Genomic DNA, 143507 nt, shown 5'->3' with positions numbered 1-143507 from the left:
CTTCTCACGGGCTCGATTTTCGGCTGAATTTATGTGTAAAAAATAAAGGGACTTTATTTCAGCAAACGGGCTTTTATGTGGTTTGTGCTTAGTGACTAAAGGTGAAGGACTGAAGCCAGGGAAGCCTCTAAACAGAAAGAGGCTCGCCGGTGCGTTTATCCCCGCTCGCTCCGAGAAAAAAAAATGGCGATCGCTTCGCCGGAAGTTTGGAGGAGAGATCCAGGGGGAGGGACTTTGAAGAACCAGCTACAATGGTAACGCACAGGTCTTTAGCGCTACTGTTGCAGATTGGTTGCAGGAGTGTATCGCTATCCGGAGGGTGAATCCAGTTTTCTGGATTCCCCTGAAAGCGCCACAACGAAGCGCTTATTGCTGATCGGTTTCAGGATTGTTGCAGATTGTTGACGACGTCGTGCGTTATGGCAAATTAGTAGCGTTTTCAATCGGCAACCATTGTGCTATTTTTAAGCCGTGGGAAATGCCCCTAAGAAATGTTTATGTTTATATTTTTGTTATTTCTCTCTGGTTTCTTTGTATAGACCTCCTAATTGCTGTAAAGCAATTGCAGTAAAGCAGATATGTATGAAGATCTTCCCAGAAAGAATAAATATGCTTGCTTCTCATTCCTGGAATCCCTGTTTCTTTAGCTGTTCTGCACCTTGCTGAAACCACACTATTCCAGTTTCAACATTCTGTTAATGACACATCATCACCAGCAGTTAGGATGCTGATCAAGAGTCCAGGATATCAGGTGTTCAGCCAGAGGAGGAGCTCATTCAGCAGGCCATTTTAATTGAAAGATTTGTAGTGTGCATGACTGAACAGAATATAAAGAATATCCTACAGGGGGCATCAGAAGAGAAATGTAGCTAGCCTATTTAGATTAGGACCATTCTAATGTTTTTTTTTCTTTAAACAATCTCCTCTGTGTCCTGATTGGCTCACTGGAAACATCCTGCTCCTTTGAGCACACTTCCTCCCTGCTTGCCTCTAGAACTGAACAGACAGAATGAACAACAGAACAGTTACTTAGGGCTCTTTTATCACTCTTTCTATACAAAGTTGTTTCTCTTCTTAATAACACCATTTTATTCTACTAGGCAGGTTGGTGCTCGACTCCTCTTTGAATATTTAAACTCTGCCAACAGTTTAAACCAATATTTGTTTTTGTATCCACAGTTACGGTTATGATTGTGATCCTGTAACTGAGGAAAAAATTGCCATCATACTCTTTCTATGGCCTGCAGTATTTGTCTTCAAGTTTTCATCAGATTGTCTCTTATTTCACCATATACACTTTCACATTCATGGTTTCAATGACACAGCACAATACTGGAAGCTGAAACATGCAGCAGCTTTTGTTTGATTAAATTATTGGGTGGCTGATGAACAGTTATTAACAAACAGTCCAGTCCAGTCCAGTCATAAATAAAGGCATGTTCCTTCATACCCACTCAAACATTATCATAATTTCTCACTTACACATACTGCTTAGCTGCTAATTCCTACAATTTTAGCATGAATCATAACCAAAGGAGTTCTATTATGACTGTTAAACATAAACTGAAAATCCAAAGGGAAGTAGTTTTGCAGAGTGGCCCATAAACTATTTGATAACGATAGTTTAACATTTCTCACCCCTGCTTTTCTAGGGGGGGGGGGCACACCAAGTTTTGATTCCATTTCTCAGGGCCAGTTCTTATCTTTTCAAAACCCTCATCCTACCATGGGTCCGCCACTTTCCAGAAACATTTCAGGTCAGGAAGGGGGTGGGGCTTAATTGCCTTGCACATCTCCATTCTGATCTGAATTAGGCTCACATGTCCTTAGGAATTAAGTTCCAAGCTAAATAACTCACCAAGCACATCTGTTGACAGGTCCCGTGGTTCACAGGAAGGGAACACAGGGACTTTCTATTGTGATCACTTGTGCAAATCATGCCTATGACTCTTTACAGCTAACCCAATTTTTGTTTCAAAACATTTGAAAGCATCATCTATCAATGGCCTAACTGAGGCCTCCACTGTAACTTCAACTTTATTCTGGGCTGCTCTGACAGGGAAAAGAAATAAAGACCACAGATTTGATTCTTCTCATCTTCTTCTCAATTTGTTGCTTCTCATCTTCCAGTAAGCATAGTTGTTCAACTGGTTTACGGATTGCAATATTAAGATGCTGCCTCCCCACCCCAGAAGAATCCACCTACCACATTCACTGTCCTCTGATTCAGCTGTCTGCTTTTCCAGACTTGGGTCAGGCTTACTTTTGTATCCACAGTTAAGTATTTGATTGTTATTATTACTGATATCCCACCTTCAGCCAGAACAGATTATTCTCAGATTGATTTATGATAAAGAATGGAAAATATTACAATGAAATATCAGTTGTAAAATAGACTTCCATAAAATAGAAGAAAAATAAAATAATCTGTTAGGAGAGTTCAAGTTATTAGTCAGCACAGACAGCCGGTCAAAGCAGATCTCTGAAGATAAATCCAAAACAAACCATTAATATGTATTGTACTATCATTTTTTATAGCTTGCTAGTAATGTTATTTTATCACTTTCTTTCCGTTGTATTTTAAAATTTTATTATGAAACAACTTGCAGATAAGCAAGAGCTGTAATAAATGTTTCTGCTTTCGATTTGATCGTTGCTGATTATATTGTTCAACAAACTTTAATGAAGCAATAAAACACTCTGCAATCCTTCAAACTGCCTCTACTAAAACCACAAGGCTATGACTGTGAGGGTGAGGATAACCCCTCAGGGGCACATGGAACCTGAAGTCTCTATATAGAACAGGGACAGAGCCAGAATTTCAAAGAAGTAGGTGATAAATCAAAGCAGGGCAGGTGTAATGTCAGCAGTCTACCCAATGTTAAGTATAAGAGTCAACTCAACACTTACAAAAGTTATTTCCTCAGGAAACAACCACAGAAAAACACCAAACTAAAAGAAAATCCCACCAGAGGTTCTCCTGCCCGCTAAAACTGTAATCCTGTCATTCACCTGTCATCTTCCAGCCTACTGAGAATTAAATAAGAGGTTGTATAGATCAATAGAAAGCAACCCTATAGAACAATTGAACTGGAATAAACATCTGGTTTTGGAACATATTCATTTTTTAAAAATTGTTTAGCTCTGCTTTGGAGTACTCTAGAGACTCTAGTGCAGACTGAACTGGGTTTACCTTGATTCAGAGCACATTTGTGAATTGCCCTGTTTAGATTCTAGAGAAAGTAAAGGCATTTCCCTATTCACTTTGAAAGCAAAGATTTGCACTGTTGCAGTCAGATGCCATCTGCAATGCTGACTATAACAATATCCTTCATTATTACTCCTTATGGGATGACACTCCCTGCCCAAAAGGGTTCCTTTGGCTGGTTCCAATATATACAACTGGATTTTAAAAACTACACCCTGTTTCTCACTCCAGGCTTTCTCCCTGGTTCAAAGTGTTTAAAAGGGCTTTCTATCAAACCAACATTACTTTATAACTTAGAATGTCCTTAACCTCTATCCATTTTCAAACTGTGCCTTTAGCTATCTTAGCCAGATGGTACATCCACCTACCAATTGCTTCATATTTATGTATATGTGAAGCGTTGGACCTCCCACAATATATTTTGTTCTGCTCCCTTTCTATGGAGTCTAGATTCAATTTTTTTTTTGCTGAGGTTTTAAAGGGTTTTCCGTGAAACCCTGGGGTTTCTTGATGGCCCTGGAAGGGCTTCCGAAATGGGCGGGAGTTAATTGTTGGGTTGTGTGCCACTAATCATGCTCAGCAGCCGCCAATCCAGCTGGTACATGTGTGCTCCCATACAGGCTAGCAAGCATTTTCACCAAAAATGTAGTATTATTCCCCTCCTGTTTCAGCAACCCCACAGCTTTCCCATTTTTTCCACTGTGCCATCTGTCTCCAGCTTTCCCTGTCAACAGTTTTTACCCAGTGATCCAAGACTAGTGCTATAAGACTCATCTCATACTAAAAAAACCCCCAAATTTAAATGATGCAAAATATAAACAATAGTGGAGCTTGTACACGTATAAAAGGAGGAGGACTATGAGGATTTAAATAGAAGGCATGAGTTTGCTATTTTGAGCTGCCATCATGTGTAATTATTAAGTGCATCAGGTGGCACTTTGGTTTATGACACTCACAAACATGTTGCCCATGTTCTTTAAAGAAAAGAATAGAAAGGAAAAGAGAGTGCAATCCAGAGTCTCACCTATATGGTCTTTTAATGGGTAAGAAGTCTCAAAATGCCTTAAAATCCTTGATTGCACTAACAATTGTGCTAATTAAATAGACAACTCACAAGATTCACAGATTCTGTCTTTTGTTGACAGAATGTTCCTGGATGTAGGTTCACTTTGAAACCTGATTCATTAACTGTAATACCAAGAGTTGTCTTTACTCCAGTAAGACATGTTGTGTTTGTAGACCTGCCAATTACTGAGCTTGAGATCCAAGGCAGGATTGTAAGTCTGCAAATAGCCAATGCAGGGCTAGATCCTAACTGCATGATCCAGTTAGTTTAAAGTGGAACTGACCAATAGCATGCACTGGCAGAAAGATCCTATTGTCTGTGCATATATACTGTGATCCTAATAAACAGCTCAAATCACTTCCTGTGTCTGTGCCCACCCCTGGACCCACAGATTTAAGAGGACATACCAAGTGAGTATGTGGGAACATGAAAGATCTGTTTTTAGCTAGCCCACAGTGAATCCAACATACTAATCCCAATAGAGATATGGACAAGACAGTTAGACTTATGTCCTTCTCTATCAAGTAATAGGAATTGATCTAAACAGAAAGAGGATTCCTAGAAAACCACGACTGGTAATTATAGAGGAGGACTGCCTACCTATTGTATGACTTTATCTAAACTGAAGCCCTTGATACCCTTTACACAGACCACTCTCCACTGTGCTGGGTACACCATATGAAAGGTAACAATAAAAAATTGTGCATAGGGGTCTGTTGCTCCAAACCTTTGACTTTGACCTGGTGTGTAGGATAGGATACCAAAAAAGTAGACGGGTAAGATTGGTAGTGTTGTGTGACTGCCTGACCTACGTGTTACTCCTGAAGCTGTGAGAAAGAGGCTGTGAAGGGTGGTAGGTACTCTGTGTAAGTAATATTATATTTACTTTGATAGGCATTGCATTAGGAGAATGGCTCTGGCTCAGCACAGGTGCTGTTGTAGCCCAACATAGTCTCTCCCAGTAAATACCAGCATGAGTAACTATCCAAAAAGGGCCCTTGGCCTGACTGAAACCAAAGCCACGGGAGAAACTGTATATCTTCTTTCTAGACATTAGAGCTTTGAAATCAAGCTCAGATGTGGCATTTTAGCCTTTCGACATACCATCCAGCCTGAGTCTTTTTGAAAAAGAGTTGACTAAAAGTCAAAACCCAAATAAACATAATTTTTCAAATGGCCCACATTCAGCTCTAAAATTCAGCTCACTGTCCCAGGGCCATCCCCAGAGATGCCCTGTCAGTTATGTCCTCAGCCCCTGAGAGAAACACTCTCTAACTTCAATTAGCCATTTGGTTTTAAATCCTTTTGCTTTTTAATATTCAATAGTAGTAATATGGTTTATTGTATGTTTTGCTTTGCTTTCCAATTTTAGCCTTTCAGCATGCAATCTTTTATGGTCACGGTAATAAAGTATGGTTAAGTGCTTTATATACTTGGATCACTGAGTCAGTTCTGGGATTCATGTATACATCGGGCCCCAAGACTTGTGACTGTACACATGTAGGGTATTCATGCATTGCAGGCCTGTCTCAAAAACTGATTTGGGTAACACTGTCACCAAACATGGAAACATAGACGCTACAGGAAACATATCTTTAAGTCTGGTGATCACCAAAATTCTGGGAGAATTCCAGGCTCCCCTGGAGGCTTCTGCACATTAAAACACATACTCAGAACACTATGGAATTTGGGATTATAATCCAATGATCTGGATTGAGAGTAGGGGCTGCCCAATTTACTCGGTGACCCTAGGCAATAGCCAAAGGCACCAGTGTTCAACAATATAGTGACCAAGACAGAGCTCTCCCTGTGGCAGGCTGATCCAGCTGGCTGGCTTGCTCCGCTGCTGTCCCTGCTTCCTTTTGTCCAGTGGGGCCCCAGTCTAGCAGGCTGCCTCTACAGGTTGGCTGGCTGGCTCCCACTAGCCACCTCCACCCCTGGCCAGCCTCCTGCTGCTGCAGCCGTTTGTCCCAGCCCCAGCACTTGAGCTGACAGCCAAATTCAGGTAAGGCCAGGCAGCCGGCTTAAGAGCTCTTGGAAGGGCTTCCCCCTGCTGCTGGCAACCTCCACTCCAAAGACTGGAACTCCTTCTCCCTCTCTCTGCTGCTGCCTGTTGCGGGCCCTCCGCTTTGCTTCTGCCGCACACAAGACAGCCCCCAAGCCACTGATTAACTCAGCCGTGTGTGGTTGCTGCTGCTGCTGCTGCTGGCTGGGGGCTGGGGGCTGTGCTTGAAGACTCAAGCTGTAAATTACCGCTGCTTGACTGGAAACGAAGTTGCGCGCGAGCTCCGCAGTGCCTTCCCACCCAGCCCGTCCAGATTTGTTCCCAGCACTCCGCCGCTCATTTCTTTGATCGTGTTAGGCAATGAGCCCGCCCTGACCCGCGGCAGCAGCCGGTCGCTGCCTTCGCTTGCTCAGCGCCGGTTTTGAGGTTAGCCGCCAAAGCGAGCTCTTCTTGTCTCCTTACCGCGGTTTCATTTTTCTGGTCACTCAGATATTCGCTGGGGGAGGACGGAGCGCATGCATTCTTATGAGTGTCTTGATCTAAAACGAGAACGGCCCAAAAATATTAAGTTTAAAAAAAAACAACCTATAAACATACTGTATTTGTTTCGAATGCCAAATACATAGAAGTAAAAGTGCACCCTAGAGATCTCTTTTTTCTGCCTATGCTGGGGGGCGGGGGGGGGAGGAAGTGCAGAGCAAAGCCTAGGGCACCTCTCAATAAGGTGTAGTCACCATTTTGTGAACAAAGCAACTCATAATATCCAGCCTCAGTACACACAAACACGTATCCTCAAAAATCTGGGTTTTCCAATTATGTGTACCAAAAGCAGGGAAATACACATTGTCCTAACCACACACAGTGGCAAGTTGCATCTGTACATATTGACAGGATAATGCATAGCACAGCCTTCCCTTATATGCAGGTCAGTCTTAATAAATGAAAAAGTCTTCACAGATACAAACCAGCGTTTCCTTCACAGCACCAAATAATGAGTGAAAAATAGGTCCCCTGTATGTAGAACATGCCCTTGTAAGGGCCGAAAGGTGGTATATAAAATGTTGTGAATTAAATGGAAGTTCTGAAATACTATTTGCTGATACTCTTTCTATACCAATATTCAAGAATGCTCATCCTTTGCTGCCAACACAAATATTTGATCCACATATTTCCTAGATGTTTATGAGAAGACATTTCACCTGCTGCAAATATATTTTTCATGTGCTCAGTACCAATCATATTCAGGCCCACATCTCACTCAGCAATACCTGCATTTATGAGGAAATACTTTAATTGCTTGAGTGTAACCATAATACCATGTCTAAATCACGAGTGTAGGCTGTGATTGCATTTAAATGACAACCAAGTAGTGGCCCAAAGCAACCTGTTCAAGCCTCACACAGGAAATTGCACAAGTAGCATGGAGGTAGGGGATGAGTAGCATAGAGGTAGGGCTCACCACATTCACACGGGAGCTCATGATATACAAGTCAAATACGTGGATGCTCAGCTGCATCGCTATGCTAGGGGAAAATGGTTTTGGAAAACAAATATAACAAAAACAGATAGCCTTTTAGTTATGACCAATGACTACTAGAAGTGGGAGGGAGGGCATCAGAAGTTTCTTTAAAGAAATACTGCAAGAATGTTAACCTTTTATTTTGAGTAAAAAATAATTGTGTTTGCCTGTGACATTGATAAAGTTTGTATCTCCCGTACCTGGAATTACATTTTATGGCACACATGGCCTGGCCCAAAAAAGGGACGTTGACATCAGATATGGCCCATGTAAGAAATGAGTTCAACATCTGATAGTAATTTTCAGGCAGATGTCAGGCAAGCCTTATCATTTCTAGTCCTCAACAAAAATCTACCTAATTTTGTAAGTGTTTGAATAGTGTGTACTCAAATTCATAGCTTGGCACAAAGCACAGAAGATATGGATGCTTGTTCTGTTCTGTATTATCACCCTTTAACTCAGATCACTTGCCACTAGAAAACCCCATCTCAGGGTTGCCAGCTTCAGGTTAAACAGTACTTGGAAATTTGGGAGTTAGACCCTGAAGATTTGGGGAGGGGAGGGACTTCAATGACTTAATGCCATAGAGTCTACCTTCCAAAGCAGCCATTTTCTCCAGGGGAATTTATCTCTATTGCCTGGAGATCATAGTTATCACAGGATATTTCCAGCAGCCAATTGGCAACTCTAGTCTTGGTGCACTAAGGATATGCACTGGGATAGAAATCATGTGTCCCTGTAGGGCTTCTCTTCAAGGCTGTCCAGAAGCTACATTTGGTACAGAATACTGTAGCCAGAATGTTGACTGGAGTGGGTCATAGGGTCTGTTCACACTCCAGCCTTGTTCCATCTACGCTGGCTCCTAATTTGCTTACTTCAAAATGCTGACCGTTAAAGTCCTTGAGATTAGTACTTTTGTATATATAGGACTGCCTTCTCTCCTATGCTCCTCAGAGGAACCTGCACTCCAGCATGCAACATCTGCTATGGATCTCCAGCCCCAGAGAAATAAAGTTGGCCTCAATCAGTGAGAACGGGTGGAACACTCTTCCAAATGAGATCAGGACCCTGTTAGACCTAAAACAGTTCCACAGCACCTGCTAGACAGAGTTGTTCCACCAGGCCTATGGTTGAGCTCTATAAATCCATCAGTGAACCTGGCCTCCCTACACATTCATGTTGAATGTATATCAAATGTATATCAAATATAAAGGGCCATTATAAGAATATGCCCTTCTCACTGAGACAGTGTTTTTGTGAGAGTGGCCAAATTGAAACCAGAGACCATATACCAGGGGTAGTCAAACTGTGGCCCTCCAGATGTCCATGGACTACAATTCCCAGGAGCCCCTGCCAGCTTTCGCTGGCAGGGGCTCCTGGGAATTGTAGTCCATGGACATCTGGAGGGCCACAGTTTGACTACCCCTGCCATATACTGTTCCACTGCCTTGCTTATGCAGACATTTGAGGCAAACTGATCTATCCACTACTTAAAAGGTATCCAGAATGTCCAGATGCAGGTCAAGCAAAGAGGCAATTAAATGATGAGGTACCCCCCCCTCCCATGGTTACAATTTAGCTTCCCAAGTTTTGCGCCACTGCCATAGAAATATTAAGTGTAGAAGACAGATCGTTTTAAGTTTAATTTTTAGGATTTGTCTTAATTGTATTATACTTAATGACCTCATGTTTTGGACTGTTGTGATTTTGTTTATATAACTTGGTCTAAACAACTGTAATAATAAGCTTTGGTACTTTTGATGCATCTACAGCTTATCGACCATCGCAAACTCTGCTCCAACACTTTATTCCCTCCACTACTGCAGAGATAGGCAGTAGCTACTATCCCTAGAGCAGTGGTCCCCAACCTGCGGGCCGCGGCCCGGTGCCAGGCCGCAAAGGCCATGGCGCCGGGCCGCAGCTCCCTCTCCCCTCCCCCCCGCAGTGAAAAACTTCCCAGGCCGCAAGCTTGCGGCCCGGGAAGCTTCTTACTGCGGGAGGGCGGGGAGAGGGAATTGGCCAGGCTGCGCCCGATGCGCGGGCGCGGCCCGATGCGCGGGCGCGGCCCGTACGGCCGGCCGCGCCCTGATGCCCTGCTGGTCCCCAACCTCAGAAAGGTTGGGGACCACTGCCCTAGAGAATAATATTACAGGAAAGGACTTCAATTCGATATAATAATTAAAAAAAATCACCTACACTTGTTTATACTCAATTCGATTATGTAAAGCACCATGAGCACCTGGGAAGGATGGTATAAAAATGTAATAAATACCTAGAATGATAGAATCATAGAATAATAGACTTGGACGGGACCTCATGGGTCATCTAGTCCAACCCCTGCACTATGCAGGACACTCACAACTCTATCGTTTATCCAACCCGCCACCCCCTTGAATCTTCACAGAATCAGCCTCTCTGTCAGATGGCTATCCAGCCTCTGTTTAAAAATTTCCAAAGATGGAGAACCCACCACCTCCCGAGGAAGCCTGTTCCACTGAGAAACCGCTCTAACTGTCAGGGACTTCTTCCAGATGTTTAGATGGAATTTATTTTGAATTAATTTAATTCCATTGGATCTGCTCCATCTCTCTGAAGCATGAGATAACAACTCTGCTCCATCCTATACATGGCACCCTTTTAAATACTTGAAGATGGCTATCAAATTCCCTTAGTCATCACCTCTCCAGGCTAAACAGACCAAGCTCCCCCAACCTTTCCTCATACGCCTTGGTCTCCAAACCCCTCACAATCTTTGTTGCCCTCCTCTGGACACACTCCAGTTTGTCTTCACCCTTCTTCAACTGTGGTCCCCAAAACTGAACACAGTACTCCAAATGAGGCCAAACCAGAGCAGACTAAAGCGGTACCATCACCTCCCGTGATCTGGACACGATACTCTGTTTGATACAGCCCAAAATCCCATTTGCCTTTTTAGCCACCAACTCACACTGCTGACTCATGTTCAATGTATGGTCTACTAAGACTCCTAGAACCTTATCGCACATAATACTGCCAAGACAAGTCTCTCCCATCCTCTATTGGTATCTATGGTTTTTCCTACCTAAATGCAGAACTTCACATTTATTCCTCTTGAATTTTATTTTATTCAGTTTAGACCAGTTCTCGAGCCTAACAAGATCATACTGTGTTCTGATTCTGTCTTTTGTTATGTTTGCTACCCCTCCCAGTTTAGTATTATCTGCAAAATAAACAAGTATCCCCTCTAATCCCTCATTCAAATCATTTATAAATACATTGAACAACAAAGGCCCCAGGACAGATCCCTGGGGACTCCACTTGTCTCTCTTCTCCAAGAGGATGCTGAACCATTAACAAGTACCCTCTGGGTATGATCTGTCAACCAGTTATTGATCCACCTGACAGAATTAGGATCCATACTGCATTTTACCAACTTGTCAACAAGAATATCATGTGGAACCTTATCAAAAAGCTTTACTGAAATCCAGATAAACCGTATGGAAGGTTGGTATATAAATCTTAAATAATGTCCACAGCATTTAACTTTACTGAAATCCAAATAAACGATGTCCACAGCATTCCTGAAGCATTGTCTTACGCTTTATGAAACCACTATAGTCATCTTTGGAGTTCCTGGTTTGGGTGCCTCCACCATCTGAGGTAAGATGGGTGGTGACCCCACAAAGGGCCTTCTTGTATGATCTGGGGCCAAGCCCTGTGAAGATAGGTTGAGGGACTTGGGAATGTTCAGCCGGGTGAAAAGGAAGTTGAGAGGGGACATGATAGCCCTCTAAGTGTTTGAAAGGTTGTCACTTGGAGGAGGGCAGGATGCTATTTCCGTTGGCTGCAGAGGAGACGACACGCAGTAATGGGTTTAAACAAGTACAACGATATAGGCTAGATATCAGGAAAAAAAATTCACAGTCAGAGTAGTTCAGCAGTGGAATAGGCTGCCTAAGGAGGTAGTGAACTCCCCCTCACTGGCAGTCTTCAAGCAAAGGTTGGATACACACTTTTCTTGGATGCTTTAGGATGCTTAGGGCTGATCCTGCGTTGAGCAGGGGGTTGGACTAGATGGCCTGTATGACCCCTTCCAACTCTTGTGATTCTGTGATTCTGTTTTACATCAAAACTCTGGAACTCCCCCCCCCACACGGAGATTTTTTTCTGCCTCCCTCTATCATTGTATTTCACCAATGGGTGAAGAAGTTCTTGTTTTGTTTAACATTCCAGCACTAGCTCTTAGTGAACCAGCTCAGTGTAGTGGTTAAGAGCGGCGGCCTCTAATCTGGAGAATTAAGTTTGATTTCCCACTCCACATGTAGCCAGCTAGGTGACCTTGGGCCAGTCACAGGGTTCTCCCAGCCTCACCAACGTCACACGGTGTTTGTTGTAGGCAGAGGAAGACAAGGCAATTGTAACCTGCTTTGAGACTTCTTCAGGTAGTAAAAGAACAGTGCAAAAAACAATTTTTATTCTTCTCATCCCTGGTTATGTCATGTTTGCATGCCTATATGTTTTGTTTAAAATGTTTATTCTTGTGTCTGTATACTATAAAAATAAAATAATTATTGTTATTATTTAAAATTCCATTTTTATTTATTTTTATACCGCTGCTCTTCCAGAGGTCTTGCAGTGGTTCACAAGTAAAAACACTAAAATACAGTAAAAGCCCATAAAACGACAATAGATGGCTGGCAATCACATATTAGAACTCTTCTACCTTGCCAATCCCCTCCTCCCTCCCGCATTCAACTGGAGGGCCAAGTTTTCTCCCACTGGGAGCGAGGCGCCAAATCTGATTTTAATGTTTCAATGTTTTTGGTGTTTGTTGCCTTGGGTAGATTGGTAAAACTAAAATAGGAGGGGTCGGACCCAGTGAAGAATCAAACAGTAGACAAATAATAGGGCACTGAGATACCAGTAAGGCTAAACTATTATAACAGTATAATAAGTAGACTCTGGAAAAGTCTGCTTATTATATTGTTATCATTCTTTAGCCTTACTGGTATCTCAGTGCCCTGTTTCTTGTCTACTTGGGTAGATTGGTAACATAGAAATGTTTTAAATAAATGGGAACAGCAGTTTTAAAGCACCAGTGTGTAATAAAGCTGTGAGCAAACATTTAAGCCCCCCACAATGGTGTGTAAAACTGGATATTTAGGATAAAAATCAGTGGAAGATCCAGAAGGCTTTTCAGGCCACGCGGTTTCAGGCCAGGACATGTGGTTTTTAACTTTTTTTAAATGGAGACCAGGGAGTGCTGTAAGACAGGGTTAATTAGATTAAAAGATTTCAAGATGCACTAAGGACTTCTGGGACAAAGAAGCAAAACAATCCGCACTTTTAAATATAAAAGTTACCATTTAATAGGACTCTATTCAAAACATAGGAAACAGCTGGAATTTCTGCAGAAACAGAGGGAAAGATTATGTGGCCTAGTGGTTCCCTCTAGTGGTTGGATTGACTCTAGCAACTACACAGTGCTGACCAGGACCAATGAATTACTTGTGTTAGATCATGTTGTTTGTAGATCAAGGAAATTACTTGTATAGGAATAGAGTTATATACAGAGACTAGAAATATAGCCCGCTGTATAAGGGATACAGCGGGCGCTAGGCACTCACAGTTTGTTGTGTCCCGCGGCGACGGCTCTCCGCAGCGGCTCCCTCCCTGTGGCGTCGTGTCTAAGCCGCGGCGGCGGGGGAGGCAGGGAGGGCCCGGCAGCCGCACTCCGCGTGACTGCCAGGGGCTCCCTCGGGTAGCGGCCTGACGCAGTGAGAGGCACTTCGCGCCTCTTGCCGCATCAGGCCGGGAGCAACTGTGAGCCGCGCTGCGCGCGGCTCACAGTTGCTGGGGCTGGGAATCGGAGGGACCAATCGGCAGGTGCTTTGCGCCTGCCGATTGATCCCTCCAATTGTCTGTCCTGAGGAAGGGTCCAATCCGGACCCTTCCTCATCACGGACACATCCCGCCTTAGAACCGCTTACCCATTTATTTAGTCCGTGGCGCCATGGGTGGTTTAAAGATATAGCTATGTCAATTGATGGAAGAGACACAAGGGACACCAGTATTCTGAGCCTTGCACATCTAGAGGCCTCAGTGATGATGCTTCCAAACACCAACACCCACTTTTCATTATATAAAACTGAAGCAGTTAAGCCAAACTACAGCTAGTGTTCCCAAGAGTGAAGCACTAGGCATACAAACGCTGGCAGGGGCTCATGGGAATTGAAGTCCATGGACATCTGGAGGACTACAGGTTGAGTACCCTTGCTTTAGAAGATGTTTCTTCCTTCCTATAAAACACTGAGGAAGGATTCAAGACTGCTGAAAAGCTCTGCTCATTTAGATCTTCCAGATGATGGGCATCATGAAATATTTTCCCTCTTTGCCCTAAGTAATCATGAAGTCTGTTGACGGATGATCTGTTTTGCAGAACTAGAGGAGGACTCATCTTTGACTCCTGAGTAGCTTAGTTCTCCTGTCTAACCACCTTAAGACTTCCTTTGTAAGTGGTCTTTATTGCTAATAAGGGGGGGATGCAAAATCTTTTCAATGTTGTTTCTAAAGAATTTTCTCTAATCATAACTGTCTGCTTCTTATTTTAAGTGACCAACAAGGTCCCAGAAGGAAAGACAGGGGTAATTAAGAACATCAAGGAAGATCAGTATGTGTCTAATCTTGGAAATGGTGAAACTGCAAACAGTTTAAGCCTTCTGAGTTGATTAAAGAGCTCAGAAATCTGTTTCAAAGTCTTCAGCGATTTAAAGCTGGAGGGGGGAAGCTGTATTTATTCCCAAGTTGACTTGCTTTGAACAAGAAATACTTATCTATATTCTAGAAGCCAAGCCAGCCATATCTGAGGTTTCTTAAAGCTAGAGTTTGGATCCATGAATAGACAAAACAGATCTTTCTACAAATCCAAAAAATGTGCCAAGTTTCAAGGAAAAGTTGAAAATTTAAAACAAAAGCCTACACACAGTAAGGTTTGAAATGATACAAGGAGAAACCAAAACAAAGATGCCCTCAGTGGCTGTTGCTAGGCATCTGGGGAATATTGTGAAGAGCAACCCAGGAAGGGTGGGGTCATGCCATGGTCTGGTAGAGGGGTGACCAATAGAGGGCTTCCAATTCCATGATAACTTAGAAAACACATCTTCTACAAGTCTAAAGGGCTGGATCAGGCCAATCTTTCTTCCCTTATCATCTGTTAGTTCGGGGTTATTTCCCAGTTGCAATGTATGGCTGTGAAAGTTGGACCATAAGGAAGGCTGAGCGTCAAAGGCTTTTTAACTCTGGTGCTGGAGAAGACTCTTGCGAGTCCCTTGGACTGCAAGGCGAACAAACCAGTCAGTCCTAGAGGAGATCAGCCTTGACTGCTCCTTAGAAGGCCAGATGAAACTCAAATACTTTGGACACATCATGAGAAGGAAGAACTCCCTGGAGAAGAGCCTAATGCTGGGAGAAATTGAGGGCAAAAGAAGAAGGGGACGACAGAGAATAAGGTGGCTGGATGGAGTCACTGAAGCAGTTGGTACAAACTTAAATGGACTTCGAGGAATGGTAGAGGATAGGAAGGCCTGGAGCATCATTGTCCATGGGATCTCAATTGGTTGGACACGACTTCGAACCTAACGACAACAACCCAGGGAGTCCCCCAAGTTGACAGAGATCCCTGGTTTGTCTGTGGGCTTGTCTTCTCATATTGCCTTTCATCATTTACCTTAGTACCCATTGCTTAACTGTTAGATACAGTCTCAGGCAGTGCTTGATGCATGATCCCAATGCCCTTATATACTGTTTTAACAAGTTCACAAAAATTACTGCTGCCAAAGTGGTAATCAAAGTTTTAAGGACCTAGTGTAAGTGCTGCATGAAGACTAAGGGGCTTTCCGCACTCCTTCAAAATCGCACAATGGTTGCCAATTGAAAACGCTACTGATTTGCCATTATGCACAACGTCGTTGACAATCTGCCACACACCCGAAACCGATCCGCAAAAAGCGCTTCGTTGTAGCACTTTCAGGGAAATCCCCAAAAGTGGATTCACCCTCCGGAAAGCGCTACACTCCTGCAACACTAGCGGGAAAGTTCTGTGCGTTACCATTGTTGTGGTTTCTACAAAGTCCCTCCCCCCCTGGCTCTCTCCTCTGATCTTCCGGCGAAGCGATCGCCATTTTTTTTTCTCCGAGCAAGCGGAGATCAAATCACCGGCAAGCCTTCGTTTACCCAGTGAGGCTTCCCTGGCTGCAGTCCCTCCCCAGAGCTCTTTACAGTCACTAAGCACAAACAACAGAGAAGCCCGTTTGCTGATGTATTTTCCCTTTATTTTTTACACTGTTTTCGGCCAAAAATCGGGCCCGTGAGGGGATTTTTTTTTTTCACTCGGGGGGAGCGTGGCAATGATGAAACGACAGCTCAAACACACCTGCCAGCTGGATGGGTCTCTGCGTTGCAACGAATCAACGGAGATTCGTTGCAACGGGTGTGTTTTTTTTTTTAAAAAACCCTTTCTTAAAGGGAAAGGGGCTGTTTGGGAGCATGCTAACGGCCGCCCATTGGCTGCTTGACGGCCAGGGGCGGGATGAGCTCGGCAATAGCGCTTCCTTTCTAGCGATTTTTGCTGAGACCGGAAGCTTGTGGGGAACGATGGAAACGCAACTGGATTCCACTACAAAGTCAGGTATGCATAACGATGAATTCCACTATTTTAAATGGCAATTTTTCGTTCAGCAAACAATTTGCTACAAGGATCCCGGTGCGGAAAGCCCCTAAGTATGCCTATCTAGGCATACAGCACTCCTAGGAGAGCTGGACTATTTCAGCATGTGACACCAAAAATATAGAAAAACTATCTCTCAGATTCTCCAAGAAGCTCCTCAGACATCTGATCAGTGTCCTATACTACAAACAGAAGCTGATCAAAGAGAAACTCTCTGAACAGGGCATTTCCTACAATGAATCAACCTGATTGGCATAATCTCCACAGGAAAAGACAAGCCATGTATGGCTCTCAATTGGACTTGCTGAAGCAACAAAATTAAAACTCTCTAACCTGCAGGCTACCGATTTAATAACAAGAACTGCGTGAACAATATTGTCAACCTGTCACAGCGCAGACTTAGCCCAGAAGAGGAATCAGTTCTTGTACGTGGACTTTCATTCTGCTTTACCAAATCCACACAGAGGATTCAGTTCTGCAAAGACCTGGAAGCCTTCTTCTGCCATCTATTTTTGAAGGAGTACTTTCAAATACAAGAATACAACCAGAAAGAACCGGCAGCATCTTCACAACATACCGTCACACAATATACTTGAGAACAGCTATCATCCCTCCAACCCACCAACTGTGAGGATCTTCAAATTCCCAGAAAAGCAAACTCTTGACTTTGAAGCAAAAGGTTTCATTTATTGAGCAGGAAAGTACACTCATCAAAACATTGTCGAAACTGGGGCCCAAGATACAGGTCTTCACATATATTCCACCTCCCGCCTCCCCCTCCTATGGGAATCCAGAAAAGCAGGAGACCATCACATAGCCAAAACACTCAGATAAGGGATTTGGCTCCAAGAAGGGGGGGGGAGAGAATCTCAACCTTGCTGAAAGTAAGGCCATAGACAGTCTCAGGAACAACCCAGATATTGTCATTAAAGAGGGGAATCATTGTCTTCATTAATAGTTCAGGCTACTTCTAAAAAGCTCAAAGACAACTATCTAATGCTACTTTTTACAAACAACTGGACTCAGTCCCCATACTGGAATACAGAAAAGGACTAAACAAGATTATAAATGACTTGTCCCTGCACATTCAGGAAGAAATCCTTTCATACATGCCACAGGAACTTTGACCAGGTACCTTTTATCTTCTACCCAATATATGCAAATCTGGTGACCCAAAATGCCTCATTGTTTCCATCATAGCCACTATCAGCATGAGAATATCTGAATATATGGACACTCATCAACACTCTTAGGTTAGTGGCACTACAGGCTTTCTTAGGAAAATACAGTCTTAAATGAACCTTCCAGAGAATACCATTTAGCCACCATGGATGTAGAGTTCATGTATACCAACAGCAATGAGCCTCTAGGTCCAGAAGCAGCCAAAGCCAATCAGACACTGGGCGGAAGAGGTGCTGTTCTTTTTGTAAGGCTGTGCTGATGGTCAATTGCTCTATTCTCAGCTGCTTCCCACTCTCCATCTTCCCCAGGCAACGGAGGGAAGCCAGCTGCTTCCTTTCTCTCATGGTCTCAAGTTTCAGTTCTCTGCTAGAAAGAAATAGACAAGCTTGCAAGGGAAACAGAGATAATTAGTATTTCAAAAACAGAATGCCAAGGGACAGACAGAATGCAGTCCAATGAGTCAAGGGTCCCTTCAGGCAGTCCAAAGGCACCAGTAGAAGGATCAGGTTATGTCCACAACCCAAACCTTCCAGCCTCAAGTTAATATAGGCTATCAGCAGCCTCACAGTCCTCACTCTGAGATAACTTACAGTCTTCTGCAATCAGCAACAGTCTTGCTAACATGGTGTGGTGCCTTTTATACTGGAGCTCTCTTCCAGCACATAGCTGGTATTGCTTAATTGGCTCAGGTGAGCCAGGTGGACTGACAAGGCAGGGAGCTGCAGCTGGAGGATGGGCAATGAGGAGCTCCTGCAACAACTTTGGATTTTAAGCCCTGGTTTGTCTGCAGCTTCATTCCCTCCTGCTGGTCAGAGCTCTCTGCCTGTTAAACATCTGGCTGGGCTAAGCTCTCATCCATCTGAGGCTCAGGTGAAGCTGGGAGCTTCTGGCAAGGCTTTTTCTCCGAGGAGTCTTCCCAAACAAGACCTGGGCTCACAACACCTCCACATGGCCCTACAACTGGCCATTGGACTGCTCTTTGCACTCACCCTCCATTTCCTCAGAGGGGCTGGTGGGATCCAGTAGCCTTCCCCACCCAGCCTGGCCCTTGGGAGATGTGACAGGATGGGAAGGAGGCAGCTGCCTACAAACTTCCCTGTCTGGCCTACCCTTTTAGAGATGGGGATGGGTGGGAAGGAAGGCCTATGGTCTTCCCAGAACAGCCTGGCATTTGGGAGAGGAGGGGGTGAATGGGAAAGAGGCAGCTCCCCCATGGCCTTGCCCACCCAGCCTGGCCTTTAGAGATGTGGAGGAAGTGACAGGAAGGAGGCAGCCCCCCTGGCCAGCCTTTGAGAAATGTGGGGGTAAGAAGGTGGCAGCCCCCCCTACCTGCAGCCTTTCTGATCTGGCCTTCGGAAGAGGTGGGGAGGTGGCTGCCCACTCCTCCATGGCCTGCCCAGCTGACTATTGGAAGATGTTGGGGTTGGATGGGACAGTGGTGATCTATTGTATGGGAGTAAGGGTAGGAGGATCAGTGCCCCTCCAAAACAGATGTTTTCTTCAGGAGAACTGATACCTTCCTTCCCTCCCTCCTCTTTCTTTTTTCCCCCTCTGTCTCTTTCTCTGTCTGTCATCTTCCTGAAGATTTCCAGCCCAGTTAGCTGCATATAGATGTGAAGTCAAGAATCAAACCCAGCTCTTGAGATTAGAGTCTGCTACTCTTTATCCACTTCACCACATTTGATTTCAAGATTGAGTGGGGAGCAGGGCCAGAACCCAGGAAGGTCATAGTGCAGGTGTATATGCTAGCATCCATTGTATTCCTGGGTGCAATAGGCTTTGCCCCTAATAGCAGAATAAATGACTTTTATGGAAGTTCTGTCTTGACCAGTTCCATTTATTCCCCTCCCCCCCCTCCAATTCTGGAGGCATTTTGGCCTGAAAAGGTTTAATATGTGCACAATATTTCTGCATTTAGAGTTCCAAAATATTGTTCTTGAATGCATCCCACTTTTTTTCAAGTACGATACTATGGTTTGTTTAATGCTCATTCTGGCCTGTTCTGGAGGTATTTTAGCCCTGAACAGTTTAATGTGGACAATATTTCTGCATTTGGTTCCAAAATATTAATCTGGCATGCCTTAAATGTGTCCCACTGTTTTTTGAGTTTGTTTAATGCTCATTGCACCCTGTTCCAGAGGCATTTTTGCCAGGAACAGGTTAATAAAGGGTTCCACTTCTTCATTTCTAAAATATTGTTCTCAAGTCTCTGCAATGCACCCCTCCATTTTGTTTTGTTTTGTTGCCATACTCTTGTTTGTGTAATGCCTGTTCCAGGCTTTTACCCAGTTCCCATTTCTGTGGTCCATTTTTGTGCCATTGGATCAGTGTTTTGTATTTTTTTTTAAGGTTCAGTCTGTGGTACTGCCTTTGATATATTTCATACAAGATCTGAGGGAGTTCAGTGAAAAAACCTACAAAATCCATGAAGATCCGTGTGGATCCAGCCTGTGATATACATAGGATGTCATTGTTGTCTGGGTCACTCACTGTCTCTCTCCATCATGGGTTTTAAGTAGCATTTAGAGATGTTGGGCAAATTCTGATTTTAGCATCCAAGAAACTGGAGGAAGGGGAGCAGCAGACTCCAGTGATCATGATGTGGAGGTGGATGTTATCTGCTTCACCAGCATATCCAGAGTAGATCTGCATAGATGTAAATGAATAATGCCTTATTCTTATTCCGTAGGTAGGAGATGGATAGGTGAAAATTACTTCCCCTTTGGCAGCCCTTCCTGAGGCTCCTATCTCTTTAAGAGAGTGCCCCCTCCATTTCTCCACCCGACTAGCTCGTGAACGCGGAAAAGTGAAGTGAATCTTCTACTTTCTACAAAGGGTAGACAGACTCGCAGCAACTATGGAGCCAGGTACAGGTCGCGACGCGGAGGGCTCTGGATTGGGTTGGGGCTAGCTCGGCAATGCGCGGCGTTTCGGAAGCCATGCTCTTTTGCTCGTGCGTACACCAGTAGCTGCGTTACCCAGGAGCGGTGTATATTCTCGGACCCTGTCACTGGCAAGATTTGTGCATAATTTCCCTCCATCTTCCGCGTGCAACAGATTAAAATCCATTTAAATTAATATAGGGGAGGGGGCAGGCTCTCTCGAAGCCTCTGCCAGTGAACCGGGGACTTTCGCGACTGAAGAGGAAGTTAAATGTCCAGAAACATGTGCTTAAAAAAAGGGAGGGGGGAGGATTCAGAGTTGATTTTTCGAGAACGAGCATATCTGGGAAGGGGGCAGTGGCGAGATCTGGTGGTTATTTCTAGCTCCTTGATGAAGGCAGCCCCGATTTAGGGGGAAAGTACTACTAGGTTTCTCTTTCGTTTCCCCTTTCCCTTGTGTATCCCCTCCCCTGCAGGTGGCAATGTGTACCAAGAGGCTGTGGGGAACGGAGTGGCTGCAGACGGCCAAGGGCTTGGCGTGGCGAACAGGCCTATGGATGGGGCAGAAGTTCAGGTGAGTAGACCTGTTCCTCCAGGCAATAGCGTGCTCCTGATTTTGTAGAGTTATTTTAAATAATAATAACAACAACAACAACTTGGAGTGTTTAAACAAGGGTATAAACAAAATATATTTAAATTTATAGAAGTGGATCTGTGGGTTTCCCGGCTTTGGAAGGGTAAAGGCAAGGGAAAGCCCTGCCCACTGTTGTATATAGGGAAGTGCTTCCTTGCCAGTTCTTGAAGAAGAATGAGTGTGCAGGTGTTGGGTTGTTGTTGTGAAGGACACCGACAGCCTTCCTCAAGGAAGCATTTCTCTTGCCAGGGTGGTGCATTTTCTCAGCACTTAAAGTTCACCATTCTGTCACTTGAAAAAAGCAAATGGCCGCATAACACAGCGGTCCCCAACCTTTTTATCACCAGGGACCGGTCAACGCTTGATAATTTTACTGAGGCCCGGGGGGGGTAGTCTTTTGCCGAGGGATGTCGCCACCGCCTGAGCCCCTGCTCCGTTTGCTTTCCTGCTGGTGCCCCTGTCTTCCTGCCGCCCGCTGGGGGGCGTTGCCAGCAGCAGCTGCGCAGTGCCACGTCAAGGGGGAGCCCCAGCCATGGCAGCTGCTGGAGAGCACCAAAGGTGAGCCAGTGGCAGAGTGGCAGGACAGCTCCTGAGTCAGCAGTTGGGGAAGATGGCGAGGAGGAGCCGCGGCCCGGTACCGACTGATCTACAGACCGGTCCCGGTCCCCGGACCGGGGGTTGGGGACCACTGGCATAACAGATACAAGGTGTGAGCCATCAGTACCTTTTTTATTTCAGCACATATGTGTTATGAACAAGCAATCTGAGAGCCAGTTTGGTGTAGTGGTTAGGAGTACGAACTTCTGATCTGGCATGCTGGGTTCGATTCTGCACTCCCCCACATGCAGCCAGCTGGGTGGTCTTGGGCTCGCCACGGCACTGATAAAGCTGTTCTGGCCGAGCAGTAATATCAGGGCTCTCTCAGCCTCACCCACCCCACAGGGTGTCTGTTGTGGGGAGAGGAAAGAGAAGGTGACTGTAAGCCGCTTTGAGCCTCCTTCGGGTAGGGAAAAGTGGCATATAAGAACCAACTCTTCTTCTATGTGTGTAAGTGCCATCAAGTCATAGTGACTTCTGGCAAAGGGCTTTCAAGGCAAGTGAGAAGCAGAGGTGGTTTCCCACAACCTTTCTCTGCAATCTTCATCAGTGGTCTCCCTTCTGAGTGCCACCCTGCTTAGCTTCCAAGAGTGGGTTATACTGTGCTGCGTTCCTTCTCCCAAATAAACCCCACCTCTATCCTATTTTTAAAAATATTTAAATAGTTTAATAGTGTAATGGTTTTTTGTCTTATTAAAATATACATCTGCATGGATTAATTAAGTATTTTCATGCAAGAGCAGTAGTGGAGATGTTCATGTAAACTTGGAAAAACAAAAGGGACAAGTGTCAGCAAAATTTCCCTCACCTCAAAGAAGAGCACTTTCATTTTAAAAGTTTTTCACGTATGTGTCCTTCTATTCAGCTCTGAGCTCTACATCTCTTGGGTTTTTTAAAGTGTCATACATAGTCCTTTCTGGAAGGACTATACCCCCCCCCCCCAAAAAAAAAAAACATTGTGGCAGAGCTCACTTTCATGCGGGGGGAAAAGAAAACACAACTCTACATGCCCAGTTAGCATGTTAGAAGTTTGACTCTTGTTACCTGTGGTTCTTCCTAAAATAGTTACAAATGCACACACATGATACTTATTTCCAGTAAGAACTTTAAAATGAAAGAACCCCAAAATGCATCCTTTCACTGAGAATAGGACATTACCATTTCCATATCTCCCTTGGAGAAATAAGGTATATTACAACTCTTTCCCTGGTGATTTGTTAGTATGTTTCCTTCAGCCTACTTCTTGTGATACTTCTGTTTCCAGCTAGATGACTTTGTGGGGGCTCACGCAGAGTACAACGAAGAAGAGGAAGAACGCAAATATTTCCGCCGCAAGCGTCTCGGTGTTATCAAGAACCTTTTGACAGCCAGTTTGGGTGGAATGCTAACCTATGGCGTTTTTCTAGGTATGCTGTGTCTCTTTCAGCAACTATTGTCTTACAATTTAGTCTGCTGATGATGCTAACCCTTATGCAGGGCTGGTCTACTACCAGGTGATTTAGTGGTCTAATACTTGCATCATTAGAGAGAATCATCTTTGAGCCAGAAGCACATGGGAAAGATTCCTACTTTGTGAATGACACTATCTAAAACATGTTTCTGGTGTCTTTCCTTTTACTGAGGAGGGCTACTGGTTCAGTGGAAGACCTCATGCAGAAGGTCTCAGGTTCAGCCCCTGGCATTGCTAGTAAAGGCGCTTGGGTAGCAGGAGTAATTCTTTCATGCCTGAAGTGCTATTCAGCAGTCAGTGACAGCCACAGTTTATTCATGAGTTGAGCAAACATCAATTCCTGAGGCTCACCCCCCACTCCTGGGCTAGGATGTCTATCTAATGTCTATTTAATTCAAGTTTGTTATGAAGTCCAAATATGAATGCCTTAGCAAACAGGGAAGCTGTTTTTCTTATTAGTTATACCAAAAACTTTCTAAACCAGGAAGTCTTCAGTCATGGCTCCACATGGGAGGAGGGGAGGAGAAAAGGGTCATGTGAGATTGAGCTGAGTCTAATTCACCTGACAGAGGAACGTGAGCTTTCTTTGTGATGCCTGGAAGGAGTGAGGATAATGCTGAGCTAGATGGACTTCCTAGGGTCAGTAATCTCTAGGAGTACATAAGGTGAGGAGACAGAATTCAGACAAAAGAAATAGAAATGTAGAAATGCCCTGCCTCTCATCACTGGCATCTCCATTTAAAGGACCCTGAACAGCAGAAACATTTTAGTCTAAGAGTTTAGAGAGCCTCTGTCAGTAGGAGTAGTCCTTAACTAGGTGATGAGCTGGCTCAGTGCAAAGCTGCTCCTTCAATTATCATTTTTATTTCTGGGAACAACATAATGCTGTAATAAGGCTTAGACCGGGGAGGGGGCAAACTGTGGCTCTCCAGATGTCTGTGGACTGCAATTCCCATGAGCTGCCTGGGACTCATGGGAATCATAGTCCATGGAATCTGGCGAATGAGTAGGTCAGCAATCCATTGGGACTAGCCAATAAAGTAGGTGAACACAATTTGAAGGCTACAGCCTACTGAGACGATGAGGAAAAAACTGGGTTGTCAGCTTGTAGGCATAGCTATTGGGAAAGGTGAGTGAAGGTGTGGCAGAGAAACAAGAAGTATATGGTGAGAAGGGATGGACCCAAAATTCCCAGCATCTGATCTGTGGGGATGGTGTGGAAAAGGCCAGCAAGCTGGCTGTATGCAGAAGAAGAATGGAGAAATAAATCCATCTTGCCAGATTAGTAGTCCACGTTCCTAACCACTACACCAAGTTCCGAGGGTGCAGAGGGAGCAGGCATGATACCATGTCCCCAGCAACATAGCCTGGTCTTCCCTCCTGCTCCTCCCTACCCCCACTCCCAACCGATTACCAGGGTGACCCTAGAAGTAGCTCTTACCTTTATTTTTTACAAATTATACCAACACTTCTGCCTTATTATCATCAGGAGAAGAGTTGGTTTTGATGTCCCACTTTTTACCCAAAGGAGTTTCAAAGCAGCTTACAAACATCTTTCCTTTCCTCTCCCCATAACAGACACCCCGTGAGGTCGATGGGGCTGAGAGAACTCTAAGAGAACAACTCTAAAATAACTGTAACCAGTCCAAACTCACCTAGTTGTTAGCATGTGGAGAAGTGGAGAATCAGACCCAATTCTCCAGATTAGAGACCGTGGCTCTTAACCACTAAACTACGTTGGCTCCCAAGGCAGCTGGTAGACTAGATTATCTAGCAGTAAGCCTGAGTCCAAGAGCACTACCAAACTACAGACCTGTTCCTTCAAGGGAAAGCTGCTCCATTCAGAACAGGTGACACCTTAAGTCCCAGGTCAGCTTTCCACTCAACATTAGAGCTTCCATTTTGGTGTAGTGGTGTAGTGGTTAGGAGTGCGGACTTCTAATCTGGCATGCCAGGTTCGATTCTGTGCTCCCCCACATGCAACCAGCTGGGTGACCTTGGGCTCGCCACGGCACTGATAAAACTGTTCTGACTGGGCAGTGATATCAGGGCTCTCTCAGCCTCACCCACCCCACAGGGTGTCTGTTGTGGGGAGAGGAATGGGAAGGTGACTGTAAGCCGCTTTGAGCCTCCTTTGGGTAGGGAAAAGAGGCATATAAGAACCAACTCTTCTTCTTCTTTGTCCAGATTAACCCACAGATTATTAGTCAATATCTGCTCCAAAACTACCTCCAACCATTGGTTCAGGGTTTCTGTAGCTTCCCTGTATTCAGCTGGAAATGCAAGTCAGCTGTTACACATAATGGCAACAACCCAGTCCATTTCTCTAGATGCCCTTGTCCAGCAGTTATGTGTAGATGTTGAAAAGCATAGGGGACGCCACAGGCCAAAGGCAAAGGGGCTGAGATGCACAGTCCCTCCCCATCTGTACCATAACTTTCAGGTAGGACAAAAACCACTCCCAGTCTGGACAGGTGGTCCAGAAGGATACCATGAACAATGGTATCAAAAGCTACTGAGTGGTTCAGGAGAATACAGTGACACTCCCTGTGTGCATCTCCCAGAACAAGTCATCCACCTAAATGATCAAGGCTCTTTGAGTCCCATAGGGTTAGGTTAGCCTGTGCAAGCACCGAGTCATGTCTGACCCTTGGGGTGATGCCCTCTAGCGTTTTCTTGGCAGACTCAATATGGAGTGGTTTGCCAGTGCCTTCCCCGGTCATTACCGTTTACCTCCCAGCAAGCTGGGTACTCAAGCTGTCACCATCACATTCTCCCACAGGCCTGTTGCAAATGCAGCTAATCCTACACTATGATGAAACTTACCGAGAGGTGAAGTACAGCAATCTGGAGCTGCAGAATATTGACAACAAGATGCTGATGGGCATCAACGTCACACCTATTGCTGCACTGCTCTACACTCCTCTCCTCATAAGGTACTTTGTTGCCTGTCCTTTATATATCTCTGGGAATGGGAATGGACACCGTTTTCTGTCCAGATGTGTCTCCTTTGGGAATGAAAAAACTCTGTTCTCTCTTTGCTGAGATGGCTGCCACATGAATGAGCTCCACAGTTGTAGGGATTCATCCATCTCAGAATCAAGGTGTCTCCTTCTGTCTTCCCAGATTCTTTGGTACCAAATGGATGCTATTCTTGGCTGTTGGCATCTATGCGCTCTTTGTCTCCACCAACTACTGGGAACGTTACTATACCTTGGTACCATCAGCTGTGGCAATTGGAGCTGCCATTGTACCTCTGTGGGCTTCCATGAGCAATTATATCACCCGGTGAGTCAGTTGAAGTGGCAGGATAAAGGCAATGAGGGAAGCACTAGCAGGATTATGGTGTGATGATGTCTGCCTCAAGGTAGTTGGGGCACTGAAAAGATGGGGAGGTGTAGTTGGGGGAAGGGCCAATTTTGTACATAATAAAATCTGAAATACCATACATGGACAACATCACAAAACTCTGGCTGACTTACTTTGGCCACATTGTGCCATCCAACTCACTGGAGAAAGCAATTATGCTAGGATTAGTCAGTGGAGAAAGGAAACCAAGCCAACAGAGGGCATGGTGGTTAGACGCAGTTGGAATGGACACCCGCCAGAACATTGCGCAGTTGAGGGAGGCAGTGCGGGATCAAGGATCATGGCAGCAGCTGTGCCACGGGATCACCAAGAGTCGGACACGACTGCATGGATGACAACACCATGAATTGTTTTCTACTGTATGCCCCCAACATACCTTTCCACTAGAATAATGCCCAAACGTATGCTGCTGACGCATCTGCTACCTGATTGGCCCTCAGGGATGTTAGTTTCCCCCTGGGGGACCAATCAGGCAGGGGATGCCCCACCCCTGATTGCCTCCACCTCCCTGATTGGCTCTTGGGGAGGTCACTCGCCCTCCCCCCCCCAGAGGATCAATTAGGTAGGGGATGCCCCATCCCCAACTGGCTCCCTCTCTGCCTTCCACCCACACAAAAAGCCAGCAGTCAGGTGAGCCACCCTCAGGGGTGCCTGGATGGATGGCCAGGCTGGCAGGAGAGGCTGGGCTGCAGACCACTCAACTAGCCCCACGGAGGCCAGTGCCTTGGTGGTGGCCACCTACGTCCTGGATGAGAAGCCAGGGAGGCCCTTCCAGTGCTCACCCCCAACCCCGAGCAGCCCTGCCAGGCCTTAGTGGTACCTGCACAGGTTGTATTTTCCCCACAACAGGCTTTTTTACTAGTAGATATTTTTTTTAAAAATTCAGTGACAGCATTTTACAAAGAGATTAATGCTTGTTAGTCTCATACTATATTTTCCTAAGTACTTCACAGCAGGTCAGTACATTCCTGGCTGGCACTAGAGACTCTAATCATGCTGCTGTAGTCATGTGTGTGGAAAATAGATTTGAGATGTTATAAGATACAACTCTGTGAAAGTAAATGTTAGGGGGTTTTTAACCTATTCCCACAGGATGGCCCAGAAATACTATGAATATGCAAACTACAAAGAAGAACATGTCCAGGAGCAAAAGAAAGCCCCACACGGGGCCTATAACAGCTACATCATTGTCTTCCAGACTGTCTTCTATGCCTTCTTCAATGTGAGAGTTCTGTTGACAGTAGTTTGGTGGGCTGTGAGTGGATCAGAGGCATGTTCTGTGCCTTTCCTTGATGATCACTAGGAAGCAGGTGTTTCAGTTCTGTTTTCTCCATCTATCTACCCCCCCCCATTTTCTTGCACATTGGTTTCCTTGTCTCAGATGTTCTCCCACCCTTCTATTCCAGTTGAGTTTTGTCTGTGCCCAGATGCCTATGTTTTTCTTCCTGAAGTGGTATCTCTATGACATGAAGCACACCGTTGCCAATGTGCAGCATTGTGGTGAGTATCCGGAATCACTGGCATGCCCAAATGCCTTAATCTTCATAGTCCTGTATAATGCCTATATTTCCTTGTTCCTACTTCATCCCACAATCATTAGGGCTCTGTTATAATGATCTCCTAACTGTTATAATACCCCTTCAGAATATAACCTCTAAGGTATTGATTCCTTTCCAGGTACCTCCAGCCAGGGGATCCTCCCAGGGTTCAACTCCACAGTTCTACAGACACTCCCACGCAGCAGCGAGCTCATCATGGTGGAAAGTGTGCTCATGGGTGTGGCCTTCCTTGCCATGCTTCTGGTATGAACTGTTAAAAAAAAAAAGGCAGGTCCTAATGCTTCACCTGTAAGGCAGGGTCTTAGATTCAGTGGTAAAAGTGATACATTTTGAATCCCAGATTTCTTTCAGTCCTGAGAGGGACAATACACAAAGTAGGCTGATCAACATATGCTTATTTTGCATGTGATTGCATGGCCGTCTTGATGTATATGCAGTATAGTATGGCTGGAAAATGTACCAGGCCAAAACATAATTTAGAACACTGGTTGGAAACATAGCTCTGATCTGCACGGAGTATAAATTCTAGTCTGTTTCCTGAATTTCCATTTGATTCTTTAAAATTTCCATTTGGGGGAATAATAAATATTAAAAATGGAGACGTAATATCAGTTAAAGATTCTGTGTTAGGTCACCAACAAAATAGTCTTATTCTTATTTTAATTAAGACAGAGTATGATAAAGTGATTACAGAGTTCAAATCCTCATTTACTATGATGTTTATTTAATTTGGATGATGTTGCTGTAAATAAGCCATTTCAGCATTTCTGCTGATTTTTGCAAATGGTGTTCCAATTTCAGTGCAGTCAGGGAATTGAAAGTATACCTAATATTTCAGGAAATTACAGACTACTGCACCCCAGGCTGCCATAGCACATGGATCTTTAAAAAAAAAATTCCCATCTGAGAGGTGGGGAAAATAAAGATTGATGGTAGAAAACAAAGAAAATGTTTTATTAGGACAGAGACACTTGAAGACTCACAGTATATAGCACTGCCAGGATGTTAAAATATTATGGTAAACTGTATGTCACTGAAAATACTGAACTGTTAATACTTTTAAGCACATTATAGAATATTTGTTGTTATTTCTGTTTAAAAAAGGAAAAATTGAAAATGTCATGTATATCTACGGTTTAAATTTATCAAAACAACACAAAATTCCCATTTTTTTCAGTTTTTCCCAGTTTCTACTTTTTCATGCTGTATAGTTGGAATAAGTGAACTACTTTTTAGGACAAGGTTTTTCTTATTCAATATAGAAAATATTTCATAGAAGACTTTTTCCAGTGCTCACAAAGTTTTCAGGCTTTTTCATTCTGTTCATTTTGTGTGAAAAACCTTGCCCTAAGAAAGAAACATTTTACTCATTCTAAAAGAGAAAACATTTCACAGGAGGGGTTATTTCCACCAAATACTCATCAAACAAATTGGGAGGGAAGACGGCAGAAAAAATGCAAACCCCACACCCCCATTTTTTTCCTGGGCCTTCAACAGTGATTTATTGTTGCTTTAAAATTCTTAATTGTTTATCTGTTTTTATTGGCTTTATTGAGTTTTTAGATTGTGTAAACCAACCTAAATGTATGTCTGTGAGGAGCGGTATAAAAATCCCTAAATAAATGTCTCTAATGCTCGCTCCAAACACACAGATCCTATATTTCAGATTGCTATCACTTGAACCTTACATAATTGTTGTGGATGCTCCATGTTTGTGGGTAAGCACATGGGATAGAACTTTTCTAAACACAGTACTCATGCAGAGAACTTATTGACACATATGGATGATGCCATAGTTACTTTGGTATTGTACAAGTGGCGTTAGATTAGGGAGATAGCAACCGTTGTTAGGAGAGCCTTATAAGAGGCAGAACTGGATGTTAAGTTTAAAAATGGGACAGCAGCCATATGTATTCTCCTCCTATTTTATCCTTACCACAAGTTCCTCTTTATAATTCTGAAAGGGCCATTTGGGCGGTCCAGTCCGGGTGCATTCCGGCCTGTCTGGGTCGTCTCCGGGCCCTGTTACGGACACCAGAACCACCAGCCCAGCCAGATCCAGCGGGCCAATCTGAACATGCCCAGCTATGCTGGGGGCGTCCTGATTGGCCCCGGCCCCTGGAGCACCCACCTCCATGAGCCCAGCGCAAGCTGCTCATTGAGAAGGTGAGGAGGCTGCTTGGCTGTCTCACGCTCTTCCCAGAGCCACACACCCACCGACAAAACACAGCGTGGCCTGACCGCCAGCTCCAGAGGTCCAGTGGGGGAGGGAGATCTGGCACTGCTGTGACGCGGCAGCAGCCCTTTACATGCGCAGCCACAGCTCCCAAGGACCTCCACTGCTGGGAGGGGGGTTTCCCTCCCCGCTTGGCCCGCGAAGGGCTCTCGTGGCAGCCATGCCTCCCCAGGACTGCTGCCACTGGGAGGGCATTTTCCCTCCCTGCTTTGCCCTTCGTGGGCCATGCACTGCCCCCTGAAGAGCCCCTCCCGAAGAGCCCCAGGAGTGCTGCCGCCAGGTGGGTGCTTCCCTTTCCCGCTTCCCCCGTGGAGGGCTCTCGCCTCAGCAACAGTCCTTCGCTGTGCAAGTGCCACCTCACGAAGAGCCCTGCTGCAGGGAGGGGCCTTCCCCTCCCTGCTTCGCCTGTGAAGCGCTGTCGCTGAGCCGGCAGCCCTTCGTGCGGCAAGCAGCGGCTCCCAAAGCACCCCGCCGCTCCCCGCTTCGCCTCGCGCGGTGGCCCGCTGTCCTTCCAACGCCCATTTTTCAAAATGGGCTTTTCTACTAGTTATAAAATATTTCTAAATCTGCCTTCCCCCCTATATAGTTCTGTTTTCTTAAGGCAGATTTATCCATACTGTACAATTGTTTACTTGTTTTAAAAACTTCAATACCATATTCCTACAATCACTGCATTCAATATGGCTTCCAGCATTTGTTAAAATACTTAAGAACCAATACAAAAATATAATCTAGACCAAACAATGAAGAACAGATAATGTAAAAAGTAAGCCTAGACCATCGAGCAGCACATGAAAACAATTCAATTAAAACATATTTCACTCCCTTTTTTCTATTATATTATAATAAAGTTAAACACCAAAGGCTTGGAGAGGCCAGGAAAACATTTGCTTGGTACTGAAAAGATTATTAAGGAGGCCCCAAGGAAATCAATGTTGGAATTTCACAGTTCGGGTGCCACTATGGAAAAGGCATTTTCTCTGGTAGCTTTCTCACTTCTGAAGGTTGGGCACCCATAAAAAATGATTTTAGACAACAATTTTGGCTGTCAGCCAAGATTTTTCCTTATGTGTGTTTCACTGCCCGGCATCATTAATTTCCACCATTGGGATTGGGAAATAACAGTTCTTTAAAATTGTTGAGTGAGTGGGGAAGAAAATTTGACACACTTAGCTCTGTTCCAAAGTTTGCTGGTTTTGCCTTTCCCCTGACATCTGCTCATGGCTTTCTATTCTGCAGGTGTTGATCCTGTGTGGCTCTGCCTATCGCCCGACAGAAGAGATAGATTTACGCAGCATCGGATGGGGAAACATTTTCCAGCTACCCTTCAAACACATGCGAGATTATCGCCTCCGTCACCTTATCCCCTTTTTCATCTACAGTGGTTTTGAGGTGGTCTTCCTCTGCACTGGCTTTGTCTTGGTATGTGAATTCCAAGCAATATTCTTCTCAAGCATGGCACAAGGATAACTGGGTTATACTCACCAAATCTTCTTTTCTCTGCACATCCCCAGAGTTATGGTGTCTGCTCCATCGGCCTGGAATACGTGGCTTACATTATTACTGCTTATGGACTCTCATCAGCTATCTGTAGCAGCCTGGCGCTTTCAATGCTGTGCATGCCCCGCCAGGTTACCCTCCTAACAGGAGCTTTTGTCCATGCCATCCTTTTGATTGCTCTCTTCTGTTGGGAGCCTCGTCCCCGTAGTTTAGGTGAAGCACCCATGCTGTACCTGGTGGCTGCACTCTGGGGCCTTGGCAGTGCCCTCAACAAGACAGGTCTCAGCTGTGAGTAAAATTTCTGTTGGGAGGGTTTGAGCCCAGTCACCTTTCATTAACAGACAAAGCAGTGTTCATATTTAGCTCAAGACTAAGCCTCTGATTCAGTGGCTGCTGGCCCTTCCACAGACCCAGGAGCTAATCAAGTCTGGCCAAGTAGTTCCACGGAAACCACAGTCCTCTTGGATGATGTACTAGATGTAGGGTAATGGAAGAGGTCTGTTTCCATATGCTTGAATGGCAGGAAGAGGCCTTTTAAATTTTGCTGTCTGCACAGTTGTTTAATGATAGGGTGAAACAATGATTGCCTTCCATAACATTTTTTACCTATGGGACTGTTTTGCAGAATGTATTATTTAGCAATAATTTAGTTAGTGCATTCTGGTCCCACCCTTCTGAGGAGCTCAGGATAGCATATGGTTCTCCCCTCCTCCATTTATTTGTCTTCCCAACAACTTTGTGAAATTATAAGGCAGGGTTACCACCGCTGGGTTGGGAAATTCTTGGGAATTTGGAGGCAGAGCCTGGGGAGGGCATGGTTTGGGGACAGATTTCAGGAGGATTACAGAGACCTTCCAAATCAGCTGTTTTCTCCAGGGGAACTGATATCTGTAGCCTGGAGATCCATTGTAATTCTTGGAAATGTCCAGGCACCATCTGGAGGTTGGCAACCCTAAGATCAGTCTATGAACAGCAACTCTGTAAGGTTTGTGGCAAATGGGGATTTGGACCAGGGTCTCTGTAGTCCAATACTCGTAACCACTACACTACTCTCATACGTTACTGCTAACCTTTTGAACCAGTTTGTACCACAAGAGTAGTGAAAGCTAGAGAGAATTTGGTCACCAGCTGACTGTTGTTCCCTCCTCCTTCCCTGCAGCACTCTTGGGGATACTTTATGAAGACAAGGAGCGTCAAGACTTCATCTTTACCATCTACCACTGGTGGCAGGCCTTGGCCATCTTTGTTGTTTATCTGTGGTCTGGACTTCATATGAAGGTGAGATGGGAACCTGGGATAAAGGGGGATTCTCCTATGGTTCTGGCCCTGTAATAGAAGGTGAGGAACATTCAGGGGCTCCTTTAGCCCAGGGATAAAAGAAAACCATATTTCTAACACAAACTGTTGTACAGAGGAACTTTTAGGCAAGAGTAGGGAGCTGGACAAGGTGCCATTTTGTCCAGCTCTAATTCTACTCACATGGCAATTGTTGTTTTGCTTGCCCAGGTTTCCAAGAATTTGTAAGGAAGCACATGGTTCTTGCTTCTCTAACTACTGGAGTATCTTCCTTCCAGGCCAAGTTATCCCTCTTATTGATTACTCTTGTGGCTGCTGTGGTATCATACCTGTGGATGGAACGTAAAATAGGCCAGCTTGTCCGGCACCGCCTCCCCAAGATTCCCAAACCTCGTCACAAGGTACGGGGCTACCGCTACTTGGAAGATGAGAATTCTGATGAAACTGGCTCAGAAGGAGAGGAGGAAAGGGAACAGAATGACACCTCAGAGGAAGAAGCAGAAGGTGAGCTGCCCAAAGACCGGCAGACCCGAGCTCAACGCAGGAAGAAGTGCAACTATGAACACACCCAGGAGGAGGAGGAGGCTGGGGATATTGTCGGCTAGCTCCTGTTTGGTACCACCCTTTTTACTCCAGGTCAGCCTGTTTGCTGCAGTCTTGGCTGGTCCATGACCACCTCAAGTGCCTTAGACTTCAGTATCTCAGCTTCAACAGAATCATCTCTGCCACACTTTCAGTGTTTTAATAGCACTCTGTACCTGACTCCATGCTTTTAGACACCTTTTAGTTCTTACCATTGCTTGGATAGTGGAAGGACTCAAAGAAACATATGGCAGCTGTGAGGCTCCTCTCTAGAAGGCTGCACCCTCCACCCATCTGCCATTGCTCTGCTCCCAGCCTGGGGGACTGCCAATGCCACAGAACAGACAACTGGTGGGGTTTAAATGCAACCAGTACCTCTTCCACCCTGGCTACATGGCTCCTGCTCTGAGGCCTCCGACCTCTCCACCCTTTAGGAAACCTTCCACATTTCAAGGACTATTCCACTCTTCCTGATGCCCACATCCAATCCACTGCACTGGCTGACCCTTCTTAACTGCCCCTCCCTCTCTCCTGCCAATACCTCCCCTGTAATCACCTCAGTGCAAGGAGCCTCATGAGGCCCCCTCTTCACCCCCATCAGCCCCTGCCTGGCTGAGTTCCCCCTGCTGGAGGCAACTACCTGGCGCAGGCTCAAATTGGCCACCACTACAGCTCTTTCAGGAGGGGCAGGGTTTGCTTCCCGGACCACCGTTTATCTCTCCCACCTGGCACTCTCCTGCTACATGCAGCTTAGCTGCTGGACTGCTTGCAGGGCTTTGTTAGGGCTCCACTCCCCAACATTCCTCCCCAACCCAGCTCAGCTGGTTGGCCGCAGCTTTTTCACAGTAAGTGGGTGAGTCCTGCATTAGCCACTCCACCTCGAGTTGAGGATGGTAGGGGAGAGTGGTATTTTCTGCCGTGTTGGGTATTTTATAGTCTTTTAACGGATTTTAAGACTTCTGTTACCCACCACGAGCCTGTAGGGAGTGGCGGGAAATAAATCGAATAATAATAATAATAATAATAATAATAATAATAATAATAATAATAATAGTCCTGGGGCACTGCCAGCTGTGGACACTGGCAATGGCAATAGCTCCCTCCATGATTCATACTGGGAATTAATATTTTCTGCCTGTGGATGATTCAAATTGTAGCAGGTGGATACAAGAAACTGGGGACTAACCTGGATGCTGGAATGTAATCCTTCAAGGGTGGAAGTAAGTGGGAGTAGCATGCTAAAGTTTCCTTATTCTTCAGAAACAGTTTGAACTCACAATAAAGTCTGAATCAATTTTAATATGTTGTTTTGGTCTGGCTAAGCTGGAGATGTACTGTGAGAATGCTCCCATTGCAGTTTTTCTGTTCTGTGTAGAAAAGTATGCAACTGCATTCTCTTGCAGCGGAATTTGGCCCCTCCTTGACCTTCTAATACAGTGGTCCCCAACCCGTAGGCCATGGCCCGGTGCCGGGCCGCGGCTCCTTCTTCCCTCTCCCCCCCCCCTGAAGCAAGAAGCTCACCAGGCTGCGAGCAAATCGGCCGCCAAAGCAGCCGATTAGCTCGCGGCCCGGCAAGCTTCTCGCTTCGGGGGGGGGAGGGAAGAGTAGCTTGCCGAGCGGCAAGCTAATCGCTTTAGCGACCGATTTGCTTGCGGCCGGGAGGGGGAGCCGCGGCCGCCGGCATGGCAGTGGCGCAAATGCGCATGTGCGGACTGCCGCACACGCGCGTTTGTGCCCCTCCCGGGCGCAAACGCGCGTGCCTGGGCCCCCGGGCCGCCTTCTCCCCGGACTCTGGAGCAGCGGTCCGCAGCGGGCGCAAGCTTGCTGACCACTGTTCTAATCCACAACTTGGTGCCAGCAATAACATCTTGTTTGATGTCAGGGGCTTATATCAGACTGAGGAAGTGTAGCAGAAGCTAGTAATATGGCATTCTGTTACTTTTCTCCTCCAATAGTGGATTTCACAGAGCTTGGCATGGCTGGTGTTGTTCTGCCGGTGTTAACAAAATGCTGATAATGTTGGAGATTTGGGTTGGTGTTTTACTGTGGGTCGTAAATGCTGACTGTGCAAGTGAGCCTTAGTGGAGGGAGTCAAATGGAACGTGGATATCCGTATGCCATTTAACAGGATTGCCTGCTGGCCCAGAGAAAAATGTCATGCTGCCATTTTAAAGCCTAATGCTGGCCATGTCAAATGCCATTTTGTCTCCCCTAAAAATATGTATTTTGGAATATTTCTATTACTGGATTACATTATTTTTGTACTTAAAGCTATGTACTATGATATGGAGGAAGTGTATTAATTGAACTCATATTTTTGAAAGACATAAGAAATAACACTGAGAATTATCAGTTTATTGTTTATTTCATATAAGAAACACACTGACAGCATGTTGTGGATCCTTGCCCTAGAGCAGAGGTTTCGGACATTCAACCTGGGGCCTGGATTTGGCCCATTCAAGGCTCTTATTTGGCCCACAAGCAACTGGTGCAAGGGAGGGAAGGCAGGAGGCTGCTCGGGAGGAGGGCAAATGGGCACACATGGTGAGATAGGTGTGGTCAAAGATATAAATGAATGGCTAAGAGAGGGCTAAGAGACCAAGGCAAATTAGTTTAAGGAAAGATGCTGCATCCTTGGAGGAGAGTAGAGAAGTGAAGAGCTGCCCATCTGAACAGCCACAGAGCCAAGAGACAGAATGAGTGTCAGGAAGGCAGCATCCCCCCCCCCCTCCATCTCAACTTTTGTGGAATAATGGGCCACAGGAAGACAAAAAGTGCCCCTATGAGATTTTGGAAAAGCCTTTACATCAGAATGCTTCTGTGGGAAATACAGGGAGAAAACTGGGAGGTGGCGGGGGATCTGGGAGAGCCAAGTTCAGACCCTCCTTTTCCTGAGCCAGGACCCTGTTGGCTGGGGGCCCCAGGGCCAGTCGCTCAACCTGGCCCACCTCACAGTGTTGTTAAGGGTGGTGGCGGTGGGGATGGAGGGGGGAGTCCAGTGAGCACCACCTTGAGATCCTCAGAGGAATTACAGGAAAGGAGGGAAAAAAGCAAGAGATAGATTTTAACTGTTAAGCTGCTGAGGCTAGATGTATGGCTAGATGTATGGAAGAGTGCTCAAAAATGGCCTTATTTACTTTTCTTGCAAGGAATGCCATCATATAAAATAAGAAGAGCTGGTTTTTTTAATCCCCTACTTTTCATTACCAGGAGTCACAAAGTGGCTTACATTTACCTAACTTTCCTCTTCACAAGATGCCCTGTGAGGTAGGTGGGGCTCTGAGATAACTCTGACTAGCCCAAAGTTACCCAGTTGACTGTATATGGAGGAGCAGGGAATCAAACTCAGATATCCCCTGCTCTTTAAAAGCACTTTTAAGGGGAACAAGGGAGGGTCATTTAGTTAAGGGAGTGTCATTGAGAAGATTAGCTACCCAACCTGAGTTCCTTTGTCCTCATTTGGGCTGGGTTGGGGGAAAGAGCAAATGACCCAGCCCTTTCTTTGTGCAGGTTAATTGTATCACTAGTGATTGTCAGAAAGTCTCTGACCTCACAGTTTGGCCTATTTCTGGTATGCAAAACATTCTGGTAGGCTCTCCTGGCCTAACCATTCTTGCTTACAGTGAACTAGAAATATAGAGATTTGCAGCCATATTTTCCTTGCACAATGATGGGTATCACTTCTGGACTTAAAATAGAGAAACTAAATGATTTTTTTCATATGTGTTCACTGTGGAAATACTGGTGCCATTTACCCAGGCCATAACCATTATTTTCAGGAAGCAACTGAAGAATGGAATCAAATAGAGGTGACAAGAGTTGACATTCTAAATCTGCTGGGGAAATAAACAAGTCAACCTCCAGATCCTAATGTTGTGCCCCTGAGGGTTCCTAGTAAATACAAGTGTGAGACTGTTGATCTACTTAACCACTATGTTCAGCTTGTCACTAAAATCAGCCATTGTATCAGAAGACTAAAGAGGCCAGCCAGCCAGCCTAAAGACTATCCCAGGCAAATAAGTAGAAATCATAATCATAAATTATTAGCCATATAAATAAAGCCTCTTGAGGGAAAAGCAGCATAGCTTCTACACAGGGAATTTCTGTCTCACCAGCCTTTTGGAGTTCTCAAAGAAAGTGAATAAGCATAATAGTAATCCAGTAAACATATATTTGGACTTTCAAAGGGCTTTTGACATCACACCTAACCAAAGACATATATAGAAAATAAAAGATGTCCTCTTAGCAGTTAAAAATTGGGTAACAGATAGGAAGCAGAAAGAAAGGATCAAATAGGCAGTGGGATCCTAATGGATGGTATTGAGTCTGATGATATTTTGAATGATTTGTAAGTGGAGGTGAGCAGTGTAGTGGCCAAGTTTGCAGACAAGACAAAATTATCCAGGATGTTGAAAATCCTGACCAACATTGAAGCTGAGAATCTCCACATATTGCCAGCAATATGGCAAATGAAGTTTAATGTAGGTAAGCAATTCACACTAGAATAAAAATTCCCAACTGTAAGTACACTGTAATGGGAGCTGAACTTGTTGAGACCGAGAATGAAAGAGAACTGGTAGTTCACTGAAAATATCAAACCAATATTTATTTCTTTATTATTATATTTATACTAGAAATAGAGCCCGCTGTGAGGCAGACAGCGGACGCTAGCAGGGTGCGGGATTGTCACAGAGCAGCGGGGAGGGCTCGGAGGGCGGGCGGGGCGCGCGTAGCGACTTCAGGCGATCGGTGGCGGCCTACCTGAGGTGGTGCCGTCCAGAGGAAGATGGCGCGGGCCATCTGGAGGCGTGGGAGGCTCTGAGGCAGGCAGTGGGTTTGGCACAGGTACCCCGGGGCTGGTGGGCGAGGTTCGGGCGGGTTGGGCGTTGCATGCAGCAGAGGGCGGGTTGGCGGCAGGCTTCTCGCGGCGGCAGCGGGCGCGGCCGGGCTCTGGGAGCCGGCGGGAAGTGCGGGGCGGCGGCAGGGGGCCATGGAGCGACGGACACTGGGGGGCGTGGCCTGGTGAGGGCAGCAGGGAGCTGGCTGTTGGGCAGCGGGTGGCAGAATGGCGGGCGGGGCGGCTGCGGCGAGCGCAGCTGAGGGGGTGGACCAGGAGGCACAAAGCGCCTCCCAATTCGTCAGTCCGGTGGCAAGGGACCAATCGACTGGTCCCTTGCTGCCAGACTGACAATCGGAGGGCCCAATCCGCAGGCGCAAAGCTTTGCGCCTGCGGATTGGGCCCTCCGATTGTCAGTAATGAGGAAGGGGCCTATCAGCGCCCTTCCTGATCACAGACGGGGCCCTCAGGGCCCTCCTTAGGTGCCCTTAGCCGATTATTTAATCCGCTCCGCAGGAGCGGTTTAAAGATACCACCCTCCCCGGGAGCTCAGGCTACAGCAGTGAAAAAGGCAAAATATACTGGGAATTATTAGCAATATGATTGAAAATAACCAGTGTATAGATCTAAAGTGCATCCTCATTCGGAATACTGTGTGCAGTTCTGGTCTCTATCTCAAAAAGGATATCGTAGAGCTGCAGAAAGTACTGTAGCAGGCAACCAAGATGGAGTTGGTGCACTTTTCCTATGAGTCAGGGATGACCATAATAGAGATTTATACAATTATTCACATAGTACAGTTGGTGGACCGAGAACTTTTTCTCCCCCTCCAAAAATGCTTGAAGTTCAAGGTAGCAAAAATTAAATGTTTTTTTAACTGAACATGTGATTAAAAAGTGGAATTCGTTACCAAAGGGTGCATTGATGGACTCACCCCCACCATGTAGACAAGGCAAAGTGGGAAAGCAAGGCTTTCATTGTATGTCTCCAAAAATCTGATAGCGTTAAAACCAAAAATTAATTCTATCTTCGCAGCAACAACTCATTCCTTGACGTGAAGAAGGGGCGAATATTGCAGAGGCACGACGATGGGTCTTCGTAGCATCAGGATTATCCCTTGCAGCCGATGCTGACTATCCCCTTCATTGGTTGCACATTTCACCATTTTAATGCCTTACCCGTGTCCAAATAGATCGTTTCTGATTTGAACTGGCAAGACTAAATAACAAAAGCTCATTCCTTTGCCTTCTGCCAGCAAAATGCTATTATCCTCTCTTCAGGCAAAAAAAAGTGTACGACCGGGGGGGGGGGTTACAGTCTTAACAGAGAGTGCCCTCGTTCCTCCCATCCACGTGTCCTCTCCTTAGTCTGCGGGAAGCGGAGCTCTTCCTCTTTGCTAGGGACTGCGGCCCCCAGAATGCCATGTGGCGCCCTTACGCCTGCGCAGACGGCCACCTCCGGGGTTCTGCTCTTTCCAGAGGCCGCCGGGAATGATAGTTGGGAGCTGCGTATCGCGACTGGCGCGGCGTTCTCGAAGGGACTCTAACTCCCGGCATGCAGCGCTCAAGGCGACGCGAGTGAGCGGACGGCGCGGGTCCGTCGTCACGTGCAGTGCGAGGTGCGTGTGCCGTTGATGCTGGAGGAGGAGACGACGACTAAGACGCCGACGGAGGAGGCTGGTGCGGCCGGGCTGTTGTCGTCGTCGGTTCAGCCCGCAGCGCCTGCCGAAGAGGCCTGGCAGTGGCTCAGCCGGGCGACGGCCACAGCATGAGCGATAACGATGACATCGAGGTGGAGAGCGACGTGAGTCTCGCGCTGCGCCCCCTCCCGCCCCTGCCCCCGCTCCTGCCCCTGCCCCCCCCTCCCGGTGGGTGGGTGCTGAGCGGCGCTGACAGGAATGCGTCTCTCTCTGTCTGTGTCTCCTTGTGGCACGAAGGGCAGCTTAGAACCCCGCCTGCCCCTCACCCGCCCCGGCACTCCGGCACAGGGCGGCCCGCCAGGATACGGGGGGGGGGGGAGAGAATGTGGCCTCGGCCTGAAGGGAGGTCAGTAGAAGGTTGGGGGAGTGGAGATTGTGTCAAAGAGAGAGGCGTCTGTTCGGGAGAAATCGGTTTCTTCGTACGGTCGAGGTAACCTGTGCAGGCCTCTTACAGGCTTGGGTTGGGAATGGTAGGCTTGAGGGTATTGGGATGAGGCTGGTTTTAAAGGGGAAACGCGGTCATGGGGTGACCTCTTGAAGGTTTGTGTGTGTGTGTTTCCCACTAGAGGCCCGGAAGTTTGTGTTGGAAGGGGAACGGTGAAGAGAACCTGTCATCGTGTCAGCCCTTTACTATCTTCTCAGTTCATGAGGGAGAGGGTACGGGGAGGGCAGTTTTGAGAACAGTATCCAGGAATGAGCAGGGTGCGGAACAATTCTGCTTGTTTCCTTATAAAAGAGGATACAGCCAGCTCTGTAAACAGTCTGTTAATATAGAGGGCAGGAAAGCCTCAGGCAGGATTGTAATCAAGCATCTGTTTTAATAAATATCTTAAAATGGAGAGGGGGAGTTGTAAGGCTTCTGCTTGTCCCATGGTAAGCGTGTGGCAATCAGTCCCAATGTGTTAGGGTACAGCATTCCCCCCCTTTGACAGTTGCCAGAGTATTTAATGAGTGAGTAGCAGAGAATTCTTTTATTTTTGGTATTTAATTTCCTTAATGGATTGTACTAGAAATGTTGCCCTTTCCAGAAAACCTCCATAAATCAGCTTATTTTGGCTGTTGTTTTGTTTTTGAAAATTCAGTGTTAATTTTAGCATCTTCAGTCACTTATAAAAATGAAAATTCACAAGGCAAAAGATACCTTGATTTTTAAATCTGTTGTATAAATTTCCTTGTGATCATACAGAATAATCCCTCAATCTGCAGTGTTGTCTGCCATATTGGAAGGATTTTTACAGGGCAGCATAGCACTTGATGTAATGAAGTTGATTTTTGTTTATTGTTAACTTTTGTTTGTATTTATGAGTGCTGCAGCACCATAGTTACTGCTGTCCCTGGAAACTTGAGTGTGATATTTTTTCCCATGTCTTGGTTGCTTATTGAGTCTTTTTAGACAAAAATCAAGAACAATATTGCAATGGTTTATACTATTGAGCATGGCTTTTAAAACTATTGATTGTTTTTAAATAACTGAGATTCTAAGGCATATTCTTGGATAAATAAATAACATTTTTTATAGAACCCATATATTTATTTATTTATTTGATTTCTAGCCTGCCACTCCTAAAATGGCTTGTGGCGGGTTACAACATATATAAAAACCCCAATAAAACTACCCCTAAAACACCAAAACTATTTAATAAAATACACAAAATCAGTATACAAAATATCCAAAAGCGGTGGAAACTGCATATAATGATAACTGACCAACTAAAAGCATAATCCAAAATGAGGCCACCAATAAACTTTTAACATTAATACCTGCTTAGAGACAAGAAATCAATGTATGTTCAGTGCTGTCTGTTCACATACAAGAATGTTCACTAATTTAAAGACTAGTGCTACATTAATCTGCATCCTGATGGTGAAAGTAAGGCCCATTGTATAGAATAAACATGCATAGAATCAGATTACAGGTTTCCTGACATTTCTGAGGGAGATTGTAATCAAACAGCAAAAAGAAAATAAAAGTATTTTTCCATGAGATGGAAAGTAAAAAAAAATGCTCAAGCTGTTTGGTTAGTAATCATTCACAATTCAGTAACTGAACATACTGTAGACCAGATAGATGGAGGGCATAAAATAGGAGTAAAAGATGACACCATGCAAGTTCATGAATGATCATATTGATGTACAAGGCAACATCTCCTGTGTTCTGCATCTGTGGTGACTTGCTGCAGTAGGGAATGCACAAGATGCGTTGTGTTATTTATAATGGTTAGCTTCAGAAGTGACATTTTGCTTCCCATTGTTATTTTTACAAATTGATAGGTTATTTTTAGTTCTAAGAGACCAAATGGGTACTTCAAAATGTTTGCACTAGGATTTCATTTTAAGTGATTGATTTTCTTAGAAATGTATAATTAAAACCAATTTATATTGAAGTCCAGTTCTTCATTTTTATCTTCCTTGAAGGAGAGCTTCATGATTATTATTGGCATATGTGTGTTCTGTGTTTTCAGATTGCCTTTTTCCACCACACAATTGAACAAATATTCGAGGTTGTTTCAGATTTTTTGTGTAATCCCCAGAAGCTTTTTCACTCTACAATGTTAAACAGGAAAATGATTTAGAAAAATAAAGACTCCTTGGTGAAATAGGGAGCCTTTGAAATTAACTCTGCTAAAGGAGAAAGCAAAGTACAAAATGCTTTCTGTTTGTATTGTAAATGTTCTTAGTAACAGTTATATATCTGCAAACAAAAGACATAAATAGTTGCTGCTTCCTTTTAAATATTACTGGCACGATGACTATAACTGATTAACCCATGAAGTATATGCTTTGAGTTTAACCATGTACATGGCTTTCTATATTTTTAGTGTTGCAGGGTAGTTTTTGTTTGGGTAAACACCAGAGTGCTGAGTCTGCAGCTCATACCTGTCAGCTGCCAGTGATGAGAAACCAGTCATTAAAAAAGAGAAATGAAAGTAACACCTTAACACCTATATAACCCTTTGTAGTACTCAAAGCATATCACATACACAATCTTAGTAATCTTTATTACATACCTGTACTTTCATCCCCATTTCTGAGCCCATAGTTCTGAGGTAGAGCACAAACATCAGTCCCTGGCATCTCCAGTTAAAAGACATTCCGGTTTCTGAAACATTACAGAACTGTTGGTACTGTGTTACATGGATCAATGGGCTAATCCAGTAAAGTAAGTGTGCATCTTGATTTGGTAGTATTGGATTTGCATAGTCTGATCTGTAGAGGCATAAGTCTCTGTCCATTTGTTAGGTTTTATGTTTTGCTTTAAAATGTCCTCATTTTAAAAACACAAAAAATATATGTCATAAATCGCAATTTCTTTTGATTCTCATGGTTGGTAAGCTCGTGATTTGTTTTACTATAATTGGAATGCATAAGGTATTTTTAGTAAAGTACACTGTATTTGAATTCTGTTTTCAAATATATATTTATACCTTGCCAGTTTGTGGGAACCTAGATTCAGAGGTTCTTCTGTTCTGATTTGGTGAGTGCTAGCATGCTAAAGAGAGTCCTGGATATTTTTTTGATTGAGCAAGATGAACCAAGGCTGAGGCTCCCATGTACGGCACTAAGAATAAATTACAATGAAACTTAAAATTTTCAGGGGACATTTATGTTGCCTCTCATATTCTGAAGAAAAAAGCTAGGCAGCATATTGTAGGTATACAGGAAATACAAGGGGTTTTACTTAAGGACAGCAAGTACAATGAGAATATCTTCTGCATGTGTTTTTGGGCTGTCTCAATGATTCCTTAGTAGAAATGTGAGCACTGGGGAGGTGCTTTCTTTAAACCTTGGGGAAATCCAGTTTTTGCATTGGAAAAATTGGAAATTTTTCAATATTTTCTCTTCTGGGATCAGTGAAATGCTTTCTAAGAGCAGTTTTCACTCGTTTCAAATGCTTTCCAAGAAGTGCAAGTACCCTTATTTTACTTCCTTGTACTGTCTATGTTTAGATTATTTCTGTGTACATTTTAACCTCCCACAGGTTCATGTTAAAAGTTGAGAGTTGTTGTCACACCTGTGAATTTTTTATAGTGTTTTGTTATAATCTGTTATGTTCAGTTTTGGAACCAGCATTATGTTACTATCACTAGATTTTGATGTATACCCATGAAGTTTTATGTCAACTGCCCTGACCCTTATGGGAGGGTGGTATAGAAATTTAAGACATAAATAAAATACATTTAGACATCTTAAAGGCATTTTAAAGGATATTGAAGAGGTCCTTGTTTCAGTTTTAGCAATATTCAAACATACTGATATAAACAGTTCATACAGTCATACTAGTACAGATTAAGTCCAAACAATATACCATAATAAGTGTAAAACATTTTATTTCTAATTTTCAGCTTCTATTTTTTCTGGTCTTAAGGTGGCAGAAGCTTATATGTCCTTGGGCAGCGCAGGTTGCAGCAGTTGGTAGCTTTGCCTAGTATTGTACTCTTGCATGTCTAAATATGCCAAATTATAAATATTACAAATACAAGTTTATTTATACGGTCACAGACCAGAATGCATACAAAGTTTTAAAATTTTAAATTATAATAATTATTATATGCTATTACAGCTATGAATGACTTCAAATTCAAAAAACCTTTAATGGCATATACATCATAAGAACAAGGGTAATTCATAATTATAATTAATTGATAAAAATTTCATAGTCTAGATCAGGGGTAGTCAAACTGCGGCCCTCCAGATGTCCATGGACTACAATTCCCAGAAGCCCCTGCCAGCATTGGCAGGGGCTTCTGGGAATTGTAGTCCATGGACATCTGGAGGGCCGCAGTTTGACTACCCCTGGTCTAGATAAACAAATAAAATAAAATAAGCAGTAGCCAACAGATTCCTCCAGAATGCCCAGCAATCAGTAATTTGCACCAATTGTAGGTGGCCCTGGTCTAGACTTGATTCTTGCCTAGCCGACTGTCCTTTTGTATCACAGTAGCCAAGAATTCGGACTTATTAAAGCAGAAACATAAGTTCAGGGTTGATAAAGTTAGCACTACATAGATTTCAGTTTTTCTCTGCAGTATTTTTCTTGACACAAACTCTCCCCACCATTATTTTTTCATGTCCAAATTTTCTAGAACAGGGTTTGACAAATTCCAAGCGCCATGGTACCTAGAAATGTATTTGTAATATCTAGTGTTTTCAACAGTCAGCCTCTTGGCGGTTCTCAGTAGGAAGCACAAATCTTAGGTTACCTAACCCATATTTCTTTATAGGTCACAACAATTTTCTTGCACTTTTTCAGTCACATTTATTTGTTTGTTTAATTTATATACCGTTGTTCCCAACAGGGCTCACGGCGGTTTACAGACAATTAAAATATAAAAGCACAATAAAACCCCATAAAATTCCCTATATAAATACTATTAATACCAATTAATACCAAGGTGGCAGGTGAAAGACCATTAACTATCTATCCCCTCGTCCAGCCGGGGACAACCATCCTATTGCTGGTGGGAGTGAAGCATCAGATCAATCAGATGGACACAGGGAGCCCTAGATCTAATAGCGGGACCTCACCCTGGCCTCAACCATATGCCTGGCAGAAGAGCTCCGTCTTGCAGGCCCTGCGGAAGGATGACAGACATGTCAGGAGACTGTTTAGAATTGGGTTTTATGGTGGCAATAATTAGACAGTATGGTCATTAAAATATAAACCCCTGACGGCCAAAAAATAAATCTGATTCCTGAATTTTTGTATGACTTGTGAAGGCCTGATCTAAAAATTTTACTTTTCAGAATGCCTTGGAGCCATGTAATGTAATAGAGCACAAATTTGCACAGATGTGCAACAGCTTTGCTTTCCTCCAGTTAGTTTCAGTGGCAAGTTATGAATCCTGTTTTTGGTCTTTCTAGCCCTAAGCAGTCTGGCCCTGGAATATATCAAGAATTGTCAGGTCCAAAATGAACTTTCCTGTATTCTAATAATTTCTTGGGCCTTATTCTCTTGTCATACATGGGACAAAATCTTATCAATCACATCAAGATTTTAAAATCTGAGATCCCCCATGTCCATCTGTTAATAAATAGATCTGTCTCCCCACTCTCACCAGTAAGACAGTCAGAAGGCTGGCCAAGGGGGTAAGCTTAGTTAGTTTTTTCGCTTGCCGTCTTGTTACCTTTAGTAATTGTAATTACGGGTATTTATGGGTTTTATTGTGTTTTTATTATTTTATTGTGCTAACCGCTTTGAGACCAATCAGGAACGGTGGTATACACATTTAAATAATAAATAATAAATAATAAATAATAAATAATAAATAGAATTCCCTCTGCAGTGGGGTTTGCTGTTCTCCATTTTTAATGGCTTACAGATTCCAGACAAAGACTGTTTCATTTTAGGGGGCTTTTGGCAATATTTGAATTGTTGAGTCTGTGAGCTGTGATTGCTGCTTAACAAGACAGCCTTGTATTTGTATTTGTTAGCCACCTTAGAAATTTTTAATTGAAAGTTGACATCAAAACACTTTAATAAATAATATATTCAGCTTTTGTTACTCATTGGTTTATATTCATTAATCACTTCCTTAAAAACTACCTAGAATGAAAGAACCAAGGGTACTCTGAAGTCATCACAAGATCATAGGTATGTCTTTTTAGGCGTCAGATAATGAACCATCATAAAAGCTGTGTTGATGGCCAGGTTTCAAATGAGAAGGAATTGTTCCAATGTTTGGTTAGCTGTTGTAGCACTCTTAAACCCTAATCCGCCTGGCTGCATACCTACCTGAATTAGTGAGATCCCTATTAATACTGGATTGTCTAATTTCTGGCCAGTTATAAAGGCCTTCAGACCAAAATGCCATTGTTTCTATTATGTTTTATATGTGCCTATATTAATTTCATGGAGTTCTAACGTTCAACTAGCAGAATCTCTTGGAACAGAGCTATGTTTCCCCCTCCCACTCCTTTCCTTGCCAGGAGCTGAGATTTTCCTGGACAGTCAAATGGTTTAGAAAGTAGCTGATGAGGTAGTAATGGAGAGTAGCATGGCAGTGGGCCACCTTTCCCTAATGAATGGAGGCCAGTGTTTTCATGCTATCCTTATTTGGCATTTAGTATGGCTTGTGCCAACCAGAACTCATTGGATTAGATCTTGCTGTCTTTCCTAAATGCAATGCACTTGCTTTGAATTATTGCCAGTAGTAAGTTACAGTAGGGCCAGGTGTTATATCCAGGGGTTAGTTAGATCTGTTTTTATAAAGAGGCTGGGAGAACAGGACATTTTAGCATATTGAACTAGTTGTAATTTTTTTTGGGGGGGGGTGATATCAGGCTATTCTGGATAGAAATAAGTATCTGGTTTCCTGGTTTCCTTAGATTTACTCAAAACATTGCACAAAATTGACTAACTTCAAAAAGGGGAAAGAGCAGTCTGTTCAACTGTCAAAACTTTTTATGCTTGGCCTCCTAACTTGGGTAATGAAACTGAAGTAGAGCAGTTTGATTGAGGCAGGAGAAAATCTGTGTTGATTTACTATGCTGCTCCAGTGTTTTGCATGCTTGGTGAATCTGGTTAACTGTCCTGGTTATCAGCACTATGGGTATAGTTCAGTATCATGCAGTTTAATTCACTTTGAATCCTCTAACACAACTTACCTCACTAGCTATAGCAGCACAGATAAAGTCATGGAACTTCTCAGTAGCTTGTGAAGGAGGAAACCAATGGGCCACTTCATTGTTTGTCCAGTTCTGCCTCCTAATAGGTTGCAGTGTTGATCTAAGAATTTCGAGACTGCTTTGTGCTTGGGATTTGGGGTGTACCTATTTACATCTGACACACAACCACTGCTGTCTGTGTCAGGAAGTGGGTGTGGGATTGTTGCCAAACCTGTGTGACTGGAGGCTGCCTTGACATCTGCTGGTCAGGTTTCATTAAGCATAATTTTATTTTCCTGGTGCTATCTCAAATTGTAATGAAAACAATGGTGGAGCACCAGGCAGTTGGAAGAAGGCAGAAACGAATTACTGCCAAAATAATAAATTTATTAAATCCTAGTGTATTTCAAATGTATACTATTATTAAAGTTCTGCTTTTTCTTGTGGAGCTAAAATTTTCTCTAACAATATTTATAGAGGGATTGGATTAAACTGTTTTTGACACTGGAAATCTGATCTCTAATGAAAAATTCAGGCATACTATTTAAATACCATTTGTGGCACTATCTTTTGGCTTTGAATGTCATTAGCTTACCAGGTTCCCCTTTTCAATCATCTTCAATCCATGACCTACCTGAATATATACTTAATTTTAAATTGGCTGAGGAAATTGCTCTTCTCTACTTGGTAGGGACATTTTTCAGGATCATGGCAGGAACAGAGAACTATATGCTATGTATGGGTTGTTTAAGCAGCCCCTTGTAACTGTTTTCCATTTTCTTACCATTCATAAATTTAGGTTAAAAGCAGTCTTTTGAATTATATGTGTGATATTTCTGCATACAAATAATTAAATCTTTATTCATCGGGTCAAGTCTGATTGAGCAAGATCACAATCTTGGATTTAAAAAGACTGCTTAGCTGTGATGTTGTGGCTAAGCTATGGAATTGCAGCTTCTCTTGTTGCCTGCAGTTGCACTGGATAAAAGTACATTCCAAGTTTCCTCCTCCCCCTTGTAGTGTTTTGGTCATTTTATGAGCTCTGGTTGATATTTGTTACAAACCTTTCTACAATATTTGGGGTTGCTAATACTGGTAAGAGTTCATTTATCAGTTTAATGTATGGCATATTAATGTTTGGAGCTTTCTTGGAGGTGCAGGCTCTGTAGTTCATGGATGACACCATAAACTTTCTAAACAATCATATTATTCACTTGCACAAAATTAAATGTTGCAGGGCAAAACCCATACTCTTCTAACTAATCACAATTGATTTGCATGCTGGACAGAACTGCCCTAGACGTTACTATTACTGAACCCCTTTGTTTTTTCCTTTCTGTTAGCACAGCTTTGATTCTGGAAATGCATCATTCTCACCTCACGATGCATCCTGAGCCAGGGATGCAGTGCAAGTTGCCAGTTGCCAACCATATAATGTTTGTTCTCCTTTTTGTCTAGGCTGATAAACGTGCTCACCACAATGCATTGGAGCGCAAGCGTAGGGACCACATCAAGGACAGTTTCCACAGCTTGCGGGATTCTGTGCCATCACTTCAGGGAGAGAAGGTGAGTTTATTGAGAGAAGTGATGTTTTTCCCCTTAATGCTGCTTTCAAGTTAGAACGGGAATTGCTTTACAGCCCACTCTAGGTGTAACATATAAAAGCTAATATATATAGCATATAAAAGATAATGCCAGTAATTCTGCAGGGGTCTCAGTCATATTGAAGAGAGGTTCATCATTCATTCTGTAAAGTGAAAGTGAAGCATCACTTCTCATTAGATCAGATGATTCCAAAAGTTTGGAAGTCTTGTCAAGTCTTTCAGGATTTCTGCGTAGCTTTGCTTTTGGTCCCTGTTTGCTTTTAGTACTGCTTGTTTTGTAACAGACCTTGCAGGCTCCACTTCATTGCATGTGAACCAGCAAGACTCACCTTATGCAGAGGAAGTTCTGTGACATCTCTGTGTTGTCACACATGTTGCAGAGAATGCTTGGTCTCTCCCCTCAATCCCCATCCCACTCTTTACCTTGAACATTGGTGTCAAGACATGTATATTTAGGAGACAGTATGGTACACATTAAAGTCTAAAATGATGAAAGACAAGCTGAACTACCCCATCACTTGCTTGTCTATACAGTGGTTTTCAATAAGGTTTTCTCCAATCTGTTAATACCCCAAAAGTTCCCAGTGACCATGGACCGGTGGCAGAACCTGTTCCTTCCATTTCATAGTCCTAGAATGACTTTAACAGTTAAGAGTATTTATTTACTTAAAACATTGTTATGCTACCGTTACACCTGATCAGGGTCCACAATGCAGCAAACATTAAAAAATTAAAACACTTGAGTAATTAAGTACATCTAAACACCGCCCGCGGCGCCGCGGACTAAATAATTCGCTAAGGGGTTCTGGGGCGGGATGTGTCCGTGATGAGGAAGAGTCCAGATTGGACCCTTCCTCTGGACAGACAATCGGAGGGACCAATTGGTTTTGCGCCTGCTGATTGGTCCCTCTGATTCCTAGCCCCAGCGACTGTGAGCCGCGCGCAGCGCGGCTCGCGGTTGCTCCCAGCCTGACACAGCGAGAGGCGCAAAGCGCCTCTCGCCGCGTCAGGCCGCCCCCTCAAAGAGCCGCCGCCCCAGAGAGCTGACCCAGAGGACCGCTGCCGGGGGACACGCACAAAGGTTAGTTCCTAGCACCCGCTGTATTCCTCATACAGCGGGCTATATTACTAGTTTAAAATTATAAAATAATTCAATTATTAAAACACCCAAAACAAACAGTGTTGGAAGGATGCCAATAACTGGGGGTATGCTAGACAAAACAAAGTCGCCCCCTTCTGGTGAAAGACACTGATAGAAGGAGACAGATGAATCGCTCTGGGGAAGGAGTTCCAAAGGTTTGGTGCCATGACTGCAAAGGCCCTATCTTGGCCCTATCTTAACTTCAGATGGCGTGGGCAGCCAAAGCAGGGTCTCTGAAGATGACTAGTGTGAACAGGTAGGTTCATTTGGTGGGGGTGGGGGGGGTTCCTTAAGGTATATTGGTCCAAGGTCATACAGGACTTTAAAAGCTAATACCAGCACCATGAATTGAGCCTGGAAGCAAATTGGAAGCCAATGTAGATGGAACAAGACTGAACTGATATGGTCCCTATGACCCACTTCAGTCAACACTCTAGCCACAACATTCTGTACCAAATCTAGCTTCCAGACAGTCTTTTAGAGCAGCCCCACATAGAGTGCATTGCAGTAATCTAATCTAGATGTTACCAGGGCATGTGCCTCAGTGGCACATAGGAAGGGATGTAACTGGTTCACTAACCAACCTGGTAAAAGGCAGTGCTGGCTACCACTGCTGTTTATTCAGTTGGAGGCCTTTCTGGGTCCAGGAGCACCCTTAAGCTATAAACCTCCTTTACAGTTATTTTTGCTAGGAAGGTGAATTTCTGTTTGTTAGTTTTCTAGCCAATGGCTGGGTAGGCAAGACTGATCTTTCCCTTTGCACTATGTTCTTTCTGAGAAGGAGACTGTGTGCAACTTCCGTTTAGCCCAGCTGTCCCCAACCCCCGGCCCAGGGACCAGGATTGGAACCGGTCCGTGGATCAGTTGCGGCTCGTCCTCCTCCCCGGCTGCTGCCTCAGGGGCTGCCCTGCCACTCTGCCGCCGGCTCACCTTTGGTATTCACTGGCGGCTGCCATGGCTGGGGCTCCTCCTAGGCGTGGCACTGCGCAGCTGCTGCTGGCAGCGCCCCCCAGTGGGCGGCGGGAAGTCAGGGGTGCCGGTGGGAAAGCAAGTGGAGCAGGGGCTCAGGCGACGGCAGCGATGTCCCTCGGCAAAAGACTCCCCCCCCCCGGGCCTCAGTAGAATTGTCAAGTGTTGACCAGTCCCCGGTGATAAAAAGGTTGGGGACCACTGCTTTAGACTATGCTCTGGTCTAACTCAAGCAAATCTGTTATTGTTTCCCTACCCTGTTTTCCTCGTGTGACACTGGTGATCACTTCGTACCATCGTACATGATCACACTCTCTTTTATTTCTTTTTTGGGGAGGATTTTGAATTATTAAGAAGGAAGGACTTTCCTGAATTATTTGCCCATGAATCCATGCTGCCATTTGAGCTCCGGAAATTTTACAGTAGCGTGTAGAATTTCAGCTTGAGCTTATCGCAGGCACTTCAGATGGGCATGTTTCACTCTGGGAGATGGGGAGGGAATGGCTACTCAGGAGTAGCCCAAAGTCTGTTGAATGTGTAAAGACTGGCTTTACGTCTTCCCTGGGCTTTTAATGTAATAATGCTAGCAGGTAACTTGTAGCTTTCTATAGGGCAAACGTGTCAGTCCTGAAAAAAGAATGAGGAAATGACCTGCTATTCATCAGTGGCTGGAATAACTACAGAGTTGTCTGCAGAAGCTCAGTACAAGGTACTTAGCTTGATAGACAGCATTTTTGTGTGTGCAATCACCTCTGATGACTCTGTGTCCTAGACATTATCAAGGTATGCCTATTTATTACTCATGGCATATGGACAAAGATCTTGGGACAAATGCTTGATGGTTTACGTTAGCTAAAATATGTGGTCTGGCCTTCTGCTATTTTTTGTTCTCCCTTGAGAGTACAAGCTGCTGAGTAGTCAGCCATTTCAGGGTCTTTCATGGAAATTTTGCTGGAGACACTTTTGCACAGGAAATGTAGCTGCAGCAAGCACCACCTAAAGCCATACCACATAAACTGGAAAGTGCCTTGTTGACATGAAATTAATCCTAATGTTTTACCTGTGATTGAATTATTTCAGTTTAATCCCGTTGATTTTGGTGATCTTAGACTGGAGTTACACTACATAGGGTTTCTCTGTAAATTTCCTTCTGCTGTGCTGAGTACATTAACAGCAATGTGAACCAGCATCCACAAGGGAATGGGATTGCCATTGTTCTCAAATAAGCTAGCTAATAAAGCTTTGACATGGCAGCAAAAGGGCAGCAGTGTGTACCATGCAGCAAATCATGCCCAGAACCCACTGTCTGCTCTGCTACCACATGCTCAGTGCTACTGCTGGTCAGCCAGGTCAGCCTGTGCGGGCCCAAAGAGCAACATCACCCAGTGGACAGCAAATATCCAGTTTAAAAGCTTTACCTTACTAATAATAGCCATGTAAACATGTGAGTTTTATCCCCTCCAAATCTTCGTGTAACTAGTCATTTGTAAGTATTTTATTAAAGTATATGAATGAAGCTGAAATGGGATACTAGTAATTCTAGTGGGAAGCCGTGTTAGCCTGAAGCAGCAGAACAAAATTTGAGTAGCACCTTTAAAACCAACAAAGTTTTATTCAAGGTATTAGCATTCGTGTGCATGCACACTTCAGGAGATACAATGTCACAATGCCATGGAATGAAAGTAGTTAGTTCAAAGTAGAGGTAGAATGTGAGTAAAATAATATGCAGTATAATGAAAATGGTTAATGTATTTAAAAGATAAATAGGAAAAACCAGCAGTTTGGATTTGTTTGTATTCACTTGAGATTGAATTGCTTGGAAAACATTTGGCATACAATAAATGCGTCTACAGTAAGAGAATAATGGGCAAATAGATAATCAATTTCAGCAGTTAGCTGAAATCTTGCCCTTCTGTCCCCTGCCTGTCCTCTTGGGGTATCATCTTATTTGAAGTAGAACATTTGGCTGTGTCTGTTCACAGACCAGAAAAAAAGCATGTGTATACTATTCTGTACTAAATTGCGTTATACAAGGAATAGTTATATTACAATCTACTTGTTCAAATCAGTTTTTTTTCTCCAGCATAAATAAATTAATTTCAATATCATTTGTATTTGTTACAGTGTTAAGTACCTAGGCAAAGATTGTAAGTTCTACATGTATTTTATGATATTGGGAGCATTGTCTGTTAAGAGGTGGAGAGTGTCCCACTGGTGCATGAGGGGTGAGGGAAATACAATCTCTGACTTGCATAAAAATTGTCTATTTGCTGTTCTTTGTTGCTACTTAAAGATGCCTTGTCTAACTGAGCTAACTGAGCTAGTTCTCTAAAAATAACTCTGTAGCTGAATTTTAAAAAAAGATTTCCCTAAAGCTAACACTTGGCTTGGAATTTATCTTTGGCCAGTTTTCTTCACACTATAGTATAAACAGTATCAACTTCTTAGATATACTTGATTTATCACATCACAACAGATGTTCTTTTACCATATTGCCAGATGAGCCCACACTGATATCTACATCTTTTTGCTTGCTTAATGCTTCTGTTAGAACTGTGTACTTGCTTGTCTTTAGATCAGTTGTTCTCAACCTGGGGGTTGGGGCCCCTTTGGGGGTGAACGACCCTTTCACAGGAGTCGTGGTAGGGCAAGCAGCTTGGCTGGGGGGTGCCATCCACACAACAGCCTTGTGGAGTAGATCGAGATAGAGCATTCGTCTGTCTGGAGCAGCGGAAAAGAGCGAGATTGGCATGGTGGGACAAGAGGCAGAACTGAACTGAGAAACCCCGGGGGGAAAAACAATCATGAACAATGGATCTTCACACCATTGGTCAGTTTCAGTTTAATTTCTGTGAAAGAACACTTGCATAATTTTATGGTTGGGGGTCAGGACAACATGAGGAACTGCATTAAAGGGTCGTGGTATTAGGAAGGTTGAGAACCCTGCTTTAAATGTTATGATTTTTTTTAAGGAATATCTTGGGGTAAATAGCAAATCCAAAATATATTTTCTGCTTTTTTAATCAACGTATGTAAATATAACAATTCTTTTTATGTGGCCACCATAAATCTGCCATTGATATGTTAACTTGAAAGTGAAAGTAAAATTTCTTTTTCTTTTTCTTTTTTGTAAAGAAATATTTCTCCTAATGGAAGATAAAATAATCTTCCAGCGTTATGTTAAAGCATGTTTTTTACAGGGACTGTGTACATGGACCTTACTATTCATTTAGGACATCTTCAAGTTGCCTTTCTCTAACAAAAGGCTCAGGGTGGCTTGGATTACAAACCCTACCTTCCTATTCTGGAACAATGCAAATATTCTACCCACCCCATGTGCACATACCACTATTGCACTAAGGTCCATTTGTCTGCTTGTTCAGGTTTCTTGTGCTATATCATGGCACCTTTCATACAATCCTCGATATAAGATGCATACAACAAATTGTACTCCATCCACAGAGGGGGAAGCCAGCCCAGTAAAATGAAGAATTCATTGTCCTGGATGACATCAATGCCCATGTGGACAAGCTGACCTTGGGTTTTGGCCCAGACCTAGTATTTGGCCCAGACCTAGTATTTACCATGGCAGCACTAGAAGAAGAGGAGGAAGAAGAAGAGTTGGTTCTTATATGCCGCTTTTCTGTACGCAAAGGTTCTTATATGCCGCTTTTCTGTACGCGAAGGAGGCTCAAAGTGGCTTACGGTCACCTTCCCTTTCCTCTCCCCACAACAGACACCCTGTGAGGTGGGTGAGGCTGAGAGAGCCCTGATATCTCTGCTCGGTCAGAACAGTTCTATCAGTGCCGTGGCGAGCCCAAGGTCACCAAGCTGGCTGCATGTGGAGGAGTGCAGAATCGAACCCGGCATGCCAGATCAGAAGTCCGCACTCCTAATCACTACACCAAACTAGGGTTCTCACAGATTGTCACCACCCCACCAAGCTGACCACACCCTTGACCTGATCTTCGTTGCAGGGATAGAAGTGACTCTGATTGCAAATGAAGCAGAGCCATGGTCAGTCTACTACACCCTAAAAGACTGGCTATATATCTCATCCCCTTCCCTGTTAGGCAGAGGGTGTATTTTTGCCTGCCAACAGAGTCTTATTGGTCCAGAAGAATTCCTGATTGATCTGTGGCATTTCTGGAAAAGTAGGGGAGTGAGTGGCTGGGGATCAATTACTGACATATCTGGATGAAGCTTTGGTCCTTGATCCATTCCAGTCCAGCTTCCAATCTGGCCATGAGGTAGAGACAGCTCGAATTCCCCAGATGGATGACCTCTGATGCCAGCTGGACCAAGGCGGATTGATGTTGCTAATATTACTAGAGCTAACAGCAGTGTTTGATATTTTTCACCACAAGCTCCTTGCTCACCACCCCCTTTCTCCAAGGTCGAAGACAGATAGTGATAATTGAGGAGGACCAATTGCACCACTCTGAACTCAGACGTGGAGGTCCACAGGGAGCAATTCTCTCCCCAACATTATTTAACATCTTCATCTTCCCTGTCGCCCAGCTGGCCACAGCTCTTCTGCCAGGCTTTCAGCTGAAGACCCACGGCAGAAGTGCCTCCTGCAGCCTAGATCCATCCTCTTTTAGGCAGCCCCACTGCCCCAAACTCATGGTCTCCTCCTTCCCAGTTGTTGTAGTTGCTCGTGTTTCATGAAATTATGGTTATGTTTTATTCTCAATTGTTAAAAGTTGTTTAACGTACATACTATTTTATTAGTTCTGTGTACACTGAGATGCCATATATAAATTGAATAAATAAATAAATGGTTCCAGCCTGTCCTTTGGGCAGCACAGCCTGGATTCACCTCTAGAAGGACAGGTTTGTCTCAGGTTGCCAGTAATTAAGAATTTCAAAATGCCTCCAATGTGTGCTGCTTTCTTCCTTGCTGTAATCCCTAGTCATTGAATTCTTTAATTTCTGTACCACAAGTATTCCAAACTGTGATATCACTACAGAAGTTATGTTGCCATGCAAATTGATATTCATTCAAAAGCATTTCACAAACCCAAGTGTGTTACAGGGGAACAGGTAAACAAAATACCCTCTCCTACAGATATGTACTACTATGAAGTACACTAGCCTGTCCTGCATTGTCCCAGTTGCTGAGAACGTATAAGACTATCTTCTGTCGTAATGTCTTTTTAATATATCAATATGAGTATTTTTAGGATTTGATGGCTTATCTGCTAGACCAGGACATTAAGTTTAGTCTCTGGCGGCATGAACTAATTTTCATTTAGTTTTATATGTGGGATGCAAAATATAAGTTGTGTGCTGAACAGCAGTAGGCAGTCTATACTTTGCAGAAGAGTTCTTGGGGCGGGGGGGGGGTTGCACCATCAGATACTGTGTAACACTGAAGCTGATGCTACTACCTCAGTTGTTTCTATAAAATCAGGAGCTGAGTTTATACTGACACTAGAACACACATAGAGAACAAAACTCGTGTCTTAATACCCTTTATCTTAATTCTTTGCTTGAATGCATTAAAAAAGAGCTAAGCTAAATAATTTAATCCCTAGTCTCCCTGCAAAAAGGAGAGTTGACCTAGCTGCCTGTGTGAACTAGGACTTTATCTGGTGTTTTTTTCCTACTATTGCAACAGGCATCCCGGGCCCAAATCCTAGATAAAGCCACAGAGTACATCCAGTACATGCGCCGAAAAAACCACACGCACCAGCAGGACATAGATGACCTAAAGCGTCAAAACGCCCTATTGGAGCAGCAAGGTGAGCTGGTCTGAGCTGGGGTTCTCTATCTGGGCTGTCTTGGGTTAGGCCATTTTATAGTAAAGTACTCTGCCATATTAATTTTCCTGTGTTGGCTTCCTAGCCTGGGACCCACAAGTCTTTCCCCATAATCAGTAAAGCCATGGTTGGTTGCAAGGACCTCGGGACTTTATGTTTGTAATATGTCATGGACCTCTTAGATCAGTTGAACACAGCTCCTCCAAACCTTTTATGATGAAGGGTCCCTTTTTTCTTTGCCTAAGTTTCAGGACTTTGACCCAGGATGTTGCTTGTGGAGAAATAATTTTGATTATCCAGTTGTTGCCTTTAATTACCAGAAAATATACTTGTGGCACAATAACCTGCTGTTCAACTGAAGTAGATAACAGCTGCCAACAGTTGTGCTACATTACAGGGGCATGTGCCCCTGTAATAGTTAAAGCATTACCCTTCTCAGCTCACTTTCTGGCTTTTAGGGCAGGGTACGTAAAATGATGCCCTGAATTACCATTTTCAGAATGTGTCAAGCAGGATCAGCCAGTGCTGGTTACTTATAATAGGTGTTTTCCAAAGAACTGAGTGACTTGCATATAGTTCTCATGTGATTTTCCATCCAGATACTGTGTGCTACTGGATCATTCTCAGGCCCTGTTCGTCCTACACTGCCACAGCATTTGTGTCAAACAGGAGCACTTCTGATCCTTTTATTTGGCATACTGGGTTGGTTCTTGACCCAGATAATGGAAGGTGCACCCCTGAAGTGCTAGTGGTAGCATGGCAGACAGTTATGGGCTTGGCTTCTGCCCTTGCCACCTGACTCCACACAGTTGCTGAAGTTCTGGCTGGGCAAACTGGGAGTGAGCCTTGTCTTTCTCCTCTTCACCTTTGCCAATAAATAGTCAGTGTTACATTTTATGGCACTTAGGACAAAAGGTGGCCTACACGTGAACTAGCTTCACTTTATTTGTGTGAGATTATTCCTGCTTTATGTTCCACCACCTACAACTGGCTGGTGATCCCTGGTTCCAAGGAGGCTCGCTTGACCTCAACCAGAGCCAGAGCCACCTGGTGGAATGAGCTCCCAGAGGAGATTAGAGTCCTGATGGAACTAGAACAATTCCACAAGGCCTGCAAAAGAGAGCTCTTCTGCCAGGCAGTTGGTTAAGGTTGACGGAAACTAACAACATCTACTGGGCCCCCAAGCCTTCCTCCCATGAATTCAAGCACCCTGAGCTGACCAACCATGGGACTGTTAGAATTTTGAGGTTATTAATTACTGTTCTTTTTATTGCTGTTACTGTTATTACTGTTATTCATCTGACTTGAGTTTTACTGTATTGTTCCTGTTCCCCAATGTTTCATATGAACTGCCCTGAGCCTCAGGTGACAGGGGTATATAAATGTAATAAATGTGTGAAGGATGGTTTGGCTGTTTTTAGTCATCAGTTGTATACTCTGACATAGGCTGAGAGGATGTCACTCAGTGACCATGGCTATCTAGCATTTGACTCTATACATACTAAATGTATGGATTCAAATGCTAGATAGCCATGATCACTGAGTAATCTCAGTAATTTGTCTATAAAATCTGTCTGCCTCTAGTTATCCCAGTAGTTTTGTGCAGTGTTTCTGGACAAGGGGGCTCATGGTCAGTACTTGCTGAAAACACCTGAGGTGGTTTGTTTTAGCTGTCAGTGTAAAGGACCTTGGGTTTTCCCCCAGGACAATTAGGGATAAGTAGAAATAAATGCAATGCTATCTGACTTACAAATTTAGAGTTTTATTTACTAACTTAAGAACGTGTAGAATTTGGAGTTAACACGTAAATTACATATTGTTTGAAATTATTTCTGAAGTATAATAGAACAGCTTTGGTGGATCAGACCAATGTTCCATTTAGTCTAATGTTCTGTTTCCCACAGTGGTCGCACAGATGCCACAAGAAGCCCACAGAAGGAATACGGTGGCCAAGCCCAGTTCATGCTGCTCACCAGCAACTAGCCTTCAGAATTATGCTGCCTCCAAACATGGAGGTTCCATTTAGTTGTCATAGTTTATTGATGGACCTGTCTTCTGTGAATTTTTAAAACCATCTTACCTATTGGCCGCCACCACATCACATGGCAGTGAGTTCCATAGGGTTCATTATGCATTGTCTGAAAAAAGTATTTTTTGTCTGTCCTGAGTCCACTGGCATCAACTTCATTGAGCGTCTCAGAGTTTTGGAATTTTGAGAGAGGACAAAAGTTTTCTTTTTCCACTTGTTCTACACCATCCATAATTTTGTAAACTCTTTAGCCATACTTTCGGTAAACTAAAAACGGCCCAAACTTCTTAGTCTTTCCTTGTAGGAATTAGGAAGGCTCTCCAGCTGGGCCAACCAGAACTGTAAGTGGTATTTCAACTGCAGCTGCACAGATCTATTCAGAAGTATTATGATGCTGGTTGTTTTATTTTCAGACCCTGTTCTAATAATCCCTAGAATAGAATTTGCCTCTTGCATTGCTGCCACACACTGAGTAGGCATTTTTGTTGCCCTATCCATCATAACCTCATGTTCTTTCCTGGTCTGTCACTGGCAGTTTAGCACCCCTAGTATATAAATGAAGTTAAAGATGCATCACTTTACATTTAGGTATATTGAACCTTGCCACTATTCCACTCACCTAGTTCACAGTGTGTCATCCTCAGACTTGGCCACTTCATTGCTCACTCCTGATTCAACACATTAAATAGCACTGTTCCAAGTATAGATTCCTATGGAAACCCATTGCTTCACTGCAATTGTCTCTGTGCTTCTATTTGAAAATTCCTGTAGTTCAAATCATAATTATGTAATCTATGCAATATATTATATACACTAGGATCCAAAGCCCGTCCATAAGGACGGGCTTTGAGGGGGGGCACCCCCCCAGCCGCCGTGCTTCCCGGCGACCCCGCCGGCTTCCCAAGGGCCGGGGGGGAGGCTCCCCCGGGGGCTCCCCTCCCCGGCGAGCAGGCAGCTTGCACAGTGTGTATCACATGACCCGGGTGCCCCCCTCCCCGATGTTGGCCCGGGCTGGGAGCGGGGCTGGGAGGAGTGCCGGGCCGCCCCTCCCCCAAACCCAGAAGTGAGCGGGTGTTGGCTGCCAGTGGCTCAGAGCTGGGTACGCGCACGGATGAGGGGGGAGAGAGAGCACGATGCGAGGCATTGCCGAACCCAGGTGCGCCTTCCGGAGCAGGAGGAAGAAGCAGTGGCAGGCGCAGCAGCCATGCATCCGGCCGGACACCATGATTGGCTCCGCCGTTGCCACAGGCGGCCCTGTCAAGCTCCGGGACCATCTGGGTGGGCTGGTGTGGCAGTTAGCTCGGAGCTTCGTGTTCATCTTCCCGGTGAACGTGGTGGGCTACCTGGGGCTGAGTTTCAGCTGGGTCCTCAATGCCTTGCTCTGCCTTGTCTGGGCGCAGCAGCGACGCGGTGAGAAGAGCTCCAGCCTGGACTGTGGCGAGTGATGGAGGGGCCAATCAGAGGGCGCTTTGCGCCCTCCAATTGGCCTGTGTTTCGCCCAGGTGGGGCCAAGGGGCCATTCGGAAGGCGCACCGTGCACGCCTTCCAATTGGCCCCTTGGCTCCGGACTGACAAGTCCGCTTGTCAGTCCAGGGCCAAGAAGCCGATCGTGGGGCACCCCCATCCCGGACTCAGCCCCCCCCCCCCTTAGTCTTTTATTTATAACGCGGAGCGGTTACAGATAGAAACCATCAACATTGTGACAAAGGAAAAAGAAGGGCATATTGTTACTATGGTTTAGATATATGTTGCCCTTGAACATTGCTAGAAGAAATGATTGGGGAAGATGCACTCAAAAATTAACCTTCTCTTGAATAAGGTAACAGTGTCCTCTTACAGATTAGAAATTTGTTAAAAGAAAGCAGAGTAGGAACAAATGGACAGCTCTCACACTGGAGGGAAGTGAGCAGTGGGTGCCCCCTCGAGAGAGAGGTTGAGCTGTATAGTGTCTATATTGGCAGATGGTAATCAGGGTCATGAATATCAAGGCCTGATTGTGAAGAGCTACAGAAGGCTCTCTTCAAATTGGGTGAGTGGGCAACTGAGCAATAGCATGGCAAATGTCATTCAAGTATAAGATGTGCATTGGAACACATATCCTAATTTAAAATATATTCAAAGGGGTTGTGAACTGGCTCAAACCAAGATTGTAAGTAATTATGGCGGATTGTTCAGTGAAAATGTCAACTCAGTGTGGAGCAATGGTGAAAAAGGCAAACTCCATGCTGGAGATGGTTAGGAAAGGGATTGAGAATATAATGGCAAATGGAATGTCCCTGTTGCTGCCTCAGTATCATCTCTTGTTCTGGTTACTGAATTTTTTTAAAGATTATTGCGGAGCTGGAGAAAACACAGAAGAGGGCAACTAAAATAATCAAGGGGTTAGAGCATGTCTCCTGTGAGGAAAGGTGGTGGCATCTGGGATATTTTACTAGAAATGAAAAGGCAACTAAGGGTAGGGACATAATAGAGGCTTATACTATTGTGCACAGGAAGGAGAAAGTGGGAGAAATTTTTCCCTCACCCATAATATTAGAATTTGGAAGCATCCAGTGAAGTTGTTGGAAAATGGGTTCAAGACAGACAAATGGAAATACTACTTTATTCAATAAGTAATTAAACTGTGGAATTCACTGCCGATGGACATAGGGATGGCTTTGAACACAGATGCTTTAAAAACTGGGTAAACAAATTCATGGAGGAGAGGTCCATCAGTGGTGATAGCCATAGTGAGTAAAGGGAACTTCCGCATTCAGAGGCAGGTAGAATGAAACAGGAGACTAAACTAGATGGACCATCTGATCCAGCAGGCTCAACTTAAGTTCTTACAATGCAGTTAACCATTTTGAAGAAAAATAGTTGGACAATTTCTTCAATTTCCCTTTTTTTCCTATCAGATTTTAGAAGTATTCAGAAATGTACTGAGTTGTTGTCTGTGAATTAGCCAGGTGATAACAGGTTAACATGGTCCATGTCATGGTTCTGTGTATAACATTTGCCTTTTCCCCTGCTCATATATCCATGGTCTTGCATTTTAGTTCGTGCACTGGAAAAGACAAGATCAAGCAGTCAACTGCAGGCCAACTATTCCTCTTCTGACAACAGCCTGTACACCAATCCTAAAGGCAGCACCATCTCCGCCTTTGATGGTGGCTCTGACTCCAGTTCAGAGTCCGAGCTGGAAGAACCTCAGAGCCGGAAGAAGCTTCGCATGGAGGCCAGCTAGAAGAGGTCTCTGTTTCCGCTGCCATTAGACACTTGCTGGCTGCTTAAGGACTTTCCTTTCCTTCTTTAGTAGAGGCTCTTGGACTGCGGCTTCCCCAGGTTCTTATCCCTTATTTGATCCCCTTTTGAGTTAATCCAAACCTCTGGCTTGGCAGCTTATCCTCTGGAAGACACCAGCTATGGCTTGGAGCAAGATGTAGCCCTGTCTTGTCCTGCCCTATGGCTGCAAGTTTCTCGTGCCAGGAATGCTCAGGCTATCTGATGAACTGACGATAGCCTGTGATTGTCTGGGCGGCGTAAGGACAGTGACTCGTCCATTTATCCACTAAAGCTGCACCACTTTTGCATTGATCAGAATATTTCTATTTATGTCAACAAGGCCAAATGCCCCCCTGAAGAATCTTAAGGGGGGGGGGGGAGAGTAGAAGTTATGCACAGAAGTATTTTTGTGTACACTTTCCAGAAACGATGGTGCAGAACTCGAGATGGGTTTTCTTTTGTATTTTGGCAGGTGATTAATTGATATTTATTTCCTCTTACGGAAACTCAATCTGGTCAGGTTCTTCTTCCTGCTGTGGTCATCGGTGACATGAAGCTACAGATTCGTAGCATGAACTCCCTATCAGTTTCTCAGAAATAGAGCCAGCTTTTAAAATGTAAATACACCATAAGCTTTGTTACCTGGTACTAATAACTGCATCATAGCATGGACCTCTTGCCCCACGGCAAATGGGCCAGTTACTCATGTGAGTTAAAAAGGGCACAGGCTGTGAGTGAGCAAAGGCCTTGGTATGTGTGTGTGTGTGCGTGCATGTGTGTGTGCGTCCTTATATTTTTGTCTTCTTCCCACTCTTGTTTGTGATGTTTTCTGAATTTAGTGTATACAAGTGTAGCTTGGTCTCTGTCCAGGTGTGAGTCTATTCCATGGAACTGAAGTATGTTGTACATACTGCCCACGAATTGTCTTGCAAGTTAAGGCTTCCCTTTACTATAAGACTATAAATAAAAATATTTTATCCTTGTAAGTGGAAGTGTTTTCTTTTTGGGACACTCTTAGAAACAATGTCATTTTCTCCAAAACACCATGAGGTCTGAAAGTAAGAGCGGTGGTGTCCCCCTCCTTTAAACCTGAGCCAGGATGAACTTGCTGACCAGCGAATTTATTCTGTACAAAATGCTGTATTTCTCATACGTTATATGAAATGCTGATTTATCAGTAGCCAATCCCAAGAAAAGGTTGTATCTAGGATAGAAATGCATAAAGGAAGACAGCACCTTTTCTTGTATTGCCATAAGTAGTTGTCCAGAGCTTTGTTTTGATAAGCCCAGTGGGTTGTGTTCAGCCCCCTAAAACAGGAAAATTAGAACTCTACTAAACTGATCATGTCAGCAGGATGGCAGGATTCCTGTAGCTCTAAATAACCAGAACCTATATTTTAGAAGGCAATGCAAATATAGAAAATTAAACTTGTTACCTCTGACAAAAGAGCCTCTTGTGGCGCAGAGTGGTAAGGCAGCCGTCTGAAAGCTTTGCCCATGAGGCTGGGAGTTCGATCCCAGCAGCCGGCTCAAGGTTGACTCAGCCTTCCATCCTTCCGAGGTCAGTAAAATGAGTACCCAGCTTGCTGGGGGGTAAACGGTAATGACTGGGGAAGGCACTGGCAAACCACCCCGTATTGAGTCTGCCATGAAAACGCTAGAGGGCGTCACCCCAAGGGTCAGACATGACTCGGTGCTTGCACGGGGGATACCTTTACCTTTTACCTCTGACAAAAGGAACATATTTTGGAATGGTTGTTTAGGATCATAAGGGCAGTTACCTTAATGGTGCATAATTCTGGCTATATTTATCTGGTAGTATTTCAGGAAGTGAAAGTAGTTCCTAATTTCTAATCTTGTAAGTATTTGAATTGCAGCAGTTCCTGGCCCTGTGCTTCTCTTACATTTCCTTCCTTAGGATTTCAGAATTGACAGAAAAAGCCACACACATAAAGTAAAATTTGACATGAAAGTGAGTTTAAAGCAAGATGTGAATTAATTTTTTTCTTGTTCTGCTTTCACCAAAAGATTCTTTATAGAAACTAAGCCATGATAAATTCTTCAAGTAGTGAGAGATGGGTACAACTTAACTCACTACAACCTTTCCTGATGCATAAGAGATTACAGGAGGCCATCCGGAGCAAACCGAAGAAGGCCCCCTCCTGTGTATTTAACAGTGTTACTGATCTACATCTGAGTTGCTTATGTAGTCTTTCTTCTCACAACAATTAAGATTTGTGCCATCCTGTGGTGTGGCTGTTTAAAGTCTTGTCCATCACTGGCGATGTGGAAACTCTAGCAGAATCTGTTCCCGTATGGAGGCTTGTTACTATACAAGTATAGAAATACCTATATAGACCTCCAAAAAGCCAATCCGCAGGCACAGAATAATGCTGTTCAGTACTGTTGTGAACAGAGAGGTCAGGATCACATCGTGAAGCTGCCTTATACTGAATAAGACCATCAGTGTCAGCATTGTCAACTGGCAGCAGGTCTCCAGGATCTCAGGCAGAGGTTTTTCACATCATCTGGTACCTGATCCTCATGACTGGAGTTGCCAGAGATTGAATCTAGGACCTACTGCATGGCAAGCAAAGGCTCTTTCCCTGAGCCACAGCCCTCCCCCCCCCCCAAACACACACATTTTCCTTTAATGCTAATGGAGCCGCTTGCATTAACAAATTGTACCAGCAGAAGGGCAGAACCACTCAATTTCTCCTCTTCAGAGTATGCTACCCTGTGGCACTTTGTCCAACACAGACTGAACACAGCAGTAAGAAAGGAATTAGTATATTTTTAATAAAATGCACCAACATATTGTCAGTTCTCCCCTGGGCAAGCTATTAATTTGCAAGGGAAAGAACTTAGGTCAGAGTTCTGCCTTCCCTCAGTGCTAGAAGAGGGTTCCTAGATACCATTTTATATTGTGAAAAAGAGCACTCCTTCTGATGTGACCCAGCAGCTCACATACAGAGATGCATCTACTATTTTATGTCTAGTTTATTTCGGACCTGCTGGTTAGAAATACACTCTTCTATCTATAAGCCGGGGTCTCAGTACCTGGCCCTTAGTGCATGAAATACTGCAGGGAGCATAAAATAGACAAAACTCATATTGCCTAAAGGGGGTCTGGATCAGAGCATCTCCCGCAGCCAGGCCGGGAGAGAGCACCTGCCTTCCTAAGATGCTTAGCATAGTGCAAATGCAACAATAGGGCTGGTTTGACGGATGCTTAAAATATTAACATGCTCCTTTCTTTGGAAACCAAAACGGCACCTGCTAGAGAGCAACCAGCCCATCTAACCGTACCCCACTACACAGCCAATCTATTAGATACTCAACACTGCTCAGTTTTGGTAGGGCTAGCAGAGCTCTCGCAAAAAAAACCACATACAAAGTTGAGCCCAGTTTTGTGAGATTGAGAAAATTAACTCTGTGGATGGGCTCCAGGATGGCTGAGACAATTTGCAACGCCATACGCTGAACAGGAAAAAGATGCATCGTGCAGCATCGGACAAGGGCAACAGCCTTTCTTAATCAGCAGCGGTCTTTTCTTCTCTATTTGGAACAGCCTTCTTCAGGAAGTACATCACAGCTTGCACCACTTTGTCAGGAGAGATGTTGTATACAGGATGTGTAGGCCGCTGTTTTGGGGAGAGGAACAAGGAGGAATGAGAGTTGGGAAAGTTCAAACGCCCCTCTGTGTCCCCATTGATTGTGAACCGCCATGAGCCAACTATGTATGTTGGGAGTGGGAATCTAAGACTGATTAAAAATAAACTAGAAATAAAGCCGGCTGCAGCGGCCGGGAGAAGGCAGAGCGGCGCCCCCCCCCCCCACCGGCGAGCTGTTTTCGGCTTCTCCCAGCCACCGGAGCGGCCTTGCCGCGTCTGCGACGCAGCGAGGCCGCTCCAGCAGCCGGGAGAAGATGAAGCGCTCTCCCCCCCCCCCCCCCCAGCAAGGTGTTTTGGCCTTGTCCCGGCTGCTTTGCGGCTCCTGATTGGGCCCTCCGAGTTTTTATCCCGGACAGGGCCCGCCCTAACTCCTCCCAGACAGCCCTTACCCTTTTATTTAATCCGCTCCACAGGAGCGGTTTAAAGATAAATTGAACAGTCAGTTCCAGCCACCAACATGCTACCCATGTAGCATAAATTTCACTTTAACTGGATATACACATCAACACTCTATATACACATATACAGCTGCTGCTGAAACTACACAGTTATGCAAATAGTTGGAAACTGATATTTGCAGGTGCAGAGGCTAAAGATTTTCTTTTTACAGTTTGAAGTCAACCATCCTGAATGCTGTGGAAACAAGGAATGCACAAAGCCCCGGCTAGACTGCCAGAAGGGCACTCTGTTGGTGGAACAAGTGAACCAACGAATAAAAGGTGACAAGGCAAAAGTATCCCTATGAGATGAGTAGGGAGTCCACATAGAAAATGCAACCTTTACTAATTCATGTCAATACATGGCAAGAAAACTGGGCTCAGAATTTGCTTTCCTGTGACAGTATGTACATATATTTTGCTTATAAGAAACACATATCAACCAGAGATGGCTATTAGAAAGGTTTGGAAGTGGATAAGCCACAGAGGCTGGAAGCCCAGAAAACAAGAAAAAGCTTGTGCAGGCTCTGCTGTGAATTTTGCCTCTCCCCCCGCCCCTGCAAACCAATTGCACTTGTCTGAAGTTAAAGTATGTGGCATAACTTGGTCAGATTTGGTCACGGTACGGCATCGGATGTTTATACCGGGTAGAAAATTTAAGCCCAGTTACTGGCATATTTCACTACTGAAATGTTGTTGTTGTTGGATTTATTTCATGCCTCTCCCAATAGGCTCGAGGCAGGTCACATCAATCTCAACCCCATTAAAATTCCCAAAAGCCCCACCCCTCATCACTATCAGTATGAGATGAAGAGAAGAAAGATGGGAGGGAGCAATGTACACTTCCAACTCCCAGGGGGGGGAGCGATGTCCCTAATTCGCTGTCCCTAGCCTCAACCATCCCCCTTCAAGGATCGCTGCCTTGTTGTGGCAAGGGGGCTTGCGTAGTTCAGTGAAGCTATGAGCTATGCCGTGCAGGGCCACCCAAGACGGACAGGTCATAGCTGAGAGCTCTGACAAAAGGTGATCCACTGGAGAAGGCAATGGCAAACCACTCCAGTATCTTTGCCATGAAAACTCTATGGACAGTTCCAATAGGCATAACGATATGACGCTGGAAGATGAGCCCCTCAGGTCGGAAGGTGTCCAATATGCTACTGGGGATGAGCAGACGGCTAGTACGAGTAGCGCCAGAATGAATGAAGCGGCTGGGCCAAAGCCGAAAGGACGCTCAGTTGTGGAAGTAACTGGTGGCGAAAAGACAGTCCGATGCTGTAAAGATTTTTATTCCATAGGAACCTGGAACGTCAGATCCATGAATCAAGGCAAGCTGGACGTGGTTAAACAAGAAATGAGAAGACTGAACATCGACATTTTAGGAATCAGTGAACTAAAATGGACAGGAATGGGTGAATTTAATTCAGATGACCATCAGGTATACTACTGTGGACAAGAATCTCGCAGAAGAAATGGAGTAGCATTCATAATCAATAAGAGAGTAGGAAAAGCAGTCTTGGGATACAATCCCCAAAATGACAGAATGATCTCAGTTCGAATCCAAGGCAAACCATTCAACATCACAGTGATCCAGGTCTACGCCCCAACCACTGCTGCTGAAGAGAATGAAGTTGATCAGTTCTATGAAGCCCTACAACACCTTCTAGAAGCAACGCCCCAAAATGATGTGCTTATCATCATGGGGGATTGGAATGCTAAAGTAGGAAGCCAAAAGATAACCGGGATAACAGGCAAGTTTGGCCTTGGAGTACAAAATGAAGCAGGACACAGGCTGGTAGAATTTTGTCAAGAGAATACAATGGTAATAGCAAACACTCTTTTCCAGCAACCCAAGAGACGACTCTACACATGGACATCACCAGACGGTCAACACAGAAATCAGATTGACTATGTGCTCTGCAGCCAAAGATGGAAAAGTTCTATCCAGTCAATAAAAACAAGACCAGGAGCTGATTGTGGTTCAGATCATGAGCTTCTTGTTGCAAAATTTAGGCTTAAATTGAAGAAAGTAGGGAAAAGCACTAGGCCACTCAGGTATGAACTAAATCATATCCCTGACGAATACACAGTGGAGGTGACAAATAGATTTAAGGAATTAGATCTGATAGACAGAGTGCCTGAAGAACTATGGACGGAGGTTCGCAACATTGTACAAGAGGTAGCAACTAAAACCATCCCAAAGAAAAAGAAATGCAAGAAATCAAAATGGCTGTCTGAGGAAGCTTTACAAATAGCTAAGGAGAGAAGGGAAGTGAAAGGCAAGGGAGAAAGAGAAAGATACACCCAATTGAATGCAGAATTCCAGAGAAAAGCTAGAAGAGATAAGAATGCCTTCTTAAATGAACAGTGCAAACAAATAGAAGAAAACAATAGAATGGGGAGGACCAGAGATCTTTTCAAGAACATTGGAGATATGAAGAGAACGTTTCATGCAAAGATGGGTATGATAAGGGACCAAAATGGTAGGGACCTCACAGAAGCAGAAGAGATCAAACAAAGGTGGCAAAATTATACAGAAGAACTATACAAGAGCGAGCTTAACATCCCTGATGACCACAATGGGGTAGTTACTGACCTGGAGCCAGACATCCTGGAATGTGAAGTCAAATGGGCCTTAGGAAGTCTGAGCAACAATAAAGCTAGTGGTAGTGACAGCATTCCAGTTGAACTATTCAAAATCTTAAAGGACGATGCAGTAAAAGTGCTACACTCAATATGCCAGCAAATTTGGAAAACTCAACAATGGCCACAGGATTGGAAAAGGTCAGTTTACATTCCAATCCCAAAGAAGGGCAATGCCAAAGAATGTTCAAACTACCGCACCATCGCACTAATTTCTCATGCTAGCAAAGTTATGCTCAAAATCCTACAAGCTAGGCTCCAGCAATATGTGGACCGAGAACTTCCAGAAGTACAGGCAGGATTTCGAAGAGGCAGAGGAACTAGAGATCAAATTGCCAACATACGCTGGATCATGGAGAAAGCTAGGGAGTACCAGAAGAACGTCTACTTCTGCTTCATTGACTATGCTAAAGCCTTTGATTGTGTGGAGCACAACAAATTGTGGCAAGTTCTTAAAGAGATGGGAATACCAGAGCATCTTATTTGTCTCTTGAGAAATTTATATGCAGGTCAAGAAGCAACAGTGAGAACTGAACATGGAATCACTGACTGGTTCAAAATTGAGAAAGGAGTTCGGCAAGGCTGTATACTGTCGCCTTGCCTATTTAACTTGTATGCAGAGCACATCATGAGAAATGCGGGATTAGAGGAGTCACAAATTGGGATCAAGATTGCAGGGAGAAATATCAACAACCTCAGATATGCAGATGATACCACTCTAATGGCAGAAAGTGAAGAGGAACTAAAGAGCCTGTTCATGCGGGTGAAGGAGGAGAGTGCCAAAGTTGGCTTGAAACTCAACATCAAGAAAACAAAGATCATGGCATCCGGTCCTCTCAATTCCTGGCAAATAGAAGGGGAAGAAATGGAGATAGTGACAGATTTTATTTTCCTGGGCTCCAAGATCACTGCAGATGGGGACTGCAGCAAAGAAATTAAAAGACGCTTGCTCCTGGGGAGGAAAGCTATGGCAAATCTAGACAGCATCCTAAAAAGCAGAGACATCACCCTGCCAACAAAAGTGCGTTTAGTCAAGGCTATGGTCTTCCCAGTTGCAATGTATGGCTGCGAAAGTTGGACCATAAGGAAGGCCGAGCGTCAAAGAATTGAGGCTTTTGAACTCTGGTGTTGGAGAAGACTCTTGCGAGTCCCTTGGACTGCAAGGCGAACAAACCAGTCAGTCCTAGAGGAGATCAGCCCTGACTGCTCCTTAGAAGGCCAGATCCTGAAGATGAAACTCAAATATTTTGGCCACCTCATGAGAAGGAAGGACTCCCTGGAGAAGAGCCTAATGCTGGGAGAGATCGAGGGCAAAAGAAGAAGGGGACGACAGAGAATGAGGTGGATGGATGGAGTCACTGAAGCAGTAGGTGCAAACTTAAATGGACTCCGGGGAATGGTAGAGGACAGGAAGGCCTGGAGGATCATTGTCCATGGGGTCGCGATGGGTCGGACACGACTTCGCACATAACAACAACAAGCCTCAACCATAGACCTGGTGGAAGAGCTCCGTTTTACAGGCCCTGCGGAAAGTTGGCAAATCCCACAGGGCCCACAGCTCACCTGGAAGCTCATTCCACCAGGTAGGGGCCAGGACCAAAAAGGCCCTGACCCTGGTCAAGGCTAGGCACGCTTCCTTGGGGCCGGGGACGACCAATAGGTTCTCACCCACAGAGCGTGAAGCCCTGCAGGGGGCATAGGGCGGTAGGCAGATATGTGGGTCCCAACCTGCATATGGCCTTAAAGGTTAGAACCAAAACCTTGAACCGGATCTGGGCAGCAATTGGCAACCTATTGAACAGTAGGACCAGACACTTTAACTTCCTCTATCAAGGAGGCCAGGCTACACAGGCACAAGGCAATGGATTCTTCCAGCCTGTCACTGGCTCTGGGAAACCACTGTCGGAAGGGCAGCTCTGATCAAGGGCTTTTCTGATAACTGGATTATTGCCCCAGGCTGGGCTTCTGCAGTACGGCCTTGCCTCTGCCCCTCCACCTCCTCTTAAGCAGAAGGGTGCTCTACTGCCTGAAAAATACCGACAGAATGGAGGCAGGGAGAGGCACTACGATTGGTCAGAAGGAAGTAAAAATGGCAAGGTTCAGCAGGATGAAACAGGCAGACAAACTCTCTGCACATGTTCAGCCCTGCATATGATGTCGTTCTGTGATTATCTTCAAAAGCATAACAGAATTCAGAATGCAACTACTAGGGTTGTGATTTAAAGGAGGATACAATGATTTAGTTCTTTCTCCTTGCACTGTTTTCCTGCCAAAAATCAGCATTCTCCCAAGTTGCTTTTACTCCTTCCACCAGGGAAAATGTTCCACCACAATGCATTCTGTTAAAGAATAAACCGGGGAAAAGCTATAGAGAATGTGTAATTTTGTGTTCATTAAAGCTATGGAGGGGTAAAAGCTACACACACACACAGCATTTGTTGATGCCTCCTATTCCCAGCCCCTGTTCATTCAAGTGAATACCACCACAATCACTTCTATGAGAAGAAATGCAGGAAAGTTCATGATGAGAGAGAATGCCTGCCAGGTGGCTATGCCTACAAGCAAAAGGGCAGCCCCACTCAACTGGGCACAGCTTACCAGGCGGTTTTCTGGCACTCCTAGCACGACTTCACTGAGGAGATCCCCACTGCCAAAGTGCTGCGCTATCGAGAGCCCGCTCAGGCAATAGCAGGTATGGTAAAAGTCCCGTGACCTAGACGGGTGGGGAAATGCTCAGTACTAAGACAAACCAGAAACAAAACATTGTTCCATTCAGACAGTCACCTTGTACTTTCATTGAACAGCTGCCCTCCCCTCTGACTTCCCCATAAGCAAAGCACATCCGTCCTGCAAAGACTGGCTCAGATTTTGTCAAAAATCCCCATGGATAGAGTGCAGCTTCTCAGCCACACACCCCACTCCTGCTACAGCCCAAAATACCCCCCCAAAACAAAATGAGGGAGAGGTGGGTGGAGGTGGAGCAGCAGGTCCAACTCCCTCAGGAAAAACCGAACTGAGGGCAGAAAGTTTTTTGTGGAAATAATGGGCTTTCTCTACAAGAGATCCTGGAAATCTGTTGCCTATCAAAGCTGATAACACTGTAGTCCACACCAGTGGTCCCCAACCCCCAGTCCAGGGATCGGTACCAGTTTGTGGAAGAGTCGGTACCGGGCCACGGCTCCTCCTCGTCCTCCTCCCCAGCTGTTGCCTCGGGGGCTGCCCTGCCACTCTGCCGCCTGTTCACCTTTGGTGTTCTCCGGTGGCCACCATGGCTGGGGCGCCCCCTCAGTGTGGCACTGCGCAGCTGCTGCTGGCAGCACCCCCCAGCAGGCGGCATGAAGTCAGGGGCGCTGGCGGGAAAGCAAGTGGAGCAGGGGCTCAGGCAGCAGCAAAGTCCCTCGGCAAAAGACTACCCCCCCCCCCGGGCCTCAGTAAAATTGTCAAGCGTTGACTGGTCCCCGGTGATAGAAAGGTTGGGGACCACTGGTCTACACAGACTAGTTCACTGTAAAGTAGCTTTATATGTATGTGTGCATACACACGCACACACATATATTCTCCCACAATTCTGAACAAGAGCAGAAAAGATGCAGAATTTTATATTGGAATTCAGTACTCACAGAACATCTGATTTTTTTAAAACTCAAGCTCTTAGACCTCATGAAGTAGGAGGGATGATGACATGGTATAACTCAATTTCACCATATCTCAGAAGCTAAACACAATTGGTACTTGGAAGAGAGAGCACCAGGGAAGACTCTGCAGAGGAAGGCAATGGCAAACAGCTTCTCACTTACCTTAAAAACCCATTGCTGTGACTTGATGGCACATTACATACTCACACAGACCTCATGCCTTTAAGGTGTGTAGGCAATGCCTACAGAAAATTCTGAAATCAAAGGGACTTTGTTGGGGTAGGGCTCCCATACCCTACATTGCTAATTATTCTTCCTCATGACCAACAAGGAAAATACATTACACAAACTAAAAACTACAAGCAAATGTCCCCAATTCATCTATTCTCAACAAAGACCTTGGGGTCACACTTTGGTAAAAGACTTCAAATCCCCCGCCCCCAAGGGGAAATATACACAGCCTAAGCAAGGGTTTGGTTTCGACTGTCTGCTCCTCTTCTTCTGCATGGTTCTTCTGCCATCATTCATGCCAGGGATTAACAAACTACCGGACTCCCATAATTATTCAAATTAATTCCAGCAACACTAGTTGGTTCAGAGCCTCTCCTGTGGAGCTTTTAACAGCCTTTGCCCTTCTGCTGCTGAAATGCTTATGAATATCACCCTGTTCATGGGTGTTCTCTGCTTCCTGTAGAACTACCAGGAGTTTTCCTATTATGGTGACCTTTCCACAGCAAGAAAGACCACTATGAAGAATCAACCAATGCCTAAATATACTTACTTGCCAGGTTTGTCCAAGAGGCCCCCTGCAGGACACTGGCAACATAGCAGGATGTATTCCTGTAATGCTTGCTGGTCAAACATCCAATGTGTCATACTCAGGGCAGTTTCACCTAAGAAAAACAAAACCACAGGGAGTGTTGAACTGCACACTGGAAGAGCACCTATGGTGGCAACAACACTGTAGGCAAATAGGAGCACAGGAGTGGTTAGAATATAGGACAAGGCTCTGGGAGTCCCAGGTTCAAATACACACTTTGCCATGAAATCTTTCTGGGTGACCCCGGGCCAGTCTCTATCACAGGGTCCCAACAAGAACAAAAGCAGGACATAGTTATCGTATCCTCCTCTTCCTCTTTGTAAGGACAGAGCAGCACTGGCCACTAACTGGCTTTGCCCCCAGAGAGGCCTTGCTTTCAGAGATTTCCAAACATTTTAACATCATCATAAAGTACTAAAAGAGCATCCTACAATCCACAGCATTAGGGCCACTCTGTACATAAAAATGCCTTGGGCAGCTTATGCCTATCCATAATCTTGTTTTTCACAGCTCTTTATAATTGCTGTGTACTACTACTGCCATTAGGAAACAGTTCTACAGAGCAACTATATATTCTGCTAAAAATATCAACCATCTGAAATGCTGTACCCAGGAGTGGAGGCTTACAAATGGAAGGGTAGGCAAGACTGCCAATCTACCATACCTTACTCAAATCTCAAACTCTAAATTTCAGAGTTCCCCAAACACCATGAATTTTCCATAGGCTCTTTCTTGCAAAGCCTACAGTATATCAATTTCATTGGGTGCCTCATGGTTCTGCAATAAAATTGAAAAGGTAACTATGACCGCCCCCACATACTTTCCTACTCTGAGGTAAATTTTCCCTCAAAAATTAAAATTCTCTCACAGATTGATCTGCCCTTGTAGTGTGGTTCGTTATAAAATGACTATCCCAACCTGTCACTGACAGATGTTTTGGCTCTACTTGGTTTTTGAACTTTTGGGGAAGTCGTAAAGCCCTTTTTATTAACCTTTTTCAGAATGGCACTAAGGCATTGTTAACAACTAACAAGAGATTTTATTTCACATAGAGGGAAAGGGCTGTTGGAATGAGGAATCTAAGCTTTTACAAATCAATTATTTTACAGTTCATTGTTACAGACTGTTGAGAAGTTCATAAGCTTTTTCTTAGATGCTGAGATTTCTTTGCTACTGAGAGGTATTCTTCTTTCTGTGTGTATTCAAAAAACATGGGGTTTTGTTTTTGAGTTCCCTGAATTCTCCTGTTTTCTAGAAGGCAGTTACTTTTCTGCCAACACCCCCTATTTTCCCTTCCTAGAAGTACCAATATCCTTCTGATATCTGAGGAGTCTAAATCAAGCTTCTTCTCACATAAGTCCTTTTTTAACTAGGCAGAGATCCTTCTTCTCTCATTAGAAGAATTCTCCCCTCTCCTTTGGCCTGAACTGGGAGATTCACCTCACTGCCCTCTGCCAAATATCTGTCCCAGTTCTCTAGACCAGTGGTCCCCAAACTTTTGAAGGTTGAGGACTGCCTCTGGGGGTGAGGAAGAGCCGGTGGCTCGGGCACCGCACATGCGCGTTAGCGCCCCTTGGTAGTGAAAACGCACATACACGGAGCTGCCGTTTGTGTCCGCCAGCATGCCGGCGGCCGCACCTGCCTTTTCCCCCCCTCTAGCAGCAAGAAGCTAGCTGGGCCGCGAGTGAAGCGGCTGCTTTGGCGGCCGCTTCTCTTGCGGCCTGGGAAGTGGAGAGACAGGTGTGGCCGGCGGCGGCCTGCTACCACGGCCTTCGCAGCCCGCTACCGACAACCCCCGCTCTAGACATTGTATAGTTCAGCTTTCAGCAATGATTCTTTAACTAAGGGTCCTCCTTAGAGCAGATGTTCAGCTAAGCACAGACATGTCTTCCCTAGATATTCTGTCAGAATGCCAACCAAAATCAGACTAAACTCCCTGCAGCACACTGCTACTATATCAATTCTCTCTCTTAGTGAGAAATGTTAACCCTTCACTTACTTGGTGCTATTAATTTAGCACATGGAACCTTACTATTATAGTGCTACCCATCACAGTAACATTCATTGATTCATACAAACTCAGAGATTCAGATTCAGAGTACCTTTATTGGCATAAAATTGCAACACATAAAATGAAATTTCAAACAGTTCTAGATGTAAAATTCATCGTAAAAAGATTTTCATTTCATAGAATCATAGAGTTGGAAGGGGCCATACAGGCCATCTAGTCCAACCCCCTGTTCAATGCAGGATCAGCCCAAAGCATCCTAAAGCATCCAAGAAAAGTGTGTATCCAACCTTTACTTGAAGACTGCCAGTGAGGAGGAGCTCGCCACCTCCTTAGGCAGCCTATTCCACTGCTGAACTACTCTGACTGTGAAAAATTTTTTCCTGATATCTAGCCTATAATCGTTGTACTTGTAGTTTAAAGCCATTACTGCGTGTTCTCTCTTCTGCAGCCAACGGGAACAGCATCCTGCCCTCCTCCAAGTGACAACCTTTCAAATACTTAAAGACAACCTTGTGCATCTATCAACTTGGGTAAAAACAAAGAACATTTGAGGAAATAAGATGTTGATGATGCTCAGATTCACCTCTGGCATGCAGTGCTCGATGTAGGAGAGGTAGTAAACCAGCCTGCCAGAATGAGTAGCAGCCATCCACCAGCTTGTTACAGCGGCCCTGAAAGCCTCCTTCAAAACGCATCTGGCGGCCTGTAACCCAGTGCTGGCAGAAAAGAAAACAATTGTTACAATTCAGTTAAAAGTAACTGCAGGTCTGTGGTTTCTTTGGATGTGTGCACTACAATTGTGACTCCTTGGGCATATGCTTCAGCCTGTGGTTTGAATGTTTACCACAACCCAAAGACCAGTGCATCTACGCTGACATGCACAGTGTGGTTTTCCAAAAATAAATTGAAGAAAACATTAACAAATGAGGACTTGGTTTCTCTTCAAATCGCATACATTTTTTACTTTATGTAAAGTCAAAGATCCATAAAGTGGATTGTATTATATATACACTGCAGATTATAGGGGGACAAGTTATTAGTGGTAGGTTTCGGGAGGAGTATGAGAATGTGAGAATTAAGATGGGAGAGATAAGAATGCAATGAAACGTCAAGAGAATATCTGTGTATGTGTAGTGAAGGGATAGAGGGGGAAAGGTGCATTGGATGCCTGGGGAGAGGGTATATACAAAGAGCTAAACAATGTATTAGGAGAAGACAGTATATAAAATAGGATAGGTGAATCAAAATGGAATGTATGGCAGTAACAATAAGTTTAGAGCAAGATCTTCCTCTAGAATTAGGCAATAGAAATGGGGACATACAAGGGGTATGCCAAAGGGGGGCGGTGGTCAGGGATCCCAATAATCAGGGGTAGAAGCAGATATGGCAGTAGGAGGAGGTTAGCCAAGAGAAGAGGCATGAGATAACAGCTATGCTGGAAGCCCTTCTAATCTTCGTCCCAACCCTTGTGATGCAGGGGAAGAGGCTAGGTATGTGAAACCAACTCCAACACTGATATTCTGTAATGCCAGATCAATTAACAACAAGGCCTCCACCCTGCAGAGCATGGGGCAGACCTGGCATGTGTGACAGAAACCTGGGCAAAGGAGATGAAACAGCCACCCTAAAATAACTGGCTCCACCTGGGTTTTCCGTCCTTCACTGGTCATGGACCTTGGGCCTGGGTGTGTGTGTGGGGGGGGGGGCAATACTGATCCGGGAAGCTTACACCTTTAGAGCACTCCCTGCACCAGCGATTCCAGGCCTTTAATGTGTCGATCTCTGGTGGGATGCAGCCAAGAGCTTGGCCATCTGGGTGGGCATACCATCTGCCCAACCCTCCACCTGATGCCCTGTCGGGCCCTGCTAGAAGTAGTGACAGCCTGGGCGTTACACTACCCTAGGCTGCTTGTTCTTGGGGACTTTAATATCCGTGCAGAGCTGTTTACCTCTGGAAATGGAACTGTTTTATTAGGGTTTACTGAGTCAACAATTGCCTGGATAGGACATTAACTAATTTGTCTGTGAACAATAATAAAACAGCATCCTGACAGAAACAGTGGTGGAAATTATCCTTATAGCAGAAGATATACTGTTTACCCTCCAGTCAAGTCAACATGGCCAACATACATATATTACTTGAGGCTTGCTGATTGAGAAGGTTGTCAAGTACCCAATGTATCAGACTCCTTGGTGGCCATAGGGATGCAATTATATCTACAGGAGAGGGAATGCAGTGTCATAATTAAAGCATTGAATGGACTAGGACTGGGAAACCTTGGGCTCAAATTGTCACACTCACTGACAAATTTACCTCAATGGGCCATTCTAAGAATACCTAGCTCCTTGGAGAAAGGGCTGAATGGAAATGTACTTGAGATATTAGATAACTACTTCCTTGCTATTTGTATGCCTCACTGAGAGTATTTACGGTTTTTATAATCATCACCAGTGGGTCCACCTACAGAGATTCTCATAATTCAACTTAAAATACACCACTTTATTTATTTGTGTATTTATTTGTGTTTAAATTTGTTGACTGCTGCTCCTGGCCATGCCAGCTTGAGGCGGTTTACAGATAAATACCCATAAAACAGTATAAAATAACGTGGATATTATAGTTTTGAAGGAGAAGTCAAATGGGCCTCAATCAGAGCCAGGGCTTTTTTTAGCCCTAGCACTGGCCTGATGGATTGTTCTCCCGATGGAGATCAGGACCCTGCAGGAGTTAAAACAGTTCTGCAGGCCTGCAAAACAAGAGCTGTTCCACCAATCATATGGTTAAGTCCTACTAATATCACAAACAAGCTGGCCCCCCTACATAAATGATAAACATCTGCATACCCACTCAATTCCCCTTCAAGGATAGCTGCCTTGTCGTGGCAAGGGGGCTTGCATAGCTCAGTGAAGCTTTGAGCTATGCCATGCAGGGCCACCCATGACAGACAGATCATAGCTGAGAGCTCTGACAAAAGGTGATCCACTGGAGAAGGAAATGGCAAACCACTCCAGTATCTTTGCCATGAAAACTCAATGGAGAAAAACAGAACCTTTCCAAGGCAATTGGTACAATAGATTTTATATATCAATAATTTTTTAAGGACCAACCAAAATGGTTTCTAGATATAGTCCGTTTTCACAATTTTTCTTCAGTGGTTGATTTCTTATACTCTTATCAAGCAATTTATATATATATAGATAGGCCACCGGCTCTGTAAAGTATTGTGGGGAATGTCAGTAAAAAAACATTTCAACCACTGAAGAAAAATTGTGAAAACGGAGTATATCTAGAAACCGTTTTGGTTGGTCCTTAAAAAATTATTGATACATAAAATTTATTGTACCAATTGCCTTGGTAAGGTTCTGTTTTTCTCTGTTTATGTTTTGAACCTTTCTTCCTTTCTCGTAATGGAAACTCTATGGACAGGTTCAAAAGGCAAAACGATATGACGCCGGAAGGTGAGCCCCTCAGGTCGGAAGGTGTCCAAAATGCTACTGGGGATGAGCAGACGGCTAGTACGAGTAGCGCCAGAATGAATGAAGCGACTGGGCCAAAGCCGAAAGGACGCTCAGTTGTGGAAGTAACTGGTGGCGAAAAGACAGTCCGATGCTGTAAAGATTTTTATTCCATAGGAACCTGGAACGTCAGATCCATGAATCAAGGCAAGCTGGACGTGGTTAAATAAGAAATGACAAGACTGAACATCGACATTTTAGGAATCAGTGAACTCAAATGGACAGGAATGGGTGAATTTAATTCAGATGACCATCAGGTATACTACTATGGACAAGAATCTCGCAGAAGAAATGGAGTAGCCTTCATAATCAATAAGAGAGTAGGAAAAGCAGTCTTGGGATACAATCCTCAAAATGACAGAATGATCTCAGTTGGAATCCAAGGCAAACCTTTCAACATCACAGTAATCCAGGTCTATGCCCCAACTACGGCTGCTGAAGAGGATGAAGTTGACCAGTTCTATGAAGCCCTACAACACCTTCTAGAAGCAACGCCAAAAAATGATGTGCTCATCATCATGGGGGATTGGAATGCTAAAGTAGGAAGCCAAAAGATAACGGGGATAACAGGCAAGTTTGGCCTTGGAGTACAAAATGAAGCAGGCCACAGGCTGGTAGAATTTTGTCAAGAGAATACAATGGTCATAGCAAACACTCTTTTCCAACAACCCAACTCTACACATGGACATCACCAGACGGTCAACACAGAAATCAGATTCACTATGTGCTCTGCAGCCAAAGATGGAGAAGTTCTATACAGTCAGTAAAAACAAGACCAGGAGCTGATTGTGGTTCAGATCATCAGCTTCTTGTTGCAAAATTTAGGCTTAAATTGAAGAAAGTAGGGAAAAGTACTAGGCCACTCAGGTATGAACTAAATCATATCCCCGACGAATATACAGTAGAGGTGACAAATAGATTTAAAGAATTAGATCTGATAGACAGAGTGCCTGAAGAACTATGGGCAGAGGTTCGCAACACTGTACAAGAGGTAGCAACTAAAACCATCCCAAAGAAAAAGAAATGCAAGAAATCAAAATGGCTATATCAGGAAGGTTTACAAATAGCTAAGGAGAGAAGAGAACTGAAAGGCAAGGGAGAAAGAAAGATACACCCAACTGAACGCTGAATTCCAGAGACTAGCTAGAAGAGATAAGAATGCCTTTTTAAATGAACAGTGCAAACAAATAGAAGAAAACAATAGAATGGGAAGGACCAGAGATCTTTTCAAGAAAATGGGAGATATGAAGAGAACATTTCATGCAAAGATGGGTATGATAAAGGACCAAAATGGGTATGATTAAGGACCAAGAAGAGATTTTAAATAGGTGGCAAAATTATACAGAGGAACTATACAAGAGCAAGCTTAACATCCCTGATAACCACAATGGGGTAGTTACTGACCTTGAGCCAGACATCCTGGAATGGGAAGTCAAATGGGCATAGGAAGTCTGAGCAACAATAAAGCTAGTGGTGGTGACAGCATTCCAGTTGAACTATTCAAAATCTTAACAGACGATGCAGTAAAAGTGCTACACTCAATATGCCAGCAAAATTTGGAAAACTCAACAATGGCCCCAGGATTGGAAAAAGTCAGTTTACATTCCAATCCCAAAGAAGGGCAATGCCAAAGAATGTTCACACTACCGCACCATTACACTCATTTCTCATGCTAGCAAAGTTCTGCTCAAAATCCTCCAAGCTAGGCTTCAGCAATATGTGGACCAAGAACTTCCAGAAGTACAGGCAGGATTTTGAAGAGGCAGAGGAACTAGAGATCAAATTGCCAACACACACTGGATCATGGAAAAAGCTAGGGAGTTCCAGAAGAACATCTACTTCTGCTTCATTGACTATGCTAAAGCCTTTGATTGTGTGGAGCACAACAAATTGTGGCAAGTTCTTAAAGAGATGGGAATACCAGAGCATCTTATTTGTATCTTGAGAAACCTATATACAGGTCAAGCAGCAACAGTGAGAACTGAACATGGAATCACTGATTGGTTCAAAATTGAGAAAGGAGTTCGGCAAGGCTGTATACTGTCTCCTTGCCTATTTAACTTGTATGTGGAGCACATAATGAGAAAGGCGGGGTTAGAGGAGTCACAAATTGGGATCAAGATTGCAGGGAGAAATATCAACAACCTCAGATATGCAGATGATACCACTCTAATGGCAGAAAGTTAAGAGGAGCTAAAGAGCCTGTTGATGCGGGTGAAGGAGGAGAGTGCAAAAGTTGGCTTGAAACTCAACATCAAGAAAACAAAGATCATGGCATCCGGCCCTCTGAATTCCTGGCAAATAGATGGGGAAGAAATTGAGGTAGTGACAGATTTTATTTTCCTGGGCTCCAAGATCACTACAGATGGGGACTGCAGCAAAGAAATTAAAAGACGCTTGCTCCTCGGGAGGAAAGCTATGGCAAATCTAGACAGCATCCTAAAAAGCAGAGAGATCACCCTGCCAATAAAAGTGTGTCTAGTCATGGTCTTCCCAGTTGCAATGTATGGCTGTGAAAGTTGGACCATAAGGAAGGCCGATCAAAGAATTGAGGCTTTTGAACTCTGGTGCTGGAGAAGACTCTTGCGAGTCCCTTGGACTGCAAGGCGAAGAAACTGGTCAGTCCTAGAGGAGATCAGCCCTGACTGCTCCTTAGAAGGCCAGATCCTGAAGATGAAACTCAAATACTTTGGCCACCTCATGAGAAGGAAGGACTCCCTGAAGAAGAGCCTAATGCTGGGAGCAATTGAGGGCAAAAGAAGAAGGGGACGACAGAGAATGAGGTGGCTGGATGGAGTCACTGAAGCAGTCGGTGCAAATTTAAAGGGACTCCAGGGAATGGTAGAGGACAGGAAGGCCTGGATGATCGTTGTCCATGGGGTCGCGATTGGTCGGACACGACTTTGCACCTAATAACAACAACCCACTCAATATATAACAACGAAACACTTTACCTCCCCCTCCCTCCTCCTGGAGAGAAGACATTGAGTTCTTGAATGTTTTTAAATGTTTTAATTCTTGTTTTATTTCATGGTATGTTGTGAGCTGCCCTGAGCCCTTGAGGAGAGGTGGAATTGAAATTTGAAAATAAATTCCTTTGAGGATCCGGGGTGGGGGAGGATTTATACCTTTTTTTACAGGGAAGCTAAGACAGAAAAACATTGTATTTTGAAAGGAATGATTTTTACTTTCCAAGACCAGCAGTTTACATTGAATTCTTTTTTTTAAGTGAGATAATTTTTGGACAGTTATAAGAGAAATAGAAACTTCAAAAGAACCTATACAGGATTTGCAGCAGCCACAACAGAAGAAGCAGAAAACAAGACTGGATACAAACATAGACATCTAGAAAATAATATATTTTAAATATCCTGGTTGCCTGGAAACTCAAAAGAATTGTGTCAATTTTACCTTGTTTATTCTTTGTTTTCTCATCTTTTTTTTCTTTTTATGTACTTTTATCTTTTCATATTAAGCACTCTTAATAAGTTTTGGTATTGTGATAGTTACAGTGGTCTCCTAGAATTGAACTGTAGACAAATCAAAGCAACTAACAAGGCTGACACAAACCAGTGACAAATAGTTACTTACTAATAAGCTTTTCAGATTCAATATGTATTCCTTTTTCAGGATGACCAGTGCCGCCAATCCACAGAAAGTGTATCCACCATGGGCCTCCATGCCAGGGACTCCTCCTATTCCACCTTCCCAGTTCTGACACCTAATTAGAAAACCAACACATATAGGAAAAGTCAGGGTACACACCTTTTTGCCTCAGAATAGTCATATAATAAATACTTCCCACCCAACAGATTCCTACTTCTGGCAAATTGGCATAGTCAAACTCAGCAGCCCAAGAAGCCTGCAATTTCTCAAGGCAACCCAAAGAGAGAAGAATTTATTACCTTGCTATCCATTCTGCTGTTCCATCAAAAAGTGTTGGTGTGATAATATTGGTAAGAGAGGCCACAGATGCAGCACAATAGGCACTCCTGTGATTAAATATGAGACTATTTAAATTCTGCAGGTAGTCAAAGGATACAACAGTGATCTACACAACCTCTAGCCTGCAATCCAGGCAGGTTGCACAGCACAGGCCACATGGATCCATCAGTTCTCACATATATAGGGCTCGATTTCAATTTCTAGTTCAACAGCTTGGACCCTATGACATTGTTCCCCGTGTTTTTCTCTGGCTGCTACAGCATCTGTTTCCTTTGTCTCTAGCACTTCCGTGTACATAGGCCTTCTTGTGAAACACTGATTTTGCATTATGCAGGAATGATAGCAGCAGAGGAAATGAGTGTAGCAGTGACAGAAAGCCTCCATAGCTCACAAGAGGAACAATGTCATAGGATCTAAGCCACTATATTTCAAAACTCCCTCTCTCCCCAAAATAACATGTATTCAGTATACTCAATCAGCTTTCGTCAAAGAGGAGAAAAAGAACTGAAAGCGTGACTCTGGAAGAGTCTGTTGGAGCCATAGAAGCCTTTCCCCAACATTATCCACTCCTGGATAGAAACCTCTTCCAATCATCGTGCTGATGTTCCAAATGCCTGGTACTCTTATTTGACTTTTTCTCCTTGAAACACTTAGGCCACCCCCCAAACTTTTTCTTCCCTCAACATGTAGCCGAAGCTTGATCATTTTCTTATAGTAGTTTTCACTGCTGAAGAGGCAAGCTACTGTTTAGTCTAAAAAGTAGATTTCTCTCTTCAAGACTGTTAATTGTTGCACAAAAAACTTCAAAATTTGCTCTGGCCACTTGTAAATTTTATTCAAAACCAAAGAGTATCTCCTGTTTGAACTGGGGCCAAGGACTGTAACTTTCAGCAAACTGGAAAAGCATGTCAGCAATATCATCATATATCCTAATAGTAAAGCCAGACAAATCTGAGACTACTGGGCCCAGCAGCAATCACTGGGGGCTTGCATGACTCACCTAGGTCTAGCTGCTTCCTACTGTTCAACAGCAGTCACCCTAGGAAAGCCAGTGAGGTGCAGCAGTTAAGAGTGTCACAACAGGGTCTGGGAGACCCAAGATGAAATCTCCAATCTGCTGTGGTAGCTCATTAGGTGATGTTGGAATAGAGAAAAAAAGAATGAGGCAGGGAAAGAGGAGAGAATATGGGGGTTGCCAGGAGGAGGAGGGAAAGAGGAAATAAGGTAGAGAGGAAGATACAGGGGAAAGGAATGTACCCCTCCACACACAAGTCCTTGAGGGTATCCTACTATGCAAGTGGGCCTGGCCCAACAGCTAGCACCACACAACTGGGCCACAGTTTTCCTAAGAGACTTCTGGAGGGTGGGGAAGAAAGCTGAAGACAGAGAAGCTGGTTGGCTGTTGAGAAGGAGAGCTGGAAGCAAGTAAAGGGGAGAGGCTATGGGAGCCTTCAGGGAACAGAGAGAAGAAATGGTATGGAAGGCAGAAATCTGACACACACACCCCTGCAAGTATGTTTGTTTATTAGATTTATCCCCCACTGTTCTCGGCTGGTTACATTAAAAAAAACACATAAAAAGTTAAAACCGTCCATACCCCCATTACAAAATACAATCCGGCAGCAAAAAAATGAGCCCCAACCTCCTCACCCTGCTTGTGGGTTCCTGCTTGTTCAAGGTAACTTGCTATGCTGAGAAGCAAGTTGCAGTTCTAAACTTAATAATCATAATCTTCATAATTTTAGAAGTCAGAAACTCTTCTCAAGTAGTAGAAGAAGAAGAGTTGGTTCTTATATGCCGCTTTTCTCTACCTGAAGGAGGCTCAAAGCGGCTTACAGTCGCCTTCCCATTCCTCTCCCCACAACAGACACCCTGTGAGGTGGGTGAGGCTGAGAGAGCCCTGATATCACTGGTCGGTCAGAACAGCTTTATCAGTGCTGTGGCGAGCCCAAGGTCACCCAGCTAGCTGCACATGGGGGAGTGCAGAATCGAACCCGGCATGCCAGATTAGAAGTCCGCACTCCTAACCACTACACAAAACTGCACTACATTGAACGGCACAATGTCAAAATAAAAATGAATATTACAGCAGACCACTTAGTGACTGCCAGAATCTTACAAAACTCTCAGACTCCTATCTTGACTTTTGCTGAGACATTTTTGAATATTTCCAACATACCGGACATCTACTTCCCCTCCTCTGTGCATGATGAAGGAGCCATCAGGCTGTTTCAAGGAATACAGATACTCCAGCAGCTTCTCCCTAGAAGTTGAAATCAAGATCATTAGGCAGAACAACAGCTCAAGTACTCCCCATATGGAGGGAAAACCCAACTCAGAGACTGGAATATTAACATCCAGCCAGAATCATATGGCTTCTTTGGGTAGCGTCAATTTTTGCCCATTCTCTGAGATAAAAATGTAATGCAATTTGGAATGGGAGACTGAAATGAATTTCTGTGTTCTAAGGACAGGGGACATAACTCTGCATAGCCGGTCACCCCACTTCAGGGAAGAGGATGCTGTGGGGATGCCTCCAAGTTTGCAGAGAGGCAGATGAAGCAGTGACAGGTTCTCAGCTGATTGCTCTCAGTGTTCCACAACTGAGTATGCATCTGACTGCTAGTCTCCAATCCTGATGTATTTATTTACTTTGCTATGCCCCCCACCAAAATTGAATCCAATCCAATGATAGCCTTAGCTTGTCCTTTAATCTGTTAAACATCTTCATTATGCCGTGTGCTAATTTATTGCTCACCCTCTGCCTACATGAGTGGACTGGTAATTCCAATGTCCTTGTTTCTGAGGACGTGTGGGTGCATATGAAAGTTTATACCTTAAATAAAACTTTGTTTTAAAAGTGCCCCTGGACTCAAATGTTGTGCCAATGCCCTCTTATGTTTTCCTCTGCAGAGGAGTCCATAACTTTTGGTGGCTTCTGTTTCAGTAGCAACCTGTTTTAGGTGGATGCTATATGTTAAAACAATTATCTGCTTATTGAAATGTATAGACATCATATATCCTCAGACACAAGATGGACAATGTGAAGAGATAAGTACTGTCCCCGCTAGCCCCATGCTGACAATGCACAATTCCAAGAGGCAGCTCCACTGGCTTATCTGCTGGAGCAGTGTGGCACTTTCACTAGGCCTAAACTGCAGCAGAAACAATATACAGAGGTGGCAATTTGGTTCACCAGATGGACTTTTGTTCTCCTTGTTTTGATGGAGAAGCTATTCTGTCAAGACTTTGTATCTACCAATGTTCCTACACACACTTTCCATGACTACTGGGACTCCATTTTGTATGCTTTTGCTTTGAGTATTTGTCTGACTTATTAGTGGCTGGGATAAATCAATTAAGGTTTTGAAGGTGGGGGTCACAGGGTTGGTATTTGCTACTTCTGCCATTCCTTTTGGAGGCCCTGGTCACAAATGTCACTCACCAGGCATTTGACCAAATTCGCCACATGCAACAGTTGGCACCCTACCTGTCAGCATCCAACCTAGCCATTGTGATCCATGCAGCCTCCAGACTAGGTAACTCACTCTACACAAGGATGCTCTGGAAATTACTCCAGAAATTAATACCAATCGAGAATGTAGCAGCAAGGGTGCTCACTGGGACCCAACGAAGAGCACACATTTGATGTGTGCTCTCCCAACTGCACTGACTCCAGACTGAAGTCCAGGTTAGGTTCAAGGTTTTGGTCCTTACCTTCAAAGCCCTAAACAGTCTGGGACTGCCCAAAATCCACCTCATTGATTAACCACCAAGGTATATAATATTTCATCTCTTCCACGTTCTCCTGGGAGAAGGATGAGGCTTTCATGCAAATCAGTTTAACTGTTATAAATTTAGAATTTTAAAATATCTAATTTTATTTATTTATTTTCCATTTTCTACACTGCCCCATTTGAACCAGTTGTCTCGAGGCAGTGTACAAGCTTAAAATACACATCATTATCATGGTCATAGATAACAAAACACATATTACTCAATAAAATATAAATTAAAAATATTCAAACTTCAGCTCTAATCAACAACCAGTTTTCTTCAAATGGTCCCATCAGAGAAGGGGGGGGGGTGGAGAGTTGACAAAGAGATTTTCCATTGTCTTCAAAGCAGGAGCCAGGGCCGAAAAAGCCCAGACTCTGGTTGAAGCCAAGCGTACTTCCTTGGGGCCAGGGAGCCTCAGCCAGTTGGTATTAACTGATCATAATACTCTCCAAGGGATGTAGTCAGAGAGCAGGGCTCGGCCTGCATATGTCCTTGAAGGTCAGTACCAATACCTTGAACTGGATCCGGAATTCAACTGGGAGCAAGTGCAGTTGCCAAACTGGCCTTATATGGGCTCTCCAAGGTGTTTGTGTGAGAACCCAGGTAGCTGCATTCTGAACCAGCTGTAATTTCTGGATCAGGGAAGGCCCACATAGTGAGAGTTACAGTAGTCAAGTCTGGAGGTGACCATCACATGGATCACCATGGCTAGGTTTTCAGGGGCCAGACAGGTTGCTAGTAGCTTAGCTTGGCAAAGATGAAAAAATTCCAGTTTCGCTACCCTCATGACTTGAGCCTCGATAATTCAACTTGACTCAAAGCAAAGGTCCATGGGGTCCCGCCATATACCTGTTAATAACATTGTATGCCTCTTCAGTGCCAATGATGCAGAGAGCATTGACAGCTGCATATGTTGGAGCGAGATGTGCGTGCTGGCCTGGTCCCCCTCCAAAGCCTCCTCCTGGGCTCTGGCAACGACTCAGAAACTGGCACACACTGGGCACACAGGAAAGACAAAAGGTTAGTGTTAAATGAGCATTAGACATTTTTTACCATCACTGTGGTCTTAGGTTGGCTTCTATATGCCTATCCAGAGCCAACAGCAGTTATTTAGGACCTCTCTCCACCAAAAAAAAAAACCCCCAACAACATAAAGCTTTTTTCCCAGGATCAACTCCAACCATCCTCCAGTGCTATTCCAACCCACTGCCACATAATATGTACAGGGGTCACTTGAACCACTATGCAATTTGCACTCAGAAAAAAATGGCAGAAACCTTTCATCTTGCGGAAAGTTAACAGGAGCGCCTTGTGTGCCAAAACATAATTCCTAAGATTCTGAGAAACAAGCAGATTTTTAAAAGTTATCAAATCTGATTTTGGTAGCCATTTTGGCTCCACAGAACAAGTAAATGTGTCACTGGAAGTATCTCTGCCACAGACAGCTGTGGTAGAGGTAAGAACTGAAGTTTTCCATTCCTGAACTAAACTGGTGTGTGTGTGGGGGGGGGGGAGATATAAAGTTATTGGAGAGAACTAATCAGTGGATTTTTAGGCGAGGAGGCCAGCATACTCTGATGTTATTTCTAGGCCTCAACCATAAACCTAGCAGAACAGCTCCATCTTACAGGCCCTGCAGAACTCATTAAGACACACATGAACTAGATGTAGATCTCATGACTGGAAATTTCTGCCCAGTGAGCAATATTACTGAGCCTGAATCGCAGCTTTTCAACACATACACATGCAGCAGAATGTGGGCTCACACATAGGTAACATGAACTGCATGCAGACTTCATGCCTTTCGCTAATACAGAAGTAAAGTCTGGTGGTGGGAAAGCCCTTATCATTCCCTTAGAACAGGATATCCAGCCAAGCAGCCACCAACTTGGACTTCTTCCAAAAAACATTTTCTTATAACTGGAAAATACTTCTGGACATGCAAGCCTACAACATTTCTAGGCAACAGTTATTAGATAGCATCTACATGCTTTGGTGTGTGTGTGTGTGTGTGTGTGTGTGTGTGTGTGTTTTTGGGGGGGAGTCTTTTTTACTCTCTTGCAGTTCCTCCTAGGCAAGATCCTTAATCTCTCCTGCATTTTAGCAGCACTCTTGTTTTCCCATTCCCCATGAAGTCTCTGATTCAAAGAAGCAACCACAACCTCTTAAGTTTTTTCCCTGCAGAATCACCCTAATAACTACAATATGTTCCAACCAATGAAGGTTTCTTAGAAAGAAAAAGCTTCACTTGTCTGCTGTCCCCACCACCACCTCGCCTCCTACACATGGAGGTTTTCTACTCAACAAGGAACGGGTTTCTTTTCCACAGAGGGTCCCTTACCACCACCATTATACAGATCACAAGACACACCAAAAGCCTCCACCCAGGGAAACAGCAATTGAGAGGTTATTGTTGGAGCAGGATGAATGAGACAATGCACTGTTGTGTTTCAAACACATCAGAACATTCTTATGCATCATGCAGGGATGCTGAAATGTTAGCCCTGAGAGGAATACACTGTGCACAGATAATGAGGACTTCTGGGAGATAATTTCTGCTATATTTTCTATGCAGAAATTGTGGAGCAGTATAAATTATTTCAAGCTACACTTAGGTCCACTTTCTCTCACATGAACTCTAAATTCTGAATTTATATTCAGTGTTCTACACAAGTCTGTTCATAAAACAGAGAGCTCTGATCAAAGCCCTCTGATTTCTGAGCCTTCAACAGACAGTGCCTGCCAGAACTGGATTTATGCACAAAGTTATCTACAGTTTATAGTCTTAGATTATGAGGGACTCTAAATATAATCTCCCTCAATACTAAATTGCCCTTCTTTGTAATGCTATAGGGCTTCTTAAATTTGACATAGTTTAGGGCCCCAGCATGCCTTAATCTGGCCCTGGTGTTTACATAATTCTCAACTTTCTCACAGGAACCATAATGGTTAGGAATTTAAAAACAAACACAAAATGTGAGCGCAAAAGAGCTTCAGATTCTCAGGGGTCACACTCTGCCCCGTATTAACAATCCCACATTTAGCCATGGTTGAAAGAAGTGTTGCAAGAGAGGCCAAAATGGTCATAAACAAAAAACTTACTCTGAAGCTACAGAGTCTGGGATGGGCTCCTCCAACAGTTCCAGACTGTGCAGGATCCAATAGCATAACCATGGGCGGCTCGCATCCAGACACTACAGAGGAAGAAAGCAGCTTCTGTTCAAAGCCATGACAGTGACCCAGCTAGCAATTCTGTGTGTATTATATCATGGCAGGAGGAAGAAAAAGACCACTCCATGCAAGGGTGATTCAGAACAGAATTATTGGAAAGTACACAGAGGTCTAAAAGATAAAAAGGTGCAAGGCTATGAAGGGGATTTCTGTTCAGATGTTAAAATTACCTTTAACATCTTTCTGTTTATAACTTCTTGGATAAATCAAAGGACAGTGGTACAGCATCAAGGGAGGTTTGAATCCCAGGATTACAAGTGAAGTGAGGACAGAAGAGATTAAGAAGACCAGGAGGAACCTCTTGTTTATAGTGCTCACAAAACAGCTCTTTGATAAGTGCTGTTGATATGTCAAGTACTTGAGAAAAATTAAAGATTGTAAAAGCTGGAGAGCAAGCAAAGTAAACCGTAAACATAATTTTTTTCCTGCAGTCAAGCTACGATTAGAAACTAATACAGTGCTCAGAGAAAACAACCATGGGGAAAAAATAGCCAGGGGAAAATATCTCAGGTCTACAGGAATTACCTCATAAGCATCTGTCAGTTGTCTCAGTCCTCTCTTCAGATAGTGGAAGTGCTTTTCCCGCTGCAAAACAAACCTGAAGGACAGATCAAAACATGGCAATTTATCAAATTTGCAAAATTATCTAGGTGATATACAGCTCTGTTTTTCATTCAACAAATTATTGTTTTTAAAATAATTAAAATGTAAAATAAAATAATTAACTTAAAAATAAATAATTACACCTATTTTTATATATATGTTTGCAAATCCTCCATCCTCCATGAGAATCTAAAAACTTCTGAGCTGTTCAGATCAAAAGATTAATCTCAACCAGCTCTCTGGCCAGTAGCCAAAGAGATGGTTAGGCTCATGAGTTAGGAGAACGTCTATGTTTCCGTGGGAAAATACCTATTAGGTATGCAGGGAAGTCCCAGATTCAGTGCCTGTCGTCTGCAATTAAAAAGATCAGGTAAGAAGTGATGTGAAAGATTTCTACCAGAGACCCTGTTGCCGTTACCAGTGAGAGAAGAGAATGCTGATCTTGATTGTCAAATTACAGTTTCATATGTGCTCATGAAAGGAGCTTCTACCAATCTCTATACAAATATTTTCCCATTGAACACTTAAATCCACCCCACATCACAAACTGCTGTCAAACTCATTTTCATTTTCAAAAGTTGTTTGCAAGGCAGAATGGAAAGCTACAACTTAAGAAATGCAAGTCATGTTCTCTGAGCATTTAGAGAATTTAATTTCTTCTTACTCTGTCCTCTCCCTACCCCTATCAGCAAACCAACGTCGCTTGGAAGCTGACAAACTAAACCATCTTCCCTATGTTGCCAGCATCTAGTAAACAGAAATGTATTGCCTCTGGAGATATTGTTGATTGCCATTGTACTCTAAAGCCACTAGATGCACTGCCTTGTATTGAATCAGACCACTGGTACATCAAGGTCAAGTGTCTACTCAGCTTGGCAGCGGCTCTCCAGAGTCTCAGGTGAAGGTATTTCACATCACCTACTACCTGATTCTTTTAACTGGAGATTCCAAGGACAGAACCTGGAAACTTCTGCATACCAAGCAGATGCTCTGCTACTAAGCCATAACCCCTCCTCACTCCTCCTTCATGAACTGTGAAGCCACCTAAACTACTGACCACCACCCACATTTTATGAAAACAAATTCCTTAATACAGTGCATGACTAAATGCTTCTTTCTGTTTGCCATGAACATATCACCAACCAGTTTCATTTAATAACTAGAGTTCAAATGTTCCAAGAATTTCTATTTGCACTCTACACACTTCTCTCACGTTCCTCTCAGATTTTCTTCTCTCAAAAAACCAACAACAATGCTTCTTTATTCTTTCAGCATGTTGGAAATATTCCCCAAACCATGGGATTTTCAGCTTCATTTCCAATTCTTTGAGACTAAATAAGGACATGGGTATTGTAAATATCACTGCACCATAACTTTATATAATGGCACTTGGTTTTATTCCCAGTGTCTTTTCTAATAATCTCTGAAATTAAATTAGCCTTGTTCCCACAACCCAGTAAATTGGCAATTTCAGTGATGTTTTTGCTATGAAAGCCAAATCTCTTTGGTAAATTATTACACCCAATTTAATCTCAATTTAAACCCAATTTATTGTTGTTGTTGTTAGGTGCGAAGTCGTGTCTGACCCATCGCGACCCCATGGACAATAATCCTCCAGGCCTTCCTGTCCTCTACCATACCCCGGAGTCCATTTAAGTTTGCAATTTATACATCTATATATAAACCCAATTTATATTATACTAGTAAAAAAGCCCATTGTATGAAGAAGACAATGGGCGCTAGCAGGTGGGGACCAGAGCGAGCGGCAGGCGAGGGACAGAGCGAGGGACAGGCTACCTGAAAGAGGAGGCGGGCGGCGGCTCCTCGGCGTCTCGTAGTTTTTGCCGAGGAGCACCAGGTGTGGTGCGCTGGGCTGCGGCGGCTCCTCTGCATTTTTTTGTTCTTCTGCAGCTTTCCCGGCGGCTCCATTGTGTTCTGGGGCCATGAGGGCAGGGAGCCGCCAGCAGCAGCGCTGTGGGCGGCTGCCGGGGCTCCCAGGGCGCCGGCTTGAAGCGGTGACAGGCTCCTCCAGGGTTTTTTTTTTTCTGCTGCCTCTCGTGGGCGCGCCGGCTTGGAGCTGCGAAAGGCTCCTACAGGGTTAATTTTTTTCTGCTGCTTGGAGTTGCGAAAGGCTCCTACAGGGTTTTTTTTCTTTCTGCTAGCTCTCGTGGGAGCGCCGGCTTGGAGCTGCGAAAGGCTCCTACAGGGTTAATTTTTTTCTGCTGCTTGGAGCTGGGAAAGGCTCCTAAAGGTTTTTTTTTTTCTGCTGCTTGGAGCTGTGAAAGGCTCCTACAGGGTTTGTTTTTTTTTCTGCTAGCTCTCGTGGGCGTGCCGGCTTGGAGCTGCGAATGGCTCCTACAGGGTTTTTTTCCCCTGCTGCTTGGAGCTGCGAAAGGCTCCTACAGGGTTAATTTTTTTCTTCTGCTTGGAGCTGCGAAAGGCTCCTACAGGGTTAATTTTTTTCTGCTAGCTCTCGTGGGCGTGCCGGCTTGGAGCTCCTACAGGGTTTTTTTTTTTTTTCCTGCTGGGAGCTGCGAAAGGCTCCTACAGGGTTTTTTTTCCTGCTGCTTGGAGCTGCAAAAGGCTCCTACAGGGTTAATTTTTTTCTGCTGCCTCTCGTGGGCATGCTGGCTTGGAGCTCCTACAGGGTTTTTTTTTTTCTGCTGCTTGGAGCTGGGAAAGGCTCCTTCAGGGTTTTGTTTTCTGCTGCTTGGATCTGCGAAAGGCTCCTACAGGGTTTTTTTTTCTGCTGCTTGGAGCTGGGAAAGGCTCCTTCAGGGTTTTGTTTTCTGCTGCTTGGATCTGCGAAAGGCTCCTACAGGGTTTTTTTTTCTGCTGCTTGGAGCTGGGAAAGGCTCCTTCTGGGTTTTGTTTTCTGCTGCTTGGATCTGCGAAAGGCTCCTACAGGGTTTTTTTTCCTGCTGCTTGGAGCTGGGAAAGGCTCCTACAGGGTTTTGTTTTCTGCTGCTTGGATCTGCGAAAGGCTCCTTCAGGGTTTTGTTTTCTGCTGCTTGGAGCTGGGAAAGGCTCCTACAGGGTTTTTTTTTCTGCTGCTTGGAGCTGTGAAAGGCTCCTACAGGGTTTTTTTTTTCTGCTAGCTCTCGTGGGCGTGCCGGCTTGGAGCTCCTACAGGGGTTTTTTTTTCTGCTGCTTGGAGCTGGGAAAGGCTCCTTCAGGGTTTTGTTTTCTGCTGCTTGGATCTGCGAAAGGCTCCTACAGGGTTTTTTTTTCTGTCTACGACGCTGTGAGCCCGCTGCGGCCGGCGGCAGAAGGCTTCCCTTCCCCCCCCCCATCCACCCCCCCGAGGCTCTCTGGAGCCTTCTCTCGGCCGGCGGAGCGGGCTCGCAGCGTCCACAACGCTGCGAGGCCGCTCCGCCGGCCGAGAGAAGGCTTCCCGGCCCACCCCCCAGCCGAGGCTCTCACCAGGCGGGCCGCCATTTTCCGAGCGAGTGAAGCAGGCAATGGGGAGCCGCGCTTTGCGCGGCTCCCCATTGTCTGCTTGGGGCGGGATTGACACTCGGAAGGGCCAATCAGGAGCCGCTTCGCGGCTCCTGATTGGCCCCCCCCCGAGTTTTTATCCCGGACCGGTCCCGCCCTAACTCCTCCCCACTACCCCTTACTCCTTTATACAGTCCGTGGCGCCCGTGGCGCCACGGGCTGTTTACAGATATAAAATTAAGATCATTACATCCTAATCTGTATCACTTTGCACTTTACTACATAAAACACCAGTTGCCACTCATAAAAGAATCTTATCACTTTGCTTTATTCCTAGTCCTGTGAGGAGACTGTCAATAAAAGTAACCTTGAAGAATCACCCCAATAACACAGATCTGTCTTTGCAACAATTCCGCAAACATTATACTGATCAGAAACAAAAAGTGTCACGCTATATCTCAAGGAAGCAAAATATTCACAGAAATATACATAGAAGATGTATGAAGGGCCAAATTACAATGTATCCTTCACTGGGCTGCTGTTAGCAGCCATATATTACTTCCTGATCATTGCCACCTTAAGCCCAGCAGATGAAATATCTCCTCACCAAGTTTTCCACATATCACAGAGAGGAGAGGGAGGATCTCTTGCTTCATGCTGGATTCAAAAGTCAAGCCACCTACTCTGTCCTTTCTATATATTCATTATCTCCAGTCCATGTTCAAGGGACCCAAGGGAGAGAAGGGGGTGTCCTGTCATTTTGGGCAAGGATCTGAAGACACTTGGAAACCTTGAAAATGCCTTTTCAAATCCCTATACAAAGTGAAATCACCACAGCCCCTCTCATGCCCCAAATAAGACTCCCGGAGAGCGAGATGTATTTTCTGTGGCTATGAAGAATCTAGTGGATGAAGAATCTCTAGAGGTTCTGCTACAGATGCAATCATATCAGTTTTAAAATACCACCCCACCTTGCACTTCATGAAACCTAGAAGCAGCAATAATTATTTTGGAGACAGGATGACGCAATTCCCTTTTAAAAATTATTTTCCAGCATCAACTGCACTGAGCAGTCCAAGCCTGAGGAAAAGATATTTTACAGAGCAAACCATATAATCACAGATATTATTGCTTGTTGGGATCGTTCCTGACACCTCAAAGGAAGTTCACATGATCTGCTAAAAGGACTGTGCTGGGAACCTGTTTGTACATCACCTATTCTGAAAGTAGTATGGCAAAGCTAGAATGGACAAGATTAGGCTACTTTTACTATTTTCAACCAGCCTTTTAAATATCTTTAAACAGCCCATGGTGCCACAGGTGCCACGGACTAAATAATTCGTTAAGCCCCCTTGAGGTGGGCTTTGTCCGTGATGAGGAAGGGTCCGGGTTGGACCCTTCCTCACGACAGACAATCGGAGGGACCAATCGGCAGGCGCGAAGCGCCTGCCGATTGGTCCCTCCGATTCCCAGCCTGAGCAACTGCGAGCCGCGCACAGCGCAGCTCGCAGTTGCTCCCGGCCTGACACGGCGAGAGGCATTTTGCGCCTCTCGCCGCGTCAGCCCGCCGCCCCAGGGAGCCCCTGGCAGTCGCGCGAAGCGCGGCTGCCGGGGGTTCCCTGCCTGGCGGACTGACGCGGCGAGAGGCGCTTTGCGCCTCTCGCTGCGTCAGCCCGCTGCCCGACGGAGCCTGCTTGCCTGCTGCCCAAAGAAGCCTGCTGCCGCCGCAACCGACGACGACGCCAACCAGCCCGCCGCCGCCGTCGGTGAGTCCTAGCGCCCGCTGCATTTAGCTGCAGCGGGCTTGATTACTAGTAGGTATATAAAAGCAAGAAACTTTGTTTTATTAAAACAATAAGACTCATCACATTCTTCTTTTAGCTATCAAAGAAGCAAACATCCAACTACAATGTAGATAACTGTGGTACCTCAAGTTCTTTTGAAAAGGACTCATGTTGTTCCAAAATATGTGTTAAGTTTTAGGAGCAGAGATAGAGCAAGTAAAACACACAGCTTTGGAATAAAATTAGAAGGGGAGATTATCTTTACTATATTGACATAGAGGAGGGGAATAGGAAAGAGTTGGGGCAAACAGCCAGTAAGCAGAACTAAAACACACCATCAATAACCCCAATTCCTATGCAAAGTTTCTGGAAAGGTACATCTCTTCATAAAGGCACATTCAAAATGGTGCTGGCAGAAGTAAAAGAATGTCAGCCTTGTACAATAAGCTTATGGAACTTGAAGGACATGAAGGGGACAAAAGGCATCTGCATGCACAGGCTACACAAATTCTGTTGTGACAAACAGAGATTTGTTCAAGAGGGGCATGAACAGAGAATGCTGTCAGAGTGCATGCTCCCTCTGCTCCTCTTCTCACACACTAAGTGCAACAGGAATAACTTCTTTTGAGGTTTCCCAATCTTCTGTGATCTCTGAATGCTAGCTCCTTGGCAAATAGGAGTTTGTCATTCTTCCCACCATCACCACCCCTGAGAAGAAATTCCAGTTTCTAAAGGTAACCGAATTTAAGCATGGCTGGAAACTTCTTATACCAGAATTTTTCAAAACTGAGGTTTGAGCAGTTTAGGGGGGAGGAGCAAAAGGAGCACAAAAGCATGGCACCCAGAGAGTTCATGTGTTGCTGTTTTCCTTTGCAAAGTCTGAATGCAGCCATAAACTCATTCACCTAATATCTTGCCATACACAGAAGAGAAAAACAGTTTGGCATACCTTAAGCATCCATATGAAGCAACGGCAAAACAGGCAAGATTGAAAAAGACACCATACGGCACATCAGATTCCTAGAACTTTAAGCTTATGACATATGCATAACAATGCTCAAACAAATATAGACCTCATGGCAGTTAGTTATTTTAATACTGCAGGGTGGTAGTGTTGATACTTACTGTGAGTCATGATTGTTTGTCTTGTAAGCGTTGAAGACATCTTGGACTATGCTTTCTACCTTAGTCTGCAGTAAATCCATTACAAATGGAGGAAAGAAAAAGAATACCATGCATTAATACTTGAATAATTCTAATGAATAACAACCACTAGAATACAATGGTGCAATATTACGCAGCATGCCAACAGCAAAACTGCCAATGCAGTGCAGCGATTAGAGTGTTTGACAAGGAAGATCTCTGTTAAGTCACCAAGTTGTGAAATTTACAGGGTGATCTTGTAAATTGATATGTGCAAGAGAGCTGCTGCTGTTCCATTTTTTAAAAATCTACAAAGAATCTTGAAAAAACAATGGTTCATAACTGATAACTAAATAATAGTTACTTTAATACAGAACATATCAGGATAGAGTTATATGGCAGATGACCATACTCCTGATTCAGTTCCTACAGCCCACAACCAAGAACAAAAAAAAAAACCCTAGGGAACTGATCTCAGGGCATCAGTTCCTCTGGAGAAATCAGCTGCTTTGGAGGGTGGCTAGCCCTCCTAACCACCCCTCCCGCCATCCTCTGTTCACAACCTTGGAGATAGGAGATCAACCATTGGAGGACTATTCCTTGTATTCTGGCACTGGAAAGGCAGAAAGCTCATGACTGACTTTGTCAAACACTGATGTAACATTGAGTAATACGAGCAGTGCCACACTGCCCCAATCCAGCTGTCTCCAGAGGTCATCCATCAGAACAACCAATACCATTTCCATCCCATAACCAGGCTGTAAGTCAGATTGGAATGGATTCAAGACTGAAGCTTCATCTAGTCTAGATATGCCAGAATTTGGTACACAGTCGCCCTTTCAACCAACATTAGATGTGAAACAGGGTGGTAGTTTGCAGGGTCCTGTGGATCCATTGAGGGTTTCTTCAATAATGGGTGGACCACTGCCTCCTTTAAACCCTCTGAGAATTCACCTGTTGAAAGGGAAAGGTTGAATATTTTCCAGAGAGGGCCTCCTATCCCCTATACTTGTTTTAGGGGCAGGGTTCTAATGGGCATGTGATCGGCCTCACTGAAGCTACCAATCCATGTAGATCCATAAGTCTCTGTGGTTGGGCTAAAATGCTCCCCCTACCCAAACAGGATGGGGGTAGCAAACTGAATGGGGCCTTCAGGATGTAGTGGTCTGAGAATGGTACAACATTGGCTGCAATCAGGTCTACTTCCAACCCAACACCAAAAATCAAATCAAGGGAGTGGCCTGCCTGGTGCGTCTGACCAGCAACAAACTGTGAGAATCCTACTATCACCATTTCCAAAGAACAGATGTTCCACCTGGACACTGAAATCCCCTAGCACAGGGGTAGTCAACCTCTGGTCCTCCAGAGGTTCATGGACTGCAATTCCCATGAGCCCCTGCCAGTGTTTGCTGGCAGGGGCTCATGGGAATTGTAGTCCATGAACATCTGGATGACCACAAGTTGACAACCCCTGCCCTAGCAGTCTAGGGTTCTGCAATGACCAGGCAGCTACCATTTCCAGCAGGCCTGACAGGGAATCTGTTGGTGCATTGGGTGGTTGGTTCACCACCCAGATCTGAGCAGTTGCTAAAGCTAAGGCCCGTTAAGAAGCCAGAGACATCACTGTCCTGATGGTTTTCTCTTGACATGGATCCAGCAAGAATGGAGGGATGGTCTCTTATCTGAATAGGTCAGTTCTCCTCTCCACTGCTTTCTGGATGCAGGGAGGGCAGGGAAGAGAGGACACCTAGCCAGGCATGGAGTGCTGTGGCGGCACACTGCGGTGTGCCTCAAGCTTCACTGTGGTGGAGTCGTTTATCTTTCTCCCCTCTCCCACCACTGTCTGGATGCAGGGAGGGTGGGGAACAACAGGCACCCAGCCAAGCAAGGCTAGGGCAACTTACTGTCAGCAAGACTGGGGAGCAGTCTTCCTCCCAGTTAACTGCTGAAACAGCAGGAGGAGGAGGAGGAGAGCAGGTAAGACCCACAATTGTCCCTCAGTGGGGGAGTGCCCTCTCCCTCCTGGGGGCGTATCCCCCACTGAAGCCCAAAGGGAGAGAGTTTGTGTGTCATCCACACACAGCCTGAGCATTATTAGACTTAAAGATATGTGTAGACTTGCCTCTGGAGGCCTGTTTATGGCTAGCATCCATTTTTGTGTCCCACAGGCCCAGACAATGTATTTGTGCTCAAGACCTGGCTGACACCTATTTCTGGGTCATTACTGGCCAGTTTGTGTGTTTCAACATCTGAAATGATACTGAAGGAAGGGCATTTATGGCTTTCTTTCTATAAACTCAATGAAAGGACTGCTAACAAATATGTTGCCAAGACATCAAAATGTTTAAAGGGGCAGCCCTGCTTCCTCTGGTACAGGATAAGCAGAAGCTAACTACAAATTAACCATCAAGAACATGGATATTTATGAGAGTCTCCAGCCAGCCCACACAGCACAGATCTGCCAGGGCTGCAATGAGGAAGATGGAGAGCCAGGTTTATATTCACATCCTCATCCTGCAGCTCAGCTTAATTGAGGGAACAAAGCTACAAGTGACACATTCCTGCCAATCTGTCCTCCTCTCCGGTACTTTCCCCACTGTCTTCGATTTGACAAGTGCTCTCTTCACCATTAAAGGTCAGATTCTGGAAAAAGATAATGAGCAGTGAATCCTCAGAGATGTCTCAGGCCTCCAGCAAAGCAGCTCAAATCCAACCAGCAATCATGTCAACTGGCTGACAACTATAATTTTAGACACTTTGGCCTTAACAGCTGGAGGCAGTGAAATTAGGAGCAACCAAACCTCAGACAGTTTCCTAAATACTGTGGGGCTTTTTAAATAGAAGGAACTGTATGCCAGCCATGTGTGCTTTGCATCTGACAACATTCCCTCAAGAGCCTTAGGAGCTGGCTTCTCTCACATTCTCACAACTTCTTTGCTGTCTGTGACACAAAGGATAATACAGTGAATGAGAGTTGTATGTGTGTATAAAATCAACTCTAATTTGGTATCTTTGGGCATAAGCCCCTGCCAGCATTGTAGTCCATGGACACGGACATCTGGAGAGCCACAGTTTGGCCACCCTTCCCCTAGGTCAGGGGTAGTCAACTTGTGGTCCTCCAGATGTCCATGGACTACAATTCCCATGAGCCCCTGCCAGCAAACGCTGGCAGGGGCTCATGGGAATTGTAGTCCATGGACATCTGGAGCAGTGGTCCCCAACCCCAGGTCCCCAACCCCCGGTCCGCCTCCCGGTTCTGGGCCGCGAAGGCCTCGGTGCTGGGCCGCCGCTCCCTCTTCCTGCCGCCCACCCCACAGCGAGAAGCTCGCCAGGCTGCGAGCAAATCGGCCGCCGAAGCGGCCAATCAGCTTGCAGCCCGGTAAGCTTCTTGCTTTGGTAGGGGGCGGGAAGAGAAGCTTGCCGGGCTGCAAGCTAATCGGCCGCTTCAGCGGCCGATTTCCTTGCGGCCTGGAGGGGCGGGGAGAGGGAGCCGCGGCCGCCCGCATGCCGGCGGCGCAAACGTGCACGCACAGCCTTGCCGCGCATGCGCGTTTATGTCGGGACTGCCGCGCACGCGCGGGGCCCCGGATCACCCTCTCCCCGCACCCCGGCGCAGCGGTCCACAGCCTAAGAAAGGTTGTGGACCACTGATCTGGAGGACCACAGGTTGACTACCCCTGCCCTAGGGTTTACTGAGTCAACAATTGCCTGGATAGGACATTAACTAATTTGTCTGTGAAAAATAATAAGAGTACACCACGAAAAAAAAAGGGACGGTTCAAAATTATTGTAACAGAAAACAGAACCTATCCCGGGCTATACTAAACAATTTCACAATAAATACAGATAAACGTTTCTTATCTCTTCTTTTATATATATATGTATATAAGAACGACCTCTAGATTGAACCGTTTTCAATTGGGTTTTCCTCAGTGGTTGTTTTTCAACTTATTGTATTGTTAATGAAGTCCTTCAAAAGGATCAAGTTTTCCTCTCAGAATTTAAATTATATATATGTGGCCTTTGGCTCCCAAGTTCGGGGAGGTCTAGTCAAAAGACTCTTCCCCTTCTGGTTGTTCTTATATACATATATATATATATATAAAAGGAGAGATAAGAAACGTTTATTTGTATTTATTGTGAAATTGTTTAGTATAGCCCGGGATAGGTTATGTTTTGTGAAAAATAATAAAACAGTATCCTGACAGAAACAGTGGTGGAAATTATCCTTATAGCAGAAGATATGCTGTTTACACTCCAGTCAAGTCAACATGGCCAACATACATATATTACTTGAGGCTTGCTGATTGAGAAGGTTGTCAAGTACCCAATGTATCAGACTCCTTGGTGGCCATAGGGATGCAATTATATCTACAGGAGAGGGAATGCAGCGTCATAATTAAAGCATTGAATGGACTAGGACTGGGAAACCTTGGGCTCAAATTGTCACACTCACTGACAAATTTACCTCAATGGGCCATTCTAAGAATACCTAGCTCCTTGGAGAAAGGGCTGAATGGAAATGTACTTGAGATATTAGATAACTACTTCCTTGCTATTTGTATGCCTCACTGAGAGTATTTACGGTTTTTATAATCATCACCAGTGGGTCCATCTACAGAGATTCTCACAATACTTTCAACTTAAAATACACCACTTTATTTATTTGTGTATTTATTTGTGTTTAAATTTGTTGACTGCTGCTCCTGGCCATGCCAGCTTGAGGCGGTTTACAGATAAATACCCATAAAACAGTATAAAATAATACAATATTGGCAGCACAATTCCATTTGTTCCCTTCCAACCCACTGTCCAGTCCTTGTTCAAACCACCTACTAGCCTCAGCTGAGGTCATCTGCCCAGATGGACGGGCTTCTAGAGGAGGGACCCAGATCTTTCTTAGCCCAGCCTCAACCAAATGCTTTGAAGAAGAGCTTCATCCTACAGGCCCTACAGAACTGTGATAGTTCTGTCAGGGCCCTTAGCTCTTCCAGGAGCTCATTCCACTAGGTTGGGCCCTGGCCCTGGTCGAAGCCAGGCGTGTTTTCCGGGGACCACCAGCAAATTCAAACCTGCACAGTGAAGTGCCCTGCAAGGGGCATAAGGAGACAAGCAGTCCCTCAGATCTGCAGGGCCCAGATTGTGAATGTCTTTAAAGGTAAGTACCAAAACCTTGAACTTTATCAGATACACAACTGACAACCAATGCAGCTGTCCCAGAGCAGGCTGGATATAGGTCCTCCAAGATGATCTCATTGGTACCCTAGCAGCCACATTTTAGATCAACTGTAATTTCCAGGTCCAAGACAAAGGAAGGCCTGCATAGAGCAAGTTATAGAAGTCTAGTCTGGAAGTGACCATTGCATGGATTACTGTAGCCAAATTCTCCGGGAACAGGTAGGTCGATACCAGCCTGGCCTGGCACAGATGGGAGAACCTGACTGCACTAGTCTAGTGATCTGAGTCTCTATAGATAGGGAGGTAACAAAAATACCCCCAAATTCCTGGCAGCAGGCACAGCAACAAGCTGCACCCCATCCAGGAAGGGACCATCCTGGTCCTGTCCTCTTCTGCCCAGCCACAGGACCTCCATCTTGGAGGGGTTGACTTTCAGGGAACTCTCTCTGAACCATCTCTGAACCATCCAGACACTGCTTCCAAACATCTGATGAATGTTTCCAGGGCGGAGTCCAGCTGGCCATCAATGAGATAGAGCTGGGTGTCATCCACATATTGATGACAGCCCAGCCCCAAACTCCAGTTTAGCTATGCCAGAGGGCACATATAGATATTAAAAAGCACTGGGGAGACTACTGCTCCCTGTGGTGCTCCACAAGGGAGCGCAAAGGAGTGAGACAATCCTTCTTCCACAGCCACCCTCTGTGTCCAATTTTGGAGAAAGGAGATCAGCCACTGACCCTCGGATCCCCATCCCAGTGAGGTGGTGAGCTAACAACTCATGGTCTACCACATCAAACATGGCCGACAGATCTAAAAGCACAAGGATAGCCAGCTGGCACCGGAGATCATCCTTCAAGGAGACCAGGGCAATCTCCACCCCGTGGCCGGACGGAAGCCCAACTGTATACCAAACCAGTCTGACCACCCACCTAAGTCAATCAGCAGCAGAGCCCTGACTTTGCCTAATGCCAGAAACGGTCTTTGAGAGCCTATACATAGTAAACTTATGCACTACCACTAACCTGCAGTCCACTATGTTTACAAGCCTAAAAGTGAAATCTTCTTCACAAAGAATAATGTATAATGTCACCATTAGAAATTACAGTACTGGATGCCTACAAGATATCACTGTAACAACAAACAAAAATTTAACATTGCTTTAGTATACAAAGTAAATGCAGTTCTCATCTGAAGAAAACCAGTCTCTTATGTATTAATATACACAGGGTATCAAGGTTCAGCTTGTGAAGCAGTTTATGTTATTGTTTTTAAGGGCTAGTGTAATCTCAGTTCATTAATCAGGAAGTAGTATTTATGGGATTAAAGAGTTGTTATTTATGAGAAAATCCAAAGTAAAATGCCAGTTGTGTCTAATGTTGGGTCTTATTATCTACTTAGTGCGTAATACACACACCCAAACATTCCAGATCATATGCTGGAGCTTGTAAGACTGCAGTTTTGGAATAGTCATCCTATGGGACCTAGGTAGAGAAGTGACAGGAAATAATAAGGGGCTTTCCGCACCGGGATCCTTGTAGCAAATTGTTTGCTGAACGAAAAATCGCCATTTTAAATAGTGGAATTCGTCGTTATGCATACCTGCCTTTGTAGTGGAATCCAGTTGCATTTCTATCGTTTCCCACAAGCTTCTGGTCTCGGCAAAAATCGCTAGAAAGGAAGCGCTATTGCCAAGCTCGTCCCGCCCCTGGCCGTCAAGCAGCCAATGGACGGCCGTTAGCATGCTCCCAAACAGCCCCTTTCCCTTTAAGAAAGGTTTTTTTTTTTAAACACACCCGTTGCAACGAATATGCGTTGATTCGTTGCAACGGAGAGACCCATCCAGCTGGCAGGTGTGTTTGAGCTGCCGTTTCATTGTTGCCACGCTCCCCCTGAGTGGAAAAAAAAAATCCCCCCCCCCTCACGGGCGCGATTTTCGGCCGAAAACAGTGTGAAAAATAAAGGGAAAATACATCAGCAAACGGGCTTCTCTGTTGTTTGTGCTTAGTGACTAAACAGCTCTGGGGAGGGACTGAAGCCGAGGAAGCCTCTAAATGGAGGCTCACCGGTGCGTTGATCTCTGCTCGCTCGGAGAAAAAAAAATGGCGATCGCTTCGCCGGAAGATCAGAGGAGAGAGCCAGGGGGAGGGACTTTGTAGAAACCACAACAATGGTAACGCACAGAACTTTCCCGCTAGTGTTGCAGATTGGTTGCAGGAGTGCAGCGCTTTCCGGAGGGTGAATCCACTTTTGGGGATTTCCCTGAAAGCGCTACAAGGAAGCGCTTTTTGCGGATCGGTTTCAGGTGTGTGGCAGATTGTCAACGACGTTGTGCATAATGGCAAAACTGTAGCATTTTCAATTGGCAACCATTGTGCGATTTTGAAGGAATGCGGAAAGCCCCTAAGAATCTCACCCTCTAGCCTCCCTCATCCCCCATTATGGAGTTGCGGTTTAATTTTAACTTATGTTATACTCATTTAAATGTATTTTAAATTTTATATGACTTCTACTGCAATTCTATGTCTTGGCTTTTACTGATTGTTACTGGTGCCTATGTTGTTCACTGCTCTAAGGCATCCTATCGCAAGGGAAGGGCATAGAAGTCACAAAAAAAGTACATAGAATAAAGAAATAATTAGTTGGTTAAGACTTCATATTGAAGTTATTTTCAGTGTCAGAGTTGGGACTTATAACCTATGAAATATGACAGAGTTGGGACTTAAAACCTATGAAAGAACAGACAAGTTCTATTAATGGAAATGCTCCAGTGTTAAACTTGCTAAACACAATGAGGACCATCAGTGGATGTATTAAACCTATTCCAACCTATTGGCTACCAACACTGTGCCATAGCACTCCTCCGCATCCTCAAAACAGGATGTGCTTTTTTTATTAATATAGAAAGATCATCAAAAACAGGGAGCTGCCTAGTCACAAAGATATGGCCAACACAGACTTACCCTGCCTAACTTCCCAACACCCAGCAATAAAGTCTGAACAAACCCTATAATTGCAGAATTTCAATCTAAAAAATGAATGGTCATGAAAGCTGATTCATTTGAAGAGTTTTACAGATATCATGGACCATCAAAAAGACAAATAAGTGGATCAAAGCAAGCCTGAACTCTCCCTAGAAGCTAAAGAGACTTTACTAAGAGTTGCTGGAAAAAAACATAATGGTAGGAAAAGCTGAAAGCAGCAGGAAAAGAAGAAAATGCAATGTGAGATTAAGTTGACTCAGTCAAGGAAGCCTTGGCCCTCAATTTACAAGACCTGAACAACAGGACATTTGGGAGGCCATTAATTAATATAGGTCACTATAAAGTTGGTCACCATAAATTCATATAGGTCACCATAGGTCACCTGAAGGCACTTAACACATACACAGTTCAGAATAATACTTGCGTACCATCACCTCCAGTCTAAAATAAAATAAAGATATCAAACTCACATTTAAAACCATACATTTTACTAAACGGATACGATGCATCTACCATTAAGAAGTTCAGGTTCATTTTAACTCATTGTGGGGAGAGATCCAAATTATCCACACTGCCAGAGAATTCAAAATACCACTTTAATAGCTGCAGCACTTGATTATGTCTAAAATCCAGCATTCACACCAATACACACTGGGTACAGATTTTTATACAGTCCAAATGACGCAGCCAAATTAAGTCATTATCTAATCAACTACTCTATACAAAGTTAGATAAATATTTATCCAATCAACACACAACCTGCTTATCTCCTTAGTCTTGCCCCATCTTTAAGCACCTGATTGGGGAGGGGGTCCTTCCTTCTCCGAGCCAGCTTCCATGGACTTTCCCCCCCTCCCTCAGTAAGCTGCTAAGGCACCTTAGTCTGTACAAAGTTCACACTCTATTTCTACTGACAGGATGTTTGACAAAAGGGGAAACCCTGATGGTCACTCCATCAGATACAGATACAGAACTGAACTGTAGATGCATTTTTGTTGTTGCTGTTTACAAAATTAGAAGCTCTTTTTTAAAAATAAAGAGTTGGCTTTGGTACCAAGAAACTAAACAAATTCCTTAGGAGTTGCAGCAAACTCATACTAGATTCAGGATGAAGGGAAGAAAAAAGCCAGCACTTCTGCTATAAGCCTATATACAACAATCCATGGCTTCTTACCAACAGCCCTAGAATGTATGTACTTGTACACCAGAACCTCTGACTGCTTCTCAAAGATAAAGCAAGCAGCTGGGCAGGAAGTAGTTGTTTCTGAGTGTAATATGTTTGAAAGATATCAAGATATAACGTTTTCTCCCATGAACAGCTCTTCTATAACACATTTCCTGGGGCAGATACATATAAGATGTAGTAAAACGAGAATCTAGGATGTGAGTTAACTGTGAGTTAAACCTGGTCACTCCAGATATGTATAACTGACAAATATATACGGGAAAAGACAACGGAAAACACGGTAGGGTTCCGAAGCCACCTAGCTTATCGTCATATGAACTTTCGTAGGCAAAGATCTACTTAAAAAGGGATAAAATACATACAAATTTAATAACAAAACAAAACCCTGCAGCCTCACTCCCCGCGCGTGCGGACACACACAATTACCAAGGTGCTGTACACAACAACTATTCAATACGTCAGCGCATCACTCTCTACCTGACTGGCGAAACTGACCAAGCCCCCCCAAAACCACTGGCATGCGCTGTGCAGGATGGGATTTGTAGTCCCGTTGCAAAGGAGGGGCGGTGTCTCCCAGCCTCACCTGCTCAACCGAAGTGAGGGTCTGAACGCCGTCGTCCTCCAGTCTCTCTCGAGCTGCTTCCATGCTTCGGCAGTGGCGCCGTCTGTCACCGCCCGAGTGGGTGTAAGCGGAGGCCGCCATGATTCAGGGAGAGTCGCTCAATCCTCGCGACTACCCCGGCACACCGAAGGAGCAAGCAGCGGGTAAAGCCTGGCTACGGCAGCGCCGTGAGGACAAGAAGCCTCCGAGAGCGCCGCTATGCTCCAATGTGTCTCAATTGGCGTCGAAGCGAAGGAGGTCGCCAGGAACTCACTGCTGCCGCCGCGTGGCACTCATTTCCGTCTCTCGGCTGAGCTCTATGTCTATGGCATAGCGTGAACGGGGAGGCTAGATGTAACACGCGACTGTGAGGCTGGAATGTCTTGTCCTGAAGGGAATCCCCAGCTTTCTCTCTGACGCAATACGGCCTGGTTTGGCTGGGAGGGCTTCTCCAGTTCAGAACTGGGCTACACAGTTATTCATAACGATAGCCTCCCCAGCCATAAACTGGCTTGTTTCATGCGTGGTGAGGTGAGGGGTGCTGTTCTGGGTCATTTTTTTCCTGCTAGGTGTCTTAAGCAAACCATTGTGTAGGCAGACTATGAAAATTCCACACACACCCCCGGACCAGGATAAGTGTTGAGTTTGCTTGGACTGTTCTACAAATGAACCTTGGTAAGAGTCTCATTGCAGGTATCCTAAGGTAGTGGCTGCAGCCCAAGGAAAGTTTTCTTCCTCAGGGATTTTTTTTTTTTTTTGGATGAAGAGCAGGTTTTGTTACAAAGCTCAGGATTTCCGAGCAGAATTGTCTTCCCATGTTTTTGGCAAGGCTATGCCTGCTGTATCTATGGTAGTAGGGCTGGGAAATACCTGGAGATTTGGAGGTGGAGTTTGAGGATGCAGGGTTTTGGCAGGATCTTCAATGTGGTATAAACCTTCCAAAGTGGCCATTTTTGTTGCCTGGAGATCAGTTGTAATCCCAGGAGATCTCTAGCCACCACCTGGAAGTTGCAACCCTAGGGTTGCCAGCAACCTGTAGAAAAAGTGAACTGCTCTCTTAATAGATGTTTAATAGGATGTTATTTAGCAGATGATATATTACTTACTTCTATATCATGAAAGCCATTTTTTAAAAGATTTTTTTCTCTCCAAGCCATTACCAACCCTTGATTTGCAGAGGCTTTAAAATGTATTCTAAATTAACTTTACTTTCCTCTTATAATTTATTGTGCTTCTTTTCTTTCACACAAATCATGATTCTTTGCTGCTGATTGTTTGCTACATGAGATAATAGGTATGTTTAGGAAATAAACTGTGGCCTGCGAAAGCTTACATTGCAATACACTTTTCTTTTTCTTTCTTTTTTTTAGCTTTTAAGTGCTAGAATATTTGTCCTTCAGGTATCCTTAGTTGATAACATGCAATTAGTGTTGTGGCTTGTTTTGTTTTTGGCCTTGTTTTATATTTTAAGGGTTGGAGCTATTTACTTCATTTAGACCTCCCTTTTCTCCAAAATGAAAACAAAGGTGACTTATACCCTTTCTTCTCTTGTATTTTATCCTCATAATAACCTTGTGAGATATGGTAGTCTCAGATTGTGTGACTGGTCCAAGGGCACCCAGCAGATTTCTATGGCAGGGCAAGGATTTGAACCTGGGTCTCCTAGAGACTGATGCTCCACTATACCACTCTGGCTCTCTAATTACAATAGGTAAAGGTATCCCCTGTGCAAGCATTGGGTCATGTCTGACCCTTGTGGTGACGCCCTCTAGAATTTTCAATACGCTAGAGTCCCGTGGTCAAAAAGACTTAAAGAGATTGGAGTCCCAAGTGCTGGGAGTTTTGTAATAGTAAAATACAGAAGGCTCAATCACAAACAATTTATAAATGATTTGGATGAGCAATTAGAGGGGGTACTTATTACATTTGCAGACTATACTGAAATGGGAGGGGTGGCAAACACAACAGAAGACAGAAAGAAGACAGGATGATCTTGATAGGCTCAAGAACTAGTTTAAACTGAATAAAATGAAATTCAATAGGGACAAATGTAAAGTTCTGCATTTAGGTACGAAAAACCATCCACACCAATATAGGATGGGGGAGACTTGTCTTGGCAGTAGTATGTGCAAAAAGGATCTAGGAGTCTTAGTAGACCATACATTGAACATGAGTCAATAGTGTGACTCAGTGGCTAAAAAGGCAAATGGGATTTTGGGCTGTATCAAATGGAGTATCCTGTCCAGATTACGGGAGGTGATGGTACCGCTTTACTCTGCTCTGGTTCAGCCTCACTTGGAGTACTGTGTTCAGTTTTGGGCACCACAGTTGAAGAGGGATGTAGACAAGCTGGAGCATATCTGGAGGAGGGCAACAAAGATGGTGAGGGGTTTGGAGACCAAGATGTATGAAGAAAGGTTGGGAGAGCTTGGTCTGTTTAGCCTGGAGAGGAGACGACTAAGAGGGGATCTGATAGCCATCTTCAAGTATTCAAAAGGGTGCCATATAGAGGACGGAGCAGAGTTGCTCTCTCTTGCTCCAGAGAGTTGTTCTCTCTTGCTCCAGAGGGACGGACCAGAACCAGTGGATGAAATTAATTCAAAAGAAATTCCATTTAAACATCTGGAAGAAGTTCCTGACAGAGCGGTTTCTCAGTGGAACAGGCTTCCAAAGGAGGTGGTGGGTTCTCCATCTTTGAAGATTTTTAAACAGGGGCTGGATAGCCATCTGATGGAGAGGCTGATTCTGTGAAGATTCAAGGAGGTGGCAAGTTACAGTGGATGAGTAATAGGGTTGTGAGTGTCCTGATTTGTGCAGAGGGTTGGACTAAATGACCCATGAGGTCCCTTCCAACTCTGATTATATGATTCTATGACTAGAATGAAATTAGACATGATGGGGCAATTACCTTTGTTTATTCATGGACTTGCCTCATTTGCTTGTTATGAAAGATGGATGAGATCTTAGTGCAAGATGGCTAACAGCGAAATATTTTGAATTCCCCCTCCATTGCCCTGTTGTTTCAGTATTCCCCCACTCTAGTGCCCCACACTATCAGTTTTGGAACTGGTCTAGAAGAAAACTGCACCAGTGTGTTCATCTCTCCTTATCTGTGTGTGCATTTAGGTAGAAAAATTATATGCATCTATCTTATAAGCACAGTTGTGCAGACACCTGAACAAGAAATTTGACTATCCTTTCCACTTCACCTCACAGTATATATTTTGACCCAAATTGGGTGAATTTTCAGAGATAAAGCAAGATGCTACCATAAACAGTATGCAAATGATCACCTTTCTGACATATACTATGTGATGAGTTTAGAATCTTTTTACCTTAGGAGGGATCAGGGTACATAAAAATATAGAAGATTGTGCCTTCTTTTTGTATCATGCTGCCTCAGATTGCGGGCACAATAACCAATAATAAAAATGCCTAACTTTCATGTTTTGTTGTGAGCATTTTCAGCTGGAAGCCTTGAGATGTGTGAAAGTACACTTCTATTGTTATCTCAATTTTCTGTGTGAATAGGTTACTTTAAGATCAGTGGCAGAGTCTAAAATAGAGCCATTCAGAGTTTTCTCAGACAAAGAAACTGAATTTTTCTACTGTTGACATGTAATACTTGAGATAAGTAGGGTTATATGCAGGCTGTGCTTAGCAGCCTGAAGTATTAGGCATTACCATCATGGCAGCTGTCTGCATCTACTTTGATGCCTTCCCATTTAGCCATTTGACACCATTAAAAAATAAGATTAAAATATTAAGGTGATTGTCACTTGTTCTCCTGTACCCTGTGTATTTTCTTGGAATGAGTGCACATGCCATATTGCTTGAACCAGGAAAGTCAATGCCTACTTGTGTACATTGAGCAGCTCAGAGAACAGTGGAAGTGAGGACACTGTCATAGAGACCTACCATAGCAACCAATGTGAGTACTGACAAACTCCAAGAAAGAACTCACATGTATGTCATTATAGAGCTTCCTGTATAGAAAACAGAACTGTTTGCTCTGGTTCTGCCAAGCTGGGGTGGGACTAGTTTGACCCTAACTTTGGGTTCTGTTGTTGTTAAATTTCGGTAATAAATAGGAACTTGTGTTCCTCTTACTATAGCTGAGCTGCATAGCCTTGAGAAAACAATGCTCAATCTGCCATTCAGATAACAGCCTTGATCCTCCACTTTGGGATGCTGTCTTTCTTCAGCTGCCTGTTCTGGTGTTTTGTATCGCTGTGTGCAGGCCAAGAGATAATAAGCTTGCCGGGAAGACAGAAATGTATTGACTGTCTGAGCAACAAAGTCAGCACTGCAGCTAACTTTGTACTGTGCTAGCAGGGTATAGATAAATTTAGTATATCACGATCCTAAGAATGTATTCTTAGAAGTAAATCCTACCGGGTTTAGTGATGCTTATTCCCTGTTAAGAGCCTCTTGTGGCACAGAGTGGTAATGCAGCAGACATGCAGTCTGAAGCTCTGCCCATGAGGCTGGGAGTTCAATCCCAGCAGCCGGCTCAAGGTTGACTCAGCCTTCCATCCTTCCAAAGGTGGTAAAATGAGTACCCAGCTTGCTGGGGGGTAAACGGTAATGACTGGGGAAGGCACTGGCAAACCACCCCGTATTGAGTCTGCCATGAAAACGCTAGAGGGTGTCACCCCAAGGGTCAGACATGACCCGGTGCTTGCACAGAGGATACCTTTACCTTTATTCCCTGTTAAGTATGTTCAGGATTCTGGCATTGGGTGTGGGGGGGAACTGTTTGCATCCCATGACAATGCAAAAGGATTTTCTGTTCCTGAAACCTCCTTTGTGTCATTCCAATCTCTTCATACTTTCCCCATTTTAACCACTCACTGTCCAATACTTTCTTTGCCGGCATCGATGCATCACTAGATATTGTGCTCTTGTTGCACTGTAGCAATCACTTGCATCTTGATTTTTTTGCCCAACCAGGAAAATCCAGCTGAACTATTGCTATTTGCAGTGACGGGAATACCTGTGTGAATGCAGACAATGCCATCACTTTTGTTATCCTTTTTCTGGACCTACATGCTTACCACAGTGTATGGACAATTTCATTCTCCACAGAATAGAATATGCATTCATTTTATAGGTGCTCTGTCCTTCTTTCTGTTCTGCATTTGCCTCATTCACATATGGCAGAAGCCTAAAGCCTAAAGAGAATTTTTATGGGCACGTGAGGGGAAGTGTCTGTTTAATCAGAACATTTTGTTGGGCTTTTATTGGGGGGGGGGATGCAATGTAGAACAGGCTACAAAGAGGCATTTGTTTCATTTTGAAGATATCTCCGAAGCACAAACGACAGAAGTTCATTCTTGGCATTTAGCAGTACAGACTATTCACTTGGATATAAATCCCATAATTCACTGTTAAGTAAATATGCTTATACCTGCTGCCCTTAAAAGAATTCTGGACAGTATATGCTTTAATCTACACTTGACTGGATCTCTGCAGGTGAAATTGTTTAATTATTTTCCCCTGCTGTCCTACACTCTCTTTCATGAGTCCTATATAATATCCAATACTATAAGTTTTGTGCTACTGGGAATCAGGAGCTGTGATAACCTGTAGCAGCTAAAACACTATACTGTGTATATCTTATCAGGCTGTGCATCTTACTAAGGAGGCTGTTGCCCCTGGTTCTTGCAACATAAAAGCATTTAGTGCCTGAGAGGTTTTAGTATGTGTAAGTATGTTTGTCTGTGGGGTAGATCTTGAAAGTACACAACACTACAATATAAAAAATAGCACACTTACAACTGTATTTGAAAAATTATAAGGATGGACATTTGCTTAGCTCTTTACTTCACTATACTTTACTTTTATCCCCAGAGGGAACCAAGAGCAATTTACATTGTTCTGCTCTTTTACATTTTATCCTCACAATAACCTTGTGAGGTAGATAGATTTAGGTGGGTCACCATGATGGTCTGAAGCAGCAGAACACAGTTTGAGTCCAGGGTCACCTTTAAGACAAACAAAATTTTATTCAAGATATAAGCTTTGGTGTGCAAGCACACTTCTTGAGATGTAATAAAACAGAGTTTCCCCAACCATACATATAGGTATGGAGGAGGTATGTATTAATTGCCAGGAAGGTTTAGCTTAACTGTGCAACTGTTATATTATTCTGTTATATGGTTACAACCACTGTTATTAATTACTGTATGTTTTTAACGAAGACTGTTTCATGTATCGTTGACTAGTTTTAATGTAAACCGCCCTGAGCCTTCAGGGAGGGCGGTATATAAATCTAAATAAATAAATAAATAAATTATAGGTGAGAAAGGATTGAGACATTATATCTGAAGAACTGTTTGCACACAAAACCTTATATCTTGAATAAAACTTTGTTGGTTCTATAGGCCATTGGACTCAGACTTTGTTCTCCTGTAAGGTGGGTTAGACTGGGAGTGTGTGGCTGATCCAAGGTAACACGTCAGGCTTCCATGGAATAATGGGGATTTGAACTTGGTTTTCCTAGATCCTAGGCTGACACTCTAACACTACACTGGCACTCCAGTTAGGACAACCTAGTATAAGATGCAGGAGAAAGGGAACAGTGTCCCACCAACACCGTCAGCAGCTGAGTTACAGGGATGTTTCCACACTTGGGTAGAGATGGATGAGGCCAGCAACAACTAGGAAAGTGCCTGCCATTAATTACTAACGTGGACAGTTTTGTTTCTCCAATGTTTTGTGAACTACAACTGAACTCAAAATGACTGATTAGCTGTTTTAGCAAAGAACTATCATATGGCATCATATGGCATCATATGGCTTAATTTAGATATTATGAGCCAGTTTACTAATTTGCCACAATTTGCTTTTGCCTTATATCGCCACAGTTATGATGGTTATTCATTTAGTCTAAGGAAGAGTGCATGTACTTGAAAGCTCACGCCTTGAAGAAATCTTTGTTGGTCTTAAAGGTGCTGCTGGACTCTATTTTAGTCAGCAGCTGTAAGACTGCAGTTTTTGTGCACACATTTCCCTGCATAGCCTGATACTCTACCCACTATATCACACTTGTTCTCTCACAAAATAATGTTTAAATATTCTCTAATACACATGTCTTAATAGTCAACATAGTGTACTATTTATCTAATGACAGAATTGCTCTGTAACTTAAAATGGTTGCCTGTTTGACAGACACTGGCCCAATAAAGGGTATTCTCCTCCTTCTTTTATTCAACCTAAAACTGAAGGACTGTGTCATTACAGTATTTGGTTACGCCTAAATCCATCTCTGCCTCCAATTCCAGATGTTGTGGATGGGCTTGTGCTTACTCAGGGGCAAGTGCAATAGCACTCTGCAGTTGCTTACAGGGCTCTCCTGGGTTCTCTCTCTACCGTTCAGCCGCCAGCACTGAAGTCAATGCCTCTAGAAGCCATAATTCCGAAAACCTAAACGTCGATGAGAAGGCGGACAAACGAGATGAGATGGACAGAACCTGTCCGACATAGGATTCTTAATTTCTAGAACAGGAGACATTTGTGGCTGAAATCTGCCAGGCTCTGATTTGGATGTCCTTCTCATGATGTGGCAGGTGGTGTTTCTTAGAAGTACTCATGATGGAGGAAATGCACTCTGTAGCTGCTCAGGAACCGCGTTCCCCTAATTTTCCCCGTGTTTCAGAGCTCAGCCCGGGGACGGAACCCAACCTCTCGGGCCGGGGGCACGTACCGACCCCAGGGGTGTGTTGTTGCCCTGCCTCCTTTTCAGCATTCAAACGAGCCGCCCTCCCTCTCTCCGCCCCTTCGGCCGGTTGCTGGGCACGTGGTTCCAAAGGTAGCGCGCGCTCTCGGCGAAGGCGCAATCTAGGCGAGGTGCGCTGGCTGCCAACCAGCCCTGCGCGTCCCTCTCCAGTAGGGAGCAGCAGTGGGGGCGCCAGCCTGCCTGCCTGCCTGCCTGCAGCGGCCGGAGGATCTCCCGCCCCCGCCCCGCGCGCCAGTTCCTCGGACTCCTCCTGGCGCGCGCGCTCCCCTGGGTCTCCCCCTGGCGCCGGGGCTGCGAGCAAGCGAGGGATCTCGCCTCCGGGTTTCTCCCCCCGCCCGCCCGCCTGCCTGCCTACCCGCCGGCGCTGCCGCTGAGAGGAGACGGGCGCCGCGCAGGGGGAAACGCTGCGCTGGGATGGCAGCGGGCGCCGCGCGGGGCTGAAGCCGGAGCGGCCGCGCCATGGCCAAGCAGTACGACGTGCTTTTCCGCCTGCTGCTCATCGGGGACTCGGGCGTGGGCAAGACTTGCTTGCTGTGCCGCTTCACCGACAACGAGTTCCACCCTTCGCACATCTCCACCATCGGTACGGGGGACAGAGGAGGGAAGGCGAGAAGAGGACCGGCGGGGGGGGGGGGGGCGGCCTCTCCAGCGGGGACAAAGGGTTGGCGGGGCCGGGAGGGGGCCCGGGATGCTGTTCTTTGTGTCCTGCCTGGGAGAGCAGCCGGGTGTCCGGCAGGAGACAGGAGTCCGGACGGGCCGCACTTGGACTCTTTGGGGGCTTCGCCTCTGCGCCCGCGATTGAGGTGGGGTGCATCGCGCGTCAAGACAGCGGTGTGTTTGGGGCCGGTCGGTGCACAAAGGTAGCTGGCCCTTGCAAGAGGATAGTAGGCGATCGCGGACAGAGAGCGGACCAAGCAGCCGGAGGCTGGCACCCTACTTAACAGTGCCGCCCCCCCCCCCCCGGGTCCCTTTTCTTTAGTGCCATGCTACCCAGTTACCTGCTAAATGTGGCGATCCCCGGGCCTTGCTGTTGTTGCCTCAGTTGTCAGGAGCTAGTTTTTATTCATTAGCGATTCAGGTTCTCCAGCTTGCTATGGTATGCGTTGCCTCGGCTGCCTGATGCAGTAATGCCAGTGTACCTCAGAGGTTAGAATTAAATCAACGTCAGTATCCTAAAACATGAGGTAGGCTTTGAGCCATGAGTCACTGGGGGGGGGGGGAGATGCAAAAGAAGGGCCCTTTGCTTTCTAGTTTCTGAGGCTGTGCCAGTATTATTATGCTAGTTCTGGAGATGGATGTCTACTGCCTGCATGTTACTTTAAACCCGCCTTACACATCACTCCTGCATCTTAAAACCTTTGCGTGGAATAGGCCTGCCTCTGAGTAATGGGAGTAAGGATTCATTCATGTATGTCTGCTGAGGATCTGGATCCCACGGTGGCTACAGTATAAGCCCGTTCTATTTTTAGGCACAGGAGTGACTAGTGGGAACGCGTCCATGAGCTAATAACGCAACATATGAAGCAGCCCTAAGTGAGGTAATGCATTTGTTCAGTAGCAACAGTGCCTCATTTTTCTGGGTTCCCAGTGATTTTATTTCACACAAAGCGTACTTAAAACCATCATGGATCAAGAGGTGATACGTTTGGGTCTTAGCCTCAAAACCTGTTTGCAGAAGCAAGCCGTAGCTGTTTTGTGTTTGAAATAAAAATACGGCATCTTTTAAGCACGAGTGGAAGTTCCTTCGGCCATACCTTCATACTTGGGGGGGGGGCTTCTAGGTCAGGAGGTCTGAGTTTAGGGAAGCCTGGGCCATAGTGTTCTTCATTTTAGAAATTAAACCTGCTGAAAAAACGGGACATCTTTAAAGATGTAGCAGCCTGATAGCTTTGCCCTCTCTCATCAGAGCTTGGAAGCTAAGCAGATTGGCTTTGGTCAGTGCTAGGATGGGAGACCCCCAAGGAAGACCAGGATTGTTATGTAGAGGAAGGCAAAGACTTCTTCTCATCTCTTCCCTTGAAAACCCCATGGACTTGTTGCTTTGAGTTGGTTATGACTTGATGGCACACAGTTACTGTTATTATTATTAGAGATGCATGTACTTAGATACAATTCTTTGATCATACTCGTTTTGGGAAACAGTGATGAAAGGTGGGTGGGCATTCTGTGAAAACCATCACCTTCCCATAGTCTCTGTCACATCCCTGGTTGCTGATATGACCACTCCATAACTTGATTCCCCAGACTGGCATCTAGCAACTGACAGCCAAGGAATGAAGGATTTTTGAAGTGTCTGCAATGATGCTGGTTGACTTGAATCAAGAGTGTGAAGAAATGATGCTTCCATTGGATTGGGAATCCTTAAACAGAAACTGTATGATGGTACTTGCTGGTGCTACAGCATGGAGGGAGCCCTGTGGTGGTTTCTTTGTGCAGACTCTGCTCACCCCACTTGTTTAAGAGGCAAAAGTAGGTTTAATGCAAGCTATGCTGCACACTTTTGACTACCCAATAACAATCTGATCTGAAGATACGAAAAGTCAACTTGCTCTAAGAAAACGGAATTCCTTCCCCCATTGTTCTGTTTCAACTCAGATTATCTCTCCTGCACCACATGTCCTATGACCTTATGGCTCCTACTGGAGCTAGTAAGACTGTGCTGTGAAAGAGGTTTACTTCGACTACACCTTTTCAAATGTAAGTTGTCAGCTTGTTAAAAAGCATACCAAGCAGGGATACAGCAACAACATTGCATGATTTTCTGTAGGGTTTCTATTGTTGGCGTAGCTTGACATTCTGGCCTGTCATTTCCATTTGTTTAGAAATAGGAGAGAAGCTGCAAAGTGAAAAGGACAGGGTGGGGGTTCAGTTCCTGACTGCTCCTGCATATCCCTTTGGTGTCTGAATTCTTTGCTTAGTAGAGCTACAGCTGAACTGTAAAAATCAGCCTCCCTGTGCAAGCCTGAGCCCTTGATGGAATCATCTTCTGTGAAATGCAGCCTTCCTCTACCAGCCCAGTTTGTGTAGGCTAGGTCAGAAGCCAGAGGTGTTGAGAGATGTGAAGACCATTCACGGAATGCATTGATGGCATATGTTGTTGCTAGCTATTGATCAACTACAATTGAATATTCCAGTATTTAATTTTCCGGGCAGTGAGTACTTCCCCATCACAGGCTATTTTAAGACATAGAGCTGAGATGCACAGAGGAATAAGGCTGTTTTTCAATGTATCTGTAGTATAAAAAAGATACATGAAGAATGAAGATAAATTTGGGGAGATGGTGTCTTGCTGAACATTGTATGCAGATAGCATGACACTGAATTAGTCTTCTGATGAAGTTCATAGAGAACCATTGTTGGCTGTAAAGGCACCCAGAAGTTTGGGCTTATATGAAATCTCCAGTTCTGATTGTGTCAGTTGAATGAAAAGTTTGATGGTAGAACACTTAGACTTCTGTCTGAAAATAACTTTCACAGTACAACGTAGGCAACTCTTTCATCACAGCATTTTTTGAGGTGATCAAAAAGCTCCTTCAAATCCTTGGCATGTCTTTTCTAATGGTGAACTGCAACAGTCTCTCTAAGATGATGCCTATATTTTTCATAGTGTACAAGAAGCTACTTTGCTTTTCTTCCTTCTTAGTAGTTCCTCTAGCACAGCCTTCCTCAACTGTTTTACTATTGAGAAACCCCTGAAACATTCTGCAGCCTTCAAGAAACCCCAGAAGTGGCGTGATCATGCAGAATATGGTTGGGAAGCATAACTGTGTACCGTCCACATGGGGTCCTTCCTCTTCTCACCCCCTTCAGGCCTATCATTAGACATTTGGGGAGAGTCAACATGGCCATATCACCTAGTAAACGTTTAACAATTTTAAAAAAATCTATTAAAATTAATTAACTACCATACATTCAGGAAACCCTCCCAGGACTGTCAAGAAACCCCAGGGTTTCATGAAATGCTGGTTGAGAAAGCCAGCTCTTGCGTTTTGGTTAGCACTTAAGTAGAAGCCTGTCCCTCTGCTAATTCAACTGAAGTCTCTCTCCTCTGTGGACATAACTCTACCCTGGAAATAAACATTGTTTTAAAAATACAGCATCTCTTCTGTCATCACAGTTCTAGTAAGCATGCCAAGCAAGTTTGCACTATGAACTCACTAAAAATTTAAGCATACAATGATTCTTGGGAACTTTGCAATCACCTGAAGCTATGTTTATTCTTAAGGCTGCAACACTAATTCTAGGTATTTTATTTTTATTTATTTCATTTATAGCCCACCACTTCCACACAGCGGCTCATGGCGGGTAACAATCCAGATAAATCCACAATAAAATCTCCTTAAAATCCCTTAAAATAAACCCAAGTAACCCACCCATGGCAGCAATTAGTAAGTGCATGTTGAATATCAAGCTGACACTGAGGAAGTGCAAAGTGAAAAGGACACTTCCTAGTGGTTGTGCTAGCATCAAATCCATGGTAAAATACTGGTGCAAATGTTACTGCAGGTGCTGAACTTTATCTGTTTCCTCAGAATTTTACTTGCTGTTGCTCAGAAACTAAGACGGCTGCTGTGTGCCATGTGCCCTATTCCTGTGTGCTGATTGTCCAGTCTGTGGGAATGTATCAAAATGAACATTTCTGATTCCACTGGGGTGGCTGTGTTAGTCAGTTGCCACCAAAACAACCAAGAGACACAGACATCTTATAGACTAATTTATTATGATGTAAACTTTGTGAGCCAGAGACCACGGCTGATACTTTACTATGGAAGGAGGGTGGTAGGGAGGAAGTTTTACTTTCTCCATTTTTTCCTTTTCAACCTGTATGTGTGTTTAGCTACAGACATGAATAGCCAGACAGACAGAGCATAATACTTTGTGCATTTGACAAAGTTAACGCCGGTTTATGGAAGCGTACATCACTGTAAATGTGATGGGTTTTAAGGTGCCACAAAATCTTTGCTATTCAGTTTGTAATAGGTATTTACGCTTCTGCCTACATGGAAATGTCTTCGTACAGAGAACAGCAGATGAAGAGGCCTTAATTCAACTGAGTAGGCAGACAAAAAAATCACTGGACTGGACTTCTGGCTCCCACTTGCCTGTTCTCCTAAGATGGGAGATTAGTAGGGTGACAGAAAGGAAAATGTACAGGTGTGCTGACATTCTTGAAAAGCTTGTTGTTCTAGTATAACCTGCTCCTTGGATATGTTAAGAGTATGCATCCACTTCATTTGACTGTAGTAGGGTTAAACTAAGTGGAATTGTGCATGAATAGCCAGACAGCCCACAGGCCATTCAGAAGCAAAGTAAAATGGGTAAAAATATTAATATAAAATTAGCTATATTTCTTCATACATCACTTGTCCTAATGTATCTGACATTTAAAAGATTAACATCTGAGTAACTATGCATAGAATACAGTTCCAAATTCTATGTAAGGTGATGCACATTAAGAGAGTCGCAGTGGGGGAAGAGTTGTTGCACTTATTTCAGCACCCATGTGGGGTTCCTCAAGGTTTAGTACTCCCCCCCACACACACACACTTTTTAACCTCTTCATGCACCCTCTGGCCCAGCTGGTCCGGAGAGCTTGCATAACCCTTGGCCTTCTGGAGAAACCTTGTCCATCATCTTCGGGACCTCTTTAAGGACTGAAGATGTCCCAGAGGACTGGAAGAGAGCAAACGTTATTTCAATCTTCAAAAAGGGAGGAAGGATGACCCGGGAAACTACAGACCAGTGAGTCTGACCTCTGTTGTAGGGAAGATAAGTGAGTAGTGGGGTACCTCAGGGCTTGGTGTTCGGTCTGGTACTTTTTAACATATTTATTAATGATCTAGATGAGGGGGTGGAGGGACTACTCATCAAGTTTGCAGATGACACCAAATTGGGAGGACTGGCCAATACTCCAGAAGATAGAGACAGAGTTTAATGAGATCTGAACACAATGGAAAAATGGGCAAATGAGAACAAGATGCAATTTAATAAAGATAAATGTAAAGTTCTGCATCTGGGTCAGAAAAAATTTAAAGCATGCCTACACTTCTAGGTAACACTGTGTGTGAACGAGACCTTGGAGTACCTTTGGATTATAAACTAAACAGGAGCAGGCAGTGTGATGCAGTGGTAAAAAAGGCAAATTCCATTTTGGGCTGTATCAACAGGGGCATCACATCAACATCACAAGATGTCATAGTCCCATTGTGTACGGCACTGGTCAGACCACACCTGGAGTACTGTGTGCAGTTCTGGAGGTCTCACTTCAAGAAGGATGTGGATAAAATTGAAAGGGTACAGAGGAGAGTGATAAGGATGATCTGGGGCCAAGGGACCAAGCCCTATGAAGATAGGTTGAGGGACTTGGGAATGTTCAGCCTGGAGAAAAGTAGGTTGAGAGGGGATATGATAGCCCTCTTTAAGTATTTGAAAGGTTGTCACTTGGAGGAGGGCAGGATGCTGTTTCCGTTGGCTGCAGAGGAAAAGACACTCAGTAATTGGTTTAAACTACAAGTACAACCATATAGGCTAGATATCAGGAAAAAAATTTTCACAGTCAGAGTAGTTCAGCTGTGGAATAGGCTGCCTAAGGAGGTGGTGAGCTCCCCCTCACTGGCCGTCTTCAAGCAAAGGTTGGATACACACTTTTCTTGGATGCTTTAGGATGCTTTGGGCTGATCCTGTGTTGAGCAGGGGGTTGGACTAGATGGCCTGTATGGCCCCTTTCAACTCTATGATTCTGTGAGTTTTGGGCTGGGCTGTCAGTATTCAGATGACACCCAGCTGTCTCCTCATGGATGGCTGCCTGGACTCCCCGCTCCCCAATACATTTGCCAATTATTTGGAATACATTTGGGCTTTGCACTCTGCGGGTACTAATTTGTTGGTAATTCCAAACCCAGGGAGGTTTGCCTGGCCTCAGCCAGGGCCTTTTCAGGTCCTGGTCCCAACCTGGTGGAATGAGCTCCCGGAAGAGCTAAGGGCCCTGCAGGTTCCACAGGACCTGTAAAATGGAGCTCTTCTGCCAGGTCTTTGGTTGAGGCCAGGGCACCAAAGATCGAAGGGCCCCTCCATATTTAAGAACTATATTTAAGAACTATCCTAACCCGAATTGATAGAAGATTTATCTGTATCAGGTATAGTCAATGCCCCTGGGAATTGTATGCTGAGGCACTGGGGGGGGGGGAAGTGGGTAAGGGAGAATATAGGATGGTTTTTATTTACTTTTTCTTGCTACCAGCGCATGCTTGTTTTTAATGTTTTTAATTATGTGGGGTTTTTATCTTTTTATTGTAACCTGCCACAAGATTATTCTTTCTATAGTGGTGGGTAAGAAATCAAATAAATAAATAAATAAATCCCAACTTCAGGAATAGGCTAATGGGGTCTGAACTAGCTGAGACTGAAAGGAGGATTGTTTTTTTGAGCATATAGCTCAATGAAAGTATCAACCCAAAGTGCTGCAGCTGTGAAAACAGCAAACTCTTATATTGGGGATTATTAGGAAAGGGACTGAGAATACAACAGCCACTATTGTAATGCCCCTGTATAGATATATGGTACAGTCTCATTTAGAATACTGTGTACAGTTCTGGTCTTCATATCTCCAACATGGACATTGCAGAGCTGAAAAAAGTATAGACGAGGGCAAGCAAGATGATTTGGGGTTGGAGCACCTTCCCTGTGAGGAAAGGCTGAAGAGTCTGGGACTTTTCTTCTTAGAAAAGGGACAAATAAGGGATAACACGATAGAGGTTTATAAAATTATGCATGGGGTGGAAAGAGTTGACAAAGAAAAAAATTTCTCCTTCTCCCAAAATACTAGAACTTGAGGGCATCCAGTGACGCTGATAAGCAGTAGGTTCAGGACAGACAAAAGGAAATACTACTTTACAGAGAAGAAGTTGGTTTTGTGATTTGACACAGGGGCTGACCAATCAGTTTTGTGTACACAAAACTTTGATAAGTGGGTGGGATCACACTTACCAGAAGGCTACTAATTTAGCACTGTGAAAACAGGCTTCAGGCAAAAGCAAGAAAAATAGGCCTCCTTTGAGCCTAGCCTGGGTAAGAAGATTGTATGTATATCTAAACCACTGATAATCACTCAGTGGCTCACAAGCCACATTTGGTTCTTTGATGTGCTGCCCGTGACTTTTCTCAGCACCGTTCCCCAACATGGCACTTGCCCCATGTTTCAGGTAAATAGGGGAAAACCCTTGTCCAGTGGGGCTTATGGTTGGTGCCCACCTTTAAACCATCACTGATAGAGGAATGGGTAAGCTGAGTGGGCGCTAGTGGTCAAAACAGTGACCTGTACTTCTACAACAGGTCGAATGCTCAACTTCCCATTTAGTCTCTAACTCCTTTGATTAGTTATTTGTAAACCTTTTACAGTGTGGGCACCCTGTTTTGGGTTTGCTTATCGCTTGTAGACCACTATAATTTCTTAATGACAGAGGCAGGCTATCTGAAAGGCTTCCAAATAGAAATTGAGCTCCTTCAGCAAGCCTATGTAGCTGTACTCTCTATAATTAATTCACAGGATGAAGAAAGGAGGGAGCAGGCAGATATCCTTAGATTCTGCATTCTCTTCACTGAGATGTTTGTCAGACTAGGGACTTTTTTCTGAGGTAGATTATGGCCACCACATAGAATGCTGCTTGAAAGATGAGTCACATAGGATGCAGCTGAGTTTTCTTTGAAGCTTCTGCTGCAGCCACTCATGCTGCTGAAAAGACAGGTGTCTTTTTTCTTCAGCACTGTAAGTGGCTGCTGTAAAACTTCAAAGAAACACTTGCCAGTGTTTTCTATTCTTCTAGGGTCTCCTTCAGATAGTTAGCATGGCTCAGCTGAGGATTCTGAGAGTAAGAGACTACAGAAGAATTTTTAAGTGAGCTTTCAAAGAAGTTTCATAGGGTATGCACGTTAAGTATACTTTTGTGCTCTGGTGAATTAAAAGATTGCTTGCTTGTTTGCTTGCTTGCTAGTTGTGTACTTTTCCATAGATTCACCCCAGTAGAGCCCCTGTCTCAGCAGGATTCATAGCAAGATTGTCCTGTTTCTGTGGCAAACTAAGTCTTGGCTGTCAAACAGTACATTTCTGAGCAGAGGAAACCTGCATTGGTCCTTATCTCCTGACTTAAGACATATCTGAGGGGTGTACCCAAAATAAAGCCCCCATAGACTCTCCCCTTCTCTTGCAGTCTTTTCTCTTTTTTACGCAACAGCCAGCCAATCTCCCTTCCCCAAGTTCAGCTTCCCCTCTTTCCCTCCTTGGCAGCCTTTATTTGTGAAATATGAGACCCACCTGCATGGTATTGTCTACCAGACTGCACTCATTTGGTTGGTGCCAAACCCACAAGCACTCGTGGAGGTTACCTTATTTCCCCCTTTATCCCCTTCCTCACAGTGTTGCCTTTTGACAATCCCCATAGCCTTACCCTTCCCTGTTTCCTTTTCTCTGTCCCATTTACAAACCCACCTTTTATCTGCCTCCCATCTTCAATTTGCAAACTTAAATGGACTTGCAAACTTAAATGGACTCCGGGGAATGGTAGAGGACAGGAAGGCCTGGAGGATCATTGTCCATGGGGTCGCGATGGGTCGGACACGACTTCGCACATAACAACAACAACATCTTCAATTTACTTAATTTATCTTTTCCCACATAACAAAGATCCTGATCTGTTTATGACCCATTATGCACAGGCCAGAACACCTGAACTGGCAGTAGCAGGGCATTGGGGGAAATCCCCAATTATGCACACTGCTGCTGCCAGCGCAGGCATGGCCCAGCTCAGGGCCACAGAAGGCCCGCGTTATGGGATCGCGGGAACCTCCGCAGTTCCCGGGATAATGCAGGTGCTGGCAGGGGCTGGGGCAGGCTGGTGCTTTGCATAATTGACAGCACTGGGCCTTTTGGCCCGCCCGGCCCCAACCTATGGTGTCCCTGAAGTGACACCGCACGCCCCTGCAAGCTCCGCAGAGCCATGGAGCCAGCAGGGGCATCGCCTGTGTGCATGCTACGCCAGGGCATCCATGTTCACCGGGGAGCCCCGCCCTCGTGCGTACACTGGGAATGGCAGGGCATCTTGCCCTGCCGCAACGGCACAGCAGTCACCCGGCATTACGGCCACCGTGCATAATGGGTCAATGTCACTCTCCTCTCCTCCATTTTATCCTCACAGCAACTCTTTGAGGTAACTTAGGCTGAGAATGTGTCACTAGTCCAAGGTCCATGGGCTTCCATGGCAGAGGGGTGATTTGAAGCTAGGTCTCCCAGGTTCTTACTTTAACCACTTTACCACATTGGCTTTCGTGAGATGGCTGCTGTGGAGTGGTAGCAAGCACCCAGTCTTGGGTGAGTTATGCAAGTTGCATGGTATCATGTTGCCAGTGGGGCCTGGCCCCAAAAGCTATCTCCATCCAAGACCTAAAGATTGACTGTATGCTCCTGATGGATTTAGCAGAGCAAGATGTACGAAGATGTGGATGTAGTTAGAATGTGTATGATTATATGAAAATGGAGTCTGAATGGCAGTAGGAAAAGAAGACCCAAAATAAGCCATACTTTCAGTTTGCAAGTCTTGAGCAAAGGTGTCAGTAATCGGGTGTTTTGGAGATTCTTAATTCATAGGGTCACCATAAGTTGGAAGTTACATAACGGCATACAGCATACTCATCTGAATGGGGTCTGTGAGTGCTGCATATGAAAAGTGTAAATGAGGTTTTGTTTTCAGAGGAGGGGGAGAACTGATACTGCACATAATAGATACATGCAAAACAATAATTTGTCTCTCTTGTTTATTCTACATGTCACAAATCCAGTTTAGACCCATCAGAATTTATTGGGTAATGTAATTCTTGTTCTCCCTGGAAGTTGATTTGTCTCTCTTGGTTGTTCTACATACCACAAATCCTGTTTAGACCCATCAGAATTTATTGGGTAATGTAATTCTTGTTCTCCCTAGGAGTTGATTTCAAAATGAAGACCATAGAAGTAGATGGGATTAAGGTCCGGATACAAATCTGGTAAGTGATGCAAGTACTTTGACACAAAACAAAGAAAATTCAATGACGGAAGATCATGGTTTTAATTGTGTGTGACTTTGGGGAATGTTGTAGATTCTAAGGCCCGCTGTAAAATAGGAATGGCAGTGACGAAGTCAGGGGTAGTCAAACTGCAGCCCTCCAGATGTCAATGGACTACAATTCCCATGAGCCCATGAATTTACTGGCAGGGGCTCATGGGGATTGGTAGTCCATGGACATCTGGAGGGCCGCAGTTTGACTACCCCTGGACCAAGTCCTAGGGGGTTGTAAATCCAGTTTGAAAAACGCTGCTAATCAAAAGGGCTTAGTAAGTAATCAATGGGAGCAGTGGATCTGACCATATTTATTTAACACCTAAAAAAGATGTCCAGTGGTATTTGAGGGGAGGAGGTTACTCACATTCCTGGATAATGGGCAGGATGTTGCATCTTGTTTGCAAGGTGAACTGTTGGGACTCCTACATCTGGATACCAGGTATCATTTCTATGTGTGGATTAAGGGCTTAGATTTCCAGTTGTTATTAGGGATTTTCCAGGCAATGATTTTAAAATCTCACATTTTCCCATTAGCACTAGAACAATAGTAAAACAAGAGTGCCAGTGGCCTTGCACTAAAAAGGATTGCTGTTTTGCCATTTTTCAAATTAGGGACAATTTGCACTACTTCATTGAAGCAAGTCAAGGGCCTTTAAGAAATTTTTATAAAAGAACAAAATACTAGCAAGAGGTCTGCAAAATTCTTAGGCCAATTAGTTATGTATTTTTTAACAATGGGGTGAGAAAGGCCCTAGATACAATTGATTTCAGAGGAGTAGAGCTACACATGTCCAGCAGGGGGCAGCCATTTTGCATGGAAGCACATTCTCCAAAGCTGAAGTGCTCCATGTGCCCTTGAATACATCTTCTGCAAGGTAGATGTTTGTGGTGAGTGAAGAAGCAAAGTAGACATACTCTGTGATGATTTGGCTGACGGGATAGCGTAAGTCTGTTTGGGGTTCTTCTGCACCTCACTGTGCTTCAACACTGCACCAGTTGTTGGGAATATGGTGGAAAATGTGTGTTTTGTATCCAATGGTGAAGCAGGAAATTCATATGATTCTGGGAACAACTGCTGATTATTTTGGTGACTACTTACTCCATGCAGCTTATTTGTTCATGTGGCCCAGGCTCATGAGGACAAAAAGAAGCACTGAATGAGCTGGCCTTCAGCTTGTCGTTGTGCTGCATGCAGCTTGGTGAGCCAGCCTTTTGGGGGTCCGGTATAGCTGCAATGCTCAGTAAAAGGGTCAACATACACTCATTGCTGCTATTCTGCTGATTTCCAGCCTTAGTCCCTTCTGTAAAACTCTATTATTGGGGGGCATTTTTGTCGCAGAGTAAGTTAACATAAAATTAAATGCCTACAAATTCATTTAATTTTCGGAACGAATGTAGATTTTCCTAGTGTAGAATCAAGGGGATGTAGCGCAGACTTTCACATAACCTCCATACTGAATCATCTGCTCTGCCTGTGGAAGTACAAATAAAGGGGCTGTCCAAAGCACTAAAGCGTAAGCCCAGCTGAGCTCAGTGGGACTTACCTTTGAGTAGATCAGGACTGCACTGCATGTCCTATGGTACACTTCACACCAGCGTATCTATGACTCTTCTTATGTCGCTACTCAGATGTTGGCCAGGAATTGTGCATGATGGTCTAGCATCATGTCAAACTAATTTGAGCTGTCAAACTAATTTGTTACAAAAGCTTGATCTGACATACATTTGAGTTTTCCGGCCGAGCCAAGGGTGCCAAAAAACCTAATGCCGGGCACCGAACCTGGTAAGCTCAATGAGGGTGGCACCTCCAACCCTCCTCCCCCAGCTGCCTCTTGTTCCTTCCCTCTCACCAGTTGCCCACAGGCCAGATAAGACCTCTGGATGGGCTGGTTCTCGCCCCCAGGCCTTATGTTTGACACCCTTGGTCTAGAGCGCTCCAGTACAACAAGGGAAGCCAGATGTGGAAGAGAAGGCTGAATGGAGAAGGCTACAGGAACGGAGACTTTTTAGTTTACATATTAAAGTTTTACTACTAGTTATCAGCATAATGCTATAGAGACTGTTGGTCAATAAGCTGTTTATTGGTCAGTTCTTCAGTAGTTATTTTCAGGTTCTTCCACAGCCACCTCTTCCTTGTGTCTGAAGCAGAGCTTGCCTTAGCACAGACATATCCTGAAATGGAGGCTCGCTGCTCTTTTTTTCCATCGTGCAGCCCAAGCCTGACTCCCGCCTTCACAACCCACTTGACAGATGCACTGATCAGCTCATTGAACACCAATCTGGTACTTCATTTTGCCCTCTCCACCCACTTCAGTCATGCTGTCTGCTTTGTTGAAGCCTTTTAAAAGCACAATTTGAAACATTTATTTGCTTGATCGTTCATTTTGCACGTCAGTAATAAAAAAACACACAACTTTTTAGAAGTGCTCTGTAAAGCAAGGAAGAAGCGAACGACTCGTTTTTTTTGCAGAAGATGGCTTTGTTGTTCAGTGCTCTTGAGAGCTAGGGGGCTGGCTTCCGTGGAAATACAGATTTCTGGCATCCATGAAAGGTCGATCTCGAAGGAAGAGCCATATGTGTATGCAAAGTGAGCACATTTTAACAGAGGGTTTGACACCCTGATGGCTAAGCCATCAAATTTACTTGAGATATCATTGAGCAAACTGGGGGGAAAGGGGGCAGATTAGCTACCCCAGTTTAGGTTTAGCCACTGAACTTAGGACTTTTGTTCTGGAAACCTGCAGTCATCCATGCCCAATTGTATCCATGGGAGATGTTGTGTTGGAGGGTCTGTTGAATATGAAGAAGTCCCAGCTCACTATAATGATCTATATCTCTATAATGACCTATATTCCCCGCAGGGCTTTACGCTCTGCGGGGGCTAACCTATTGGTCATTCCCGGCCCCAAGGAAGCCCGCCTGGCCTCGACCAGGGCCAGGGCCTTCTCGGTCCTGGCCCCAACCTGGTGGAATGAGCTCCCGGAAGAGCTGAGGGCCCTGCGGGAATTACCGGCATTCCGCAGGGCCTGTAAGACTGAGCTCTTCTGCCAGGCTTATAGCTGAGGCCGGGCGGTAAGAAGATCAGCCCCCCCCTCACAAACTGGCGGTAGAGAGTGTCACCCCCCTCCTGTAGTTGAGGATGCGGAGACTAAATGAGTAAGTTTAAGCCATCATTGTTGCCACTATTGTAAATTTATTGGAACTTATTGTTATTTTGTGGTTTTTAGGGGATGGGGTTGTGTAAGCCGCCTCGAGCCTCCAGGGGGAGGTGGGGTATAAACACAACAACAACAACAACAACAACAACAATAATAATAATAATCTTTCCCCCCAGGGATACTGCAGGTCAGGAGCGATACCAGACAATCACTAAGCAGTACTACAGACGAGCCCAGGTAAAACTATTTCATGTCATACAAATGATATATCAATGGAACCTCTCTCCTGGTAGACTACCTAGAAGGTGCTAATAACCAGTATTGGTTTCATGACTCACCGCAGGTAGATTTTTTTTTGAGGTGGGGCTGTGTTAGGGCTAAAAAAACTGGGAAATATTGATAATTATGCTGGCAAAGGGGATAGACTGTGATGTTATTGGCTCCCCTGAATTTTTTAAAAATTGAACTACATAGAACATTTCCTTATATAGTAGCCACAAGGCTGGTATTCACTAACCTTTGAAAGCAGAAAAGAATACCAAGTCATAATGCTTTTTTGGATAAAATTAAAGCATTTTATTTACATATAAAGTTATCAGCATTACAAAAATGATGATTATACCAACATTGAACTTATTTGATCATCTGCCTTAAGCTGCATGAAACAGATTTTAATCAAAGCTAATTATATTTAAATTTTTATTTTGTAATTAAGCTGTCTGGATATATATGTATCATTACTTTACTATGATCTTCTAAAAACTGTTGGACTTTTTGTAATTTACTTATGACTAAATCAAAACGAGGAAAAAACACTATTTCCCCCCTCAGTTGGGAATGGGGACCCTAGGGAGGACATATTGCTAGTTGGAGGGGTCACACCAGTGTGAACTCCAGGTGTCATTTCTCTGTCTTCATCTTTCACTGCCAAAAATATTGGCAAAATGTATGGAAACCAATTCCAAATGAACATAAGATGAGCCACAACTGATCTGACCAAAGGCCCATCTAGTCCAGCATTCTGTTCATACTATGCCCAACCAGCTCCCTCTAGGAAGCCCACAGACAGGAAGACTGCAACAACCTCATCCTTCCTGTGCTCCCCAGCAACTGATTTAAATAGGCATTCTTCCTCTGGTATCCATCATAATTAGCAGCCCACCTGCTTCTGCAGATGCAGGGATTAGTTCAACTTGTCTTCCCAGTCTCCTTCCATGGTGACTCAGGGGCAAATGCTGGATTCATTTATTTGTTTAGAGTCTTTGTTAAATCTCCTCAGTGGGAATAGAGAGTTGTGAACAAGTGTCTTGGCTGGCGGCTGGCTTGTTCTCCTGAAGCACTGATAAGGTTGTAAGATAAAGCCCATTGGGACAATAAAATCCAAGCTTCAAGGATAGGCTAATGGGGTCTGAACATCCTGAGACTGAGAGGGAAAAAGCTCTTGGTGTTATAATGCAGTGGTCCCCAACCTTTTTATCACCAGGGACCACTCAACGCTTGACAATTTTACTGAGGCCCGGTGGGAGGGTAGTTTACTCCTCTACTCTCAACCACTGCCCCAACGCTCTCTGATCGCTATGATAATGTTTAAACATCCCTTCAAAATAAGATACAGATACGCCACAACAATGAACATAAGGAACATTTTATTTTCATGCAAATTTTAACTCATGACAATGACAAATCAATGGGAACCCTGAGCTTGTTTATCTGCAATGAGATAGTCCCATCTGGGAGTGATGGGAGACAATGACACCTGAAGTGTGTTGTAAAGAGCCGGGGGGGATGAAGCAAAGGGCCGGGAGGGGGGAGGCGTCCTTCGGGGCCCACCTCCAATTAGTCGAAGGACCACGTGGTCCGCGGCCCACAGGTTGGGGATTGCTATTATAATGGATAGTTCAATGACAGTGTCAGCCCAGTGGGCTGTTGCAGTGAAAAAGGCAAACTCTGTGTTAGGCATTATTAGGAAAGGGATTGGGAACAATAGGAGTAGCTTCCAGAAAATGTACAATGGACCCCCAATACTGTGGCCGTGGATCCCCTGGGGATTAAGTGAAATTTCCATTCCTGGTATCCCCTTACTCTCTTTATTGAGGGGCATACAGCTGCCTTGAATGGGTAGGGTTGTGGGTGGATCTGGTCAGGATAACAAAAGGTCCTAATTATGCCAAACCTGCATGCTGATCCTTGCCAATGCTTTGGCTGTCCATCTGAACGTCTTAATGTGCCCAAGCATATCATATGTCTAAGCACCAAATAATGGTTTACCTTCAAATGGAAGACCCACACCCCCCAGGTTTTAGCCCTGACTCTGGGCACCACAGGGCATGATTAGCCAAGAATGATGCTGCATTGCAGTATCGGCTGGCATCAGTATTGTGGCTTTTTGCCTGCTGCCTTAAAGCATTCAATTGCCACTTTTCCCATTTGAGCCACTATGGCCTTTGCCAGTGGATCCTTAACTCAGGAAGGTATCAGTGACAGATGACATCTTGTCCTAAAGAGACATTTGATATATACTCATTACTGAATTGCAGTGCATCTATGCCCACGATACCTCATGAGTAGGTCCCATGTGTCATGAAAATATATTTTCCTTCCCTCATTTAAAAAAAGGGGGAGTGGCTAACATTTGACCATTGCTGGCTGTACATCTTAACACAGCCCGCGGCGCCACGGGCGCCGCGGACTAAATAAAGCCGTAAAGGCTTAGTGGGAGGGCGGGCTCTATCCGGGATGAGGAAGGGTGCCGATTGGCCCCTTCCCCCGGACAGACCATCGGCCAGGCCAATTGGCAGGCGCAAAGCGCCTGCCAATTGGCCCGGCCGATTCCCGCCCTGCTGACAAGGAAGCCGCCATTACTTCACTCACCTTCCTGACGGTCACCCGACCCAGCAGAGCCGCGATCGGCGCCGGAAGAGCCGCCATCAGCGGAAGAAGCGGCGGCGCCTGGCCCGCGGCCGGCAGCAGCCGGGCCGCAATCGGTGGCGGGGCCATGCTTGGCAGCGGTGGCAAAGCCGTGCTCAGCGGCAGCGGCGGCCCCGTGATCGGTGGTGGCAGTGCCCCCCGCCCACACACAGACCCGCTCGCACTCTGCTGCATCAGGTTGGCCGCGCCGAGGGGGAGGCGCAGAGCTAACGGCTAGCGCCTGCTGTATTAACACTACAGCGGGCTTATTTTCTAGTCTAATATAATGGATCTGGCTCTGGGATGCTTACTTTAATACAATCTAAAATAAGCATGGTCTTCCCTCCTGAGCCAATAAATTCCATTGTCTGCTAGTGCAGGTGTGTGGATGCAAGTTTAGTTACATCCTTTATAGACAGAAAGCAATAACAATAATCAATTCTGAGGCAGTCTCAGATCTTCTGCTAGTTGCTATGGGCCTTATAGCAGCCACTTGAGCTATCTCTTGTTATGGGTTTGAGGCGCAAAGCCATTTCCTGGGGAGTTTTGCTGAGAGATGAGCCGCTCTTCCTTCCTTCAATTTCTGGGGTGATTTGGTGGCAAGATTTAGTATTATCAACTCATCAGTCAGACCAAAAGGATAAACTTAGTGCTTTCTATCAGGAGCCATTTCTACCCTGCCTTGATTCATTATATATTTATTTAAGCAAGCCATGTTCTCACCAACAATGACTGATAATCATCATTCCACATAATAAAGTCTGGTACATATGTGCCTGATACTCTGACTACCTCATTGGCCCTCTGGGACATCAGTCGCCCCCTGAAGAACCAATCAGGTAGGGGATACCCAACCATCTCTGCCTCCCTAATTGGTCCTCGGGGACATCACTTGCCTCCCGAATCATCTAGGGGACGCTCTGCCTCCCCCGTCCACCTGCAGGAAGAGCAGGCAGTAAGGTGAGCCAGCCAAGCAGGGTGGCTGGGAGAGAGAGGCTGGGTTGCAGACCAGCCTCAGGGAAGGATGCCCCATCACCAGAAGACCCCTAAATGCCCACCCATCCCCAGCCCAAAGGCTCCAGAAATGTCTCCTCCTGATCTGATCAGGTGTGCTGTGATTTCCACAGCGAAGAAAAGCAGGGGTTTTTAGAGAAGAGAAAATAGATGAGTAGTAGACCAACTGCTGCTGTCTGCAGGGCAGATTTCGTATATAGGTCACTTGTTACCTACCGACAGAAGCACTTCTCCATGAATGTAATAGGACTGTTGTCTCCAAGATCTAATTTTAATGAGGAACCTGACCTATGTTTGTGCAGTGAACCCAAAAATCTTAGCCAAGTCTCTAGGGCAAATTTCTTTTTTGTTACAAAATCCACTATTTATCATAGTTGCTGCTTGCTGGGGAAGAAATCCATAGGCATAACTGTTTGCTTTAGTAGTACAAGGTCATATTCATTAAGTCTTCATTGAATTTGGCTTACACAAAGGAAGAGGCATTGTCTGACCTCACGAGTTTGTTGGAGCCAGAATGTACCAGACATGTACAACTAGAAACATTTATGATATTTGTGGAAGACAGAAGATGAGAGAATAATCCTCAAGTGTCCTCAAGTGTCCTAAATCCTGAAGGAAGTTGTATAGGGCAAACCATATAAAAACAATTTTGTTTGAGGTGTTGGGTGTAAAAGTAATCTGCTCTTTGGCCACATGGCATCAGCTCATGTCATTATATTTCCTTTACCTCATTCTCCACAGGGAATATTCTTGGTGTATGATATTAGCAGTGAGCGATCCTACCAGCATATAATGAAATGGGCCAGCGATGTGGATGAGGTAAGCAGGGGTTGCCTTCCACCTTTCTCAGTGGCTGGAGAAATGAGATATGATCATTTTTGTCCTTCTAGAAGCACACTGGGCTTTTCCACCCTGCCATTCAGGTTGGTTAGCCTAGTTCGTAAAGAAAACTATACACATTTGATTAGGGATGTGGATTGTCAGCTCGATGATTTGAAGGACAGTCAGGCTCTTTGCAGCACAGTTTTGGCACCTCTGTATCCTTGTTTCCTATTAAAGGACTTGCTCCTGGGTAGAGTCTGTCATATTTAATGAGCGAATCTACTTAGAGAGAAAAGGATTTGTTCTTTATTTCTTGGGCAGTTGTTTCCTGGCTTAAGTGACTTATGGGGATAAGCCTTCAGGCGGTACCCTTGTGCTCCTGCACATACAAGGTGCTTTCAGAATATGGGAAATGGAGCGGGTAAGTCCTTGTGCTCTGCTACAGCTGAGAATAGATCAAGTAGTCAGAATCTATTCAGGGTTCCTGGCACCAAAGAGGTAAAACAGGACTCTCCCAGATGTGATCAAAGCCTTCTGGGACCTTAAACACTTCTGGAGGGCCTGTAAAACAGAGCTGCTCCATCAGGCCTATGGTTGAGCCCAGGAAACAAGACCAATAAATGCTGGCCTCCCAACCTGAAAAGGCTTTCTGAAAATCCATTCACCACAATGAAAATCTTTTCAGTACAGTGACACCCTCAGGACACATAGTTAAATTATAGATAAGCAGCTTTTAAAAGTTTTTAAAACCTAAATTATGTAATACTAGGGGCCAAGCCCATTGCATTCAGGAATACAACGGGCGCTAGATTAGGGGTGTGGGGTGGAAAAACTCTGCAGATGGCCTCCCCCAGGAACTGGGAAGGCTGCAGGCAGCTGTTAGAGAACACACCAGCAGGGACAGCTCTCACGCAGCAGGGATCTGCAGCCTCTAAGCCTCAGAAGAATGTGGAAGGAGTAGGGGGTGGTCAGGGATGGGGGATGGAAGGAGATTGGCTGGATGCTGGACAAACAGGCAAGCAGGTTGGAGGAGGAGGCACTTAGGGGTGGAACAGCCACCCTGAGTGGGTATTAAGCCCTGAGTGGCACTTAAGCCATGAGACACGCTCCTCCTCCAAAGCCTTAACAGAAATATTAAGTGAAACAAATATGCATATGACTGTTTTAACTTGTATACATTACAAAACTTATTTTTGTCCACCCTGAGCCACACAGGGAAGGGTGGATTATAAAAATATAATTACTTGCTTATTTACTGCAGATAATTTACAAAGAAAATGATTGGAGATATGCAGGGTTGGAATGAAGAAGATGATATGGGCCAAATGCAGGGAAACAGCCAAGATGATGTTCATGAGCCCCACACTGATTTAGGGGCTGGTTTTCTAGAGACCAGGTGGTATTGGCTATAGACATCTTACAGTAATAGCTGTGGAAGATGAAGAATATTACTAGGTGCAGTTTTGCCTTTGGTTGGGCTGCAGTTGTATGAGAAAAATTATCTCTATTGTGCAACTGTTAAAGACACAGGAATCCTGTCCCATATAAGCATGTGGCAATCCTAAATTTGGACAGAGCCTCATGTAGCTGCCTGGAAACTGTCTGTGCAGACTGGGAACATATAAAGTTTCTCTCCTTTTCTCCAGTATGCTCCTGATGGTGTCCAGAAGATCCTAATTGGCAATAAAGCAGATGAGGAAGAGAAGAGGCAAGTAGGCAGAGAGCAAGGTCTTCAGGTAAATTCCTGGAATCAGCCATAATCATCATCCATAAAGGCCTTTTTGCAACATGAAACCATGATTTATTTTACTGAGCCACTCCAGAAAAATGGAGGTTCCCATAACTGATTTTTTTAATCCCTCCATGAAAAAAATTGGATGTTGGGAAAATGATGTTTAAAAATATCAAAAGCAATCTGGGGCAGTTCAGTGCTTACCAGCAAACTAGCTGTCCCTCCTCCATGCACACCCACAATCATAGTGCCTACATAAAACTGCAAAAATATTGTTTGCATTCCTTCATACTAATCTTTAACCGCTCCTCACGGAGTGGATAAAATAAAAGAGTAAGTGCTCTGTCGGTGGGCCCTGTCCGGGAAGATGAAGGGTGCCGGTAGGCCCCTTCCCCCGGACTGACCAATCAGGAGGCGCGCAGCCACCGCACCAAAGAACATGCCTCCACGCCGTCCCACACTGCCAGCAGTGGCCACCGGCCCCAGCTCCGGGAGGGGCGACAGTGGCAGGGCTGCAGCACGCTGCCGCCAGAAGCAGCGGGGCCAGTGGAGCCGGTGGTGGCAAAGCCGCAGCATCCGGCAGCAGCACCGGCAGAGCCTGTACGTGCGGCGGCAAAGACGGCGGACCCGGCAGTGGAGGCGGCTAGGCCGGCACCGCTGCTGAAGCCAGCGCAGCCGGCGGTGGCAGAGCCCACCGCCCCTGCCCCGCCCGTACACACAGCCGCTCGGACTCAGGGCAATAACCCCTAGAGCCCGCTGTATTTAGACTACAGCGGGCTTATTTTCTAGTTCTGCAAAATGCCGTAAGATGCAACAGAATGGTTCTAGCTGAAGCTTCTCCCTGGTATGGCTTTTTATGGAACAGTGATGATGAAGAAGCATTTAATCATGAAATCTGAAGTGGCACAATAAAAAACAGGATTGCTACTTCATGTGTTGTTAGTGAGAACTAGATCAGAATCTGACCCAGAAAGTAACACCATGGAAAGCTGTTAAGTATTTCCAAATTCTGGGATCTGAACTTCAGTCCTCCTTCCATCACACACAAGTTTGTTTTATAGTGTGGCTAGGTTACATATAGAAGGTGGGATTCAGGTTTGGATCTGGAATTAAGATTTTAATCTAGGTTTGAATATTTTAGGTGTGAGTGAAGAGACAAGGTGTGCCTCTGGGACTGCTCTTTTCCTATTCAATAGCTGTTACTGGTGCTTATTAAAACTGGTGGAGTATCAGGGCATTGCTACATTGCTCCACAGCCTGTTTCCCCCCCCCCCCCCAGCTTTCATAATTGCTCATTCATACACAGACCTTGAGGAGGAGATATCAAGGGACTCGCTGCCTTCATCGTATGTGAGCCAGTGTGGAAAAGGTAGCATATTTCCGTTATTCAAGGATCCTTGGCTACCTTTTCCTTATGTAGAAGATAGGATGTTGGAAAGGGAGACATAGATTCAAAGCTTTACCTTGCTGTAATGCTGCTGAATAACCTTGGGCCAGTCACTCTCTTTCCTCCTAATCTACCTCATCTGGGGTTGTGAGGATAAAAACACAAGAAGGAAACGTGCTGAGCTCCTTGAAACAAGGGCAGGACAAAAATAATAAATACTGAAGTACTAAATAATAAATGATGATAGCACAGTCAAGCATACCAACAAAAACTCTTGACAAGTGAGATAAAGATTTGTGGGTTTTGTTAAAAGTGCTTTGTTTCACTGCAGAAGAAACAATGAATTAGCTGTGCATATTTTTGTATCAGTTTATACCCTTGTGTGGATATAGGGTACCCAGCCATTCAATTTATAGTAATAAAGAATAAAATACCTCTTCACCTCTAGGCAATGGTTTAAGTCAGCCTTTCTCAACCTTTTTACTGTTGAGAACCCCCTGAAACATTCTTCTGGCTTCAAGAAACCCCAGAAATGGCACAATCGTGCAGAATATGGTTGGGAAGCATACATGCCCATCCAGGGGCCCTCCCCCTTCCACCTCCTTCAGGCCCATCATTGGCCATTATTGGGGGTGGGGAAAGTCAGCATGACCATGTATGGTCATATCACCTGATAAATGTTTAACACATTAAAAAAAACATTAATTAACTCCTACCCATTCAGGAAAGCCTTCCTGGGCCATGAAGAAACCCCTGATTGATAAAGCCTTGTTTGTATTTCTCACATACATAATGATTGCAATCAGACTTCTAGATTTCTAGATTACATTTGAACTGCAGGTTTTAAAATGAAAAACAGCTGTGTGTTATATTGGTAATGAGGAAAGAAGTAGGGCAAATAGGTTAGAAGAATTTGGGGCAACATATGTGTGTTCAGTGTCCTTATGCAGAAACCTGTAAGTGCTTCTGTTTTCCAGCTGGCTAAGGAATACGGCATGGATTTCTATGAAACAAGTGCCTGCACCAATTTAAACATCAAAGAGGTAAGGACCTCAAATATAAATTTTCTGCAAAATGTAGGCAGGGCTGTGCATATTAGTTTTCTTTTGTTTCAAAAAGATGGCCAGATGCTACAGTCTGAATTAATTAGGCAAACATGTACAATTTGCTTATTTCAATTCTGATTCTGTTAGGCATGGGAGACAACTATCTATGTAAAGAAATGTAAATCAAGATGGCAAACAGATCCTTGTCTACAGTAAATAAAAACTGTCTCCAGACAACCAGGCATGCAAACTACAGTGGAAGTTTGCTTTGTAATTATTTTTTAAATAATTAATAATAATTATTATTATTTTCAAGCTTCAGTATGCCAGAAATGTCTAAAACAGGTGCGTAGATAGGCACACATTGCAGACTTATTTACAAGAGTGATGCAAGCCTACGCATCAGCAGTTGTGCACACTGCAGGAGGTACAGCTGTCCCTCTGCCTGTGTTTCCTCCCGCAGTCTTTCACTCGTCTGACAGAGCTGGTTCTGCAGGCCCATAAGAAGGAGCTGGATGGACTCCGTACCTATGCAGCTGATGAACTGAACCTGGTTGAGCTGGAAGAGGCAGCAAGCAAGCCAGATGGTACAGAGCATTCTCCCAAAACCTGTTGGTGCTGAAGGCCTCCCAGTGCGTGTGTTCTTTCTCTCTCTCTCTAACCCCCCAGTGCAGGTAGAAAGGCTGCCACCTAGAGAGGATTGGCTCGCTGTGCTCCATCCTTCTGGTTTTTGGTTGCCTGCCTGCTTGCCGTCTGCCCTGCTGGATCCTCTCTGGATTCCCTGGTGTTTCTCTTTGGTGATTCCTGTTGTCCCCAAAACTCCCTGGATCCAAATTTCTTCAGATGGCTCGCAATATGCAGAACATCACCCTGCCATCTGCATGAAAGGGCTGTGGTTAACAGCCATAGCTGAGAACCATTCAAAAGTATTTAAGGCCTCAGATAATCTGCAGCTGTGCCCTTTCAGTTTGGGCAAAGAGAGCTGTTTGGTTCTGGGCCAGCACAGGGCTCAGCCCGATCCGTCTGATCAGGGCCCTCAATGAGGAAAAAGCCAATCATTGTCCAGGCAGACCATTTGCTAATGCACCTCCTCTAGCAGGACTGCAGATGGCTTGTTAAGCCTTCCCCCAACCGACTTTGCCATTTTAGTATCTGACCTGATGTTTGTGCAACATTGTGCAGCATCCTGGCAGGTCCTGAGCCACTCGTGATAGGGCTTTATGGCTGTTTTGAAGGCAGTAACTCTCTCTGGTTCATACTTGGCTGCCCAGAGTTTACTATCTCAAAACTCTTTATCCATCCAAAATGAGAAACAAAGGACTTATTCCAAAGTGCCAGGTAGCCCTGCTACATAGAACAGCAAGGAGCTTTGTATGTCCAGCCCCACTGTGGATGGGGTGTACAGTGGAATTCAGGGCTATAACTTCAAATGACGTAGACCATGAAGGGAGTGGCTGGCTGCTGTGGAGGCAGGTTGGACCTTGTTCCTTAGAGCCCCCATGTTACTTGGTGTGTAGGAACAGCCCTTGCAATATGCCCCTACCATATTGCAGGGGGTCTTCCCTTGGTCCCTTCTTCAGTATCTTAGATGGTTAATCAGGCAGCCACTTAAGCTGTGTCTCTGTGCCAAAAGAAGCAGAGAACCTAGTGATGTGGCACATGCTCTGTTCTGGCTTTAAGAGCCCCTTTGAATGATTTCCCACTAAGCCCTTGATATAAAAATAGACATGGGTTACATCAAACTCTTTCTCTTTTTCTCTCTCTCAATATCTGACCTTTAAGAAGTTGCTTAGGACCTTTTCTATGGGATCCTTTTAGAATATTCTCTGCAACCTCTTGAGACTTAACCCAGAAGATCCCAGGGTTTTTTAAGCTATGTGCTTCTGACATGGCTCGGTCAGAATAAACTATAACCATAGCCTGGCTGCATGCTTACTGCATGGGCAACCTCCTCTCTTCTGGCCATTATCTTGCTTGTTGGTGGAGGCCTGACATGCTCAGCATGCCCTGGTATTCCAGTCCACGTATCTGACTGCTCCAGAGTAGCTGCTCCCTGTGTTGCCTTGGGGATACAAAGGAATACAAAGACTCTCCTCTCCTTTCCTGGGCTTGGGCTAGAGTAGGGCCACAGTCCTACCTGCTCTTGATTTGCAAAGGATGGCTGACAAGTAGGGGACTTTGTGCAATATGTGATGGCAGCACAGTAATCCTTCTGCTGCATAGTGACATTGTCTCTGGCAAGAGCCTTAAAAGTGAGCCTTTCAATCCACAGAGAATAATTCTTGTGGCACCAGCCTCTCAACACAGGGCTACCTTTCCCTAGCCACATGCCAACACTAGATGGCAGACTAATCTAAAGTCCTTTGCCCTTTCTTAACTTTCTCCTAAGGCGTAATGAAGTTGGGGGGGGGGGAGAAGAAAAGGAATCGCAGGTAATGGAAACAACACTGGCGGTGTTGTGGCATTTGAGCCTGATTATTTTTTTCCCTCTGAGAGAAGGGTGCCGTGCCATTCAAATAAGACTCCGTTTCAGAGGCACAGCCTCTTAAAGATCTGTCAGTTTTACCTCTTTCCTCATGCTGGGTATGTTTGCATTGGTATCAAGCCACCGAGACATAGGGAAACAGTGAACTTCTACACACAGTGCCTGCTGCTGGTGAATGGGATCTTGTGGAAACGCCCCCCTTACATTGTGGACTAGTCCCTACTTCTGGGTCTGTGGGAAGAAGCATAGCACACTTGACCACTGGAAGCCCCTTTTTGCCAGAGCTAGCATCTAGCTAGGGATGTAGCTAGAGATCTTTCTAGAGGTTAGCTGGAGATGCATGTAGCCATTCTGTTGGAGTCACTGCACAGATGCTCCCAAAGTGTGTAGCTAGCAAAGATGAAAATAATTGTTTCCTTGAAATGGATACTTGTGGGGAATTTTGGAAAGACTAGGGATCTTTGGCTGGAGCAAGGAGGGAGTGGGAGACAGAGAAATGGAGTGAGCAAATGCAAGAGATAATGTCCTCCTGACGCTTTTGGGCAACCCAAACACTGTTTGCCACATTCTTTGGAGCCTTGCTATATATTGTTTGTTGGAAGGGGGAGATCAGGGCCAGGGACAAGTTCATATAGAAGCTCCACTGAATGCTTACCTGCTCCTTCCCCAGTGATACTGAACCCATGGCTCATGGGCACATGGGTTGCAGTTTCAGATAGCCACTTCACAGCTCACACCAGGAAGGCTTGTGATAGCATGCAAAACTGCCGTGCCTGCTGCTTTGTGTTTGGGTAACCAACTTGCCATACACACCGGCAATGGGGTGGTGGTGGTGGTGGTGGTAATAAAGCTGGCTAGCCATGTACAAAATGTGTGAACTGACCTCTCCCTGTGAGGCTTTAGGATCCTATTCTCTCTAATACAATAATGAACTGTTTTGCATGAGGTTCCCTCAAGAAATCCATATGGAAATATGCCACTCTTTTTCAATGAAGGGTGATGAGGCCACTGGAATTTGCCCACACCACCATGATTCCCTAAGTCATGTCTAAAAACATTGGGCCTCAGAGGGCCTGTGCGGTGTGCCCTGCATAACTATTTCCTGTCTCTTGCAATCCAGCATCATGGTGGTGCCAGTTGCTCTGCGTGAGATCTGATAGAAGCTGAGCTGCTGATGCTATTGCCAACGCACAAAACATACTTCAACACAAGTAAGCAGCACCCAATTAAAAAGGAGCAGATTACTTTGCTTACCTGTGGAGGGAACTGACCTTCTTGCTTAGTCCCAGCAGTGGCTTTTTCTGGGGGCAGTTAATAATTGTTGACAAAGCCTGTAGCTCTCAGTAGTGAGCAAAATGAACTGTCCTAGCAGCATCCAGGGAACTGTATTCTGGGTTGTTAAGCAGCTCATTGCTGGGAGCAAATTCCTCCTTAATCAATGCCCGTTTTCTCAGTGAGAGTAGTGCTCTCAGTGGGGGCCACAAAGTGCTCCTTGATTTCAGGCCAGTGTTTGGGAGGGAAAGTTAGGAGAATTACGGGAAGTGAGTACTATATAATGTTCATAGCATAGCAACTTGTCTGTCTGTAGCAGAAACTGTTGCACATAACATCATGAGATCCAGCCACACTTACAACTTCTGAATCTTCTGCTGTGTCTGTAATTTGTGAATTTTGCACTCTGACTGGGGTTCCTTGTATGACCTGTCATTGTAATTCATTATTTTAAACCAAAATCTTTATTAAATAAAGCTTCTCAAAGTGGTTTTCGATTGCTGTATTTTTTCCCCCTTGAAATGGCTAGCCTATTTTGAGGGCTGGTGAAGTTGAGCTGGTAGTTTGGCTGCCTCCTTTTCCTGGAAGCCTCTGCTGAACCTGCCTGAGATTGCTGCAAGCTGAAGGGGTTTGGCTTTTGCCTCTCCTATCTCTGAAGTCCAGCAAATCCAAACAACTGGACATCACAGCAGTTACAGGTAACTTTTAAAACACTGAGGGTGGTACAGAAGAGAAGGCCACTCTGCTAGTCTACATAAACGATGAGCAGGAAGACATCCTATGATTGATACCGCTCTACACCTTTCCTCACACTGAGGTGAATTTTCCCTCCAAAAAAAAGATCACTGTCTCACCCAGTCACTGTCTGATTTCTGTGGCTTTGTTCAGCCCTGGGAGCGTCTGGGAAGGAGCAAAGCCATCTTTTTGCTAAAACCCTTTAATCAGAATGGCACTGAATCCAACAAATAAAAGATTTTATTTAAAAAAAGAGAAGGGTAGTTGGAATCAAGCTAATTTTAGATCTTTATTTTTGGACTTCCTTAGTTCTTAGCGAGTGGATACTATCAGCTTGTGCCACACTTTCATCCTTTCTGAGGTGACTGAAGCTCTACCTCACACACGTATCCTAGGAAATTCTTCCCTGATTTCCCCTTACAACAAGGCAGAGGGATTCCCCTTATAATTTGGCTTAATTGGGAGCAAATACCTGACTGTCCAAATTCTCTCTGCCAAATCACTGCCCTAGTTAATGGGGCACTGGATTAGCCCCGCCAATGGAAAACCCAGTACTCTCACTGGAGTTTCTCCTCATATTATTTCACCTAAGGAGCTGTCAGACCTTCTCCCTGACCAGTCTCAGGTCACTGACTGAACTGACCCCCCCCCAGCCCACAGCCAGTATATTGATTCCCACTCAGCTGTGGCTAGCCAATCACAGGACTCAGAGCCTATTGCCCTGGCTCATACAGTCTAGTGAGAATTCTTTAACCTCTCACTACCTGTAGCTGTTACAGCACTCTGTCTGTCACATACCCCTTGACACAG

At 44.6% G+C, this 143507-nt stretch overlaps 4 protein-coding genes across 10 annotated transcripts; 3 read left to right on the top strand and 1 right to left on the bottom strand.

The window, feature by feature from the left end:
• Window positions 1-20418: 20418 nt before the first annotated feature.
• Window positions 20419-36141, top strand: UNC93B1 (unc-93B1 regulator of TLR signaling). Its single transcript, XM_077320881.1, has 12 exons — window positions 20419-20551; window positions 21043-21140; window positions 23062-23203; window positions 26030-26183; window positions 26374-26535; window positions 27709-27838; window positions 28023-28116; window positions 28294-28418; window positions 31651-31833; window positions 31926-32199; window positions 33071-33189; window positions 33486-36141. Exons 1-12 carry the CDS (start codon window positions 20542-20544, stop codon window positions 33810-33812), a joined length of 1818 nt encoding a protein of 605 aa, XP_077176996.1. The 5' UTR covers window positions 20419-20541; the 3' UTR covers window positions 33813-36141.
• A 3982-nt stretch (window positions 36142-40123) lies between these two features.
• On the top strand, window positions 40124-63688 carry MAX (MYC associated factor X). 5 transcript variants are annotated; one of them, XR_013228206.1, is made up of 5 exons: window positions 40124-40429; window positions 49389-49496; window positions 57262-57391; window positions 59314-59517; window positions 62477-62621. XR_013228206.1 is itself a non-coding variant. In XM_077320872.1 (4 exons), the coding sequence occupies exons 1-4, from the start codon at window positions 40394-40396 to the stop codon at window positions 62662-62664; spliced, it is 462 nt and encodes a 153-aa protein (XP_077176987.1). In that variant the 5' UTR covers window positions 40160-40393; the 3' UTR covers window positions 62665-63688. The 5 variants fall into 5 exon arrangements, 3 of the variants coding, with proteins under 3 accessions (XP_077176987.1, XP_077176989.1, XP_077176990.1); XR_013228207.1 differs by having other exon boundaries at window positions 40129-40429; window positions 57268-57391; XM_077320872.1 differs by lacking the exon at window positions 59314-59517 and having other exon boundaries at window positions 40160-40429; window positions 62477-63688.
• A 1788-nt stretch (window positions 63689-65476) lies between these two features.
• Window positions 65477-107998, bottom strand: FNTB (farnesyltransferase, CAAX box, subunit beta). Of its 2 annotated transcripts, XM_077320867.1 has the most exons (12): window positions 107291-107990; window positions 97342-97406; window positions 90917-90989; window positions 90263-90354; window positions 88010-88156; window positions 85560-85643; window positions 83341-83427; window positions 83027-83156; window positions 76503-76635; window positions 73870-73981; window positions 72052-72166; window positions 65477-66346 (listed from the first exon to the last, which is right to left on the bottom strand). In XM_077320867.1, exons 1-12 carry the CDS (start codon window positions 107408-107410, stop codon window positions 66236-66238), a joined length of 1269 nt encoding a protein of 422 aa, XP_077176982.1. In that variant the 5' UTR covers window positions 107411-107990; the 3' UTR covers window positions 65477-66235. The 2 variants fall into 2 exon arrangements, with proteins under 2 accessions (XP_077176982.1, XP_077176983.1); XM_077320868.1 differs by lacking the exons at window positions 65477-66346; window positions 72052-72166 and adding an exon at window positions 72174-73342 and having other exon boundaries at window positions 107291-107998.
• Window positions 107999-115132: 7134 nt separating this feature from the next.
• RAB15 (RAB15, member RAS oncogene family) lies at window positions 115133-142452 on the top strand. 2 transcript variants are annotated; one of them, XM_077320869.1, is made up of 7 exons: window positions 115138-115632; window positions 126023-126083; window positions 129474-129534; window positions 133960-134037; window positions 135687-135776; window positions 138137-138202; window positions 138669-142452. In XM_077320869.1, the coding sequence occupies exons 1-7, from the start codon at window positions 115509-115511 to the stop codon at window positions 138825-138827; spliced, it is 639 nt and encodes a 212-aa protein (XP_077176984.1). In that variant the 5' UTR covers window positions 115138-115508; the 3' UTR covers window positions 138828-142452. The 2 variants fall into 2 exon arrangements, with proteins under 2 accessions (XP_077176985.1, XP_077176984.1); XM_077320870.1 differs by lacking the exon at window positions 135687-135776 and having other exon boundaries at window positions 115133-115632.
• Window positions 142453-143507: the final 1055 nt, after the last annotated feature.

This window comes from Paroedura picta, chromosome 2, assembly GCF_049243985.1.
Source record: "Paroedura picta isolate Pp20150507F chromosome 2, Ppicta_v3.0, whole genome shotgun sequence".
In the NCBI taxonomy this organism is placed as follows: domain Eukaryota; kingdom Metazoa; phylum Chordata; class Lepidosauria; order Squamata; family Gekkonidae; genus Paroedura; species Paroedura picta.
The sequence above is the reverse complement of the archived record's forward strand: the minus strand, read 5'-3'. Positions and strand labels throughout refer to the sequence as shown.

Bases quoted from the DNA above. Each gene is read 5' to 3' on its own strand.
- UNC93B1 (XM_077320881.1), top strand. The intron at 23,204-26,029 runs GTATGCTGTGTC...ATTCTCCCACAG, and splicing joins AACCTATGGCGTTTTTCTAG to GCCTGTTGCAAATGCAGCTA. The intron at 32,200-33,070 runs GTGAGTAAAATT...CCTTCCCTGCAG, and splicing joins CAACAAGACAGGTCTCAGCT to CACTCTTGGGGATACTTTAT.
- RAB15 (XM_077320869.1), top strand. From the start codon at position 115,509: ATGGCCAAGCAGTACGACGTGCTTTTCCGCCTGCTGCTCATCGGGGAC. The intron at 115,633-126,022 runs GTACGGGGGACA...TGTTCTCCCTAG, and splicing joins TTCGCACATCTCCACCATCG to GAGTTGATTTCAAAATGAAG. The intron at 135,777-138,136 runs GTAAATTCCTGG...TCTGTTTTCCAG, and splicing joins GCAGAGAGCAAGGTCTTCAG to CTGGCTAAGGAATACGGCAT.
- FNTB (XM_077320867.1), bottom strand. From the start codon at position 107,410: ATGGCGGCCTCCGCTTACACCCACTCGGGCGGTGACAGACGGCGCCAC. The intron at 97,407-107,290 runs GTGAGGCTGGGA...GATTTACTGCAG, and splicing joins CCCTCACTTCGGTTGAGCAG to ACTAAGGTAGAAAGCATAGT. The intron at 85,644-88,009 runs GTATATGGCGGG...TTCAACTTCTAG, and splicing joins GCATACAATGTTATTAACAG to GGAGAAGCTGCTGGAGTATC.
- MAX (XM_077320872.1), top strand. From the start codon at position 40,394: ATGAGCGATAACGATGACATCGAGGTGGAGAGCGAC. The intron at 40,430-49,388 runs GTGAGTCTCGCG...CTTTTTGTCTAG, and splicing joins ACATCGAGGTGGAGAGCGAC to GCTGATAAACGTGCTCACCA. The intron at 49,497-57,261 runs GTGAGTTTATTG...TTCCTACTATTG, and splicing joins CATCACTTCAGGGAGAGAAG to CAACAGGCATCCCGGGCCCA.